This window comes from Stigmatopora nigra, chromosome 5, assembly GCF_051989575.1.
Source record: "Stigmatopora nigra isolate UIUO_SnigA chromosome 5, RoL_Snig_1.1, whole genome shotgun sequence".
NCBI lineage: Eukaryota > Metazoa > Chordata > Actinopteri > Syngnathiformes > Syngnathidae > Stigmatopora > Stigmatopora nigra.
Genome location: NC_135512.1, coordinates 13,120,510 through 13,242,507, shown reverse-complemented (window position 1 = coordinate 13,242,507; position 121,998 = coordinate 13,120,510). Strand labels below are relative to the sequence as shown.

At 38.0% G+C, this 121,998-nt stretch overlaps 5 protein-coding genes, 1 long non-coding RNA gene and 3 other non-coding genes across 9 annotated transcripts in view; 3 read left to right on the top strand and 6 right to left on the bottom strand.

The window, feature by feature from the left end:
- Window positions 1–340: 340 nt before the first annotated feature.
- mcoln3b (mucolipin TRP cation channel 3b) lies at window positions 341–7,024 on the bottom strand. Its single transcript, XM_077717224.1, has 14 exons — window positions 6,929–7,024; window positions 6,154–6,371; window positions 5,922–6,089; window positions 5,533–5,686; window positions 5,378–5,453; window positions 4,725–4,821; window positions 4,286–4,385; window positions 4,083–4,195; window positions 3,851–4,000; window positions 2,948–3,049; window positions 2,269–2,391; window positions 1,964–2,170; window positions 1,249–1,376; window positions 341–464 (listed from the first exon to the last, which is right to left on the bottom strand). Exons 2-14 carry the CDS (start codon window positions 6,367–6,369, stop codon window positions 425–427), a joined length of 1,674 nt encoding a protein of 557 aa, XP_077573350.1. The 5' UTR covers window positions 6,370–6,371; window positions 6,929–7,024; the 3' UTR covers window positions 341–424.
- A 925-nt stretch (window positions 7,025–7,949) lies between these two features.
- dnai3 (dynein axonemal intermediate chain 3) lies at window positions 7,950–25,654 on the top strand. The gene is made up of 21 exons (XM_077717963.1): window positions 7,950–8,024; window positions 9,232–9,416; window positions 10,099–10,203; window positions 10,513–10,638; window positions 10,973–11,172; window positions 12,045–12,155; window positions 12,559–12,755; window positions 13,569–13,660; window positions 14,497–14,586; window positions 14,697–14,789; window positions 17,037–17,153; window positions 17,787–17,860; window positions 18,358–18,505; window positions 19,239–19,317; window positions 20,847–20,962; window positions 21,507–21,567; window positions 21,754–21,896; window positions 22,130–22,337; window positions 22,715–22,806; window positions 23,349–23,465; window positions 24,914–25,654. The coding sequence occupies exons 1-21, from the start codon at window positions 7,979–7,981 to the stop codon at window positions 25,022–25,024; spliced, it is 2,511 nt and encodes an 836-aa protein (XP_077574089.1). The 5' UTR covers window positions 7,950–7,978; the 3' UTR covers window positions 25,025–25,654.
- Window positions 25,655–27,350: 1,696 nt separating this feature from the next.
- On the bottom strand, window positions 27,351–27,421 carry trnac-gca (transfer RNA cysteine (anticodon GCA)). Its single transcript has one exon. It is a non-coding gene; the product is annotated as a tRNA-Cys (tRNA).
- A 380-nt stretch (window positions 27,422–27,801) lies between these two features.
- Window positions 27,802–27,872, bottom strand: trnag-gcc (transfer RNA glycine (anticodon GCC)). The gene has a single exon. It is a non-coding gene; the product is annotated as a tRNA-Gly (tRNA).
- A 622-nt stretch (window positions 27,873–28,494) lies between these two features.
- trnag-gcc (transfer RNA glycine (anticodon GCC)) lies at window positions 28,495–28,565 on the bottom strand. The gene has a single exon. It is a non-coding gene; the product is annotated as a tRNA-Gly (tRNA).
- A 7,936-nt stretch (window positions 28,566–36,501) lies between these two features.
- syde2 (synapse defective 1, Rho GTPase, homolog 2 (C. elegans)) lies at window positions 36,502–70,889 on the bottom strand. Its single transcript, XM_077717230.1, has 8 exons — window positions 68,703–70,889; window positions 62,508–62,788; window positions 61,809–62,142; window positions 54,626–55,758; window positions 50,348–50,474; window positions 42,756–42,937; window positions 42,007–42,238; window positions 36,502–39,110 (listed from the first exon to the last, which is right to left on the bottom strand). The coding sequence occupies exons 1-8, from the start codon at window positions 70,675–70,677 to the stop codon at window positions 38,407–38,409; spliced, it is 4,968 nt and encodes a 1,655-aa protein (XP_077573356.1). The 5' UTR covers window positions 70,678–70,889; the 3' UTR covers window positions 36,502–38,406.
- Window positions 53,773–61,150, top strand: LOC144196792 (uncharacterized). Its single transcript, XR_013326378.1, has 3 exons — window positions 53,773–53,911; window positions 59,851–59,938; window positions 60,721–61,150. It is a non-coding gene; the product is annotated as an uncharacterized LOC144196792 (long non-coding RNA).
- A 6,546-nt stretch (window positions 70,890–77,435) lies between the features above and the next one.
- c5h1orf52 (chromosome 5 C1orf52 homolog) lies at window positions 77,436–80,538 on the bottom strand. Its single transcript, XM_077717080.1, has 3 exons — window positions 79,975–80,538; window positions 79,498–79,708; window positions 77,436–78,289 (listed from the first exon to the last, which is right to left on the bottom strand). The coding sequence occupies exons 1-3, from the start codon at window positions 80,251–80,253 to the stop codon at window positions 78,135–78,137; spliced, it is 645 nt and encodes a 214-aa protein (XP_077573206.1). The 5' UTR covers window positions 80,254–80,538; the 3' UTR covers window positions 77,436–78,134.
- A 16,926-nt stretch (window positions 80,539–97,464) lies between these two features.
- The window catches only part of col24a1 (collagen type XXIV alpha 1), a 65,796-nt gene continuing 41,262 nt past the window's right edge, over window positions 97,465–121,998 (top strand). Inside the window, exons 1-10 of the mRNA XM_077717668.1 lie at window positions 97,465–97,919; window positions 106,362–106,435; window positions 108,108–109,474; window positions 112,398–112,451; window positions 116,261–116,314; window positions 118,660–118,713; window positions 119,151–119,204; window positions 119,730–119,774; window positions 120,165–120,218; window positions 121,294–121,338. Coding sequence (XP_077573794.1) covers window positions 97,867–97,919; window positions 106,362–106,435; window positions 108,108–109,474; window positions 112,398–112,451; window positions 116,261–116,314; window positions 118,660–118,713; window positions 119,151–119,204; window positions 119,730–119,774; window positions 120,165–120,218; window positions 121,294–121,338 — 1,854 coding nt within the window. The 5' untranslated portion in view covers window positions 97,465–97,866. The remainder of the gene's footprint in view (window positions 97,920–106,361; window positions 106,436–108,107; window positions 109,475–112,397; window positions 112,452–116,260; window positions 116,315–118,659; window positions 118,714–119,150; window positions 119,205–119,729; window positions 119,775–120,164; window positions 120,219–121,293; window positions 121,339–121,998) is intronic.

Genomic DNA, 121,998 nt, shown 5'->3' with positions numbered 1-121,998 from the left:
CCACACTTTCTATGGTGGAAAACGTTCACTGGTGGAATAAATGAAAAAAAAACTATATTGAACCAGTCTGAAAACAAGAGCCATAGAAAAATAAAATCATTTTATTATTTGGTATTTAATGATACTTCCATAAGTGCAAAACCTTAACTCAGGCATTCAAAGTGACATAATAGCATTTCAGATTTTGCAGAGGAATCTTTTTGTACGTACCAATACAAGCTTTCCCATTACATTGAATTAAAATCTGAACCAATGTTTGTTTCACACATGTTGTTTCCCTCGTATTCAAAAGAAGCAAAGTAAAAGACTTTGCAAACTTGACGAATTGTCCCTTGGAGGTTGTTGTTCTCCTTTCTTATTCAAAGTTTTTGTTACCTGTAACAGGTATTATTCACTTACTTTAATTTTCAATAAGATAGATGCTCTATTCATCCGAAGTCAACCTCTCGTGATTCTCTTTGCACCTAAAACGAGAGAATCAGTTTGAATTTAGTGACATCTAGTGCTAAAATTGCTGATTGCATTCCTCCCTCCAGGCCTTCAAATGCCCTACTTCATCTCATTTTCTGAACCGCTTTATCCTGACTAGGGTCGCGAGGGGGTGCTGGAGCCTATCCCAGCTGACTCCGGCCCAGAGGAGGCGGTGTACACCCTGAATTGGTGGCCAGCCAATCACAGGTCACAAGGTAACGGACAACCATGCACACTCACAAACATACCTAGGGGCAATTAAGTGTCCAATCAGCCAACCATGTTTTTGGAATGTGAGAGGAAACCCACATAGGCCCGAGGAGAACATCCAAACTCCACACAGATAGACATGACCTGGATTTGAAACCAGGACCCCAGAGCTGTGAGGCGACACGCTAACCACTCGGGCCACCCCTTCAAATGTCGTTATGTGCAATAAATATATCAGAATGTGCAGGGACAGGTGTTGCCCGCACATATTTTCAAGATCTACTTTATTGGGAATTGCCTTAACTGTTGTGTCAGATGCAGCGTTTCCAAGATTTGCACAGTTTGTAAAATTGCAGCCAATTCCGCAAAAAAATGTTGTTGCATGGAAGTTGTAAAAATGTCCAATTGCTGAATATATCGGCATGCTGAAAAACATTTAATGAATAAATATCCTTTAAAAAATGAATTGCCACTATGCCATTTCAAAAAATGACAGTGCGTGACCACAAGGAACACAAGTACTCAATCAAGTCAATCACTAATTTGCAAAAATGTTTTGCGACTTACTTGTTTATGCAGCACTGCAAGAAGCAACTATTCTTGTCAAGTCTGTAAGCTCCGGAATTTGGGAGGTCTTTGCACTCTGATAGGAATCGCTGGAGTTCAGATGTAGGTGTCCCACTCTGTTGCTGTTGCTGCAGATGTGTCAGTTTGGTTTTTCACAATTGAGTATTTCTTCAAGGGTCAATACAGTGTTCCCTCGCTTATCGCGGTTAATGGGGACCGGGACCCCCCGCAATAGCTGCATTTCCGCGAAGTAGGTGTGCCCCTTCAAAAATGCTTTAAGAAACGTATCACACGTGCACAAAAGCACCACCAAACAAAAACATCATAGTAGTCCGGATGGAGGATCTTCTGCAGTTTTTTTTGCACATATGAAACATCGTTATTGGGAGTTGTGAACATTGTTTTTTTTGGGCGGTGAAGATGCGCTTGTAAACAGCCATGACGTCATCGATGCGATTCCTGAACTCTCACTATTTTATTGACCATTTCTTTGGCCTTTTTTTGATGCAATTACTAATTCTTATTGAATATTGAATATTTTGTTTCCACCTCTTGTAAAATGATGTAATTTATAATTTTAACTTAATATCTTTAAATTTATTTTTTTTTCCTGAAAAAAATCTGCGAAGCTCTGAGTCCGCGATAGCTGAAGCGCGAAGTAGCGAGGGAACACTGTAGTAGATAATATCCAGGAAATGTGGATGTATAGTATTACCTTGATGGTGTCGTAGGTGTCTGTGATGATTGTGATGAATAGACTGAGGATCATATAGATGAATAGGGAGACAAATGTATAAAGGTAGACCCTGCTGAATATCCATATCAGGCTGCTTTTCTGTTTCATATTTTTAAAGGTGGGAAACATATCATCTCCATTGATCAAGGAAAATAGGCACTCCGATACAGTATTCAAGGTCCGGAACTTTAAGAGAGCCAAAAACGAGAGAAAAATTTGTCCACCATTAATATTTGTCAACCAATGTATTTTGCTAGTCTGCTATTCTGCAATTTGAGGTTTACCTTCTCGTGATAAGGGCCAAGGACAATCCATCCACAAAAGCAGTAACCCAGGTAGATTATTCCAGCACAACAAATGAAACGGATAACATTTGGAAAAGCTGCCCTAAGAGTCAAGATGAGGATCTGGGGAAAATGAAAAAGAAAGTTTACCTCTGGAATTATTGAGCCTGTTTTTCCAACATGCAAGTTTACTGTATGCCAGGTCATGTGTTTATGCAAGCATATGCACAAACACTATTTCATTTCTCCTTCAGAAAAGTTACAAGTCTGCCAAATAACTATATATGTTATATGTACATTGAGTTGGGAAATTGGTGCACATCCAGAACTTTTTGTTCCATGAACTAATGAATTAGAGTTCCCGGACATTTCTGGGCAAACCCCCAATAGTAGTAGAGCTGATGTAAACAGGAATATAACCACTAGGAAAATCAACTACAAATTTAGCATAAACACCCAGATACAACACCTCTATAACCCTAAATAAATGTGCTGCCTTGACAAAAACAAGCACGGAAAAAAAAGTGAAGCAAACTACAGTACTCTCTACATGTTGGAATTTCATACCTCTATTATCCAAATACACCTAATGTCAGGATTTTTAAATATATTGAACTACATCATACAACTTACTTTGCATGTTTGAAACAAGTATCAAGACTCCCATTCAAAAACTTACATTGTACTTGCGAAAATAGCCCATGTAGCGGATGACCCCAATCCAAACAAACATGGTGCCAATACCTAGAAAGATGCTGCATATGTCATAGCTTGTTAGGACCTAAAGGTAGATGAAAATAAAGCTTTGTTGAACCCTGATACAAAATCAAAATAATAATAAATAATACTAAAATTGGGTTTCTAAACAGCAGGGATGGCCAACTCTGGTCTTCAAGAGCTTCTACATGTCTCCCTCCACCAACACACTTGAATCAAATAATCGAGATCGATATGAAGCTTCTGGACATCTTGCTGATGAGTTGATAATTTGATTCAGGTGTGGTAGAGGAGGGTGATATAAAAAAACACACTGGATACATACCTGTCAACTTGTACGTTTTGAACGTATTTTATACGTTTTTTTACCATTTCAAATCATGTACGCCGTACACCGACTTTTGTACAGGGAACTTTTTTGTTTAAAAAAAATTGCCAATATATATGAAAACCGATCTCAACAAGACCGTTTTGGCTAAAATCCAGAGTCTCGTAGGCTGGTAGCCAATGACGCTACTGTCATCGATCGTTACTATTGTCATGGTATACCAGCAAAAATTATCCCCAATCGTATGTATTTTTTTAGCGGTGCGTACGGCAATATCAATAAAGGATGACATGCGCATGCGTTTTGGGGGTTTGTACGGGGAATCATAATCGTTTATAAGGGCAGTTATCGGCAGATGTTGACAGATACGTGGATAGGGGCTCTTGAGGACCAGACTTGGCCACCCCTGCTATAGAATTTCAAAATTAGTGTCCACAAGAACAACTACAACCTGAGTGGCAACTTGAAAGGCCTTCCTATAATAAAAACATCTGTCTCTCAAAAAGAATTACACCCAAGGGACTGCATGGCTATTACCTTTGTTTGAATATCAATCTTGAGAATCGAGCCAGTGATAGTTAACAAGTCACTAGCAATGATCAGGATGTACCAGCCATTAATAAACTCAAGCCTGTCTGACCAGGGGACATCTTTCCCACTCTGGTTTTGGTAGTAGAAGTTGTATTCCTGAACAAAACAGAAGAAATAAAGGTTAATATGAAGTGAACAGTCGCATCTGTCCTTTAAATTGTGAATGTTTATGATTTACAAACTGTAGCTGAATCCCTCTAAATACTGAGCGTAAGCAGAGAGCGAAAGAAGTCATGCATGTTATAATGATGATGCAGTCAAACACCAGGGTCCAATATATGCTTTTGGCACCTGAAATAACAAATTAGAATTGTAGTCGACCAGTTTTAATCCGTCAGGTAAACAAAAAAAAATGTTAGTCAGTTCAACAAATGAACATACAAGCTCCAGTTACTTTCCAGTCCTTGCACTCATTGATCTCCACATCATTTTCAAGATCCACCTTTATCCTCCCACTGTGTGCTTCATTGTTAAAAGTGATCTGAAAAACAGATAGTTTAGTCTTCCAAGAGCCGTATCCTTCTTGGCAACATTATTATTGGACCTAAGCAGAATCTATGATAGCCATTCATGGTGCTGTATCAATGAAATACATTTACAAGTGTGCTTTGTCATGCTAATGGAATTTTTTAATCTCGTTTTTTGAAGTCAAATGACGCACCAGCAAACCAACTTTTTTGGCAGTGTCAATCAAAACAGAGCATTATATTTGTCAACAAACATTTTCATTTCACTTATTGCAGAAAATTATAATAACGTTGAAACCAAGTTCCAAAACTAATACTTAGAAATGAGATTAGGTGGAAATTTAAAGGCGCACAAGAGTGTTGAAGTCATAGCAGTCTGGCAGTTCTCGGTGTCTGACTGTTTGTAAATTGATGGCTTTTAAGATGAATGAAATCTTGATTGACAGCATTCTGGAAAACAAAACATTTCAATTACCGTATTTTCACGACTATAAGGCGCACTTAAAAGTCTTAAATTTTCTCCAAAATAGACAGTGTGCCTTATAATCCATAGTGCCTTATATATGGAAAAAAACTGAAAACCAAAAACGAAAAACCACCACTGTCGGATATTAAAAAAAACACAAACACCTGAACTCAAACAATACTGTTAGTATGCAGATGCCATCTTAGTTTACAACATCTTCCATTATATGGCTCCTCCCCCACTGCAAGATTCTATACAAAAAAATCCAAAACATCAACAATGGCTGGCTCTAGAGGTGACTGTTTAGTGAGTGCTTCATACCTGGAAGTCAATAGCAATTACCGTATTTTCACGACTATAAGGCGCACTTCAAAAGTCTTAAATTTTCTCCAAAATAAACAGTGCGCCTTATAATACAGTGCGCTTTATATATGGAAAAAAATGTCATTCATTGAGGGTGCGCCTTATAAATCGGTGCGCCTTATAGTCGTCCTAATCGTCCTTCTTTCTCTATCAAACTTCAAAACAAACGCAAAATACCTTTTGAAGTACAACTCAAAATGGGGCATAATCCCAGATGATGATGACCGATTCATTGGATAAATGTCAATGCAATCTGAAAAAGACAAGCCATGATCCAAGGTCATTTTTAGACTTTTTTGTGGTCATTTTCAATTTTACAACAATCAGTTTACCCGTTTCCACATTAGCATCAATTTCAAAAGTATCATTGCCAGGGTAGATGCTGCCATTCCTGTAAAACTCCTGGCAAAGTGTCAAGGGTGAATAAGCAGAGCCATTTTTTTCATATCCATGGTTTCCTACTGTGATGTTGGTGAGAAGTTCATACTGGGAAATAACAATAATAATAAAGATGTTAGAAATTTAAAAAAAAAAGTTGAGTGCAGCAACGCAAATGACCACATGAATCAGCATGTCCAAAGTTCACACAGATTGTAACTTGAACCACATTCCCATGTGCCACAATGGAGGTTCATGAATGATTTACATTTTAAGAGGAAAACACACAGAGACAAATGAGAATTGTGTATCAAGACTAAGAAAATGAAAAATGATACCTCACCTGTTCAATTACATATCTTATGTGATCATAAACATCTTCTTGTTTGTAAAGTGCATATGTATCGACACCACCATCAACGAAATCCTTCAAGAAAATGTGTTGAAATGCCAAGAGGTTTTCTTCCTTAAAAGTTACAACCATTTGGTTGCTTAGTCCAAACGACACCAACTGAGATAGAAAATATACACAGATCAAAATGCAATATTTAAGTGTACTTTTCCATCATTGTTACCTGGATAGTGATAATGGCAATTTTGATGATCTGCAAGAGAAGTTTCCACGGTTTTCTTCCACGAGCATGATACTTTTCACAAGGATTCATGAAAAAATATTTGATTCTTCTTCTGAGACACTCCACATTGTCTACTTGTATTGATTGATACTGCTCCACCCACTCGGAATCTGGGTTTGTCTCTTGTACTTCATACGAATGACCAGACTCCAGCATAACTGAATACGGTAGAATCAAGAAAATATGGATACTTACAATAAACTACCCGATTTAGTCATTCATTTTCTGAAACACTTTAACCTTACAAAGGTCGCGTAGGGTGCTGGAGACTATCCCTAAATTGGTGGCCAACTGATCACTGGGCATGAGTAGACAGTCAACCATTCACACTCATGCCTAGGGGCAGTTTAGAGTGTCCAAACAGCCTACCATGCGTATTTTTAGAATGTGGGAGCAAACCGGAGTACCCGGAGGAAACCCACGCAGGCCCAGGGAGAGCATTCAAACTCCAAACAGGATGATTGACCTGGATTTGAACCGAGAACCCCAGAACTGTGAGGCCGACATGCCAACCACTACTAGATTTATAATAATGATAATGTATTTAGTTATGTAAACATGTTTACTGCCAAATCCCTTTAAACTGTGATGATAAAATGATCCCAAGAACTCCCATCTATGGAGATTTGACGTCTATCACCGCCAATGGCACAGCATGCACACAGAAATGCTGAGAAATATGTAAATATATACTTATCTAAAGGGGTTGGTTTACCTGTTAGCGTTGAGTTTGACTTGAGGAAAGTGTACGATGCTGGTCAGGAAGCAAGTTCACCTGACAAGGTTTCGGATAACGTTTTAAGACGTCGCCAGTTTCATTTCATGAAAAGGCGCTGATTGTTTCTTAGAGCTGTCCGTCAAATTGGTGACGCCCCCTTGTTGCTAAGGGCAACCAAACAGTTCCATTTCAAAGCGGAAAGGAAGCTGTGGAAAGGATAAACAACGTCCCCTTTTATGCCGTGGAATACATTCCCTTTCATTAAAGTGAGAAAACTGCAAAATGGTAGCATTTTAAAAACTTTGAACATATGTGATACTTAATCGTGATCTCAATAAGCTTTTTTTTGCTGTGCTGCAAGTGCTGTCTTTTTATGACCAAGGTGAGCATAAGGTCTCAAATTTATGTCTAGATCTCCCTTTAAATTATATAATTATACATTTTTGTGTTTCGTTTTGATTTGTTTTTATTTGCCTGCACCGATTATTCATGTGGACTACTTATCTAGTATGATGACTACTACTCATTTATCATGTTTTTATATCATCTCATTTTCTGAACCGCTTTATCGTCATTAATTAATATTAATTATTATTAGTAGTAGTATTCTTCTTATTACAGTTATTGTTGTTATTATTATTATTTATGATTTTGATTCCATTATTATTATTAGTAGTAGTAGTAGTAGTAGTATTGATATTATTATTATTTATCTGTTTAGTTGTTTGTTTGTTGTTATTGTGCACTTCGTTGTGAGGCTTTAAATATCATTATATACGTACTTATATTTAATAAAATGTATACAACAATGTAATAACAATGAAAGCATTCAATTCAATTCAAAACTGCGCAATATAATATTCTAACCACAAGATGTCCCTCCTTGATTATAAATATCCCAACTTTTCCTCATGGCTACTGCATGAAAAACAAAATACTACGGTGGTGAAAAATATTGTTTGTACTGCGAGAGGACGATATGGGATATTTATCCATTTATATTGACGTTTATTCTTCCAGAGTTGAAAGTGATAAACCAACGCAAACATGCCAAGCTCACCTGAAGAGAGTGCAGCAGACAGCAATGGTCAAGGTGGGTGAAACGTAAAAACAATTTCAGAAAATGATTCAAGGTAATTATGTAATATTCTTAAAAAAAAACATAGTTATAATGAATGTAATGAAATAGTCCCACAAAAAAATGCAATTCTATCAGAGCTGTTGGTTCGCGGGCCGATTTAACGCCATTTTAGATATAGTATTCAGATTTTTTTCATGAATGGATTAAAAGAGCAGGATTAAAAGCCCTGAATATTGAGATTTTTATTTTATAGATTTAAAACAATCCTTTTTTTAGCTTTTTTTTAAATATATTTTTAGATTCTACATCTTTTTAACTAAAAACACAGACAAAATTGATTGAAAATTGGGAGAAAAGCAGGAAATGTAATATGCATCCATACTCTTCATTTTAATTTGATCCTAAAACAGAAAGTTGGCACTCATGATTTACAATCCCGAGCCACACAAAATGATGCGGCGGGCCAGAAACCAAACATGATTGTTTCTTAATATGTTTTATCAGGCTTTTTTTTTGCTGTCCTGTTCATTTTGCTGCAAGTTTTGTTTAGATGGATTAAAAATAAGAACAAATATATAAAACCTGCTGTAAAAAAAACAATTTTCTTTACGTTATACACAAATTATTTTTGACTTGTCAGCATCTGCTTTAGGAAGTGATCTTGTTTCACTGCCATTGATGGGGAGAGGCAATTCAATTTGACTGATTGTTGTCAGCTCTCACGGTCAAAATGGATTGGCCAACAATGGCAACTGTTGAGTTAATACTTAAAAATACAAAGGAATTTATTTTAAAATAAAATCAATACAAAATCAAAGGCCTCGGGGACAAATATGCTCCATCACCTCATTTAGTGTGGTGCCCAAAAGCGCCAAACTGTTGAAAAAAAATGTAATATCACCAATAAATAAGTGACAAAAACCTTTTTATACTAGTTTCCGATTCCAAAACCAGCAATTATTCACTTTTTTGCCTCTATGTAATTATATATATTATCATACATTCAAACAGGCTCACAATTATAATGGCCCTTCAACGCTGTTCTATATTAAGACCTGTTCTTCAAACCAAATGTATTTGACACCTCTGCATTTATTTATTTTGAAAATGTGCTTTTTAGCCCAAGACTACAACTAAGACAAAGAATGAACTATATTTTCCATGAAATATGTGACAGCATTTTAAGCATCTTATCAGGTCTGATTGAACTTTCGTCAAGGTCCCCCTGAAGGCATCATCCCAATGGTCCTGACGTCTGCCACTCAGGAGCACTTTGGTTGCATTGCTGATGAGCATGTCACAGCGGACAACCCTTACAAGCTGCTGCAAAAAGATGATATCTTAGAGGACATGAAGACAAAAGCTGCTGTGTCAGATTTCAGCCCTGTGAAGCAGCTTATTCTGGTGAGGTTTACTTTATTGTCCAATGCAAAAGTAGCCCGAAGACATTGTCATGATGCACAGATCTGTGCAAACATTTTTAATTCATTTTAGTATGCGTGTACACTATACACTACATAGGTGAGAAATTAACGAGTGAGTGTGTACTGCAAAAGTATTTGAAAGCAGACAGGCAATTTTTATTTAATTATTTTCTTTATAAATGATTTTAAAAACGAAGTAATTATCTATTGTGTTTATATGTAATTATATATTTTATGTATTCATTTATTTATTTTAAATGAATTTATTTACTTTTAAATTCATTTATTTATTTTAAATGTGTTTATTTATTTACTTTTAAATGTATTTATTTATTCACTTATTTATCTTTAAATTTGTTTATTTATTTATTTATTTTAAATTTGTTTATTTATTTGAAATGTATGTGTTTATTTATTTAATTTTAAATTTGTTTATTTATTTATTTTAAATGTATTTATTTATTTATTCATTTATTTATTTCCAAATTTGTTTATTTGTTTATTTTGAATTTATTTATTTATTTATTTTAAATGTATTTATTTATTATTTTATTTTTGGATTATTATTTTTTTTAAATAGGTACATCATAGAAACTCCAGACTGGAGTTTCATACTTCTGCCATTGAAATATAATGGTGTTTACTTTCCATTCTCTTTTCAGGATTATCCAGAAAGTGAGCTTTTACTAGTTTTTGATAGAGACTTCACCTACGGGCAGTTGTTTTATCTGGTTGTGACACCAGAGGCAAAGGAAAGAATCCTCAATGTAAGTAGTTGGCTGGCACCAGCACCCCCGTGACCCTTGTGAGGATAAAATGACTGAATGAAGGAATGATAAAATACAGTACATTTCAACATATCATCACCAAAGATAGGTATCTTTGTTTTTGGCACTTTTTTCTAAATAATAATAAATGATTCAATAGTTGTTTCATGACTACCAGAGGCTCAGTTCAATATTATCATAAGTGTAAAGGTTCTTTTATTGATGTCTTGCAAAGTGTTTTATCACGTGTATAGGAATGCTTAATGGTATAGCAAGTGAAATGTTCTGGCTTGTATTTTTCTTCTCCAGCCCCCTGTGTCTGATTCTAAAGAAGATTTACCAGAGGAAATTAAAACTCCAGAACCAAAAGAATGGGTATCCCTCGGAAGTGAAATAGAAATAGATGAAGAAACTGTCAAAGAGACAAGATCAAAGGTTCTATGATGTTTAAACTGTTAACAAAATAATGATAATATATATGTATGTATATATATATATATATATATATATATATATATATATATATATATATATATATATATATATATATATATATATATATATATATATATATATATATATATATATATATATATATATATATATATATATATATATATATATATATATATATATATATATATATATATATATATATATATATATATATATATATATATATATATATATATATATATATATATATATATATTCAGAGGGTTTATTTTCCAATGAATATTCACCTTTTTTGTTCTTTCTCCCTGATTAGCTAAGGTACAAGTTATCCAGAGCTCGGAAAGATTTTGGGAAACTTGTATCTCTTTCGGATCGCAACGTGATAGATGCAAAAGATGGCATTCTGGAGTGTATGTCCTATCAAGACAGGCGATACAACATCACACTGTTGGAGAGGGATTGCGCTGTGCAGGCTATTCCCCTTCTCCAGAGCAGCAGTGCCCAGACGCAGTGGTATGAATACAGCAAATGCATGCATACTTGCCTTCTTTTTTATATTTAGTCAAATCCAGTGGTTCGTAGCTGTTCATGCAAATTGATCGAAATAAATGTTTGTAAAAATATTTCGAAATACAAATGCATAGAGGTTTTTCCACCAAAATGTTGTGCTGCCATTTTTCCAATGGCTTTGCAAAGTCCTGTTGTTGCCTTTAGCTGCATACATTTTGACAATAAATACAAAATTGGGCACTTGAGTCAAAATCTGCAGAACAAATCCTGCCTCAAAGTAACCTCGGCCCTGAAGCTTTCATAGGCATCTAAACTTTAATGCATGTGTACACTACCTGTATTTAAAATACATATTTTTTTTGCAGCAGAACCTCGTACCCACCTCGGTAGTTGACATAATTTCATTAAAAAACTGTGAGGCAACAAAAATGGATGCACTGAGCCAATTTGGGGAATCTTCTTAAAGGACTGCGCCCTATAAATATCTTTTAATCATTGTAATATGTTTTCGGACAACGCGTCCATTTGCATTTCGATTCACGTTGCGTTGAATTATCAAAACATGCCGTTACAGATCCAAAATAGCAGGAAGTTTTTGTTTTGCTGGAAACACATCACGAGTCATGGGGCGGTGAAAAACCTCTTTAGTAGTAATTCAAAATTGAATACAAACAACTGAACTGTTCCAGAAAAAAATCTATCTGAATATCTGATTCAGGAATCTCCCAAAAGTAAGCCAGTGTCCCACAACACACAGTATTTATACAGTATTTAATTTGCATTTCATAATTGCCTCAGACAGAATTTAGGTATAAACTACACAGAGTATGGTCCTTAAATACAAATTAAATTTCATCTTTCCATGTATCTTACAGGAAGTTTATGAGAAATAACTGTACACAGTACACACCAGGAGTATTGAGCAAGAAAGAAGAGTCGACTCCTCAGCCTAGCATAAGTGATTTCTGTAATACAGTGACAAACAGGTAATTGGATTGGATTGGATAACTTTATTCATCCCGTAATCGGGAAATTTCTTTGTTGCAATAGGAAGAGGGTGAGGATGCAGGAATAGGAAAGGCATTATACACAAATAGGTACTTAATAGTAAGTTAAAAAATAAATACATGAATAAATATATAAATAGGTAACTGTGTTGCTGAGATATATATATATATACATACACATACATATATGTAGAAGCTATATATAAAAGCTATTACTGTTTTGTATTATATAAGTAATAGAATCAGCATGAGAATACATATTTTGCAAGGCATTACATTTATACAGTTTTAGGTGGTATTTCCGGTTTTGTTACTATAAAAAAAAATGGAATTGTTGGATGACAAACTACAACTGCTGAAAATATATCCCTCCTTTTTGTAGGGTACTGCATGCCCTTCAGCAAGAGGAGATTATGAATGTCTTCAAAGATGACTGGATGGTACTAGGAGCAGAAGCCGATGACTTAGACTGGTCGGGCAAGGTTTCAGATGTTTTGATGCTGAATCAGGCATTTTCCGATCCAACTTACACTCAGGACATGGAGATCAGATGCATGCACTGGCATCCCACAATCCAGAGTAAAATTAACTCCATTATGGCAACTGCTTTTCCCCAACAGTTTCAAATGTTTGAGAGTCGTAGTTTTCCCAAAAATACAGTACTATACTAGACATACACCTTCAATAATGTTTTGTTCTGATGCTGTAATGCATAAACATGTATAGCCACTTAAATATATTAATGTATAGACAGTTTATTCTATGCCTCAGAGTGCAGGAGCAAGGATGCTTTCCTCGGGCTATCCATTATCTGTCCCTTCTAATTGCGAGGCAAGAGTAATAGTGTGCGTGTGTATGTGTGTGTCTGTGTGTGTAGAAGCAGAACAATCTGTATGAATTATTTTTTTATATTTATGACACAAGCTATTTATATTCACTATAATGGGAATTTAACTTTGTCTCTTTGTTTCTTTCAATGTTCATTCATTTTCTGGGTAATCGGACGTTTGGTCGACGGACAGTTCTCTCTCTCTCTCTCTCTCTCTCTCTCTCTCTCTCTCTCTCTCTCTCTCTCTCTCTCTCTCTCTCTCTCTCTCTCTCTATCTCTCTCTCTTTCTCTCTCTCTCATAATTATAATTTTGAGAGCGAGAGATTACTTACTTGATCAATTTCAACAGTAAACTCACTCTCTCTCTCATGATTATAATTTTGAGAGCGGGCGAATACGGCGACCAAACGTCCGTTCGACCACATGTCCGGGGACTAAGTGTCCGGCGACCAAACGTCTGTCGACCAAACGTCCGGTCACACTTTTTCTGCACTGCTTATCCCCACAAGGTTTGGGGAATCTTTTAATGTGTTCTCATTTAATGTGTTAAATTGCTCTTCAAGGTGTGATTGCTGTGGCAATGACAGAAAAGAAGATCAGGTCCACTGGGCCGCTCCTGGCTTTTTATGCCTTCTCTGACCCTACTCGTGCCAAGGTATGCAAAACAAAGTTCAATGTGTTTACAGTTGATACGCATAGACTAATTGTTCAATAGAAAACATAAAGTGCTGTACCCCGTTTGGCAGTGCATAGTTCAAATTATGCAATGAATTCTAATTCATCTCATTCGACAATAATTACATTTGTCGGTACATTTTCTTTGGGCAGAGAAATAGCAATATTAAATGTCAAAAAAAGCTGGTTAAGAATGCATGAAGGTTATGTCAAGTAAATGATATTCTTTTCTTGTGCTGAATTTGAGAACGATTATAGACCGAAAACATACACTTTGATCAATAGGCGGTGGTTTATCAGCGTAATCTAATTCCTTTGGATGACATCTCATCCATTTTAGGAATGTCTTTTACTTTCTGAGTAAAACCATATAACACAATATTCTCTGAAGAATAGAATCAATAGAAACGATGATAAGTAAGAATGGGCAATTCGGTCCTGGGGGGCGGCTGTGGGTGCAGATTTTTGTTCCAACTGATCCAGCACAGACAGTTTAACCAATTAGAATTATACAGAAACAAGATACCAGATTGGTGGAAAGGTTTCCTCTTATGGTTTGGAACGAAAACCCTTTGTGGAATTGATTGCCAGGGTCTGTAATAAATACTGATAATAATATTTTTTTTTTTATTGTTGTGGCCCAATGGCGGATTAACCAAGGTATAATTGTTTTTTTATGCGGTTTATTTTGTGGATTGTGAAATTTACTTTTTTCCAAAAAGCAAACAAGCAAACCTTAATGCATTTAATGCTTTTATTAAATATGTCTAGTCCAAACACTATTATTTTTGCACTGATGTTATGCCTATTTTGTAGATACTGTTGGAGTGCCCAGATGAAATTCTTGCATTTGAGTTTTGCCCCTCTGATCCAAATATTATTGTTGGAGGCTGCATTAATGGGCAGGTACTTACTTTGACTGTACATTGTGTCTCAGCTGCTTGCCTGCACTGCTGCTTTTGACCTTGTCTTCATCCAATTCTGCTGCTCATTAGTGTTGTGTGTGTGTGCCTTAGGTCGTGTTGTGGGAAATATCAGCTCATGCTGTACATTTACACCCTGTCCAACATGGTCAAAAACCTCAAGAAACTGCAAAACCTGGCATGCCGGTAAAGTACCCCAATTCTGTCTTTCATGAACACCATGTTGACACAATAACACATGGATTGTATTTTGCAAGCAATGAGTTATCACGTTGTTTACATTGCAATTACTTTTTTGACTTTTCGTGTTAATGACAATTGCACAGATCGTTATCCTCAAACAAGCCACAATTATCTAGTTGTAGAAATTATTCATTTATTTATTCATTTGTTTTCAATACTGCTTATCCGTGTCGGGGTTGCAGGGTGCTGGAGCCTATCCGACCCGACTTCGGGTGAAAGGTAGACTAAGCCGTAGAATGGTCACCAGTCAGTTAGACAATGAGACCATTCACACTTAACAGTCAGAGTCGCACCAAGTGGGAATTGATGCCACAATGCCCACACAGAATTCAGAGGAGACAACCACTGCATTGTAGGGCCATTGTAGTGCTTAATCATAGTAATTTAGAAAGATACTTGCATGCCGTGAAAAATGATTTACCCCCTTTAAATTACATTTTTTTGGTATTGTATCCTCAATTTTTTTTTTAGATCGTAATACAAATGTAAATTTGAAAGATTTTAAAGTAAATACAAAAGCTTTCCAATAGTGTTTTTTTTTCACGGAGAAGCGGGTGTTTTTTTTCTTTAAAGTAATTCAATATTTGAAATGAAACGTTTTAAAAAGCGGGACATACATATAATGGAGAATGAACAAATTAATCAGGAAAAAAAGCCAATTCTAAAAGAAAAAAAGCCAATTCTAAAAGAAAAAAGTGGAAAGCAATTTATTTCTTGAACAATAATATAATATTAATATAATAATAATAATAAATAATAATGATAATATTTCGTGAAAAACAACAGGATCTCAAAGAATGACTGATATAAAAAAGAATGGCATTAATTGATCAGAAAATTAAAGAATAAAGCACACAGGTGGGCAACAAAAAAATGAAGTCGAAATATAGTTTAGTGCAGGTGTTTCCAAACTAAATATGGGAATATCATTATTGAAGCCGGTAAAAGATGTTTAAATTCAGCCTACATTCTGTTGAACATATCAGTTTCAACACTAGATGGAGATAGAGCTCATTATTTAAACATTGCCTCCATTATCCGAGGGGATCATAACGTAACATGTTGAAAACAAGGTAGGAAACTAAAAAATATCAGTTGATGATTGAGTCCAGTAATAAAAAGTAAGCAGTTATCCTCATGAGTCTCATTTTCTTGCAATATACACATTATAAAGGAAATTATCTTACGAACTGGATAAAAAGTATATGAAAGATATGTTTAAAGTGTATTTCAATTTAGCTCAAACAAAAATAAGAAAAATCATGGTTGGGAATCCCATGCTAAATATACACAGGATCGGACTAATTAAGTAAAGTTAAGATGAAAAAGAAAAAAACATGTCACTGTGAAAGTACAGAGTAACAATGAAAGATTGCAATTTGGCAATGTTCCCTTAAAACACCTTAAATGGTGTTAATGAATCCTTTAGAAAATATTGAATTTGGCTTAATATCACAGCAAATCGGGAGAAAATATCTAATGTCTCACTGTTTATGTGGAGCAAGTTATGACTTAAAAAATGAATACATCCCCAAAAGGACAATAAATTGTGACAGTCCATTAGCAGCGTATATTCTTTTATATCCTTTATTCTAAACACTAAATAATTTACTACACCAACTTACCCTCCACTATTATCTTGGCTGCTATTTAAAGAGACATCTGTCCCCCAAATCTTTTGTTTATTTCTGTTGTCCCTGCAGTTGGCCAGCTGCCTCCATTCCTCGCCCTTGGTTTCTGTTTTGTGCTTTCCGTATTCCCTCCCTCTGGGTCTTTCTCCATTCTCTTTGGAATTTGCTCTTCATTTCCCAGAGCCGACAGCATGAGCGCTCACCCTCCAGCTGTTACACAAACCTCACCATCCTCATCTATCACCACAGTTTGTCCCTAAATATAATGCATATGCAAATCAGATCAGTGCACTTGCCTTTATTTGTGATGTAAACAAGGCTTTATTTATGTATCAAGGGGTTCTGAAAGGCACCTGTAACTTGTTTATTGATGAAATGAATGAGTGCAATCCCTTTATTTGGAAGTATTTTCAATTCCAGCCTTGTGGAATGTGACATTTATTAACCAAGAAAAACTTAAGCATGAAATGTCAATGAAAACATATGACTGATATGTGATAGCACACTCCTGTATGACCAATACTCAATTCTATTCACTCTTACCGCAATTGTATGACAGGGCATTGAAGACAAGAACAGGAAATCTCCGCTAGTGCGCTACAGTGCAATGTCAGCAGTGGAGTTTAGCCACAAAGGCCAAATTACAGATGTCCACTGGCTCCCCCAGACGTTTGAGGTACAGGTCACTCTTAAAATGTCTTTTTATCATCATGCATACTAGAAGAGCACAAGAAAATCCAGAATAAATAATTAAAACCTTTGGCTGGCCTTTATCTTGTGGCCTTGGAATCCTGACCTAAATCTTTACAGCTACAACACATTCTAAAAGACAGATAGCTAGAAAAAAAACTGTGAAAGGTGAAACATTCTTAATGAAACACCTGTTTGGAATAATCTACTGGGGAATCAGTTTAACAGAACTCCAAAAAAAGTGTAAATTTAGAGGACATTTGTAGAAACCACGGGAGGTGAACACAAACCACTTGGCATTGGAACTACAGTACCAAGAAAATAAAGGCTTTATCACTGAGTTAATTAAAATAGAATGTGTCAAAGTGGACAACTGTTATATGTTGAGAAAAAAAACACAATTTGAAGGTATTTACGTAAAACTGAGCGCAATCTCAATCAGACACGGTAGGACACAAATAACTCAATTTGTGAACAACTCAAAATGTGTGCCACATTATGGACTGCAAACTATGAAAATGTAACATTATGGCATCCTTGCATCCTACCATAATCTGTTTAAAGTATTAAATTAGATTGATATTTTTTAAATTTGTAATAACCCTTGACTCTGAATTAGGTAAATGCTCAAGGAGTTCCAGTGGAGAACCAAAGCAATATGTCCGTTCAACTAATCACTTGCTCCCCTGACAGGTACGCCAATAAATAATGTTTCAGTGGTTAAGCCATAGCTCTAGGGTCATGTGTTCAAATCCAGGTCGGTGTATACTACTACTATTTTTATTTTTTTTGCATTTTCTGAGCCGCTTTATCTTCATTAGAGTCATGGAGTGGCGGTGGCTGGTATTCTTGCGCCTATCCCAGTTGACTTTGGGCCAGAGGCAGGGTACACCCTGAATTTGTCCAGCCAATTGCAGAGCACAAGGAGACAAACAACCATTCACGCTCATGCCTCGGGGCAATTTAGAGTGTCCAATCAGCCTACCAAGCATGTCTTTGGAACGTGGGAGGAAACCGGAGTACCCGGAGAAAACCCACACAGGCCCGGGGAAAACATGCAAACTCCATACAGGTAGACCGACCTGGATTTGAACCCCGGTCCGACGTGCTAACCACTCATCTGCCGGCCCGCCTCCTACTACCAGTTAATACTTATTAAAAATGATCATAATGATTTATTTCTTTTAAAGCTCTTTAAAGTTCTGGGATATCCGAGTGCCAAAACAAGTGCGCCAGAGTGCAGATAAGAAGCAGGATGATTTAGCGTCTCAGATGGCTAATTACAGTGTTGACAACCCTTTCAAACACTTGGAACGGACATGGAAACCCTTTATTACGGTAATAAATATGTTTTTGGTTGATGTTGTTGTTTTTCCCCAATAGCTTTTTTTGTTTGTTTTCATAATGGGTTTTTCTGGTAAAAAGTTGTATCAGAAGTTCGTTCATTCATTCATTCATATGCTCATCCTCGAAAGGGTTGCGGGAAGGCAGACTAAACCCTAGACTGGTTGGGTCAGTTAGTCGTAAGGCACACAGATACACAAATGACCATCTGTACTCCCAATCATACGGACTCCAGCAGGAATCGAACCTCACCACCACAAGGTATCAAAAATGTCTTGAGGAAAACATTCAGATTAAAATAACAGAATAGACTAGATGCCAGCTCCTACTTCACATTCAAGTGTCCAATTAATTCATCTTTCGGTCGGATAGGAGAAAAATAATAGAGGCTCATAACAGCAGTGATTGCATTGGTCCAATTTCTAACACAATACACAGCCATGAAACTAAACTGAAGAGGACGAAATTCCCAAAGATGCAGCATCACCTTGACGGCATTCGGCATAGTATACTACTGTATTTTTTTTAAAGAAGCCCAATGGGAATAAACCTGTTTTTGTGGTTTTAAGCTCATTTTACAAAGAATAGGACTATGGTTTGTGGCTTGGTGAAGTCCAGTCTATCAAGTTCAAGTACCTTCCCACGAGATATGGAACCAGAAACAAAATGTTGGGTTTTTTATTCTTTAAGGTGATTATGGTCAAAAACATTTCTGTTCATGTTTTAGGTTCCCTTGGTAAACATGGAGCGGAATGGGGATTATGCTCCGATAAGATTCAGCCTGTACCCCTTTGCTACAATTTCAGGTGAGAATAAGAGTTTTATGCCCTAAATTAAAGGCAATGCAAAAGGATAGTGACACGTCACGCGAGGGATCAGGCGTGAAAACGGATGGACCCAAATGCAGGGAAATCGTGACGCCTGGATCATTCATAATTTAATTAAAACTCAGAAGGTTTTTATTAAAGACCTAAGTACCAAAGTAAAAACAAAGTAAAAAAAAATCTGGTAAAACAAAAATACAAAACTGAACCAAGTCTTATTAAAGACCAAAGTACCAAAGTAAAAACAAAGTGCAAAAAAAAATCTGGTAAAACAAAAATACAAAACTGAATCAAACCTTATTAAAGACCAAAATACCAAAGTAAAAACAAAGTGCAAAAAAAATCTGGTAAAACTAAAATAAAAATATGAACTAAAAGCTACACAATAAAACATACCTTGGACGTGCACCTGTAAAACAGACGTGACAAGGATGCAACAAAAACAAAATGAACAAACAAAAGAGGACATAAATACACAGAAATTGGTTAACGAGACATGGAAAACAGGAGAGGCAACAACAGGTAAAAGCATTGGACAATTAGAACAAGTTGCACAGGGAAAAAGTCAAGATTAAATCAACAGCAAACACCAAAACCACATAAACCTAACGGATGGAAGTTAAATAAATACTGTGATAAAAAAATGTGCATTGATATCAAAACTTGGAGGTGTGTGAAAAACACCATATGGTGGGAAACGAGTGAAAGGTACAATTAAAATAAAGCTCTCGTGGAAACGAGAAGGTTGCTGCCTACTGGCACATTCAAAACCCACAAGAAGTTTCCTTCTACTTTCTATCTCAGGGTTGTCAATTTCACAAAAGCCCAAGAACAAGGGATCCAAACCAGTCCTCAATGTCCTCTGTGGGTTTTTAGTCTTTCTTCCAACTGATGCAGCACATAGAATTTAAATAATGCCGTTTTTTTATAAAACAAGCAGAACCTGGCTGCAATCATGTGAATTTATTATTATTTATTTTATTTATATTCATTATATATAATGTATTATTATTAAATATTAAATCTTCATTGTTTGGAATGAAATCCAGGACACTACTGGAGTCAAACCAATTCAAGGCCAAGCAGGTGCTAGTTTTCTTTCAAGAGTAGGGGTGGGCAAATTATTACACTACTCCGGTTTCCTCCCACATTCCAAAACATGCATGGTAGGCTGATTGGACACTCTAAATTGCCCCCAGGTATGGGTGTGAGTGTCTCCTTGTGCCCTGCGATCGGCTGGCCACCGCTTCAGGGTGTTGTTCCCCACCTCTAGCCCGGCCGGAGTCAGCTGGGATAGGCTCCAGAACCCCCCCATGACCCTAATGAGGATAAAGCGGTTCAGAAAATTACATGAGATGAGAACTTTTTTATGACTTTTGGGTCAGCATAAAAAAAGTCTCTCACAACATGCTGGTAAAAATGTGTCATTTGTTTTTTGTTTGATATTTAAGTATGCAAAGTCCTTTGAATCACTTTATGAATAACCTTATAATACATTTGTGATGCTCTAGAAAGTGGTGGTGAAACCTCAACAATAAATCCAGACTACAGTCAGGTCCAAATACCCTCCGGCAAAGGACTAGAACCTCTGTCAGACATAAATACCAAGATTTACATTGGAACACAGGTAAATTGTTCTTCAAACCATATTACTGTGTTTTCCAGATTCTAAATTCCACCCGAGTTTAGGTCACACTAGCCAAATAACATCCCTTGAAAGGGGAAAAAAATACAATAAATCTCACACCCCAAAGAATGACAAGAGGAAAATAAAAAATCGCAGTAGATTCAAAGTTGCAATTTTGTGGGGCAATTTTTTTAATCTATCAGAAACCAAGAACAAATATACATTAAAGTAATATTAAAATAGGGAACAACAGACAAAATATGCACCTGTTATTGTAACATGAACAGATTTTTGGGGGTATAACATTAGCCAGAAAAACACATCATCCAAAAAAAAGGACAATAACAATAAGACATTATAAGTCGCATGCCCAACCAAACTATGAAAAGAAGTGTGATATAGTCCAGATAATATGCTATTCCTCAGCAAGTGTATATTTATTTAACAATACTTATCAAATTGCAATATTATCCTTCCATTTTTATAACAATTCAACATTTTGTACCTATGTATGCATTTCATGTTGGTTATGTTTTTTTTCCAGGATGGAGAGGTAGTTTACACTGAGTGGAAAATGGAGAAAAACGACCTTGATCAACTACTAAGTGAGTTATATTACTGAATACTATTCTAAAACGTTAAATCATAAGTGCCACTGTTTTAGACTTAATCAGCAGCGCAACTGTTTAAAAGGTTCTAAATGTGACTCACAGTAAGTGAAATATCCTTTGTGTTAATTCAATCTAACTCCATTTTATATAATAACCACCAATTCTTCTATCTGTCCTAAGGTCCAAAGCCTCTTCATTTATTTAGAATCCACCCCTGTTTGGTCAATACAATAGAGCGCTCACCTTTTTTTAAAGACATTGTCCTAACTGGAACTTCACTTTTCGGAACCTCCAATATTGCCATCTGGAAAGAAGGAGTGTTGGTAAAATCCTTTATATCCTCATTAGACACCTTTCCAGATTAGATTAGATTATATTAGAACTTTATTTCATCCCGTTTTCGGGACATTTCCTTGTTTGCAGTAGAAAGACAGACACACAAGACATTGTAGACCTAGTTAAAAAATAAAAAAATAAAACAATTAAAAATGTTATTGTCCTTTGTTCAAGTTTATAAATTCTTACAAACTGTAAATTCTTATAAACTGACTTTCAGGACGGACCCATTTTCCTGTTCCCGAGTTCGGAAGGATTAGCTACTTCGGCATGCTGGTCTTTGACCCGGCCGGGAGTTTTCTTTGTTGGTAAAGGAGATGGAAAAATTGAAGTGTGGAACATTCTGGAAAAGACAGGAGAAGCTGTGCATGTGCAGGAACACATGACCAATGGCAAAATAACATGCATCGAACCATGGACCGTCACATGTGAGTATTTGTAATAGATTATGCAAGCTAGATATTTATTAGTGTGATTTAATTGTGTTTTTCAACACTCCAATAACAAGATTCCACATGATTTCAAACGTATCGCAAGTATCTCTGGGAATGTATTAACCATTGTTTGTAATATTTTTATTTTCAGAATTTTCTTAAAACCACTGCTGAATTTTTACACTGTTTTGACTGTGCAGATGAATTGTGTGAAGAGTTTAGAGTCTCTTACGATATTTTATTGGCCCACCATTTATTTGCTTTTGTTTAAGTCAACCTGTTATGGTTCCAGCAATAAACTGTCCAACAAGATTTCATATCCCGAATACAGTTCTATGAGTATTTATTTTTCTGGCTTTATGTTTCTCCAGCTAAACAGCACTTCCTGGCCGTGGGTGACGATCTTGGAATAGTCCGTATATTTCAAATTCCTCCGGTGTTCTACATTGCTTCCAGGAATGAGGTAAAACAGAATAGGGAGCTTGCCTTTTATAAATTATATTCAGCAGAATTTCCAACTAAATTATTCTCAGAGAGTGTGACAGGCTAAAGTGTGTAAGTTATTAATGATAGAGTGTGACAGGCTAAAGTGTTTAAGTTATTGATGATCGAACTCGTTTTGGATTAGATGTTTATCAGTCTTCGATTATTGATGCCTTCAGCCAAATAGCAAGAGTAATATGTTAAAGTATTTATCGGTGATTGATTATTAATGTCTGGGTGCACATAGGTTGGTAGGTGCAAGGGAGATCTTTTCAGTCATTACAGTAAAAGTTGGATTCAAGACAACACAACTGACCATTGTATGAATGATTATTTCTCCCTGTGTTTAAAGCAAAAATGCAAATGCAGGGTGCTACACTGACTTATTTGATTTAATCATTTTGTATTCATATTCAGTCAAAGATCTGAAGGGCTAATGCATTTTTAATAGAGTTGATGTGTTTTGTAATTAAGAGCTACAATATAACAGAAACTTTTTTCCTTCCATCTAAATGTGTGTAGAAGGCGAATGTTGGGAAATGCATTGATATACAGATACAGAGGCTAAACGATCTTTTGACGAGAAAAGAACTCTGGGAAAAGCAGGCACCCAAAACAACAGAGGAGCCAAAGAAACCGGTGAGATGTTCTACAAAATCTTCAGGAAAACATTCAATTATTACTTGTTTAAATTGCATAACAGTTCAACAGTTCATTTATAGGTATAATTTAAAGTTCAAATTTCATTTTCATTTCCTAAAAAACTGTTATCCAATTCCCCATTCCTGGGACGCAGGTGATTGACTGTTCTTGGCTCTCTAGTCCCTCATTCTTAAAACTTGACATTTCTATTGAATGTTTTGACAGTTTAATCTTGAGTCGTCTCTATGCTGTTTAGCTCCAATGTATGAAAATATCATTAAGGTAGATCAGTGGTGGCAAGCGTGGTATCGATTCCCACTCAGTGAAAGTGTAATTATGAGTGCAAAAGGTTGCCTGTCTCTATTTGTCTTTGACAACTGACTGGCCACTAGTTTAGTCCAAAGTCTGCTAAGATAGGCTCCAGCACCCCACTAAAAGAATAATCTTAAGCGGCATGGTAATTGATTGAGTGAATGTCTTTTTTTAGGCTGGTATGGCACATACTGTAGACCAGTGGTCCATAACCGGTCCTTAAAGGGCCGCGGTGGGGTGCAGGTTTCATTCCAACTCAACAAGGATACCTTTTGCAAGTGTAATCAGTTAATTAGAGTCAGGTGCTACTTATTTTAGAAGACACCTGATTGGTTAAAATGTTGGCACTGGATCGGTTAGAACAAAGACCAGGACCCACTGCGGCCCTAGGTGGAATCGGTTCGAGACCACTGCTGTAGACCATTTAGGTGTCGTCAACTTGAATCAAGACTCCGGCCTTCCTCTGTTGAGTTTAATTGCTGGCTTTGAAACCCTTAATTTCCCGTGGATGTGATTTTTGTATACTTTTTGAGGGTGGGGTCTAAATATGTCCTCCAGTCGTCAAGTGAACTGTTCAAAACGTAGTCTATCTCTTTCCCAAAGTGATTTTATGTCAAGTCCAGCACGCTTATGAGCTTTGCAAGGATAACGGATACAAAGAATGGATGGATGCCTGTTTATTGCCATCCCTTGAACTGTACATGAAGACGGCATTGAACAAGTGTATGTATGGATGTGCATGCATGGGGGTATGCTATTATTATTATTATCTAAGGTTTGCTCTGTGTAGTTTAAGAGAATGTTTGGGTAGAACAGCCTGACAGATTTTAATGTGGAACTTGATTAGGAACAAGTGAAGTGTATAAGAGTGGCGGTAATATGCTGCCAGGGCATTCAGGGGCTCATAAGCTTGGAAGAAGAGTTTTTGACACCCCTATACAGGACGTGGATGTTATAGGGTATGGAGGTCAAATTTAGCTACATTGTAATGATGACTCTGTCATCCTTGGACATTGGTAAAGTTAGAAAAATGCTGATTTGAGTAGCAAAGGGATTCAAAGATTGAGGATTGAATGTTGTTTCTTTTTTTTTCTAATTATATTGCAAATATTATTCCTTATTTTTCTTCATAGGAGAGCGAGAAGCCAGGGACACCCACAGAGGAACAGGATGAGTTGAAGGATTATAAAAAATTCCTGGTGATTGAAGAAAGCATCCTTAAAAGCATGGGACTAACACCATAATGACATATGCATGGTTTGTTTCACATATGCTTTATCTGACATCATTGAGGTGATCCACAATTATAGAATGCTAACAGATTTTCAATAGGTTATTTTTCTCAAACAGAAAAAGTGTCTTACAATATCTGATAATTATACTATAATTTAACCCCCATCCACCTACTGTACATGAATCTCTTTCTGCGTAATGCTATCCATGAATGATTATTCTTCAATTTCTGCAGGTTGCGTATTTGAGGTTGTCATTTTATGGCTGGTTTGATTTTTAGACATACGTAATTTTCTGTTAGCCATCACAGAACATTGTGTATTTATTTATTATTCATTTCACAGGCTATTGAAAAGCACACTTTCCATTAAGGACGGGTATTTTGAAGTCTGAATATGTGTTGTTTAATTCAACAATCTCTTGATTCATAAGAGTGGCTTCCTGTTGAGGTAGAGAACGTGGGAAATATTTGTGTCAATTTCCATAAATGATGCTCAAATCTGTTAGAAATTTAAAAATGATCACGTCTACTGATTAACAATACTGAGATTAAAAAACTATTTTTGGTACCACATCTGATTTTAAAATGTTTTTTCAATATTGTCCTCTTCTACTCATGAGATTAAACATGCACTTCAACTACAATGGACAAAAATATTTTGCCATTCTTAATTGCTGTAATAATAACAAAATATTGAACAGCACACTGTCGTGTGAATTTAATAAAATATATTTTAGCTTGGGCTATAATTTTGCATGTAATTTTATGAGGTTTCACAAGTTTGTATCAAGCATTATTGGTGTATGAAGATTGACATAATGATGTACAATGCCACAAAAATGCAAAACATTCCTGTATGTAATCAAAAAGTGGAATCCCCAAAGTGTGCTTAGTAATATATGTGCACTTGAAAAACTAAAGAACAGTCAATCTCAAAAAGACAAAAAGCTTTTTTACTTTACTTGTTAATGTCGCTGAACCCTCTTCTGCCACACTGTTCACAACATTTATGAGAAGGTTTTCCCCTTGAAGTATACTGCCAAGAGCTCTCTGGACTCAATTAGTTTCACTCCTTCAAAGGAGAAAAATGTGGACGCCTCAGAGTGCCAAGTCCACCTCAGGTCAAGAGCGACCTAGCAAGCCTGTACTTACTACTTGACAGCTGCTATCTGGCCACAAAAGAAGCTCTGGTGACCGAGGGGAAGAGAGTGTCGGAATTGGAAAGAAGCTCAGTATTTTAGAGGACTATCCCTACCTTGTGCCATGTTTTTACACTGTTTGGAGTGTAAAAAGCATAAATCAGGAAGAACAAATGGGATGAGGATAAATGTTAAATAAAAAAATAAACAAAGTAAAGTGAATTGGGCTTTTCTTCAACCAAGGCCTTGACTCATAGGAAAGGAAAGGACAGTGTAATGAGGCAGCATGGCTGTGAAGATTTACGATATGGCTGATTTAAAGAAGCCATCCATAAGGCCCGAGGCACCAGTTAGGCCTTGGTGACAAAGGGGGCCTTACTCTTCACGTGTCCCCTCTCTCAAACTTTCAGGAATGTGTTTTCTCTCCTTGATGGAGCCTCTCACTCTCTCCCAGACCAGCTTAGGAATGTGCCTTCTGCAAATCAATGCTCACACAACAGACACATGCACACGCCAGCATTCCACTATAGCCATAGTGGTTATTAATAAAGTACTGCAGTGCTTTAAACAGTAGCATGTGCTGTTCAGAAAAAGAACTTAAATGGGTCAAATACATCCACAAAATCTAAAAAAATCCTTTCTTGCCGATGAGTTTTTCCATCGACTCTCTGTCTCGATACAGTATTTCTGTAATTCAACCATTTTTGGTCGTGTTCACTGAGTATTGCTTCTCTCCGTTTGCAATTTTACTGTGATATGGGATTCAGTTTCTTTTAGAAAATGACAAAATATTCCATTGCATTGAATATTTTGTCTACAGAAGCATGGAAAAAAAGTTGAACCATGTAAAAAAGTGTGTGTCCTCCCAAAGATATGCATGGTAGGCTGATTGGACACTAAATTGACCCTAGGTATGAGTATTAGAGTGAATGGTTGTCCATATACTGGAGTGCGATCGGCTGCCTACCATGCAAACTGACTTTGGCCGATGTTAGCTGGGATAGGCTCCAGCAATCCCCCGTGACCCGAATAAGTATAAAGCGTTTCAGAAAATGAAAAGAAATCATTAAAAATAAACGAAAAAAATAGTGAGAACTGGTCAAACTTTGTTTCATCGAATTGAAACAATAAGGTAATGGGTACTCAGGTAGAAAGGCTGCAAAGACTGAAAATTCAATACATAATGGGTGAACACATTGCATTGGCTGGGAATCAGACCCAGGCCCCTCGCATTGCAAGCGAGCATTCTACCACTGAACTACCAATGCCTTTCTGATAATAAAGAAAACTGGTCAGAATTCCTTAAATATTTAAAAGATGATGTTCTTACATTTATTTGAAATAATAAAGCAGACTGTGACAAACTTTTCACAGCGTGTTTTGGTCAAAAGTAAAGGGTATAAACTAGGCATTGGCTGGGAATCGGAAGAAGGCATCTTGCATGGCAAGTAAGGATTCTCCCACTGAACCACCAACGCCTGTCAACCCCATTAGCTAATTGGTCAAACTTCCTTGAAATTTCAAAGATGACCTTCCTATAGCTATATAAAACACTGAGACAGATTGTGAAATACTTTTTGCAGAAGGTTTTCTAACATTTCACATTTGTAGAAGTTCCAGGTGATCAATATATGACAAGTGAACACAGTGCATTGGCTGGGAATCGGACCCAGGCCTCTCGCATGGCAAGCGAGAATTCTACCACTGAACTACCAATGCCTGTCACATATCAATGAGACTAGGTCAAAAGTCCTTAAATATTTCAAAGATGACGTTCTTAAATTTATTTGAAATAATGAAGCAGGCAGTGACAAACTTTTCACAGCATGTTTTCAAGATTTCACATCTGTTGAAGTTACATGTGATTAAAACTAATTGACCCAGGTGTCTTGCATGGCAAGCAAGAATTCTATCACTGAACCACCAATGCCTCCCAGGATTAATAGCTAATTGGCCCAACTTCATTGAAATTTCAAAGATGACCTTTCTACCTCTATGTGAAACAATGAAGCAGGCTGTGAAAAAAAAAATTGCAGAATATTTTGAACATTTCACATTTGTAGACATAACAGGCGGTCATCACATAATGGTTCAACACATTGCATTGACTGGGAATCTAACCCAGGCCTCTCGCATGGCAAGCAAGAATTCTACCACAGAACTACCAATGCCTGTCAGATTCTGGTGAAAACAGGTCAGAATTCCTTAAATGTTTCAAAGATGACGTTCTTACATTTATTTGAAATAATGAAGCAGGCTGTGACAAACTATTCACATGAAGGTTTTCAAAATTTCACATATGTGGAAGTTACATGTGATCAAAACTATTGGACACACATATTGCATTGGCTGGGAATCGGACCCAGGTCTCTTGCATGGCAAGCAAGAATTCTACCACTGAACCACCAATGCCTATCGGATTTTTTAGCTAATTGGTCAATCTTCCTTAAAATGTGAAAGATGACTTTCCAACATCTATATGAAACAATGAAGCAGGCTGTGAAAAAAAACTTGCAGAATATTTTGAACATTTGTAGAAGTAACAGTCGATCAACATACAATGGGTAAACACAGTGCATTGGCTGGGAATTGGACCCACACCTCTCGCATGATCAATGAGAATACTACCACTGGACTATCAGTGCCTATCAAAAACCTATAGCGTGAAAAAGTACACAGTATGCACAAATATCTGTGAAAACAACACAAAGATCACGTACTCCTCGGAGCCTCAAGAATAAATGTTAACAAAATGCAGACTCTATACATATCATGTATTATTGTTACATACAAAAGTGAAATCAACCATTCCTGTCTCTGAGTGACAGGCCAATGGTGATTGAAGGAACGTGTTCTTCAGTATCAGAGCTGCCGCATTCATCTGTTCTTTCCTCCATTTATTCTTCACTTTCACCTTTTGCTCGTCTTCTCTCCCCTCCTGCATCATCTCGCTCTGATCATGCTGGCAGCCCACAATAGTACAATCTGTCCGCGGCGTGCTGAGAGATGTGTGCTGAACCCCTCAGAAGCTCTGCCAAGTACAGTCGGTTGGAGGGTGGGGGGGAAAGACCCTCAAAAAAACATCAGAGAGCTTTTTATCTTTGTAAAATGTTTTAATAGCTCTCCTATTGAAGAACGCTGCATGCATGGAATTTCGGCAGGGCCACTGAATAAAGGCTCTCGGCAATTACTGTGACTCAAATCTCTCTCTTTATATGAGTTGAGTGAGTAATGTGTCTCAGAGTAAATGGCCTAACCTTGACCTCTTCCACTAATTTATTTCATCTAACAGCGTTTTTTTTTTTTTTTAGCAAAGCATCACTTTAAAGTTGTTGTGTTGTTTGGTACTTAAATGGATTACTTGTAAACTGAATTTGAGAAAAACTGGTGGAAGTCAACATTAATAATTCATTTGAACGGGTCAAAGCAAAGAGTGTTGTTCGTTCCACCAAATTTCAATAAGCAAAATCAAAAATGCAAACTATACTTAATTATGTTTACCCTTGAAATGTTAAATTTCAAAATTACTGACAAGAGAAGACCAAAACAAAGCATGACAATGATGTTGCATTCATTAGAGTAATGTGCTTGAAGACATTTTCTTCAGTGCTTCTTTGAATGGAAGGCCCTTCTGACATTTCTTTCCATTCAAGAACAATTAATTACTTTTCACGACTATAAGGCGTACCGCATTATAAGGCGCACCCTCAATGAATGACATGTTTTCCATATATAAGGCGCACTGTATTATAAGGCGCACTGTATTATAAGGCGCACTGTATTATAAGGCGCACTGTATTATAAGGCGCACTGTCTATTTTGGAAAAAATTTAAGACTTAATTGCACCTTATAGTCGTGAAAATACGGTAATTGCTATTTACTTCCAGGTATGAAGCACTCACTACACAGTCACCTCTAGAGCCAGCCATTGTTGATGTTTTGGATTTTTTTGTATAAAATCTTGCAGTGGGGGAGGAGCTATATGATGGAAGATTTTGTAAACTAAGATGGCATCTGCATATTTAACAGTATTGTTTCAGTTCAGGCGTTTGTGTTTTTAAAATATCCGACAGTGGTGTTTTTTTTGTTTTTGTTTTTTTCCATATATAAGGTGCACTGGATTATAATGGGGCACTGTCTATTTTGGAGAAAATTTAAGACTTTTAAGTGTGCCTTATAGTCGTGAAAATACGGGACATGAACTTTTCGTGCTGATCTTTCGCAGCACAACATTTTGATTACTTTGCTTAGTGTCCTGCATATTATAAAGTCTGAATCCAATTTTGACTGAATGTAGCAAGTAACATTTAATGCAATGTCTTGAAGCTCATATCCATGACAGCGATTTCGTAGGTGTTTTATAACAGTTAAAATTAATGATATAGTAGCTTTTTATTTCTTTACTTTTTTGGATAATGGAATATTTGGGTAATTTTGGGATCAAATTCAGCTGCAGCATTTATGATTACCAGGTTGTCAACGCTAGACTGAGAGTGTAACCCACCATTAGTGCCACAATTTTGCAATGCTGGAATAATGCATGTGCAGCTGTTTCTGGCGTCATTGTGGTCAATGAGAAATGGAACCATTTTGAGAACATATTTCACATCCCATTTTCCAACTCTTAGGTCATATCCAAAATCTGCTTGTAGAATGTTATCTTTCTCAAATTACAATGAAAAGTACAGTTGTCTACAGCATGTTTTCAGTTTAATCCTTAAATTGGAGTATTTTATTACTGCATGTAGTTGCAGGTTTTCTGAATTTTCTGCCCATTTCAAAAATAACATAGTTAGGTTCTCTAAATACCACAGTTGCGTGTCTCTATTCAGCACAAATCTCGAAGATGATGCACTTTAACACTCTGTCCTTACTATGTATTAGTTTTTCATGTAGCAGTTGGAACATGTCCACCTCAAACCCACTGGCAAAAGTTTACATACCTGTCAACTTGTACGTTTTATACGTATTTTCTACGGTTTTTTACCATTTCAAATCATGTACACCGTACACCGACTTTTGTACGGGGAACTTTTTTTTTTTAAATCGCCAATATTTATGAAAACCGACTTCAACAAGACCGTTTTGGCTAAAATCCAGATAGTCTCGTAGGCTGGTAGCCAACGACGCTACTGTCATCGATCGTTACTATTGTCACGGTATACCAGCAAAAATTATCCTAAATCGTATGTATTTTTTTAGCGGTGCGTACGGCAATATCGATAAAGGATGACATGCGCATGCGTAGATATACATAGAGTAAATATCGTGGAAGCAAGCATGGACGAGCCACATAGTAAGAAACGAGTTACCGAGAGTAAACATGCGCCGAACAGTGTTTGTAAGGTTTTTTTGGGGGGTCGCACGGGGAATCATAATCATTTATAAGGGCAGTTATCGGCAGAGGTTGACAGGTATGAATTTGGTACGTAATATGTTTTTGTAACGGTCTAAATTTCTCATTAAGAGAATTCAAAATATGACATGCAAGGGAATGGGAGTGTGAGGTAAACTTTTATTTATGCCCTAATTAAAAGTGCAATGTTAAGCAAGGAGACATATAGTAGAGCTAGCTGATACTGACAATGTACGTAGTATTTCATGTTAGTTAATAAGTAAGGGGCCTGGCGGATGAGTGGTTAGGGTGTTTGCCTCACAGTGGGGGACCTGGATTCAATTCCAGGTTCGGGTCACTTCTGTGGAGTTTGCATGTTCTCCCCAGGCCTGTGTGGGTTTTCTCTCGGTACTCTGGTTTCCTCACATGTTCCAAACACATGCATGGTGCGCAGGATAAGCAGTTTGGAAAATAAATTAAAAAGGTAGTTGGTTCATCATATTACAAAATTTTATTTTTCATGCCCCTTTAACTGTTTGTGAGGATTTATCTTTAATTGTAAAATGTAATCAAGCAGAAAAATCAACAATAGTATCGTTTCTGAAGAAAATATACTTTCCTAAAAATGTAATCCCAAACTCATTCATCACAAAACAACAACCTGGTAGCAACTCCTCAAAAGCACTTCCATAAGCACTTCCCAACAATGTTGAATGAATTAATCACAATTTAATGTTGTCTCACATCAAGTAGAGTTACAGCAAGAAACTAAATCTGGAAAATATTGGGCATATAGTAACATATACACCTCACCATACACCAAACCAGTATACCCAAATCTCTGACCTTTGCTAGTGAATATAAGGCATAGACAAGTGTAGCCTGTACCACTGAAAAAAATATCATCTCTCAATTTCTGTGCAAAGCAAAAGTGTTTCTATCTTACTGTGAGGGAGCATGTGGGGGGGTTACCTTTCGAACAAAGGCCATGTGTTTTTGTAGTTGACTTGCAGCCGTGACAGAAACTTAAAGGTCATGAGAGATTAAGGGTACAGGGAAAGAAGATCTGGTTTCACATGCAGGTGGCTTTCAAGGATATTTACCAAAGGAGACCATATCTCCACACTTTCCCAAATTAGAAGCAAACCAAGATTAGGTCCAGTTCACTTTGACTGGAAACTGGTATCTGATTCAGTCCGTGACTAAACAGGACTGCTATTGGCTTTCTCCTCTCTTTTAGATGAAAAACCTCACGATTCTTGATTTTATTTAATTGTTTTTAAATCAGATAAATTGTGCAGCAACCTTTAACCATGCATTTGGATCTTTATCTCGCGATTGACGTCTCACAACGACCATTACGGCCAAACAGATCTCAAACGCAAGCTATGAAATTTCTCATTCTGTGCTGACTGGATGAATAACCATCAAGAAAGAGCTTCTGCTCTATTTGCTTTCTTCAGTGTTCTTCAGATGGGAAGTAGCAAAACAACTAAGGACTGCTTACTATGAAAACTATGAAGGCTGAGTAGTTTGTCCTTGGGCAGGACACGAAGACAAGAAAGTCATGTATTGGGTTTTCAAACATGGACTCCAATTTATAAAATCCTAAAGTATCGTTCTCCTCATCCTCTCAGCGGCGGTCCGGGAATTTTCTAGCGACACCTTCAGCTATCGGAATCAATCCAACCCTCAAAAACTATTTTATGGCTATAAAACCTCTACTGCGGCTATAAAACCTCTACTGCGGCTACAACTTGCGGAAAACAAAAATCCTCAATAAAGACTTCATACAATTTAATTATTTAGGAATATAGCCATATTTTACCCACCAAAAATCCCCTTTAACTGTACACAATATCAATCCTCCTTTCTTTCTCCCTTCTTTTATATCACCATCGAAGCTAGTGCTGAAAGTCGAGCAACAGCCTTATCGACGCTTGTTTAATGTAGCAGAGCATGCAGAACTGATTTTGAAGGCCTTGAGGCAGATTTCTGACCCTGGCAACAAATAATGGCTCAAATGTGATTGGGTAAATGCTTCAATATGATACAATACATAGTCAAAGCTGATGCGCTACGCTGCAATCAAGCCCAATGCCCCTCATTCCGCTTCTTTCTCTGTTTGCTCGGGAATACAAAATCACTGACATTTTATGTGTACACACCATGACTCCATAGATTATTTTAATGGAAAAGTATTTCCACTCATGCCTCTACTTACGAATACCTCTGGGTAGGAAATGTTCAGGTTACAAAAGCAAATGGGCTTTTGTATCTCACATTTCGTGTTCATTTATCAGGAAGAGGTCTAAATATAGGTACAAGAAACAAGGGATTGTAGTCTTCTAAAATCTGATTTTAACTGTCAAATGTAGTTTTACCAGTGGCGGTACGTGTATTTCCTAGTAACACCCTCACCTAAAGCCTAAAGTTTGTATACATAAACTTTGTCCTACCTCGCTGTCTTAGAAATATTACCCTGTTTTCCTATATAAAGACGGACCCACTGTTCATTCGGAGAGAGAGTTGCGAGGACGACAGACTGTGAGCGTGTTCACAGCTGTTTGAGCTTTCTCCCCCATTCTGCAGTCTTGTAATGAACCTATTTCCTATTAAATTGATCTCACTATTTCTTAACCCGATCCTCAAGTTGTATTTCAGATCTATCATACTTTGGTGCTTAATTCTGGTTATCTCCCACATTCCAAAAACATGCATGGTAGGCTGATTGGACACTCTAAATTGCCCCTAGCTGTGAGTGTGAATGGTTGTCTGTCTCATTGTGCTCTGTGATTGGCTGGCCACCAATTCAGGGTGTCCCTCACCTCTGGCCCGAAGTCAGCTGGGATAGGCTCCAGCACTGCCCTTATTCTTTTGAGATCATGTCATCGTGTAAGTAATATTCTTAAACCCTTGATTTTTAATGTATAACCACCTTGGGCATGGGTTAAAAATAATTTATAAAGATGACATAACATGTTGAAAGGATACTGTCTAATCCACTATGACAAGTCCATGATTAACATTCTATACATTCTAAGATGTCAAATAGCTGGCGCCAGAGCTATAAAAGCTACAGTTTAGCAATATAGTGTTATAAAACATTTTGCTGTGGATAGATGAGTACATTCTGTCCTATAAAACTTAAAATTTATGGCTGTTCCAGGAAGCCACAGGAGGTGATCTACTTACTTCAGTGACTCAAACAAGGTAAAGAAAAACAAGATACACGCGCACACAAAAAAAAAAAAAGATTATGTTGATGAAAAGCCTGATTAGTCCTAACTTGTCTCGGCAAAAGCCAAGAGAAATCAATTCATCTCATGGAGATTGAGGCCCATTGTACTGCTTTGAAAACATTTTGTTTATAGTATGAATGAAGACATCTGAAGTCAACATAAAAAAATTATCTAAATATAAATATATACTATATATACATACATAAACATATATGTGTGTATATATGTATGTATGTGTATATATATATATATATATATATATATATATATATATATATATATATATATATATATATATATATATATATATATATATATATATATATATATATATATATATATATATATATATATATATATATATATATATATATATATATATATATATATATATATATTTATATAGAATTTGTTTAATGTTGACTTCAGATGATACGTGTTGTCTGCCATAGGTGAATAATGACAGCTGCATGCTGGGAATGTCCCTGAAGCTATAAAACAACTTTGGGAGTTTCCCAGATGTTGGCAAGGGTACTTCCATGATTAGTTCCATACAGGGCTGAATTTTATGCAATAATTTTTAGATTAAACTTACATGAAACATGACAAAAAGTTAACACAGCACACAAAATAATATACTTTATTATGATGATCATACGTGCCCAGGATCAACACAAAGTAATAAAGTTCATTTCAGGATACATTTCTGTGGCATTTTCTCTCCAGAGGACGACAGGATTTTAAAATTCAGCTGTGCATTGCATATAACACTCGCCATGTTGAGACCAGATCCAGATGTCAATCAAGAGGAATGAATTACGCTGGCAACAAAGTTAGTGGATGCAGATCTTCTTTGTGTAGCCCAAGGAATACAATCAGGCCGGCACATAGTATTATTGCCTTACGATATGATGATGATAATAATCATTCAATAAATGGTAAATTAATAAAGGTAGAATTTGATCAGGAATGAAAAATAATTCAATCATTCAGGTGTCCTTTCATATTAATAGAAATGTCTTGCTTGACCTAGACTCAAGGGCCTAGAGCTGGGTGAAAACTAAATACAAATAAAATTACCGGATGGGTATTTAGGTTAAATTATCTTAAATGAATTGTTATTTTTTGTCTTCGTATAAGAAGTCCTCTGGAGAAAAATTGAAGCAGTCACCTTTATTGAGGCAACATTGTGACAAACAAATAAGTTTACATTACAAAAGGTCTTTTTACACATAAATACTGAATACAAAGGATGATGAGAAAGCCTTATTTTATGTCAGCCTTATTTTATGTCAGTAAAGCTTTTGACCATGCAACGTTCAGTACCTTAAAAAATGTCCCAATAACAAGAATGCTGAACACAGCTCAGGTCACCTGAGACAATATCAACTATGTATATACAACACGTACATCACAAATATAACAACTTTCTCTTACAGGTACAGTTTAAGTTGTACCATTTGTCTAGCACTTATAGTCTAGCGATTACAGGTAGCCTGACGGGGAGAAAAACAACTACTCTAAAGTTAACACAATGAGGTCAGAAGCATTTAAATGCATACTACATACTGCATGGTAATACATGGTGATGTGTGTGTCTGAATGAATATGAATATGAATATGAATATGAATATGAATATGAATATATATATATATATATATATATATATATATATATATATATATATATATATATATATATATATATATATATATATATATATATATATATATATATATATATATATATATATATATATATATATATATATATATATATATATATATATATATATTTGAGAAAACAGATTTGATGTTGACCAATTTGATTAAAATGCACTTAAATAAATAGTGAATAAATTTTATATCCTTTCAAATTATTTGTTTCTTATTTACTAAGTATTTATTTTTCTGTTTGTTGTTATTTATGCATTACGTGGTGGAAGCTTTAAATCTCAATATACTTGTATAACGACTATAAAAGCATTCACTTCAATTCAAATATTTTTGTAGTTGGATAAGGGGACATGTGATGAAACAAGCACTGCCTGGCCTTTTGTATGAAGCAGTATTAATTGTGGTGAAGATTCAGAGATGTGGACATTGATAGTTATTTTCTAACCAGTATTAACCAGCATCCAGCCCTTAATTGCCATATAAAGGATTACCTTTAGATAGCAACTTTAGCAATGGTGCTCATACTTCACCGAATTTGAACTGCTGTAATGTCACCGACACCAGACAAGCTACACAGCTATATAAAAAAATATATTACAAATATGCTTCTGTTTACTCAGTTGTAGGTCAAACATAAGGACAGACAACCACATACTTACAATCACACAGCTAACAAGTAGGAATGAAACCTACACTAGCTACTTGGAAGTCAGACAACAACCTAAACAAAAAAACACTGCACCATTGGGTGTCATGGTGCAATTTATGGTATATAAATTAATACTCCAGACATATTTCATTAAACTCCAACATGTTGTGCTCATATTTAATCTGAAGAGATACCATTCTCTTTAAACATCAGTCCAGGGCTGTATTTTAACTGAGCCAAGATTGATGACAAATAAAAGCACAACTTACGTTATAAACCAGCAGGGCTAATACAGATGTGACATGTCCAGATCTTAGTGTAAAATCTCATTGTATTCTTTGTTGGAGAACAGCGGGTTAGCTCAAATAGGCAATTAGATATTTAGGAGTCTGATATTTTCTCAACAAGACTCTTTTTAGGGCAGAAGGCTCACATTTGCGGTGATAAATAAGAATATTACTTTGGTTGTTTTGATTTGAAATGCAATCTTTTTTAGGTTTTTCCAGGTTCAGGAAAGTGCAAATTAAGATCTATGGCACTCGTCACTTCATAAAGGTACTTTTTTTTTTAAAGTGTTTCTATCAAACATAAGAAAGGCAGACTGGGGCACTATTTACGGTGACCTTGATCATATTTTTCCAATAGGAGAAATGATAAATAAGTTGAATTCATTTTAAAGCAGTTTTCAAAACCAAATTGCCTGTTGTGGTTGGAAAGAAATACGTAATGAACGTCTTAATGTTTCTGAAATTCTTTCCTACTGTTGAAAAGTTGTGGAAGTGCTCCATGACAAATGTTGCTTCAGAAGCCTGCCAGGAAAGAAAATAGCTGTGAGAGCACAAAGATGTTTTAGTTTTAATTTAATACATTTAATAAACTAGATGTCCGCCTTGAATCCTGTCAAGCAGTTTTGCATTCTGAACCACTCTGATGATTTACTCAGACACAGAAATACAAGACTACACCACTTATTGTTTCAAACGCAGTAGAAAAGCATCCAAGTCTTCATAGCATAAAGAATATTAGGTGTTTCCGGGTGGATTTTGCATGTGATGGACCACCTTCACACAATTAAGGCACCTTTTCAAACCCCTAAGGGGTCAATGGTTTCTTCTAATAAGAAGAAAAGCAACGGTGTGAAACTAGAGCTTTAAGGAAAACATTAAGACGAAGAGCAGGGTGGGCGTCAAAGAAACATGAAATATTCTCTCTGGGAAAGAAATGCCCTGTTACATATGATTTAATTTAAACTGATTTCAAAAGATTTGTCCCATTTTTGTGATACCATTACAGGACCAGTGACAAATCTCAAATACTTGAGAGCAGTCCCAAAGTGCCTGTGAGAGGACTTAGTATCCAACATTAAGCTTGTTCTTATTGAGTTCTCTCTCAAGGTTCCCTATGAGAGTGTCAATACTATCCTGAAGGTCTCTCAGGTTAACCCTGTTGCTCAGCACGGGGCTAATGTCCTGGATCTTCATGTAAGCCTGGTAGGCGTGCTCCCTGTGCAGCCGTGGGGGAAAGATGTGCTCACACACACTTTCCTGCTCCTCTTGCTCTTCCTCTAAATGCTCCCATTGGCCAGAGCAATCTTTCACTTCCTGCTTGGTTTCCTGCATTGTCACCCCATCATTATCGTTACCATCAGGCTGCTCTTCCTCATCCGCGTTCAGGGTCTGCACCTGCCCAGCAGGACCTAAAAAAGGGCTGCTGCCGTTGTCTTGCATGGCGGCTTCTGCATTTTCTTGCCTTTCCAGGTCCTCCTCAGCGGCGTCCGTATCTTCTGAGGGAACGTCGTCATAGTCGGCCTCCTCTTTGCCGTGAGGAACCAGCAAAATCTCCGAGGGGAAGTAGCTATCGCCACAGCCGCTCCAGTCGCCTGCGTAGCGGTTGCTCGGGCTGTCCAGACGTCCTAGTTTGGGCCGCAAAACACCCGCCATTTCTGCCTCAGTCAAGTTCAATACCTGTGGACGCTCTTTTTTCCGCCGAAGGGGAGGAGCCACGAATGAGTAGCAGCGGTCAGGCCAGGAGGACGGATCATGAGAGTCACCAACTGTAGAATAGGAAAAGAGAACTGAGCCTTAATAATGCACCAGGTATGGAGGAAGGATTTGTGTATAACACGCACTCGAACTTTGGTTCAGTTTTTTGGTACAAAATTTCACGTTTTATATTCGACTAAAAACTGTACATCTGGGATTACTGAATGCTCCCAAAACTTTCACCTTTACAGATATACTAATGATTCTCTGTAATTGGCATTTTAATTTTACTTCCCCACTATTCAGCACACGTAGCAACTAAAATCAAATTTCTTCAAACTACAACAAAACACACAAAGCATCAGAATTCCTTATGCAGCTATTCTATTTGGTCTGTTTAGCATGCATATGTATATTATAGAGACCAGCAATTATGTTTTCATGCTTTATTCGCTCATTCAAAGAGAGATTTCAAAGCTAGATCATCTTTATTTTAAGTACTTAAGGATAGAGAGGTGTAAAGTTCTATTTCTTTTCCCATAATGTGAGGTACTGTGTGATCTACACTGGAGATGCCTGAATAACAAAGAAACGTTTTTGGGTCATTATGGTATTTTTGTTGAAGTTGTCATGTTTTGAGACTAAATGCTGCTTTTTGCTTCTTTGTATAACCCTACTCAAAGCTTCCCATTATACAGAAAAAGGAGTTATGAGCAATGAACCCATTTTCTGATGCATCTATTGTGCCAAAATTCTGTGTCCTCTATTCTTGCATTTTTTACTATCAATAATAGAAGAAAAAAAGAAATAATGGGGGTATCTCATATAAAAGGGTCAAGCACCTACTTCGTTTGCAAACCAATAGTAACAATAAACAGAAATGTCCAAGGCTGATTATGTCCAAACAGTCTTATGGATACTTGTGCCAGGCTAGTCATTTCTAAATCGCAATGAGGCCTGCTACTACTAAATTTGGTCGGGCCATACAATTTTATATGGACTATCTAACCCTGCTCCTTCAAAAATGTCAGGAGCGATAATTTGGCCCCCGAAGAAAAGGTTTGGGGACCCTTACACTAATGGTGTACCATGTTAAGATCCCTTATTGTATGACTCAGACACGCATTATATAAAAAATGAATAAACTCAATATGTGCGACCCTTGAAAAAGATACTAAATCAAGCATGGATTGTTAAAACGTTGGAAACCTTGCATGGAATAACTTTCAATCATTTAATGTTGGTAGAACAATATGTTAAGGATGGTGGACAAAGTAAAAAGCACAATAATGACGGACTATAAAGTCCCTCTGTGGTATGAAGACCGCTGACTAGAGCAAATAGGCAAATAAATAAAAAAACTTAGGGTAATTGAAGATTCTAAATATGCTCTTAGGCGCTTGAATGCCTGTTATTATATACAATATGGCTGGCAACTAATACAAGGTGCAAACTGGTTATCAGTCATTTTATGAACTAGCAATAAATCATACCAGTACTAGTAAAAAATGGATGATTTGGTGGCTCAAAATTCCCCATAACGACTAAAGAAAAATATGCAATAAGCGACAACATGCTACAATGAATACATGCTGTAATCACACCACAGCACACATGACATTGCCACACTTCCTTTTGCCTGAATTTTATCATTGCTGTTCTGACTGTGATTTATCTAAATGCCCTCGGATTTGGACATAAGACATAGTGTTGCCCTCCAAAAAAAACAATCAACACTCCATCACAACCAGGGTGCTTTTCATTACCTTTCTCTTTGTTTGTGTACATATAATTGTTGTACCCGCTAGCCTTCCCTAACTGGATTGGAGGAAAAATCAAACAGAAAACAGGACAAAGGTTAGGGCTTCATCCTAGATATTAAGTGCAAAAGCTGCATACATGCCCTGTATTTGCCCTCAAGTGACCCTTTTAATTCAATTACCAATAAATTAGCTGAGTGCAAGAGCATGACCTTGTCTTCTCTGTGAAAGCACATTTAAGAGACTAGTAACAGTGAATGCACCCGCTATCAATCTTATACCTTCTGTCGAGTTGCATGCTTAAGTCTGCTTGCATATTCAATTGGGAAATAAAATGATGCTTACAACAAGTTTCTCTAATTAATCCCACAAAGGGCCATAAGAGGTGAAAGATTTCACACCAATTTAAGAAAACAACACCTTTTTATCAATCTGGTGTCTTACAAGTGTAATCAGTTGAGTGCAGTCAGGTGCTGCCTGTTGTAGGAGAAACTTCATTGGTTAAACCGTCTGCACTGGGTCAGTTGGAACAGAAAATCTGTGTCCATTAGACTCAGAGGGGTACTGGAGAAAACACTGCCAATTCCCGGCACATTAAACTTGATGCTCCCAGTTTGCACAGATTTGAGGAAGTTAATTGTGTGTTGAATGAAACTAAATAATTGATAACATTTTAGCCCAGATATGAGCAAACTATGGCCCGCAGGCCACATCCGGCCCGCAAGGCGTTTTAATCCGGCCCACCGACGTTGTCCAAATAATGTATTTTTATTTTATTTCCCCCAAGATGGCGCCGTCACGCGGAAGCCAGTGACAGTAGCTCTGTCCACTCTTATTTGTTTTTTGTGTGCTTCACAGCCCTTCTATCTTTTTTAAATTACATTTTAATATTTCTAAATACATTCCTTTTTACTTCGATTACGAGTCCTTTTTTTCTGTTTATGTTTTATATGTACTGTTAACCGATGCAGTTTTTATATGTATTGGTATCTTGTGCTGATCCGGCCCATCTGTCAAATGTTTTAAGTCAATGTCGCCCCGCGGGCCGAAAAGTTTGCCCACCCCTGTTTTAGCCTGTGTTTATACATTAAGCAAGCCGAGTTCCTCTTCCTGCTGGGTGATTTATCTGAAGACTCATTCCCAAAATCCGCCTTTGGCTGTGTTGTACAATAGTTATTTACCGACAATAGAGCTATTAAATAATTACCTGGCCAGAGCTGTAGCAAATAATGCAAGACTTCAATGTGCTTTTTGAAGTGTAGTGCACTGGCTAGTTCCTCAGAATCGATGAAGACTCTGTTGCTGTGACAGGATGCCTCCTGACGCTGGCTGAGCAACACGGGACCAAAACACACTGCCAGGTTCTGACATGTCATCTTGTTCACGTCCTGGTGGGATGCCACTAACTTGAGGTGGTCCAGAAGCTTCCGTAGGGTCATCTGAATAAGGCACATCATTGTTTTGTTTGACACTTTTACAGAGTTTAACTAGTGCAGCTCACTGTGAGCTATTCAATAATCCACAACACGCACATGAAACGACATGACTGAAGTGCAAGTTTAATTCTATATATGGAAAAATGTGAGAAACCAGCAAGTCAACATGAAATATTGTGCTATTTAAGGATACATCTTACTCTTAAGAGCATAGAAATTTTGAAGAAGTAGCCACAACAGTAGTAACTTCTTATTATTGAACCAACCACTGCATTATGCATGCTTCTAAAAATTACTTCTAATGTAAAATAACTCATACATATTTCATTCGAATAAAATATTTCAATGTTCCGTATAAGTGGGTACTCAGTATGGATTGACAACAGTGAAGTAAAAGCCAGATTTTTTTTTTATAGGAATTACTGTCATTATTCCCCTTAAGACTCTGACCGCAAATGCCCTTTTCCAAATCAAAGACAACATGAGAATGAGCCAAGGATATTTGATGCAAATTCCTTACCCTTTCCACCTCCGGCAAATTTTCCAACAGGCCAACGGTATGCTCCGAGTCGACGTGGTCATTCTCACAGCCCCCTACTCCCATCCTCAGAGGTCTAACAGCCATGGAGTCCAATACTGCATCATACAGCTGCTTGGTGATCAAAGGATAGGGAAGCTCTCGTAGATAGTCCTTTAGTACACCTGTTGATTATGAAATACAAATTTGTAATAGAGATGTCCTGATCCGACACACAGTCAATCAGCGCCCAATACGACAATTTTTGGAATATGAGTAGGTATCAGATTTAGTCACAAGATTAGATCTGATCCATTAATAGTACAGTGTTCCCTCGCTTATCCCGGTTAATGGGGACCGGGACCACCCGCGATAAGTACATTTCCGCGAAGTAGGGATTCCCCTTCAAAAATGCTAAATTTGAATTTAATTCCAATTTTTTATTTTTTTTAATGTTTTTTTTATTTTTTACCCTCCCTGTATACAGTACACCATATAGAATACGGATAGAGAGAGTGAAATTCATGTTATAACAAAAAAAAAACCTGTAAAATATGTTGTTTCAATGTAATATTTGTATTTTTTTTTCCAAAAAAAATCTGCGAAGCTCTGAGTCCGCGATAGCTGAACCGCGAAGTAGCGGGGGAACACTGTATATGTTTTCAGTACTATCGAGCTTTTCAACTGCAGTAAATGAAACCACTAGCTGAGTGGGACAATTCCTCTTTAGAAATTATAATGGAAACAGAGTATTTCTTGAGGTACCACCAATGCTCACTTTACGAAAAAATATTAATGATCATTTAATAATTACATTATTTTAAAATTCTGTAATCGATTCCTATAGGATCAGTATCACAAAAAGAAGTTGAAAAAATTTGGATCAGATCGGAAGTGAAAATCATCAGCATCGGGACTTCCCTACTTAGTAATGTAGTCTAACAACTTTAAATCATTGGGACTGATTTGACACACTAAACTACTTTAACAGAAGCCTCAAGGCTTGAATCCAACACAATTTCACCACACTCAAAAGGATTGCACTTCGCTAAGGGCGCTCCTTTGGTGCGTGCTTTCTTCATGAATTTCTGTTGCGGATCAGTATGGGGAGCAGTTAGGTAGGCAAAGCTTCGAGTTTTGACAGACGACACAGCAAAAATGAATCAATTCAGCGAAGTTCAGTATTATGTGGCTACAGCGTAAAATATGCATACCTTAGGCATTGGGAGTAAATGGTACATTGATTCATTTAATTGTCTATCAATAAATTCAATGTGCATAAACGATGCTGTCGCTTGGCAGTATTCACAGACTGTCAATTTGTTGTATTATTGTCTGTTGGATTTCCGCATGCTCAATAAAGAGAGAAAGATAACACTGCAGCCTCCCTTCTTATCTGGCTGAGGGAATCAATACATAAAGGTATAAATTGCAATTATACATTAAGCTTTTATTTTTATGCTGATTCTACCAATAATATTCCCAATATAAGTAAATAACCTGAACAAATGCAGTATCCAGGAGAGAAATATCGCTATTATACGTAGTTTAATATATCGGCAAGTCCTATGCATGTGTGTTTGATACGCCTGACATGGCTCAGCTCGAATGAAGATGTTACAATAGGAAAAATTGTACCCCATGATCACCCCTTTATTTCTGATATGCTGTATTTCTGCTACTTTGCAGCCAATTGTTTTTGGTGTATTTGGTAGTGTATGTACACCTGTGATTTAAGCCTCCAGTAGTGACTGTAAAATATTGTCTGTCTCTAAAGAGACCTTGAAGTATTGTAGGCATGCCTTTTATCTTAAGTGAAGATAATGGATAAGTGCTGGAATAATACAGGCTGCTGGCAGCGTGACAGCCGTTTGTGGTAACTGTCTCTTCTTATTCTCTCTCCCACCCTCTCTCTTTTGCTTTCTCTCTGGTTCCATTTTTTTTGCATTTACTACCAATGTAATAACTTATTCTGTTTTCAGGATACTGAAATGTCTAATTTTATCAATACCTGTTTTAGTGTGTTTGTGTTGGTGTTTTTGTACATGTTGAGGCCCAACTGAAATCAGTTGCCTTTTCTAATTTCGCTTTTCCCCAGACACCACTAAAAGGTCAAATTGCTCATTGAGTAGTTTGTACATCCAGCCTCACATTGTCTATTTTTGATTGTGAACAATTTGATTATCAATACAGACATGGACATAGCTTCTTGTCTACTCACTTTCAGTGCCCTTAAAACTTGCCCAATTTACAACTGCTTGTTTTACAATAAATAGTTTCCCATCTCAATCTGTTGATACTAATAGAAAAGCAATAAATAGCAATAGGGAAGAAATGATCAATCTAAAACCGTGAACAATTTAAAAACTGACCATTTGCAAAAATATTTAACTTGCAAATGTGACTGCAACCATAAAAAACAAAAACAAACACAATTACTTCAACTAGGCACACTCACACATCGACCAATGTTATGCATTATACAGTTTTAAAAAATGAACCAATTCATAATTAAAATAATCGATAAAGTCTCCTACTAAAGAATGATGGAAGAAACATAATTTAATTTTAGGCACAAAAAGCTGTAATTAATTGAATTTTAAATAACTACTTATGATTAGAAAAGGCAATTCTAAAAAAAATAAAACATAATATCAACGCAGCCCTTTTACAAAACACTGCACAAACATTGTGCATGTGAATTATATTTAATTTGTTTTCTCTGAAATGTGGTCACACCTAATAAATTCATTGGATTGTGGCTACCACAGCTACAGGTAATTAATTTCCCTGCTCTGGTGGTGAGTAATCTCGCCTCCAGACATGTATAAGCAAACAAACAGACATTAGTGAGAATAAAAATCCTTCAGGAGAATTAATAAGTACAGTACAAAGTGTGTTATTTGCTATCATCACACATTAATAATAAAATGACCGCTTTTCTGATTTGAACCATGAACTCTTGACTCTGAGCCACCCTCCCAGTCCCACAAGGTATTGTGCATTCCTGAGGAAGTCAATCGAAGCAACACAAGAAAAACAACACAGTCAAACAAGGGCACTGTCAGCTTGATGGGCACTCTGACAGCTCCAAAACTGCAAGTCAAATTTTAACAGGGCTTAAGGCAAACATGCACTTTAAGCTTCATAAAATGCCCCACAATCAGCCTGTCTGTAATGTTCATCCATACAGGTAGAGTTGCTGCATGTTTTAATTTATTCAAACATGAATGACATTCTTGAATGCTTCTGTTCATGGTTATCTTTGTCACGTTTATCGGAAATCTAGTATGAGGAAAACCTTGATAAGAAATCATAAACATTCATTCTTCACTATGACTCTCAAGACATACTGATTTTGAAAACAGATTACAGGGAAATTGCTTTGTGGACATTGTATGGTTTCCTGTTATCAATCTGGACTTGGGCTATGGAGATAAAGTATAGTTTTTTTTAAGCACAGGAATCCGACTGCCTGACAAAATTTAGACTTGTATTTGGTTCTATATTGGTCAAGCAGCTAATGTGGTTAATTTGGATTGGTAATCCAAGTGGCTTTAGATGTACATAATGTACTTCAGTGTTTAGAGCACAGATCCACAGAAATAAATCATTAGCCTACTGAGTCAGTGCGTGTTTACTTTTGTGCTTTAAGCCTTGTTAGAACCTGACACACTCCAAATGTACAAGTGCTTATACACTTTCTTTCTTTCTCATGTATACACACACACACAAACACTCACAAGGTCCTGGACTCTAGGGTAAACAGGTGTGTTTCCCTACAGGTGCTTTAATCTCATAGTCAATGAAACAAATCATTATTAGAATGCCTGGTTGCAATTTCAGTGTTTGGCCTGTGGGTTTGGCCCAGTTTCTCTCTGGTCTGAAGTAAGTTGGGATAAGCTCCAGCACCCCTATGACCCTAGTGAGGATAAAGCGGTTCAGAAAAGGAATGAATGAATCATCTTCCGAGAAGCATGTGATGATTAAGATAGCAGGGATGCTGAAGCCTATCACAACTAAGTACGATGAGCAGTAGGTGGGGAAATCCTTGAATTAGTTGCCAGCCGATCGCAGGGCACAAAGATGCGAATACCAGCTGGATGAATACTCATAACTAGGGTTAACTTGAAGTATTTATCTTTGTGTTTTAACAAAAATACAAAGAAAACAAGTACCTATAATGTTAATGATGAGCAATGGATCATTACACATGCTGTTTTAAAAGGAGTAAGGAAAACTATCCTTGAAGTGAAAATCATAATTAGCTGCTATGCCTAATATTAACAGTAACCTGGATCATGGCACGACTATTTCAGTATTCTGAATGCGCCACTAAACGCAACAAGACACATAATGCACTGAGGCACTGTGCTACCTTCAACCTCTTGTTTAAACGTATCGGAAGGTCACTCCCCTTTTGAGCGCTGCAGTCAACACAGAGTCTGAAGAACAAACATGGGTTTGTTCTCATCCTGCTCCCCTCCCTGCAATTCTGTACGCCCCCATAAAGCTCATATGTTTGTGTGTGTAGTATGGGGGCAGGGGTTCTGAGGGGATGTATGTGCCGTTTCCTTGTCCCCTGGAACGTCAAAAGTCACAGATTGTTGTGTCTTCATATTTTCCGGAATCCCAAAAGGACCCATGCACACGTTTGACTTTTTGTGCTGGTGGAGTGGGATGCTTTACATGTTCAAATCATCAGCAATATCCAAAATTAAATGTACAAGTAAAAAACTTTTTTTGGACACCCACGCGAGCCTGAGGTGCTTTATAAATGGCTTGCCTAATTCTCTCTACTCTGGGTTCAGCTAATCCCCCATGCATGGGCCAAATACCATCTGTGTTTGTTCGGCAACAAAGGAGGCACTTGTTAATGACTTTCCATGTCTTCACTGGAGGGCTGCTGAGGGTGCGGGTAAAGTAAAGAAGCAGGCTATGGAAAAGACGCATCAGATGGAGAAAATTAAAGACCACAATTTATCGTCAATACTTCTAATAGAGCTTTTGAGCAGTGTGGCTTGTGGAAAACATACATCATTCAAGGGGAAATTGTTGGAGTCCCTTCCAGATATTTGTATCAGATTTCCTATAAAAAGCATTCATTACTAGACACATTAAATTCCGATTTTAGTTAAATTTCGCTCGCTTGAAATTAGTTAGCTGAATGCTTTTATTTGTTTGATTTTTTTGGAGACAGATCCCCCTTCTGACATAAACCATACATTTATCCAAACCGGGAAATGGCCTATAAGTGTGCATTGTCTTATGACCGCTATATGTAGGGCTGCAACTTAGAGGGGCAACCAAGTTTAGATGACAAAGTAAGAGAGAGGAATTCAGAAGAGAGATAAGTAAGTATTTTTGAAGGAGTATCAGGCAAGAAAACTTTAAAAAAGATTTTTGGAAGGTTGCAGAGCATTGGCCCTAGTGGATAAGAATTGGACTCTAAGGCAACCCTTAACAGGATAAACTGAAATGTATATATATTTTTTTTTAAGTATACAACATTTTACTGTACACTCCTTGACATCTCTAACTAGATGGAACCAGGTGCTCATAACAACATTTTTAATAAATAAAACAAAACAACAAGGACTTGTGAAACGAAAACGAAACCAAACCGGAACAGGGAGAACAAGTGGAATCGAGGAGCAAGGTAGCGTGGCTACATGGCAATGGAATATTGGAATCTACGCAGGAATTTATGTGGACGATCCGACAACGATACTAAACTCAGTGGTGTTTAAATACACAACTTAAAGGACTAATTACAAATCACGCGGAGCTGTGCGAACACAACGGCAAGGCAGAAGGGACAAACGAGAGTGGCAAAAACAGCAGCAGGCTGCTCCTGACAGGAAGCATCAGAACAGTTGCTGCCAGCCAGTGCTGCTTGGTTCAGTGGAATTAATCATGAACATGAGCATGGCAATAAGACGATGTTAGACACTACATACTTCAGAACTTAAACCAGCCTATCCCTGAAGCTTTTAAGCTACTGATGAAGATAGTGTTAAGCCAATTGAATGGCCAGAGAGCTCCACTCATGTTTCCAACACATTTTGCAGTTCTTTAAATGAAATATGCTTGTGATTCGAAACAACGGCGAACCACGCACTGAGCATGTTTTGCAGGATTTGGATTGAACCCGGACCTCTGGATAATCCTTTTGACAAGCTCCACTTTAAAATTAGCAGTGTGACAGGCTCATCCTCTTGATTGTGCACTCTACCCAAAGCATATTTTTACACTTGAATAAAACATTTTTAAATGATAAACTATTTTGCATTCCTCGGGGAAAAAAGAAAAATAGTGCAATTAAGTGAAGCGTGGACATTTGCCATCTTTTCCCTGTCGCTGTCCTTTTTCACTCATCCAAGCTTATCAGCAACTCGCTTGGCAGGGCAAATTTAGGCAGCGACAAAAACCAACAACCCACACTGGTGCTGGCCCTTTTTTCTAACCTGCTCAACTGTTAACTGTGTTTTTTTTGCCCTGCCATGCAAATGCATGCTGATCAAAGTGGACATGATAGGACAACGCCTATGTGGGGCCTCTTACTAAAACCAACAGCGGCTCCTAAACGAACAAGGGGTTCCATGGCCTCTTCCTCTTTTTGGTGACATAAAAATAATGCCTAAGTCCCTTTCTTCTACTCCAACCCCCATTTGTACTACTGCAGTAGCTATCACTCAATCCAAGCAAAATTGCAACAAATTTCAATTTCCTCTAAAATGTCACACCATTGCAACAATGGAAATAAACAGTAAGATTGCTTACTTGATTACAAAAAAACACAACACAAAAAAAACATAAAAATAAGAAGAGTGACAATAATAGGGCAGGCTATAGGGCATTTAATAAATACCAAAAATTTGACTGAGAAATTTGAGTTTTTAGTGAAATACTATTTGAGATAACTGTTTTTTGTAGTAGATTTGTGTAAAAAAGACACAAAGTCCTGATATAATTTAAATGTGACCAGGAAGGGACATTAGAGAACATGTAGCAACTAGGAACTTGACAAAGAAGGAATGACCAGAATGTACAACATATTCTGATAGTGAGAGTGTGTGTGGGCCCTTGCTCGAGGCTTCAGTATATACTGGTATGTTGACTTCAGGAATGCATTTACAATACACATCACACACTTTAAGAGGCACACACACAAACGTGCTGACCTTTTCGGTGAAAACGCACAAGTTCAGACGTGTGTAGGGAGGTAAGAAATATTTTATTTGTTATACTGGATCAAGTTGACCTGTTAAGAAAATGCCCACATACCCAGTTTAATGTGTCGAACTGGGCTGCGCAGGTTGATTTTTAAATTTAAAGAAGAGTATAGTTCAATGCATACATATTTTGTCATTTTGATTGCTTTTCATTTTCCTTTAGTCTCGTTTTCTGACATTTTCTCAGAAAGATTTGGAGCAAAATGTTAATGAGCCCAAGGTTTTGGCAAACAATGATACAAATAATAGAATAAGTATATTGAAAATGTATCTCACTCATGCACAATTTTGTCATTTTGTGCATCATAGTCTGCAGCAAACAGATGATGTCCATACACACATTTGCACTTTGTTGCTTACCTGTAATTACGTTGATGTCAGGATAGGTGTTTTCACATAGTTCCACAGCATAACTGTCCCTCTCAAAAGCCTCTCGTAGCTCCTTCTTTACAGCTGCCGAACCGCAAAGACGGTAAAGCCCCACCACCTGGAAAACACAGGCCAAGCATGTAATGCCAGAATCAAATCAAAGTAAAAAATACTATGACTCTTGAACGATTTAAGAATGAAACCATTTGAAGAAATGATAGATTAGTGTCATTATGTGATGCTTAGTGAGGTGCTATATGTTGGGGTTGTTGTTGGTCATATTGCTTCATCAGAATATTGTGCAATGGGCAAGTCTTTTACAAAACATTTATCATCAAGTAAACATTAATTCATTGATTCATCTTCCCTACTGTGCATCATCGTAATGGTTACGGGGGCTCCTGGAGCCTATCCCAGGTGATTTCGGGCAAAAGGCAGACGTTCACCCTAAACCGGTCGCCAGTCAGCTGTATGGCACACAGAGAGACAAACGAATATTTGCACTCACAATCATACCTACCACCGCGGGAATCGAGACCGTGACAGTGAAGTCAGGCGAGTGAACCCCTACATCATGAGGTGACTTCATAGAGTAAACAGTAATATGAATACCACAATAGCATACTAAACGATCGCAGAGAAGATTTCTTTATTTAATATAATTTGTCAGGTTAAAACAAGTGGATATGTATGTTAGATTTACATTTTTAGATAAACATTTTTAGTCTTGTCTGAGAGATAAATCAGTGCTGAAAGCTGGCCCAAATGTTTTAAAGCTGTTAAATTCAGCACCGTGGAAATACATTGCTAGGCCTGAAAATGTAAATCCAGACTTCAAATTTGAATACAATTTGCATTTTAATACAACTTTCACATGATTGTGTTTTGTAGATCTACATTTAAAAGTTCATGAATGTCAAATTTTGCATCGTTAGACTGACCAAACAAAACCTGTATCTTTGGAAAATTCCAACTGAGTGCAGATAAACATAAATCTTTTCTTTTTACACTTTCCTGACCTAAGGCACCAAAAAAACTACAAAGCTTTATCCAAACATTGCCACTTGATACTGAAACCTGGCACCAGTTGTCTCCCAATGTTAGGATTAAGACCAGCTAACTACATACCATAATTTCTTCTACATGTGTCTGTCTGGTATGTGGCATGGCTGACCAACTGGTGTGGTTGCCCGAGCAACGTGTTAAGTCAGTGGGCTGTGAAAGTCGAGTTGGACCCGGTTCCACAAAAACACACACACACAACAGCTCTTTCCGGGCTCTAGAGTAGAAGCACGAGGACGTCTCTCCAGGTCAAGCTATTTCTGAGCTCACCGTGTTGAGTGGAACTGCATTTTGTAAACCTCACACGAGTGGAAGAGACAAGGACAGATTAGCCAAAGCTTTAGCTTTGTGTGCAAGTAAACAGAAGTCAGGGGACACAATGAACAACAAGTCCATTCAGAAAAAAAAAGAATCTGTGTTTGGGGGAGCGCCAAGCACAAGCGGGTAACAGCTGTTAGCGGAAGAGGGCTTGTACTCTATATTCTGGTGCTGCCAAGCAACAAAACAGGCAGCCGCAAGCCTGTATGTAGAATAGGGCAAACAGAAAAAAAGTTGGTTCAACAAGCACGGGGACTCTTGGGCGGGTGCGGAGACCAATGATGGGATCAGAGGGATTTGTGTTCAGTCTGAAATCAGTTTAATTAGTGAACTATCAGTTGCACAAAGAAACGGGGAAGTAGTACTTGACTTTATTAAAGCCCTTGAGTGTGGGCCAAATGTAATTTCAACAAATTGTACTTCTATTCAGACTCAGTGGAAAATGCACAGTCAATAGCATTTCCCATATTTTTAAGACTAAAAGCCACAGGTTTATAAAGTCCACCATCAATAAATGAGCTAATTTCCATTCATATGGTGATCCTGATTACAGGGCACGTTATTGCCTCAATGTACTGCATCTGTCATTTGTTCTTGACCTTTTCACTGTTTCATTTATTTATTATCTGTTTTATTTGTGGTTATTATGACTGATTGTGTGTCTTGAAACATTTACAAGAGCAGTGATCTGCTAACAAAATCGGTTTATAGTCACTAATTACAACCACATTTCATAAAGCAAACAATACTATTAAGCACACTGTGAAATTTGGGGGAGGGGTGGGGTTTGTTAAGATTTTTACATCTGCCCTAAACTCCAAAGAATTATGGTGTATCCAAAAAAAGAATACTCTATACCAGGGGTCGCGAACAAGTTAAACACAAAGAGCAAAAATGTTAAACTGTGAGAGTCAAAGAGCCACACCACGCAGTGAACTGCCAAAACATAGACACGCACACACACACAAAATCACACAATTAAAACCATATTAATCACCATAAGTCCTGCCAAATATTTTATATATATGTTTTTAAGGTGACCCTAATCCGTGTTTTAAGAGGATATAAAAAAATGCCTTAAATTAATAATTTTAATAGAAAATATCTTCATTATATTGCTTTTCTTTGTCTTTAACTCTTGTGTTATCTTTCTGTGGATCTTTCGATTCCTATCACGACCATTCAATTTGTACACTGTTTAAAGTACATGTGGGCAGGATTTGGATGTAGACAAGGAATGAAAAGGCTTAACAAAAGCATATAGCTTTACCCCCTAGATTTCAGGGTCAGGCTCAGCCATAAAAGAAACACACCTGAGTTACATTAAAACATAATTTCACTCAAAATATAATACAGTGTGGCTTTACCATGAGCGCAAAAAAAAAAGATTCAACGTATATAAGACTAAAATCAGCATTAATGAATTGTCATTGATAACTCTGCACTTGTATTTTACATTTAACAAGATTGCGTTGATCCATGTCAATTGTAAGTACTATATACAAATCTTTGTAGAAGTTTGCAGGGATGAAACAGTTTGGACAGGTGGAATGTATTTTCACTCCCAATACTTATGTATCCTTCACTTACTGTGTTCATTTTTAACTGACTAGTAGGACATTAGGTTTTTTGTGTTACTGAGATAGTACTAACATAAAAAGAAATGATGGTCACTGCATGAACACACCCATACAGTAACTCAGAGTGTTTGAGAGGCATCACTGGTTTGATTTTCAAAAGCCCCACAATGTCAAGCATCTTAAAAGCTTGCAAAACCCTGAGGTCATGCAATTCTTTGTTACTCTGACAAACAACTTGCATCAAAGTGCTGCAAAATTATTTGTAAAACGACACTACACCCTGTGCCTGGCCTTGCGTGTTTCAGTGACAGAACGTGCAGATTCCTATGCGATCTGGTGTCATCACTCTGCCGTGTCTGACTGCCAGAAACCCAATGGTATCATTTACTTGTCACTAGTACTACTTAATCTCCGAGTCATATAGACTCAACACAATATTTCAGTAATCAAAGACACGAACAAACTGTTAGGTGAGGGCTCGGGATGAAAATAGAGACAAGTAATTATAATGAATCTAGACATAGCAGAACCAATTTCACAAACATTGGATATCCGAGCAGGAATCCCCTTAAAAGCATTAAGGACTGTCCAAAATGTGAGTGAATTAAAGATGCTGATGTAACTTTTAATTTTGCTAATTCAAAGTGTGCCGGTCCTTTTGGAGATGGCTTCAACATGGGATATATTGTCGAATACGAATCAATAAACCTCTGTGAGTTTCTGGGTTTCTAATTAGAAGTTTCATCCAAATTGCTAACCAAATTGCCATTCAAATCGCCATCCATATTGCGCTTAACCCGAGTAGGCTTATTGATAATAACAATCCCGGAAATTATAGGATTCTTTTCAAAGCAAAAGACTGGTGGTTTAGTCAGCCTTAATGATACTTACTTTCCTTGTAGAAGCCAATGATTTTGTGAAGTGAAGTGCAATTCCTTTTTCAATTTATAGTCATGTTGCGTAATGACCAGCCGCAGGGCAAGTACTAGCATCCCTATTATTCCATGCACACTTTCAAAAAGTCTTTGCGTTCTGCTTAAGGCTACGGAGTATATGGACATGAACCGTGCTTATAATGAACTGTATACATTTAAATTGACATGAATAGTTTGTAGAGTGAACGTCATCCAGGCTATGTTAATCCACAAAAGCAAATAGGATCTGAATATAAAGGATTTTCTAAGTAAAGTGTTTTTCTTTACATAAAAGAGTATATTGAATGAAAATGTGTCTGCAGACAAGACCGGTTGAGATTATCTCATTTTGTAGGACATACACATAAAGTGAGAATTCAAATGATTGGACTCACCTGGCAACCCCGTTTCTCAATCTCGTTGATGCATTTGCTTATAAGCAGGGGCACCAAAAGCCCTGTGTCCTCCCTCTCGACCACCCTCCATGCCTCCACACCGAAGATTTGGGGATCCCTGTTGCCATCTGGTCCTCCATCCAAGGAGTTCTGCCAATGCTCCATCAGGTTCAACTTGACATATATTAACCCACGAGGCTCCAGTTTAACTGCTAGCTGATGAGAACGTATTACCCTGAAGAGTGCAGGTAGGACCACAGTTCCGTGACAGCAAACTCGATTTCGCTTTGGGGTCGGCTCCCAGCTGAATACAACAAGCTTCAAATGCTGGGCATTCTCCAGCTCAATGTTGAAGGTGTGATCCATACCCAAAAAGGCTGTTCGACATGTAAGGAGTGCAGTCCGTGCTTTATTAACTGAGTCCACTTGGATGGCGCAGTAAACATCACGAGAGTCAGTACGAGGTGGTTTGAGATCCTCAGCACCGTAAAAGTGCAAGCTCATCAGTCCAGAGATGTACTGGCTACATTTGGGCTGCTCAGTGAAGCTGTAATGTCGGAAAGCATCAATGTCCAAATCTGTACCGTTTAGTTTTGATATTCCACTTGGTACTTCAGCGTCCCTACATCTTCGTCTCTTTCCCTCAACAGAACTGTGCTTCCCAGATTTAGCCACCAGCTCTGGCGAGTCACCGTCACTTAAGTATCCACCTTTACTGGCAGATTTGGACCCGCTGTTGTTTTTCTTCTTATTGAAGCTGTGCTGCGTGGCCACGCTGCTGTCCAAATGGTATCGTGAGATCACATTTCGGCTGGCAAGCCCAACACCAGACACAGCCAATCGTTGAGTGCCTGAACTTTGGGAAGTTGCTTCTAACCCTCCATTTGTGGCTCGAAGTGAATGGGATCTGGGCTCTAAATGGCCACCTCCATTGCTGTTATTGCTGCTTTGCCCTTTAACGCTGAGTTTCCGGCTTAGCTCTGGAAGCTTCTTCATCTTCATAGATATTTTCCTGACAGTGCGTGGGGACTTGATCTTGTCTGGGAATGACCAGTTAATGGAACTGCTTTTCTTAGTGGGGTTTGGGCTTGAAGGAGGCGAGAATCCAATATTATTGGGCAAGCCAGGAACATCTGCAAAGAAAATCAAATTATTCATGTTGAATCTACCTTACATAGTGGTATCCTAACCAACACGGAAAAATAAAAAGCAGCAAACTTTAAATGGAATTTGTACGATCATGAGTGTAATATAATTTCAACAATGGTTATCGTAAGCCAGTATTACAGAGAAAAAACATATTTCCACATTCAGAGATTTAACATGATTGCCTTCGTCATGAACCACTCAGGAGGGAACACCTTACAGCATGGGGGCCACAGTTCATGCTGGATTAAGTCCGTATCACATGACTTGGCAAGTCCTTTGATGACTGCTTTTAGAACTAACCTCATTTGGATCACGCTATAATGCCCACTCAAAGCAACACGAGAGAATAAATGATGCAGTCTAAAGTGTAAAGCTTCATTCAAGCATCAAATGTGTTATAAAAAATATTTTGGGTTAGGTAATACATTGGTTTTATGAAGCATCCTAAAGTGTGCACAAACCTTATAACACTTAAGTGGTTCTGTAGAAACAGGTCAAGACAAAGAGGAAAGAAACAACATGGATATAGTCTGTGCTAGCCTATATCACAGGCTCAATGTTCAGAGGGACCATAGAGTTACATTTTGGTTCCCATATGAGAGGGAGGAAGGTGAGGTGTTGAAACAGCGTGAGGGAGACAAAGTTGGAAACCTTCACGTGGTGTCTCCTGAGAGGCCGCTCGCTGCGGCCTGCGAATTCCAACAAATACCACTCAGAGCTGCCAACAAGGACCGTGGCACCCTACGTTTTTCATCCAGCCGGAGACATTTGACTGCCCCTCACCTCCGACTACCCCCCGGATGAAATAATCCGCGTTCCAGTGGCAGCTCTAGCGCTATCTGAGGGCAATCCTCAGGCGCTTGTAGTGCAAAAACAAAACAAACAAACAAACGAAACAGCGTGCGGCATAAGATGGGGAGAAGGACAGGGTGTAACCAAAGCATAGGGGACAAAGACACCCCTTGTCCAAGCACTGAGAGTTCTGTATGTCAACTGAAGTACTTGCAAGCAGCTAATGAATGTTCAACTGAACAGTGCTGTTCACTAAGAGTCTTCAGCCAACCATGCTCAGCCACCTTTCCTCCTTCAGTCAGTAGCCTTCCTTATCCGAGCGTCGTACCAATTATAGACAAAATGGCGTTCTGACAAGAAAGACATCGATGGAAAACATGGAAGGTGAAAATACACCAAATAACTCTAGAGCAGGGTCTTATAGAGTTTACACAGGGCCCGGTCAAATCTGAAACATGTGGCCTTCTAGGAAAATATACATAAGTGCTGGTACAAATGATCTCATTATCATTTAATTCATTAGTGGTGTGAAAAACATTGTTAAAAAGAAGCCAAAAACACCCTTGGTAGAGCACTGTAAGGCAACTCCCATGCATATTACCTCGCATGCATTGTGTGATGAAAACATCTTAAAACTATATTGATCACAGCTCGGTTTTTTTTCTTTTTTCAAAAGAAACTGGAGCATAACAGTACCAGCTGCGCTCCAATCTTAACAAATGTTTTCAAGAAGCTATTTACTATGGACAAATTATCTCTCTCAAACAATTACATTGCAAATAAAGAGAAGAACAAAGACTTCCATGGCAAGGTGAAATGGTTAGCATGTCTGTCTCACAGTTCTGAGTTCAAGGCTTCAATCCCCGGTGGGTTTCAAAATGTGTGGGTTTTCTCCGGGTATTCCGGTTTCCCCCCTCATCCCAAAACCATTTATGGTAGGCAGGTTGAACACTCTAAATTGTACCAAGGTATGATTGTGAGCGTGAATGGTTGTTCGTCTCACTTTGCCCTGCGATTGGCAAGTCAGTGTACCCCTACTCCACACAGTTGCATGGGATAGGCTCTGTGAGGATGTGCGTAGAGATTCACAAAACTCAAAATTTGGGGTAGTGGTAAATAAAACTATCATACTACTAGTCGTAATAATTTACCTCTGAGAAAACTGAAGAAACCATGATAACCAATATTTACAATTCAATACAGCCTTTAACGTATGATAGCTATAATATCTTATTAATGCTGGTCAATAATTGTGAAACACACATGTAACTCCTCTAGGCTTTAGCTATGCGGCAGACACACTGACAGTAACTCAATACTCATGAGCTGAGGTTTAGGGGCGACACTTTGACACATTACCCTCCAAGGCTATGTTCATGGGTCAAAGGCCAAATGTCTGCATTCCTCTGCATGACATCTGAGTCCTTTAACTACATCTACCTCACCACCTACATCTTGCACATGTTCGTAGTAAATGGCTGTAGTTAGAATGCAGGTTCATACTGTAGTGTATGTATACAAGAGGAAAACATATCCATGCCCAGCCTCTAACACCTGCCAAAACAAGAGAGGAATTTATGACGAGAGCCTTTCACAACACTGGCACCAGTCAGGTGCAGGAGAAGGGTGTGTATACGAGATGACGTGATTAAGTTGGATATGGTTTGTCACATTAACTCTTGCTCGGAGGTTGAATGTTAAATCAAAGAGGCAGCCTTATATTCAGCCTTGCATTCTCTGATAATAATCTGCCATCACTGATAAAGGAAAAATGCAAACCCACTTACTTTGATTGAGGCTTGTGAGTGTTGTATCCACACTGAAAGTGTGTATGTAAAATGTGAAAACCAACAGGACCATTGTGTACAGTGTAAATAAAGTTGTGAATGGCACACTTGTCCACAAGTTTCTTCACTAGGTGACTGCGTAGTTCTGCTCTGTGCCATCACAAAGCGTTTTACCAGTTGCAGGAGCTTGGCTCCTTAATCATGATGGTTACAAACCCTGCGTTAATATATGCAGGCTTTCTCTTACACAAGATGGCCACATGCCAAAACAGCCCTCATGGGGTTGAGCTCTATTGCAGCCATTTGTGTCCTACCTCAACACCGACAGAAAAGTAGCTGCATTGGTAAAGGCAGTAGGAGATCAATGAGCAGCCAGCCTTCACTACATGGGGTAGAGGGATCTAGTCCTGCTCTGACGAGTGGGAAAAACAGTTTAATTGACACGCCGCCTACCAAATTTTTAAGACAATAGCGAGCAACTGATTAACTACTAAACTGAAAATATACAAACAACTATTATCCCTAAACTGAACTCATCTTAAAATATTGCTCATGGAAAAACAGATACTTAACCCCTTCCCGTTTTTTAAAAAGTATAAAAAAAAGTTTTAAAAAATGTCAAAACTCACACTAAAACTCGTAAGCAGAAGACAAGGGATACAAAAATAGCGGTAGTCAGGGCCCCGCTTCTTCTCCGGCGCTGAATTGGGTGGTACTCAGCGCTAAAGAAGAAGCCATATTTCACAGTAGAAGAATCATATGAAAAAGCAGAGAACGACGACATCTTGCCTTCTCCCGTTTTGTTGCGAAGGAATTTCCCAGTGCACACATCACCTGTGGAGAAACACTGCGCCGAGCCTATTCCAGCTTTGTTCATATTTTGAGTAGCTGTTGAAAATGCCTCCTAAACATCCTGGCATCCAAAGAGCCCAGGAAAAAATGAGATATGACGACAGTGACCAAAGTCATGACGTTGCTGCATATGCTAAAAGTGTAGCATGCCATTGTTGCATGAATGAATAAAATAAAAAAAAGCAAACATTCTGAAGACGGCCACAATATCCTTGAGATAAGGAGAGGAAAGATCTTTTTTTCCCTTATTTAAAGTTAGAACATGTTCATTCCTTTAATATTATTATCACTTCAAAAGATTAATTATTTTGTTTAAGAAATTGTTTTAGGTTGCAAAAATAATAATCTCATGTGGGAGAGAAAGGCCATGTAAAGATGACAGAGAAAATGTTATAATGCTTAAGTATATGATTTAAGTGAGGGTTGCACTAGAGTACTCAGCATTTTGAGTTGCTTGTGATTCCAAGAAAACTATGAGACAACTACCGGTATGTGACCTAAAGTTCACATTTAACACCAGACTATGGAATCTATTCTGGATTTAGAGTGAGGCTCACACAGTATTGGTCTGTTATCTTGTTGCCATCCTCCCAGCCAAACCATGCAATCGTCTGCCAAGACTAAATTCTTGATTCTGACTTCCAGACTCGAGCTCGGGTGTAACTTTAGCAACATGGGCTCATTCTTGCATGCAGAAGGTAGGGACGGCAAAACAACCACGAGGAAAAAAAGGGTGAGACACCACAACCAGCCACTAAATAGACCATGCACACTACCCCCAGAGTCTATCAATCATTATTTTCAATATAAACAGAGCACTTAAAAAGACAAAAAGTCAGTCAATAGGCAGTACACAAGAAGTCTGGAGTGCATCCGGTTACAGATGTGGACTACATATGTTAATTTGTGCACATACCGTATTTTCTCGCATATAAGCCGTATTAGTAGCTCAAAGAAATGATGACTGAATCCAGGGTACAGAACACTGATTTTTATCGAAGGAATGCAAATTCTTCATATACTTTTAGGCAATAACCTTTCAGTCATTGCCATAGTTCTAAGCAGTTTTCTATATTAGCTTGACATAGTTGACAGATTTTAACATATTTGGCAACCGTGCAGTACAACACGTGATGTATTTTCTATTATTGGGTACATGTGCTTGCAGATTTTGCTTTTTATCTTGATACATATTGTTATTTTAGGCTATTTTTAGAACCAACAAAATATACCGTTAGTTCAAAATATTGCTGGTTCCTACAGAAAAAAAATACGTCTGAGTTGACTTCAGCACCCGTAAACTCAATAAGATGAAGGATTTACATGAATCCAACATTGCAATTCAGAGCTGCCAGATGAGAAATACATTCTCAAGTCTTATCAGAGGATAAATATAACCTGCTCAATCTGGCAAAATTTCTACATCTACCAAATTACTGTTCATGGGCTCTTCATACAACAATTATGACAGTGGACTGTTTGTATATTACAGAAAATGTTTTTCTTTTGTCGCAGTGCCAATGGAGCTTTGTGTGCAGCAAATGGCGCCATCATCTCTCGGGAGTCATCGGCAGACTGTACTGATGGCGCAAGGCCAATGGTGACTTGTGTGCATCGGACATAAAGGCCTTTTCAGAAGACCGGTAGCAGTGCACACCTTGCCGCAGGAAAATGGAATGGTGTATTTTATAGTTGGCTGTTCCATAAATAAACTTTTTTTGAGGTTTCCTGGACTTTTGCACCCTTGCACATCAATGCCAAAATGAGTAAAACCGTGTTTGCAGCTATTTAAATAATCTCATCTTCATCCTTTCCTGACCGCGGCTCTGTCTTTTAACATAGTGTTGTTTTTCCCATGCAACCAACACCCCCTCCACACCCCACCTCTGGGCCATGGGTAAAATGTCTATTCCATGTTGATAAAAAGGTTTGGGACCACTGTAATACATGGTATAAATGAGGAAATGGATAAAATCACAGGTAGGGCAAAGATGAAAGTACATTTTGAACTCATTTTCACAGATAATAAAGATCATTAAGTCTTTAGTCTAGTAAATATGCAGAACACGAATTTAAGCGGTGGATTGGCGGTTGAGTGGTTAGCGTGTCAGCCTCACAGCTCTGGGGTCCAGGGTTCAAATCCAGGTCATAATTATAGGCTTAGCTCAACATGCTATCCTTGGTTCAAACCAACATGTTGTCACATTCGAGAAAAACAAGTTGGAAGTTAGGAAATACAAAAAAAAGAAGCTAAGTTGATTAAGAAACAGTGAGCCATGTGCTGACTATCACCACTTTCTAAATCAGTGGTGTTTGAACTATGGTCCGCGGGCCAACTGCGGTCCGCTGCCCAAGTTTATTGCACCGCAGGAAAGTATAAAAATATCCTTGAATATGTTGTGTTCAAAAAGGCTACATTTAGCCTACACAGGAGGAAATTGGAGTAAAATCTACAATCAAAACTGTTAAGTAAACATGATAACCAGTCTCTCGCCATGCCTCCATATTAAATCCAATAAAATAAAAAATTAAAATAATAAGTTGAGAATATCAAGAGGTTTGGTGGGAAAATGGGACAAAAGAGGTATAATTTCTTAACTTACCCATAGATTTGCTGGTAAAGGGTCCTCCTTCCACTTGATGTTTAGAAGCAAACGCTGCACTTTGCGGATGTAGCGCATCATTTCCCTGAACATCTACTGAATTGCTTTCTCCGAGTGACTTTGCTCCACTAGCTTCCAGGGTCCTTGCAATTTGACCTGCATCTCGTTCTCTACGAGGCTCAGCATGACTCGGGGGAAGCAGCTGGCCCGAAGGTCTTTTGGACATTTCAAGGTCATCTTCCTCAGGAATTGGGTTGTACCAGATCTCTCCTTCATCATCAGCATCATTCTCCTCTGCTGGGTCGACACTCTTGGGATGAGGCGGCATGCTCACCTAGATCAGGACAATTGATAATGAAAACAAATTCAGGAATATTCGAATGCATTTATTTGCATTAATATTAAGACTATGTTCCTTTTAATTGAAGTTGTATTACTCAAAGGTGTCAACCTTCGTAATGAGCTTGACAATTATCCTAGTTTAACTAGTTAACATTACAAAATTCTATGCTACTCGATGCTCAATAATGTAATGACATTCAAATCTTGAAAGGTCTGATCTCAACACCATCACAACAATTTATTAGTTGTTATATAGCAATTGTGAAGCTGCTTAGTCAAAAGTAAATATCTCAAATCTTTAAAATGTTAAATTATCCATCAAGTTTTTATCAAGAGACGTAAAAGTGTTAAATTAACCTTGTTTATGTGCAGGGGTGATGGACGTGGAGAAAGTGCCCCGGAACTTCTTGTTTGTTCTGCAGAAGGACTGGATGGTGGCTGTGGATAGCCCAGGAAGACATCCTCCTCTGGTCCCAGCTTTCCTTGCACCTCATCTTTATTGGAATGGTTCTTTCCAAGTGTGCTCTGCTGCAGCCAGTTGCGCTTCTTCGCAACCGTGATGCTATGGAGGTGTGGCCGCCTTGCTGAAAGCTCATTTGCCCTGGAGGCCTCTTGAGATTGGACATTCTCAATAAGAGCTAAATGGGCAATAAAAAGACAATGTTAGAGAATTGGAAGGGCACCATGTCAAGCCTGGATACCTTAGAACCAAATGAATCATGACTATAATCCATCCATGCATGTTTTAAACAATTGGGCCCCATCAGGATCGTGGGTGCATAAGAGCCAATAGCAGCTGACTTTGGTATAGAGGAAGGGTATATGCTGAAATGGTTGTCAGTCACTAAGAAGGTATGTATAGACAAACAACCATCATATTCACAATTATGGCCAATTTAGTGTCTCCAATTAACATGTTTTTTTACAATCTATGGCTAATAGCCAGAGAAAACCAAAGAAAGCCCAAGGAGGACATGCATGCCTCATACAGGAGGCCCTTAACCAACATCCAAAACCAGGCCCTCTCTGCTGAGAGATATACATTTTAGCCATTACAACACTGTGCACCAGATTGATTCATTGCAATAATCTCAATTAGAATACAAATTGCAAACAATAGATTAAATTCAATTTGAGGAAACATCTGTATCAAGAAACAAAAGGTGTGTCCACAGTAAAATCATACATTAAAGTCATAAATTTTGGAATGGATATGATGTTTGGATGGGTGGATATTTTTTGTATGGATGAATGTAGTCTGGCTATTTTTCAACATATTTTCATAATCACCGAAATATCGACCAGATTGGCATAAATTCTCAGGATCATGTTCAGGTATTTTGACCAATACGCATACAATCTTATCATGACCAGCAGGAATCGAGACCGTGCCTGCCTGAAGAGAAGTCGGGCGAGTGAACCTCTACACCACTAGGCGTCTCAGTGATGATTAATTTCACAAATATCAGTTTTGACAATTAAAGGTTCAAATAATCCAGATTGTTTTTAAATAACAACAGCTGCTTGACTGGCATGTTTCCTGTTTCTGAGGAGCAGAACGATAAGTATGTTGTTTACATGTTGTGCTGAGGAAAGTTCCCGGCAACAATATTTAAAAGTCTGTTTTTGTCCTAGTACCAATAACAATACCATTAAAATGCCTTGTTGTGACAAACATTTTTTTCCCACTATTATTAATTTCCTTTCACATATCCACCAAATTTAAGACAGCAAAAGTTATATTACAAAGAATTCAAACCCCTGACACGCCTTGTGAGGATAAAGCATTTCAGAATATGAATGAATGGCCTGAAAAGAAAACATAAAACAATCATATTCCTCTGGTTTCCATCCAAACTGGAATAGAGCTATAATCCCCCCAAAAAATACCCAAATACTGCTGAAAGTGTTGATTTAGTGTTTTCACAGTAGCTCAATGTTTCCTAATGTTTTTTTAGCTGCGGCATTGAAAAATTCTCAAGGCACAGCACCATATGAAAATCTTTTAATTTAAAACTATGTCACCTACATTAATAATATAAAGTCGTTCTCATCAATGTTTTATCAAAATGAATCAAAACTTTTATCTTTTCACACCATTCTAACTTAACCAAAAGTTCATTTTGATGAAATTACGACTCATTGTAATTTCTCGAAGCATATCTGTGTCGCTGGCACAGTGGTAACTGTAGATAATTAAAAGCAACAACCCAATTTAGGAGTCAACTAATGTCCAAGCTCGTATGGTGTCGGTCCTGAAAGACAAGAATGGTACTGTAGTCGGTAACATCTTCTTTGAGGGTCTTTCATAACTGGAAAGAAAAACGTGTGCTAACATGAATAACATTCCAGACGACAACTCCGGGTTTACAGCCTTAACACTCTCTCCACTATCACACTCCTTCTTTGGACAAACACATTCTAAAGCAACAAGCCATTAAATGGAATTCATGACTAACGGTTTTGTAATTTTGTTATCGTTTTATGCCTGTTTATGTCCCTGAAACTCTGAAAAGAATAAGCAGTAGCAAATAATAATTAAAAGTGCATAAATATAGATTGATGGACAGATTGATCTTGAGATTTATAAATCTATACTACTAAGCTATGTTTTGGCTTTTAGACATTTTGGTCTTTTTAGTGATTTCTTTTATTTAAAAAGAGAGAGCAGTGACCTATGTGACAAATACATTTGCATAACAGATCTGCACAATCTGCTTTCCTGTTGTGTGGTGCTTTGTAGAGAATGCAGAGAGACTACATAAATCTCACACCCCTATAAAGGTACCAGATGGCCAAAGCACAATAATATACGGTTTGCATGTCTGTGTGGGCGGAAGAGAGAAAAAGTGGCGGTAAGATGGGAAGTGTTACGGTTTGGCGACAGAGCTAAAAACAGACAACGCTTTTTTCCTCTTTATATACTATTAAAACCTGTAGTACTGCCCCTAAAACTCTCCCTAAATATATTCTGTATCCAAATCTACTAAATGAGGCATTTACTTTCTCCATGCAATACTTTATCCAGTTTCCCACAAGTCTTCCTTTTAGCTTGTCTCCACAGATGCTCTTCTTTTGATCAGAGAAAAACCTAGATCAACAACATTTCTCACTCCATACAAGTAACACTTTGTTGTATGTAGCGTTTTGGCATCGCTTCCAAATTGGGATCTTTGCCGTTTACCATACATCCTGTTGATGCACATTCATATGGTAATGGGAACCCTCTGAGTAGATTTTCCTCTTTTTACATCAACAGACGTCTGACATTGTCTGTGGTTACATTACACGTCAACACTCACATCCTGCTGGGCTTTCTTGGCAGCATTGCCAAATGCATACACTACATCTTCTAAAGTCCATTGTGTTGAACCCAAATGCCTAAACATGTTCAGATAAAAACAATATTGCCAAAATGGCAATACCTACATATTTATTGGGAAAAATTTGCTGAGTGGGATGTGTTGTACGATACCATTTCATAAATTCATCATCCATACTGCGTATCCTTGCAAGGATTGCTGGAACCTATCCCAGCAGACTTTGGGCAAAAGGCCTATTGCCCACTAGAGTGGTCGCTAGTCAGCTATAGGGCACAGATAGAGATAGACAACCATTTGCATGCTCAAACAAACCACCGCCAAGTGGATATTGATCCCACACTTGCCTGTACCGAAGTCAGGTGAGTGAACTCACACTATCAGGTAGGCCTTGGCGATATGACAAAAATTGTTATCATGATGAAACAAAAAGAAAGTATCAGTCGATATTCTATAATTATCTCGATAACTATTACATTTTTTTTCTTTCAAATTTCTGTTGTGCAATAAATATAGGACAACTCCCAACTTACGCCATGAAAAGTAATGAATAATAAAATCTGTAGGAATATTGACAAGCATCTTTATTTTATTAATTTGCCTTTAAACCAAAAGTTACTGCGCAATATGAAATTAATAAAATAATCAACTGAAGACATCATCACCAGTGGCATGCAAACTATTTTCAGCCTCACATTTGGCCATTACAAAAAAGTTAGAAGAACTTAACCCATTTTAACCTAACTTGGCAAGTTTTAGATTTTTGCAACGTTTTCATAAGATTTGCACAAAATTGTGAAACTCCTTGATATCAAGTAAGAAAAGAATTACAGGCTGTCCTCAAATGAGGACAGTAGGGTAAGGACATTTTTTGATAAGGCTGCTCTTTGTGCACAATTATTTGGAGGTATTTAAAAAGAGAAATAAAAAAAAAAGAAAGAAAATGACAGGGAGACATCACTTGGATCTTTTAGTGTGTCGGCTAAGTGTTGTCCTGCACCTCATAATATCTCATTTTGGGTGTTATAGCCCTTTTGCTTTCATGCTCTGTGTTGGCAGCTCTGTAGCTAACATTGGTTAAAAATGGCATTTGGAACTAGCCTTTATGTCGCATCAGCACCCCCATTCTTTGCGATGTTCAGGTGGTGTAATTGCAATACAAGTAAGGAAGGTTTTTATTATTGTTGACAAACATTATTTGACGATAATTATCGTTCTCATTTTATCACCCAGGTCTACCATCAGTTGGCAGTATGAATACTTTAGAAAGGGTGCTCTGAAAAATACCAATGCATTTCTACTGCATTATTTGTCTGTATGTCTTTAAAAGCTCCATTTAAAGATCATCACCCAACTTATTGAGATTCTAAATAAAAGGCAACCTAGTCAGCGTCTGATGTATTGCTCTAAATAAATATAACGCTTCTAACATAGTGGCCTATCTTCAGTGCACTAATGTTATTCTATTAATTGCTGGAATACTCTGAGCAAGAATGCATTGTTCAATCATGGGACGAAAGTGACGCCACGCAAACAAGTTAAACAGCAGGAATGGCATCCCAAAAATTCAATCCAATGTCTCCTTTAAATGCAAGTTACCATGGAGCTGCCCTGAGTTAATGACTGGGGAGGAAGGCAACATGACAGCCCTACCCCCTTGCCCTCAAACACAACCAGAGAGTGCACTGGCTCCTGTTCTGTTCTGGATTCCACTGGCCACAGCTGTGGAAATGTTCAGTGGGGAATAAAAAAGCTTGGTAGATTCCAAACTCTGGGGACTATAAAAAGTAAGGTTCCACAAATTTATCATTCAGTACTCAGTGTCAAGGGAAAATGTTCTGATATTGCTCATCTAGCAAGTACGCTATCCATTAGAAATTAACAAATGTCATGGGTTTATTATGACAATAATTTATGTACCGTGCAATGTATGTTGATTTTATGGATATATTCAAGTAGGTTTTGGTGAAGTGCAGGAATTTTGAAATTGAATCAGAACATTTTGTGAGAGACTGGTTTCAGTGAATTACAGACTGTATGATATTCCAGTGGAGTGTGAACACAGAGGCCTTCCTCTGAGCAGCCACACATATCACACTCTATTTCTAGAAGCACAGCGCTGACAGTCAACAACAGCTTGCAAACAAGACACCTCAACTCTTTGCTCATGAAGGAACTAATGCAGCAGCTCAAATGCAGAGGGCAAAAACATGATAAGAACAATTAGTTCATATTTTAAATTCCTGAGAGTGACGGTACTCTAAAATCTCATCATTTTCTGAAACGCTTTATCCTCACTAAGGTCGTGGGGGTGCTGCCTAGCCCAGCTGACTTTGGGCAAGAGGTGGGGGACACACGGAATTGGTGGCCACCCAATTTTAGGGTACAAGGAGACAAACAACCATTCACACCCACACTCATACCTAGGGGCAATTTAGAGTGTCCAATCAGCCTACCATGCATGTCTTTGGAATGTGGGTGGAAACCGGAGTCCCCGGAGAAAACCCACGCAGGTCCGAGGAGAACATGCAAACTCCACACAGGTGGACCAACCAGGATTTGTGCTAACCACTTACCCCGCCGTGCCGCTTATGTTCTAAAATCTCAGATAAATATCTAGTGTACTTTCTGTATTGAACCAAACATAAAAATGCCATGGCTAAACAATATGTATACAACAACTCCATTCAAAATTAATGAATCGCATATAGAATTCATGAGAAAATAAACCTTGCGGCATAGTTTAACAATTTTTAGGAATTGAAAGCCTGAAATTGTATGTATTTCTATTCGAACAAAAAAGATGTGTCAAAATCTACTGGAAATGGTTTCATGATACAGATGGTTTCACATTTCATAATCATGTCGTTCAGACGCACAAATCTCACCACCAACACCAGGAGAACTGGAACAGTAAGAATGAGTTAGTTGTTATTGAACAATAATGTGAGTGATCCCATCTAAAACCTGATGTGCTATTAATTTATTGTTAAAATGGGCTTAGATTAGTTTGAAGGAGAGACCCCACCACCGGTTAAGAGAATCTTTCAAGAAAGCAAAGAGGTTTGAGCTGTCTCTTCCCTTTGCTTTACATCCAGAAGAGGAGGAGTGCCACCAGGCGGAGTGTACTATGAGTGGAGGATGGTGACAGTAATCATACAGGAAGGAGGGTGAGTGTTCGCTGATTTAGGAGTTCCTCAGGAGTTGAGGCCACTCCATGCGGCCATCCTACCTGAGTTTTGCGGTGTCTTGCTTGCAGGAGACTTGACAGATTTTACCACTTGGCAGGCCATTTGGACCCCTGATCCACTCAGACTGGCCTCAGGAGAAGGACGTTCATGGGTTTGGCTCCTACCGCAGGATGAGGATGAACCTTCTATCCGTTGCTTCATTTCAGATGACAACAGGCGACCTTTGTGCATCCACTGTTGCATCTTGTTGACAGTGACACCATTGCCTTTGAGTAAGTGGTTGCCTGTACCTGGAACTTCAGTTGGCTGTAGTATGTTATCAGGACTCAGAGGCATTAATAATCCCTCTGTGTTGCTGTCCGAAGAACCAGTTAGGCTGTTGATGGAACCACTACTTTGAACAAGGTTCCCACCAGCAGTTAAATGAAAAAGCTTCCCGCTGCTGGCGTCATCGAAGACCACCTGAGGTTTTGAAAGCTTACCAGCATCCTCACTGTCTTTATCTGATTTTAGTTCTGAAACCATTTCGTCATCATACATGAATGGAATAATTCTAAGAAGATTTGTGCCCTGTAAAGGTCCTCCTGGATACCTGATATCTCTGTCACTAGCGCAGCGCACCAAAGAGGATGTTTTCTTAGGCAGAGGTAGATTAACCATACTCTTACTTTTTAAAATAGGTCTATGACCAGACTCAATGGTTGCACCAAGACACAGTAGCAAGGAATCTGTGTCAGAAACCTGCTGGGTGCTGTGTTCACCTCCAGATGACCACGAGTCACTGTCCATGTGTCTGGGAGACAACCTTGAGCACAAGCTGTCCCTAGACTGGCTACTGCAAGAAGAGGGTGCCTGATGCTCACTAAAATCAACATTGACCTGCTGATCCAAATTGATATCATTCATAGCATTTATCAGGAGATAATATGCCTCTTTCAGCTGATTCCTAAGCCTGTCTGTTTCCTGGGCACTGCGTTTCTCATCAACATGTCGTTCATCATGACTTAACTGAGGCAATGCCACCACATCTCCACTATCACTTGCACTGTTTGCCCTAGTTTCATAGAAAGGCAGAATTTCATTATCATAATAATCCTCATCTTCACTTTCTAAAGGATACTTGAGTGATCCCTTTGTATCACATATGGATGCAACACTAATGTCACATATTTCTAGCTCGGTTGGGAAGAAGGCTGGGCTCTGCAGAGGGCCCCTCAAATCGCCAGAATATGTGGGGTCGTAGCTCTCAATTGTTCTGAAGAGGGTTTCTTCTGTTTGAGCATTGTCTGGATTTGTAAGTACTGGTGTGTTCAAACTTTGGTTGTTGGCATTATGTACATTCACAGCAAGGACAGTCCTTGACACGTGTTGGGATTGTCCTTGAGCTGGGGGCTCGCCGTCAGAAGCAGGGGAGTTCACAGTTTGTGCATAGGAATAAATATGATTGGAATTGTCCCCGAAGCCAATTGAATCCCCGACGCTGCATTGCCAGGGGACTGAAATGAAGCGTTTCCTCTGGGCTGGCGTGTCTACAGAGGACAGCCCTCCTGAAATGGTGATCGTGTCATCACACGCCGGCTCCCAGTGGCTCCTATTAGCCCCTGTAATCGCATGTCCCGCAAACTGCACCTCTCTTTGAAGTGAGACCCCCGGGAGCTGGCCATTAACCCGAACCCTGCCCCCGCTGCTGTGCAACGGCGGACACGAGCCGGCTAAGTGCACTGACCGACCCAGCCGGAGCAACTCAACCCCCGCGGTGGCTTGCACCACCGGCCCGTCAACACAATTCTCGTACGTGCTCATTCTCTCTGCCGAGTAATCCAGGCCTGACAGCGGCGTGACTAGCGGGCGAGCCTCGGCGGAGTCACGCTGCATTTGCAAAACTTTTTCTTTACCTTCTCGGCCCGCGTTCGCAGCAGCTACAGTGGAGCCCAATCCAGCGCCGAGCGTTTCTCCCTTCTTGTTTTTTTTCCCACGGAGTTTCGCTAGTAAAGTCCTCCGCAGAGGATCAGCCATTCCTTTCCAATGCCCCCGAAAAGTTCACTTCCTCCCGGTTCCTTTCCTTTCAAAGCGCCTACTCCAGGGGGAAATCGCAGAGTGGCTTCTCCTCGCTCGCCGCGCTCTGAGCTCGCCCCGGGAGCCTCGTCTCCATTCTCTGCTGTCACCTCCGCACTGGAGGCACACTCCGTGACGTTCGCTCGCTCGCTCGCTCGCTTGCTTGCTTGTGCTGTCCCCTCCAACCTCTCTCTAGCTCCGCCACCCCCTCCCTCTCTCCGTCATTCCCTCTCTCCCTCCCTACTTCTCACCCTCCCTCTCTCTCCCACTCTCTCCCTCCTTCTGTCTACCTCCCTCTCTACCTTCCTCTCTCTCCCCCACTTCCTCCCACTTTTACTCCCTCTCTCTCACTCCCTCCTTCCTTCTCTCCCTCTCTCCTTCCCTCTCTCCCTTCCTCTCTCTCCCCCACTTCCTCCCTCTTTTACTCCCTCTCTCTCACTCCCTTCTCCCTTCTCTCCCTCTCTCCTTCCCTCTCTCTCACCATCCCTCCTACCCTCCCTCTCTCTCTCTTGCCTCTCTCCCTCTTCTCCCCCTCCCTGTTTCTCTTGACCTCCCTCTCTCCCCCTTTTCTCTCTCCCTCTCTCCTTCTCTCCCTCTCCCCCTCTCTCCCTCTCTCTCCCTCTTTCCCTCTCTCCCTCTCTCCCTCTCTCCCTCTCTCCCCCACTCTCCTCCACTCTCCCTGTCTCCCACTCTCTCGCTCCCCCTCTCTCTGCCTCCCTCCTTCACTCTTGCCCTCTCTCCCACCATCCCTCACTCCCCCCCCTCCCCCTCTCTTTTTCTCTCCCTCCCTCCCTCCATCTCTCTCTCATATTATATGAAGGTGAAAGAAAATCTTTCATGTCTGCAAAACTTGAGAAAAGAATCTCCAGGGATTCATTTAATTCAAAACATATGAATATATTTCATTCAAAGCTGCTAGTTACGTACGCTCTTGAAAACATGTTGTTTCACAGTAGAAGAGGTAATGCGTGTTTACAGTAATATTTAAGGGTTCAAACTATGTACAGAAGACTCTTTTCCAAAAGGTCTCTCTCATAAGTCACTGTTCCGCTCTGTTCCTACTCTTTGCTTTTCTTTGGCTACTAATAAAATTAGTCCGAGTGTGAGTGAAGAGAAGAAGTGTACTATTATCATAGCATTAATGAGTCCGGTTGTCACCCTGCTTGAGGGCATATGCCTGGCGCATTTTACAAAAATAATGAAAAGTCATGAAAAGCAATTGCCGTTGTATGGATATTTCACCAAACGTTACATAAGTTTATTTTTTAAAGTTGTGTGTTTGTCTAAGACTGTACATATGTTTACTCAGCTGCCTAAACATACACACTCGTTTATTAACCCCAATGGAAAATCTCTTTGGTGTCTTATTAAATTTAATGATTTAATGAATGATTTTGATGAATGTAATAGTGATTCAGAGAGACCTCACAGCTCAAGGGAAAGCTAGTGCATAGATATTCTATGTATAATGTGTACACATGAATACTATCATAGCTAACAGAGAGCATTAACATTTAAGAAATGAAGTTGTGAATAAATACATATCATGCACATTTTAATATCTATACTTTTTGTTAAGAAAAGGGGCGTGCCTTAACAAAATTTGCGAATGATGTCAACACTGTACATCAGTCAGGGAGTGCAAGGCCTTCTCTGCTGGCCTAAGAAATATCTGAATCATATATTATATTTTGTCCATCAATACGTATTGATACTTAGGTTATTATTAATAATTTTTTTGTGTCGCAGCTGTAGCTGCAATAGAGGTTTTATACCTGTAGAATAGTTTTTGAGGGTTGGATTGATTCGTTGGAGACGCTACGAGAAAATGCACGGACCGCCACTGCTGTACATGTTACGTCAACTGAGAGGTATTTTTTAAATACACTTTCAAATTAATTCCTCCTCTCTGTTAAATAAAATAAATGTATTAAAAAAACAAAGGCAATTCCATGTCATGGGAGTATTAAATGTATCTCCCAAATCAAAAGGTACTGGCAGGCTTTTGAATTTTGCACATATTTGTCGCTGAAATGTGAAATAAATTGAGTTCTTCATTTTCACTGGTGGGTGTGAAGACATTTTAGCAAACAGCCGAGACAACAACTCTCATGTTACAGTAAAAAATCCGTGGGACCTTTTGCAGGACGAAAAAAAGAAAAAAAATGTAAGGTGGTGATAATTGTGTGCTTTTAATTGTCACAGGGTTTTTTTTTTTTTATAATAAGTGGTCTTTTTCTTGGGTCCTCATAATGGAAAATATGAAACCTGTACACATTTTACACACAAATCGCCAAATGATGGATATTTGCCACTTTATCTGAAGTATAGTCTGAGTAATCCCCTCTTCTAAAAAAAACACTGAGGCAGCATAGAAAAACAATCAAACATTCTTCATTTGAACCTTAAGCCATTTGTTTGCTGTTGTCTTTACCTGGAATGCGCAAAGAGACAAGCTGCTGAAAAGCTGCTGTTGTATTCGTGCACAGTTGATCTGTCGTCAGAACACAAATACACAAACACGCAAACAAACTCACAACTTCTAAAAAACAATCCCTTGCTTGAAAGCTTTTAACTCAGGGCATGTCTTGCCAAAACTATACATTCTGGATCCCATCCTGAGCGCACCTCACACAGTCACCACTACCCTCAGTAAAACATGATAAGCATCTGTTATTACACTGCAGGAGCCGTGGAGTCCCTGACGCCTCAGCTTGCCTCCCCGACTGACAGACTAGACTGTCTGGGCAGTTATTTTCAGGTCAAAACCTGCAGGCTGCATAATGTGTTTTTATGAAAAAAGCGACCCAGAGGGGAACAGAATGAACAAGGGGGATTGGGAGAACACCTTTAGACTCCATGCACACACTGCAAAATGTGGACAGTATTTTCTGAAAAGGTAACAAGGCTAAGTGGAATATTTATGTTAGGAATGTTTTGCATACCTGGCATACTTGTTGTTCCCACTACCCTTTTGAGGATAAGTGGTCCAGATGATGAATAAATACTTGCTCTGATATGCCCAGGAGAACCACACTATGCAGTCAAATTCAGCCTTTGTGAAGGTAGTGGCAGAACATCTGCTTTGTTGGCCCCCTTTTCACAATAGAAAGAAAACTGAAGCAAAAGGAAATGAACAGTGGACGGACTCTATATTTGCTATGGGTGTGTGTCTGCACCTGACCATGCATTGGAGCTTCGCAGCTGTTGGGTCTCCACTCCTGATGGCTGCCTTTTGTTTCCAATCTCTGTGTTTCTGGCTAGCCTTCTCCATCCTGGCTGTTTTATTGGCTTTTCTCTTTTCTGGGTGAGCTCCCCAACTAAATTTATGTGTTGGACACAAGCCTTTCTCAGGGTATAAATTAGGCTGATGATCCCTGTCAGTGAAGCTTTATGCAGGGGCTTGGAGCTTTCTATCCTAGAATCGCATTATATTGGAACATGGTCATTGATATTTTACAATGAGATAAAATTTACTTGAATGTCAAAGGTTGATGTGGCCGCTTGAATACGATATTTTGGCACTACAATTTTCACTGCATTTTCAAAGGCAGAAGAAACAAGCTGATCTAGAAAATGAAACCAAGTAGCACTTAATTAGAAGTCGCACCGTGCGATAATGGCTTTAAATATTAAATTTGGATTGGATTGGATAACTTTATTCATCCCGTATTTAGGAAATTTCATTGTCACTGTAGCAAGAGGGGGAGAATGTAGATACAGGAAAATACATTTTAGACATAAATAGATAGGTAATACATAAGTTAATAAATAAATACATAAATAAATATATAACTAAATAAGTGCGTTGCTGAAATATATGTATATATATAAATTTAAATACATACACATAGATGTACATGCATACATATGGTTGGTCTCAATATTCAGCCAATTTAAGACAAAAGAAAATAAATAAACTAAAATAGTCAATATTTGCATTTGGTTTTAATTGATACTTATCATATTCTCTATGAATTGTCTGCAATGGTTTTAGAGTAGAATAAAACTAAAGTTATATTTCATGATTTTATGTGTTTATGATATGATGTTACATGTTCTGCGTGTTGTGTTTCATTGAGGCAATCTGAATTCTACACCTGAAAGTATAATTTGAAAATAATTTGGTAAAAATGTCCTGCAGTGTAACACTACATGCAAACAGGATAGATCGTTATTGAGCGCATGAGAGACAAAATTAAATAAAAGAAACAAATCAAAACAATAAAAAATAAAACAATGTCTCATATAATGGTAATCTTTGAATGTTTATGTATTTATTTAAGCATGTTTATTTTAACATTGATTTATTTAAATGCGCTTTTAAATTTCTTCAATGAATTTAAAGATGTACTTATTTCACTTTTTAGCGATTTATCATGGCATGAAATAATTTTATCTATTGTTGCCCCATCAAACTTGGTAGTGAGCGGAGATTTTGTCTGCCGAGTAACAAACTGTTGCTCTTTTTGTGCTCTTCAACTTATGGAGAAAAGCTAGAGGATGTGTTCCAATAAGGAAACAATATTTGCTCAATATCTTGATCAGAGAGACCTGGGATGGCCCCAGGAATCCCAACATATCACTCCGTTTTGACCATCTGCTAAATTGAAAAAAAAATTCTTTACTAACTCACAAGTGCACTTATGCAGAACTTCCGCAATCACATCAGTGTTGGGAAACGAACATGACACTAACGCCGTCCCTCATTCCTGCTTTACCACTGAGTTTGATAGGTCAAATGAAAGTTTTCAATTTCACGCTGCACTTGAGGCCATTAGCCAAGGCTGGAAAAAGTGTCTAGAAAGACAAATTCGTTCCACATATCAGTGTGTTAACGTCAGTAGAATGTCTAAAGCTGGATTTTAAGTCATTCATGTAAATGAGGCGGTGTCCTTTGTCGATATCCCAAGCATGGCCAGCAGGAGATGGGGCCCTGATCCACTGGGAAAGAGATGGTCTATGAATAGCTTTGATTTGATGAACAAGACACACAATCCATTTTATATCTGTTCATAAACATCACACAATGAATTCCGCCCAGACAAGCGACACACAAAACCATGCAACCATACAAAAATATAGTAGAATGTGTACAGAAAAATCAGAGCCACTTTTGACAATCAGTGTCATGTGAGCCAATCAGGAACTCTCATTTTACACATTCACATTTTTATAGGTTGAGAACTCTGTTATTAAGAATAACATCATTTCTTGGCAATCCGTATAAACCACACAGCTTTTGGACAGCGGCAATTTATGCAAAGAAACCCATAGATTGGATAAAAATGGATACACGCCTCCTTTTATTCTCTCGGCTTTGCATAGGTGTTTCTTTACCCATTTCCCCTGGATTAGTCACATACGTAATGGTCCTTTTGACTGCAAATATATTTCATCTTGAATGATGACTACAACGACTTTGATGAGACTAGTTCCTTGTTCACTGCAATTTCTGTGAGATTTTGTCAGTACTGGGTTATACTACATCATTTTGCTACTTTTAAAGTCTGTAAAGTGCCAGTAAGAGGATAAGTTAAATTGTAGAGCAGAGGCTGACTGGGAAAGTGAGAGCAACCTCAGTTTATGGAGCCTCTAGAACTCCGACTGTCTCGCAGAAGACAGAGAATCGATCACAGAATTGGCTGATAACGAAGTGCAGGACATCCATTGTAAACATAATAAAAACAATAACAATTTGGGCTTTTAGGCTATTTTCAAATGTTTCAGCTGAGCCAAAAATACATTGGCATTGATTAAACCTGGGGTACTTTTGACAAAAATTGCCATTTTTAGATTAGTTCCAAAAGTTGAATTTATGTGTTCAGCTGCATATCTTTACATGCCAACGATATCTGGTATTCTGGCGCCTTGCAGTGGATGAACCTGGTAATTGCAAATCATTTCTGAATTGCACTGTAAAATTTGACAGGCGGCGCCACATTTCAAGCAAATGAGTACCAAGACAAAAACCCACACAGGCCCTGGGTAGAACATGCTCCAAATTCATTTTCTGAACCGCTTTATCCTGACAAGGGTCACAGGTGCTGGAGCCAATCCTAGCTGACTTTGGGCACGAGGCAGGTTTACACCTTGATTTGGTGGCCAGCCAATCGCAGGGCACGGGGAAACAACCATTAAAAAGTCAAGATTCAAATAGTGAAATTTTGTTAGAGCCTCACTACACACAAAAATATTTGTGGATGTCATATGAGAAATTGCTGTAAGTCAAATCAATGTTAATATTATTTAAGCTACCATGCATGTTTGGAAAACAAAATAGATTGAGTGTTGCTTGGGAGGCAAATGTTTTTGTTTTTTTAACGTGTTTTTCTAAAGGTTGATTAATATAGTTGTGCCATCAGAAACATGGGAATTTCAAAACTGAATCTGAAATGCAAAGTTTTAATTTTAAATACTTAACTTGAATAATAAAAAATAACTCTGAGTAATGTCATTTGTATTTTTCTTATTTGAATCAATGCATTGATAAATGAATATTGATCATTTTAATATTGATCAATGCATTGATAAATTAATATTGATCATTTTCAATAATAAGGGTGAAAATAATGAAATTTATACTAAATTGCAAATTAAACTGCTTTCATTTTTCACATTCAGGTCTGATGATACAAATTCAAATTGCTAAATTTATATTAAAATGTGTTGTGACATAAAGGTAGTTAGGAATTTTCTATAACAAATGCAAAGATGTCCTCTGGCCATTCACGTTTTTATTTATTCAGATATTCCCCTCATAAAAAAGTAAATGTCAAATATTAATATGGTACCACAGGCTTATGCACAATTACTAATACTAATTTTCTACATTCTAAAATAGTGAAGAAATTTTAACACAACTTTGAGGACATAACATCTTCTCCCTGGCTGCAGATTAGACACTGGCTTCCAAAATGAAGAGGTCTTTGGAGGTTTTTTTTTTTTTAATGCAGTCTGTACACCAGGAAAACAATAGATGGGAGCATCAAACTGGTTTTACATTTTTTCAAGCCTACAACCTAACTTTATCTCGATGATTTGTCTCAAGAACCAACCCATCGCTAACTTTTCTCCTCAATACTTAACATAAATATATCAATCACAAATTCATGTTAAGTTATATAGTGTATAAAAAGATAGGTTTTAAGTTAAATTGGTCCATTACTTGAAATGGTATCATAATAACTGTCATGTGCACCCAAAAAGGATTCCAAGGTCTGCATATGTGCATGAAGACAATGCAACTACCATAATAATCACTTACCCAAGTTTTGCTTAGTTGCATCCAGAACCAGTTTCGCAGTCCAGTTGTTATTAAAAACAGAAATGAGATGGGTATTTCCTGATATAAACTAAATTAAAAAGTTCATATTGGGAAGAAAATGAAACCAATTCCATTTTTAACCATTTGGATTTCACTCCACCTTTTGTCTAAGGATTCTTTTCTCCTCCTCAACAAAACTCTTGTCCGAAGTGGCTTGTCCCATATCTCGCTTCCGCTTCTCTTTTTGTTGGAAGCTCTCCACCCGACGTTTCTTGGATGACGTAGGGGACTTCTTGGATTCATCATCTAACAAGGAGATGAAAAAGTGGTGATAAAGTAGCAGCAATTGAAAATTGTTATTGTAATTAGTATTTGGGGAAAAAGGCAACAGAAATGAGAAAATCCTTCAAGATTAAATGGCAGATTTTTTATTTTCTACATAAGCAAACACATTATTAGTGTGATCATGAAAGTTTAGATTTTTCTTAGATTGGTTTGATATTATTAAAGAACAAAGATGAGAGAGACCAGAGGTCATTTACGGTATTAGTATTCCACAGATTGCTATAATAGTACAGTAACTACTACAAAGAATTAATGCTACAAGGCTTTGTTCACACTTCTAGTCTGTGATTTCCATATGCAACACACATCTGATTTTTTTTTATGCATTGTGAAAATTTACATATAACCCTACAGAAAGCACTTTCCCCTTCTTGATACAACACTGTGAAGCGATCGGGTTAAAAGAAAGCTGGCTCCAGCAGCATAAAATCTTTAAATCTACCATCGAAGCATGGCGGTAGAGACCTCCTGAAGAGACCACATTTACTTCTGTAAACACTGTGGCACGTGATGACCTCTTACAATGTGCATGCATGCGACACAATTCATCACATTTGTATTTGAGATTTAAACAGCTACAAATAGAAAGAAAAATGTACTTGATAAAGAATTTGAACTAGGCATTATGTCTTGTAGCCACATTTGACAGTCTAAATCACAGGTGTCAAAGTTGCGGCCCGGGGGCCAAATTTGGCCCGCCGCATCATTTTGTGTGGAAAGTAAATCATGAGTGCCGACTTTCTGTTTTCGGATAAAATTTAAACGATTATAGAAGTATATTAAATTTCCAGATTTTCCCCCCATTTAAATAAATTGTAATTTTGTGTTTTTAGTTCAAAAAATCATTTTGTAAAATCTATTAATTTAATTTTAAGAAAAAAGCTCAAATAAACATTGTTTTAGATCTATAAAAAACTGAATATTCAGGGCTTTTAGTCCAGTTCTTTTTCATACATGTATAAAAAAAAATCTAAATATGATATCTAAAATGGTCCGGCCCACGTGAAATCAAGTTGACGTTAGCGGACAGCGAACCAACCCGAGTCTGACACCCTTGCATTACACCATCAAGTTGCTCTAGATTTCATCATGTACTACTATTTTACCATGATGACACATTTTCCCTTCTATGCATACCAAAATAAAAACAAGTGTTACTGATCGAGTACCTGAATCAGGTTGTTGCTCCTCCGGAGGTAGAAACTGTGCTTTTCCTGCGTGAGCCTTTGGTGCATCTTCACCATTGTCCTCATACACATTAGACCACTTTATGGCCATGTCCATGCCTGGAGGTGGTCCCTTCTTCTTCTCTGGCTCTGCAGCATAACTTAGGGGAGGGGGCACGGCATTTGTCAGCCATGGTTTAAACTCCCTAGGTGCCTGAAAACAACAGGGGAAGGTATAATCAAATCTGAAGTAATGAAGTACATAGTTTGCTAAATCACATTTGGTATCTGGGCCTTTAGGATGAGGAAATTTCCATACATAAAGCACCTCTTAACTATCACATCGAAGAACCCAGCAACGCAATTGGAACATGCACAATGAAAGAACGCAATTGTGCGACGTGCATTATCTGGAAAAGTCAAGATTATGTTTCTGAAAACTAGATATTAAAGATAGTAAAGATTCCCATCTGATCTTACCTCCTCGGGAGGCTTCACCGTTAGGTTATCCCAGTCGATCTCCTTGTTCAGAGGATTGTAGAGAAACGCTGGTTTGGACACAGAATTAAAGAGATCGTCGGGCTTTGGTAAACGATTTTCGCCAGATTCTTGTTTGCTTCCTTGGGGAGAACATTTGTCTGTCTGCGATTCCTGGCGTTGATCCCTCCGGGGGTGCGAAGCCTCCTCGTCGCTACTGTCGCTCAAGTCGTCGTAGCTCGAAAAGAAACCTAAACAGCCCGTCTTCTTGTCGTCAGTCATTATGAATTAATAAATATTGTATCGTACACATTGATCATTTAAGATAAATCATAGACCTCGTTTGTTTTGGTAATATGTTCGATTACGTTCTCACAACCTTACTCCATTTTGAATCAGCCTCCAATACAGAAGTAAAGTGGTTTGTTAAAAATATGTCGTAAATACTGTCGCAAAGACATCATACCGTTGACCGTTTGTGCCGTTATCGCTTAAGTAGAAGGTATGGTACGAACGTTACGACGCCTATTAGTATTGTGGCACACTTGTGCACTTCGTATTTGAAAAATTGGTACGTTATATCATAATTTTAACGACAATGCACAGCTTTAACGGGAACGTTGACCCCTCCAAGATGGCTGCCCAGTAGGCGTAATGATTAACAGTCCAGTTATAACTCGCTGACGATCTTCATACCAATGGTACACATCATACTACCCGCCATACAAGGGGCGTTTAATTAAATAGGTTTGACTTCAGCGTGCAGACTACAACCTTTGTTGAGAAGATATTATAGAAAATACATGCACCTACACATTTTGACCGCCAGACGTCAGTCAAATCAAGCTAAAATGTTACAAAAGAAAGGCAAACATTAAAACCCCGGCGTTCACATTCAATTTGAACGAATTACAAATCTGTACAGTGAGATAGAAATGAATCTGCATTTATTTCGGATTTTTTTTTAATTAACAAGGTTTGCCCGTTTGTAGCAATCTTATCTGGTAGTTTAGTTGAAACAGCTGCAACCTTGCATGAAATGTTTCTCTAATGTTAGAACAGGGTGTTGAACAAGATGCAAGGATAAAAAAAAAATTAAACAGAGACAAAGGGCCACACCTTATGTCAGAAGCATTAGTTAATTAATTAATTCATTCATTCATTCATTTTAGCTTTATCCTCACAAGGGCCGTGGGGGTGCCGGAGCCTATCCTAGCTGACGAGGGGCCAGAGGCCCTGAATCAGTGGCCAGCCAATCGCAGGGCAAAAGAAGACAAACAACCATTCACGTTCACACCCATACCTAGGGGAAAATTTAGAGTATCCATTCAGATTATCATGCATGATTTTGGAATGTGGAAGGAGACCAGAGTACCCAGAGAAAACCCATGCAGGCCCAGAGAGAACATGCAAAATCCAAACAGGTGGACTGACCTGGATTTGAACCCAAGACTCCAGAGGCCGCCTCGTTTGAAGCAGCATAAAATAATCCAGTCTTCCATATTAAGTTTTAAATATTAGTTATTGTTTGTTTATAATGTACATTGATACATTTGGTGTTGAAACAAGGCATAGAGCCACAGCATACACACAATATGATAAGAAGCATAAAGCCACCTGCGGCTCGAGAGCCACACGTTCGCCTGATTGTGTCAGAAGGTCAAGAGGATTGATGGGGATCGCTGCCTTTGGCCCTGTTCACAGGTCAATTGCTTGCCTGACAAAGCGTAGCATCGAGGAAACATAAATCATACATTTACCATAAATAGCTACTACTCATGTTCCATTCCTCTGTCTTATCTCTTTCCATCCCCTCCCTTCAGGTTCTGTAACAGAATGCTTCAAATACACCCTTAATATTTTAGAGGTTAGCTGCACAAAGGCACGACTGCTGTGCCTCAAGATTTACAGGAAGTCCAGTCTGAACAAATCCTCAAGGTGTGACAGCCTTTTTGGCAAAATATTTGTCGTTTTTGCTCTGGGGCTAAGGATTAGATCTCTCCATTGGAACATTACCTTTTTAGAATTGATTGTTTCCCTTCTTTCTCTATTTCCTCGCTGACCTTTCTAACATTTTAGATTAACAAATTGTGACCTCATGCTACAATATTTTATAACCAGTAATCTAAGACCACAATGTTGAATTTAAAATAGAAAATAAAAATGCACTGATAGTTTGGCTTCTCTTTTCAATTTACACATGCCAATCATGTTGTGACAAATTCCTCATGGAGGTGAAAAACCAAACTTCTCAACGTCTCTATTGACTTCGGCCATTCATAATTTCTTGATTTTTTTTTAAATTCTACACCGTTTAAATTGCCTGTGTAGTGTTCTACATTAATTAATTCTCTATAATTTTCTGGGAATTAATCCCAATCATTTCATGCAGATTAACTCTTATCAGAATGAATGATCAAGAAGATTATGATATAAGGAACAACTTCAGGAGTAATTTACAAATACTTAATTTGTCGCCTCTAAAAATTATGTGAGGATGGACCAAAAAAAGGAGGAATTGACTTTTTTTCTTTAATAAAAAATAAAAAATAACCTATTCATACATTTTACAAATGCAAAATGAAGAGCAGTTGAAATCAAATCTACTTTAATGAATTATTCACTTTTAGGATGGTTATCAAATACTTCATTATATGTCATTATGACCTTAAAATGTACTTTCAATGCTATAAGTAAAAGTAAATATGCCTTCTCCCAAGTAAATATAGCGTTTAACAGGAGAAATAGCCTCCTTCTTCCAGCCCTCGGTTCTTATCTTTGTCTTTGCATCCAATCCCACGTAGGACTAATCAAAACATAATTGTAAAAAAACCAAATCCCTTTGGTTGGGGGAATGTTATTGCAAATATGCTTAATATTAAGCAGTCTGTCAAAGTACTGCAGTGGTGTCAGCAACTCCTCTGTGCCACTAATGTGACCCTGAAGTTCAATTAATGTGGAGGATTGACATGCTAGAGCTGAACCAGTGACCTTAAAATAGTTTATGGGGAAAACAGACTTGTGTCAAGATAATTATCTATACTCAGTAGACAATGTATGTGAATATTTACCTACTGTCCACAAATACATTTTCACCCAATAACCCCAAACAGATCACAAAAGACAACATTGACACTCACTGTCACTATTTCTTTATTATTCTGGTCATGGTCTGCAGTGGTAATTAACGCTCCAATACTTTCTCTCCATGACATTTATAACAATATATTATAGATTCAAATGAGAACAAATCATTCACTATTCTAGTGGGTTTTGTCAGTGTAAGTGTAAGGTACAAAAGAGGTTAACGCATCATCTTCACAGTTCTGGGGTCCTGGGTTCAAATTTGGATTTAAATCTGTGTGGTGTTTGCATGATCTTCCCTGGCTTGCGTGGGTTTTCTATGTGTACTCCTGCTTCCTACCATTTCCCAAAAAAATATGGTGGGTAGGCTGGTTGAACACTTCAAATTGCCCTTGGGTAATATACTTTTTTTTTTTTTTTTAATTAAAAAGTATATTTGTGACCCAGCAGATTTGATCACTTTTTCTGTTAACCCATAATAAAGTCATAAAATAACCAAACTTCATGAATGTTTTTTTTTTTTTGTGACAAAGAAGTATTGGTTCCAATCACTCTATCAGAGAAAAATCAGAGTTGTAGAAATAACTGGAAACTCAAAAGATGCATGACATTGTTCTTCCCAAGTGTATGTAAACTTTTGACCACAACTGCATGTTTAGTGGGCCCTGGGTGACTCCATATCTAATCTCCTCTGCTCATCAACAAGTTCAACTCCTTCCATTTTAGCTTGGCCACCGATGACTAACTTCCGTATCTTAGATGAATGGGTCTAGACCAGGATGAAAAGTATTTTCAAAACTGCTTTCTGCTGCCAAAATATAAAAAGCAATTTAGTAGTCAGTAACTCACTGACTCTCCGTGAGAATAATCCTGTAATTGAATTTTGGTCTATGCACACTTGACTGTCTGGTAAAAAAAAAAAGAAAAAGAAAAACCCACAAAAAAACCCTTCAACTTTAATAATGGACATCATTATAGAAAACAAACAACCTTTCATAGATAGACTCTTATCCATAAGTTCCCTCTAATTGACTGACCCGCATTTCAGGTTGTATCATGTCTCCTGTTGAACGTTAGGTGAGATGATCAACCACTAGGACAAGCAGCACGGAAGATAAATAACTGAATGAATACTGAGCAAAATACAACGTTGATAAAACATTGTAGATAAACTTGGCCTAAACACAATACATTGGAATTGAGATCCATTAATAAAGCAGTTAATGATATTAGCAAGCTGAATCATGCATTACCTGGATTTTATCAATAACATCTAAATGGCATGAATGAAATATTTTATTAATCACAGTTGATTACCTGCATACCATTTGTTGCCTTCGAGCAACTTGACTCATGCGGGAGAGTGCTTTCATCCCAACCCAAAGATTGTGGGTAAAAACCACAATTCTCCCCATGACAACGTCAGACAATATCTTTGCGTAAGTCTTACGCAAAGATATTGTCTTACGCCGTAAGACATCAAATCTTCATATACTGTTGAGGCCATTTCATCTGTTTTTTTTCTTCTTTCCATTACTACATCTTCTATTTTTCATACTACAAATGAGGTAAACCTGTGCTGTAAAGGAGGGGTCGGGAACCTTTTTGTCATAGACAGTCATAAACAATTCTCATTTTCAAATATCATTCATTGAGAGCCATACTCAGAATTTTAAATTATAATTATATTAAAATGTGTTTTAGTCATTTCACCACTTTAAATGTAAAAAAAAAGTCTCTGAATTCTTTGGTCATTTTTTTTTTTTGGTAAAAACAAGATCAGGGTTATAAATTAAAAAGCATCCAAATAAAATCAAACAAGTAGACTTTTAGGCCTCTGCTAGCCGGAGACTGGAAATTTCTCATTGTTTTTGACAAACGGCACTTTTCGGATTTTCGGAATTTTAAATTATAATTATATTAAAATGTGTTTTAGTCATTTCACCACTTTAAATGTAAAAAAAGTCTCTGAATTCTTTTGTCAAAATTTTTAGGCTGTTGCCACTCAATGAGTATCAATGAGAGTATGCATGCAGAAGAGTCTAATAAAGAGAAAATATGATTAAAAAGGTGCAAGAGGTAGTGTCGGCGCCACAGTGCCTCGGTGACGCTCCTATTGGTGCGTTTGGGACTCAGATCTCTCATTAGTAGTTTTCTTATTTTACCTAACAGGTTAGCGGAGAGCCATATGCACCCATCAAACAAACCTCATATGGCTCCCAAGCAATAGGTTCCATCCCCTTGCTGGAAAAAAGAACAACTCAAAACTGCAATAAATATCCATTAAATCAACATCTGTGATAACAACCTCTTCTACAGTATGCCAGTGATTTAATTTATTTACAATGTAATGCGGAAAGTTTGTCTGGCTATGGTTAACCCAATCAATCTGATGACTTGCCTCCAACGTGTTTTTTCTTCTGTTATGCAATGCTGAGTACGGTTATGTTTTATGAAGATAAAGTAAACTAACTTCACTTTGATTTTGTTATGTGCTCTTTCTCTTTTACGGCCTCACCTTCTGCTGTAGGCCGCCTGTGTGATAGCGTGTGTATGAAAAGGATTGGGGGGTGCATTTCACACCTTCAGGGCAGCTTGGTGGGGGGTTGGCAGCAGCTTGATGAGCTGTGTGCACCTGGCTTACCCCCAACTTCTTTGCTACAGACATGGTTTAATGATCAAAGAGGTAATCCTTCCTTCCTCTTGTCCCGTCACCTCCTAATACCTTATCTCTCCCGCTTCCCAAAGGTTTGTCTGCTTCTTCAACACTCCATAAAACCCACCTTCTGCTCACACATATTCTCAAGCTACCTGCTTCATTCGATGCCCATGGTGAACCCTGAAGGTCTCACTGTGGGATTTTCCTGACTCATTAGCCCTGCTCATTGAAGTGAAGCCGTCTACAGATTCCTTGCAGCCATGCTCATCAGCCTAGTCAGTTGTCTAGCTGTGCGGTTATAAATCCAATCGTCAGAACCCGCTGTGGCTTTGTTTAGTGCTGGATGAGATGAGCAAGAGGGGGCCAGGTGGGAGGATGAAGAAGTACAATCTGGCTCTGATGCAGTCGTACGTGTACTGCGGCAGGACAGCACCACACCCTAAAGCAGTGCAGCGTGTTTAACGCATCTTAACAGTGTAGTTACAGGAGTGTTAACGCCTGTCAGTTATATGGATGTTCATCTCTGTGGTGAACATCTCTTTGACCCAAGGTCTGATGTGTGAATCCTCTCTTGTTGACCTTTGTGGCAAAATAAAAAGGAGTGAACACCATGGAAAACACAACTTCGTTAACAATGTACCCAAAGGATTTACCAGGCTGACCCAGTGTTGAAGTACAGTGCGTACTTGTATGGGGGAAAGGTTGAAAAGCTTGCTATTTAGCATCATTTCCTTTTGCATGCATCTGCAGCTGCATTTATTCTTCAGAACAATGCACCTTGATTATCTTTTACAAACAGTATATAAAGACAGCAATTGAACATTGCATTACCGCCCAATTTGACACGATAACTATTTGTTTATATATGAGCTAGACTGGACTCAAAAACCATGTGTGTCCTTATTGCATTGTGTGCAAGACCCTATAAAAAACACATAAAATAAACTGGATTATATACCATGAGGTTCAAGTAGAGGAAAGTAGCAAAGCCTAATGTTTTCTGGAAAGGGGTTAGGGTTGTCTGCAAGTGAGTGTTAGAACTTGCTCCTATATACTAATTATACTCTAATTTTCCAAATAAAAATAGGCGTAACCATTATCTATTTATCATACATACACATACACATTTGGTGCCCATGATACTTCAATTGTAGTAGGGCCTCAAATGAGTTGATTTTCTTGGAAAAAAAGTTCACTTTGTCCAGGACATGTGAAGTTCCGATTGTATCCATGCAATAGAGGAGGGTTCAGAAAACCTTACCCCTATCAAATTATGATAATGAAGTATAATGAATAATTTTAGCAATGGGTCATACATGAGTTGGGAAGAAATCCTTGTGGGATTTCCCAGATCTAACATTGGACTATATGATGATGCAAAATTTAATGGGTTCTTTCAAGTTCATGAATTTTATCGACTTCATCATGTTTCATACTAGAAACAACCAACTATTTGTTTCCAGATTTTTTTTGACTGCATAGTCACTCTGTAAGTCAAAAGGGTATATGCATACAATTCTCCTAAATGTCAAAGTAAGTACAGATCTGAGCCAAAATTTTAAATAATAAGACTGACAACAACCTGACAATGTTGGGTAGTTATTTAAGTAACTTTAGTGTTTATTGAAACAAACTGTTTTTTCTGTTATTTCTCTATTTCTACTGGAATTGCCGGTCAGATGTTTGCTGGATATCTGTTTAAGTTTACAAACCAGAGGGATACGTGAATTTTACAAACTAACATTTGTGACAGAAGATCAAGACAAGTTTCCTTGTCTCATTGTTTAAAAAATATATACATAGAGCAACACAGCCACCAGGGAAGTGGAATCTATCCATCCATTTCGAGCTCATCTCGATTCATGTGTTGCACAAGGAAACGTTACAGTTAGAAAGCACTGGCAGAAGGGAAGGTGAAGTCATTTTTGTCTTCGAATAAAACAATCCTGTCAAAAAACATCTTGTTATGTTTAACTTTTTGTCCTCCTTTTTTGAGTTCTGAAAGGAGTCATTGTGCAACTCAAAGAACAGACTACAAAGTCCATGTTGGCCACTTCGGGACTGTCTTGTTCTCTTTAAAGTGAAATAGTTTGTCTTATTTCTTAGTTACTCAATTCTATTTATCTGGTAAATGATTAAGCTGACTTTTGTATTTATGTTTTTATTGACTGCATAAGGTTGGTGTACTTTGGGGATTTGGTTAAAGAAAAATATGGGAAAAAAATTGAAAAACACAATTTTAAAATTTTGAGATCATTTTATAATATCAAGCTGAAAGTTATTTATTTAAATGTGTAGTTTTTGTAGAACAAAAGATCTCTCCCTCTTCCAAATTTTTACATTAAATTGAACAGATTATGTTATTTTGGGAACATTTATTATGTCATTGTTATTATATAATTCCAGTTGACATAACCAGTGTCCTGGCCAGCTCACTGTTTGGGTTTCCATCAAGTTCAAAGGTGCAGTCAGCTTAAAACTGTCTGGAAGTTTCAATGATGACCTGAAGTCTGTTGCCGATTTTTTTGCAGTAAGTATGACCGTGCATATTAGAAAAGACACATTATCGAATAAAGTCATTAAAAATTTTGATTCTGTGCTCCAATTATCCACCACTACATACATACAAGTACAACAAACACAACAATGAATTTCCGTTCTTGTGAAATTAAAAACAATGATTTAAACCTCTCCTTCTTTCTGTCCCTCTCTATATACATTCAATCATTCATCATCAATCATACTTCATAACCACAAGTAAACTATCACAGTGCTTAGACAATTGGAAACCCATTGACAATGAAATACAAGGAATATGGGACTTTTTTTTTACTTCAATGGCAGCATAATGCATACCTGAGATTTTTTTGCTAGGCAAAATCTCTTAATGTGGCCCAGTGGACGAGTGTTGGGCGAGTCGGCCCCACAGGTCTAGGGTCGAGGGCTGAGTCCCAAGTTGGTGAGTAGAGTTTGCATTTTCTCCCCAGGCTTGTGTGGGTTTTCTCCAGATAATAGTAGACTGGTAATACTCTAAATTGCCCCTAGGTATGAATGTGAGCATAAATGGTTGCCCTGCGAATGGCTGGCGACCAATTCAGGGTGCCCACCGCCTGATCCCCATAGTTAGCTGGGATAGGCTCCAGCACCACCATGACACCTGTGAGGATAAGCGGTTCAGAAAATCAATGAATGAATTAACATCTCACTTGTTTTACACTGGCTTTGTAGTCAAACAGAAGACTCTTCTTTCTTTAATCACTTCATTATGCTCACCAGATGGGCACTAACTTCATCTGTTTATGGTTTAGTATTGGCCAAAGAGCACACAATAATTTTTGTAGTGTGCTTTTTTTTATTTTTTAAAGGGTTATGATTGCTAAAGCCAATAAAGAATGAGACTCAGTAGACATATCCATCATAGCCAACCTTAGGTCATTGAACAGCAGTACTTGCCTTTTCGCACAAAAAGAAAAGTTAAGGGTACTAATTTCCTTAAACTGCCCCACTCTGAGGAAAAGATGCCTTGACATTGTACCTTTTTGCCCAGGCATCCACTGGAGCAAAACTGTGCCACCTGTAGGCAAAACATAGGTTTAAGATCCTAGCTCCAGACACAGATGGACAATCACCGCTACCATCATATGTTTGCTATCAAGATTAAAGCCAACTTTAGTGTGACTTCTTGACCTGATGTCATCATCATGACTTCATTTGTGCATGCTACCCAGATTGCCAACAGTACTATAAAGACATGAAAAACCAAAGACTTTGGTCACTTCTCAATTTGGGAAAGAACACTCATTGAAATTCCTCCCTTTATATTCTGATCAAACACCCTGAAAACAGATAGATCTTGCAAATGGTTGAGTGGCGTTGGCACCATGAACAGACAACCAAAAGACCAACGGATTTATCTTGACGTGCAAACTGAACGATCTTCTTGTGCAATGTATGTTAGGGTTATAAGTGTTACATTATCATAGGATAATTATAGGATTTTTTTATTGGCTCTGGGAGTTTCACAGTGCCTATTTGTATTCCAAACATTGAAGGATAAAATCCATTTGGTTCATCATATAAGATTTAAGACTACCCAATATAAGAAAACTCACGTGTCAAAGTGGTGGCCCGAGGGCCAAATCTGGCCTGCCGCATCATTGTGTGGCCCGGGAAATTAAATCATGAGTGCCGACTTTCTGTTTTAGGATCAAATTGAAATCAAGAGTACAGATGTATAATAAATTTCCTGATTGCCCCCTACCTGAATAACCCCCTTTTAAATTAATAATTGTAAAGATCAATTTTCTCTGTGTTTTTAGTCCAAAAATCATTTTGTAAAATCTAAAAATACATATAAAAAAACTAAAATAAACATTGTTTTAGATCTATAGAAATCTGAATAATCAGGGCTTTTAATCCAGTTCTTTTAATCCATTTCAAAAAAAAAAAATCTAAATATTATATCTAAAATGGTCCGGCCCACGTGAAACCAAGTTGACGTTAAAGCGGCCCACGAATCGACCCGACTCTGACACCCTTGGTTTAGATAATGAGGGAAAGACAAGCACAATGTAGATTAATATTGAAGAGATTTTGCTGAAGAGGATGTCGTTCTTTTTTTTTACTTTTTATGTTTAACAGGTGTAATGTCTCTCTAAATGGTGTGACAGCATAGACATTCCTCAAGTTATCTTCCTACTAAAAGCCACAATAATGTGAAGAATATTGACTCAGCTTCCTGAGAGGCCTTTGCAAGGGTTGACCTGAGATGACCTGTGGTCAGAGCACACGTGAAATATTTGACTCCCTTTTAAAGGGCAGGAGACACAGCAGCAAGGTGGTGTGAAGTTGTTGGGGATTTTTTTTTCTTCAGCTCGGACATTTCCGACCACGACGGAGGAACATTACTGTACTGAAGTCTAATCTTAGTGTTTAAACTACGTCATGTCGGCACCTGCAAAGTCTCCTCTAACAAACACACTGCTTTTGAGCTCCCAGTTTCCATCCAACTATTGTGAAAACTTCTTCGGAATGAAATTAGGTTTGTAATTTGTGTTTCACATTTGTCCAAATATATTAAATTATGCATCTGCACATGGACAATGAACTTTTCTAAGTACCGTAAACATGGCTATCATCACAGTAGATCGCTAGCTTGTTGGACTTAACCATTTGCCTTGTTTTAACAACATACTAACAAGTATAAATATGTCATAAATAAATGTCATAAATGTGTCTGGCCTGGGAAGACGAACTTGTGGAGAAGCACTATACAATTTCGCCATACGCTGCTGAGGGTATGATGACTACTAGGCTTTTTGTCAAGTCAATGATGACGACAATGCCTATGTCTGATTTTCATTTTTCCAAACAAAGTAGAAGTTATTAAAACTACACAGTGGCACAGCCATGCGGATTCCTGCGAAAGAGGTGTCATTCAATATTGTAGAAATGCCGTGGAATAGCTATATGGCCTTGCAATATCAGTCATGGTTTGATTTCAAGGCCCAGTTCTTCATTTCATTTGCCCCAGTAATTTTGAATTAAGAAAATAGTATTAGTAGTAATAATTAAGAAAATAGAGTTGTTGTTGTTAGACAGTTAATGCAGCAAAGCAATCTCAAGCACCCAAATGCTACCGTTACATTTTCAAAATAAAATGACGGATACAGAAAATATATTCACGCTTGGGGATTTTGTAATTTGGATCTAATTTCCATCTATTGGAACACTAATTTGCATATAAAAGGGTTACGTAAACTGAAAATTTAGTTTGTGAAGGATTCATAAATAGAGGTATCACTGTACTGGGTCAACATGTCTAAAATCAATCCCATACTACATTGAAACTTGTGAAATAACAATGTAATCCATGAATAAAAACAATGAGTAATTAATGACCATATAAAATATTTGGGAATCTCAATAAATGAACCATTAATTCACTAACGAGAAATTGTCTGAAGTGTTAGAGACATGCATGTTTACAAGCTTTCTAAACCAAAATGAGAAGCTAAATACCAGGCAGTGAGTGCCTCCATGTGAAACATGTGCTCCTCCCCTCTGCCTCTCTCCACCCCAAAGGGACTTTCACTTTCCACACACACTCCTAAACTTCGTCTCAGCCCAAACACCCACTTCACCCTGGACTCCCCTAGCCCCTCTCCCTGTTTTCCCATGGCTGCCTAAGCTCTGTAAAAGCACCTCGACACATAAACATTCTCAAGACAGACACACACAGAAAAAAACTCAGAAGATAATTTCACAGATTGACTGCTCTTCTATTCCACCATCTGTTGAGCATGCTCCCAGCTGTTACCAACTCTCTCCTAGTTAAGCAAAATAAGAGAGCTGGTGACATGCACACAAGACCGAAATGACATGAAGCATGGGATAATTACAGACAGAAGCCGCTCTTTCGAATAGACAGTCTGCAGGTAGCTGTCAACTTGATCCTGAAGATGCTTACCTAAGTATATTCTAAATTTCCACAGTCAAGTGTAGGTCAAACTACCTGACATATGGTTATTTTATAGTATACAGACATCTTATCAATCACACTGGAAACACGAATGAACTCACATAACTTAATAGTCTCTCCACAACACCAGACTTTACAAGTGTTTACAAGACTTTTATGCTCTACCATTTATGGAGCCATTTTTGAGTTTGATTAATAAAGGGACTATACATATAAATGAACAAATTCCCTTTTGTCAATCGCTGGTTCACTTTGACTTCAGGTTGTATGAGGAAGTCAGTTCTTCACTACAAAACAATACCTTGAAGGAAATTCTGGTCTCAAGTCTACATATAAAGGTCAGATGTAGAGTTCCAGAGTGCTGCAAATAGAGTGTACCAGGTACAAATGCATATGGTTATGGGCCCGTCAGTCACACTTCTGAGTCAAAACCAAGGACAGCCTAACAACATACTGTGAGATAACACATAGGTTAGTAGTTTGAAGTAAGTAGAGTAATACCGGACCAGTGTGACGGTTCTTATTGCTGACTTTTTTTGCAGTTGGCATGACATATGTAAATTGTCAGTCCATTCACCAACCCTCCCTGATTTTCATGCAATATGTTCAATGTCTCTCTATGTTAAGCAAAGTACAGTCAGTTATGCTCATCAATGATAATGTGTAATAAATTAATTAGTTCCAGACTCAAACTGTGATTATCGCCAATTGTATTACTCGTAACCATACCAGCAATTAAAAATTCAAGTTTAATTTTTCTATGGTTATAGCCTCTCTTTTGCGATCAAAATTTTAGCCCAAAAGATACCTTGTGGAAAATCATTGATTTTCATGACCAACATTTTCAAGTGGGGAGGTCACGACGACTCATGTAGTGTGACATATTTATGAACTGCCAATTTGGCAGTACCGACGCGGCATGCCCACGTTGCAGAAAGTCTGTCCTATCAGAATTTTTGGTAAAATATTGACTAATAGGGAAACTTTGTGAATTGCATGTGCTTTCTCTTGCTCGCATTTACATGTTTTTGCCCACCCACCTCACGCAGACAAAATAATCAGTACATATAATTTTTCCATCGTGTTTATATAGAATGTGTTGATGAGAACAGGCAACCGTCAACGTAATAATATGAAGTGCCTCCATAGTCATTGCTAGTAATTGCTGTCAGCTGTCAGACTGCGCTCTTCATGGCAGAACGCAATGATCAGGCAGGCTCTGGTCTTGCAGTGTGACAACTTGTCCGTTCCAAGACACATTGCGAAATCATAATACAATGTCAATAATCTGACACTGCGGTTATCGGGAACGAGCCAACAAAATCGTGTAGTCTGGTTCAGGCATTAGTAGTTTGCACAGATGCGAAGGGAAAGAAAGCTGAGCTGTCACATTAGCTGCTAATTCTTTTTAAGGGTAGGATGCTTTGCTGCTATGCAACATTCATCGCTGAATAAAAGGTTGCTACAGTTGTATTCCTGGAAGAGGGTGAAAACATCTGTGTCAATCATTGCTTTTCTGTGGTAAATCTAACAAAAAGGAGAGGATACCTCATATCTACGCACTATAGGTTTCAGATTCTGTTTTTAAGCAACACAAAATGAAAGCTCATTATAATCCCAGCAGTTGCAGCATCTGGAAGACTTGAGGACTTTGTGTACATTTGACCTGCACTACAGGCAATTACATTATGTACTTGAACTATCAACTTTCTGTGTGAAACTGTGTTAAAAGCATTTCTATCACTCAGTAGCGTCTAATAGTTTCTTTGCACTTCATCTCTGTTCTGTGAGCATTGGGGGGAAATATAATTATTTGGAAAAGGGAAGTGGCGTGCGTTGGTGGAGTGGGATGAGCAGCTGAGGGATTCACAGAGCGCTGTTTGTTTTAAACGAATGTGTTCATCTGGAGCCGTATCCCTGGGTCAAAGACTGTTTGATTGAGAAAAGGTGTACACCTTATGGTGCTTTATTCACACATGAATAAACAATAAGGCTCATTACCATACAGTATAAACAAATACACCTGACAACTAATAACCATTTCTGATTATATTTACAACTAAATGGAATTTGGAGAGAGTGAATGGACGATATTTTTTCCAGTAATACGTAGCCATGCAAACTGAATGGTTTTTAGTTTGGTATTCTTGTCAAAAAAACCTAGTACACCAGATTTATTATTCTATATATCCGCAATGAATATATTACACATACAATTTGGGATATATCAAGCTTTTTTATCGGAGGAATCTTCACAAAATATACGGCTGCTGATTAGATGATGCCTTCTCTCGTCACACTCATCACTGACAAATCCACATTAGGCCAAGTATGACATATTGGTCAAGGAAAAGCCCCAAAATATCATTTACTGGAAGGGAAAAAAACTTTGCAATGTTCTTTGCTCCAATTTAAATTTTAGCGTTGTTTACTTGACAACGGACATGAGAGTGAAAATCCAAAAACCTTTCCAGAGAGCCATTTTGTTAAGACAGTGACAGCGTTTGGGAGAAAGAAAAGACCAAGACGCATTATTGGAGGTTTCATGCACTTTCCATTTCTGTGTGCATGCAGATTTCCCCCACACAAAAGTAAAGTTGGATTAAAAATACGAGCCATTTCTTTGCTTAAGCCCTTGGTTGTGTATTTCTGATAAAACTTTGTAATTAGACTTATCTACAAGCACTATTTTTTACTGCCCTCTAGTACTCAAGCAGATAGTAATTACCTAGTCAGGTTCGCAACTCACACCTTATTACCCAAACTGGCTCGGTCATCAACTGGCTGGGGACAGTCTAGGTGTCCCCAAACTATTCCAAAATGGGCTGCAGTGGGTGTAGAATTTCATTCCAACCATACAAGACGACCCATTAGCCGTCTTCCAAGTTTAATTAGTTCAGTGCTCTTTTTCTCTTTAGCAGAAAACGCATTGGTTAAACTGTCTGCACTGGATTAGGTTGGAACACAAACCAGGACCTATAGCGGCCCTTAAGGACCTGTTTGGGACCCTTGGTTAGACACTTGAGGTTGGCAAGACAGTACTGTATGATGAATGAACGAATTAGGCAGCACCACTTTTCGTGCAAGGCTACAAGTCAAGGATATGAATTACAGAATTGGTAAAAGAAGAAGGATTTATGCTGTAGTAAAATACAAAGATACCTGTATAGTTTCTGAACCCTGGCAAGGTGTCCCCAGGGCACACACCACCTGGTTTCTGTTGTCAGAATTCACTTGATTAAAATAATGGTGATTTTTGGCTTTGGGGTAAAATTCCTAAAATGCTGTATAACCTTACCAAGTGATTCTAATCTAACCTTTTTAAATTTTTAAAAAGTAAATGCTACCATCTCAGTTTTTTGACAATTTACTGGCTTGGATTAAGGTCCATCTGTTCTGCATGTAAAAAGACCAAGTAATGAGCATCAATTGATTTTTAGATACCTCTTTTCCTACTCAGACATAAAACATAAAACATTCACACTCATGAAAATAAAGCCCATTATTATTTTACACTTAACATCATCACCACAGTCCTTTTTGTCATGTTGTCAAATTTAACATAATACCAAGATAATGGCTAAAAAAATGACCACTTGTACTTTTTCATTGCAAAACTTCAATCGTAGTATGTTTAGTATTTGAAAATGTCAAAAACAGAGTTTACAGAATCAATCCATCATTGGGAGGTTGTAATACCAATACGGAATTACTGGAAGAGTCAATTAAAATTCATTGATAGAAGAAAATAAAGAGGTATTTTCAATGAGAGTGTGCTTTATAATTCCAATGCACTTTATCATTCAACGGGGTTTCAATATTGGTTAATCATTTAATGAAATCCTATTTGGCAAAGCTACATCAAGTTGATTTATATCACAACTCCTACTGAACACTACTATTGTTACGACTACTACAGCTCCATCTAGAGCAGGGGTGGGCAATCCGGTCCTCAAGAGCAGCTTTGTGTGTAGGTTTTTGTCACAACCGATCCAGCACATAAACTTTAACCAATGAGATTTCTGCGAAAACAAGAAGCAACTGAGTGCAATCCACTGATTGTACTTGTAGAACACCAGATTGGTGAAAAGGTTGGATCAAAAATCTGCACCCATCCTCGCCCTTTGTGGAATAGTTTGGCCACCACGGATCTGATTACTGTCAAGTGGATGTATACCTCACTACTACTACTACTCCCACCACAACTACTACCACCATAACCATGGCCACCACCATGAAAACCACCAACACCACCCACACCAAAACCACCACCAACAAGACCACTACCACCACAACCAACACCACCATCACTGCCGACCATCACTACTACTTCTACGTTTAATAATCTGGAATGAAATCAATTTAATATTCACCGAAAGGTGCGTTTTATATTAAAGTGCGCCTTATAGTGGGCTCCAGCACCCCCCACAACCCTTGTGAGGATAAAGCAGTGCAGAAAATGAATGGATGATCCAAAATTCAACTGTAAAGTTTTGTATGTCCGATAGATTAAGGATTTATGTTACTTACTGGATGAGAAAGTAATTGTGTACTAATATTTTGGACAGAGACTAATTGTATAATTTTGTTGGTCAGTTCATACGGTACTCAGATGATTCGCCAAAAGACGTTTCGTGTACGAACGTTTCGGACGGACAGTTCGCCAAATGGACGTTTCGCCAAACGGACAGTTCGCCGAACGGATGTTTTGCCGAAAAATTAAAGTGTTTAATTTCTTATTTTATAAAACAAATAAAAGTGGGGATGTTTCTCATTGTGTTGTTTTTTTGTGCCGAGGTTGAAAAACATACACACACGATCTCACACAAAATGATGCAGCGGGCCAGATTCGGCCCCCGGACCGCCACTTTCACACCTGTGCTTTAATGGTAAAATTCACAACACGTATCGGATATACATTTTCTATTGAAGTACAAGTGTGGAAAAATAATTTTAATGTGCTGAAAATCATTTTAATGTGCTGAAATATTATTTTGATGTGCTGAAAAATCCTTTTGATGTGCTGAGAAGCATTTTGATGGACAAAAGAAAGTTGCAGATTCCCAATAAACTTTACATATCGTCTTAAAATGAAACAACAAATAGAAGAAATATAACTTTCAGAGCACACGCTGGGGTTCGGATCATTCAGTTCCATTTTAAGTAGACTGGAGGCTTAAGTGCGCACATGTCCAAATCTTATCCGTGATGTCACAAGGCACAACTTGGTGAAATCCAACACCAGCAGCTGGTAGGTAGAAGTTGAGTTGGGCTGAATGTTGTCCCATCAGTGCAAGTCAAGGCACATAGCGCAAACCACTCATTGCCTGGAGGAACGACGCAGCACGCAACCCGTGTAGAAGAAGCCTTCCCAAGGCATCTTATCACGGATGCTCTGTGACACACCGTCAGTCCAATTTGGATCTGGAATTTTGTTTAGTTTCAGCGCTTTTCTGCCGAAAGAAACCGTCGGTAGAGAGGCAAGAGATCTATCTATCTATCTTGTGGACTATCACACGATGTGGAATCTCTGAGGTGGCAGAAACTTTACTCCTCAGACCACTTGACGCTTCACTTAGGCTGCTACCAAGGGTTAGCCCATGAGCCGGCATTCCCTTGCGTGTGATTCTGTTTTCACTCCGATTTCTGCTGCCTGGACAAATGTATACAAATGCATTTAGGAGCTCAACGGCGAAGGAGTGGACACGTTTCCGCGGCAGCAACGTAAGTGTGCTTTTTGTGTGACTAGCACGAGAACATCAGACGACGCAGGTTCGAATTCCTCACCCAACATGATTATTGTTTTTTGTTTATGTCTTAATAATTCCAAACATTCTGTTCTTTTATTGGTGCCTGATCCCGAAAGGCTGCCAATTGACTGAACATTGTTCAACTTGACACCGCTACAAGGCTCTACAGTAAAACACTTTGGTGGTGTAAACCTCTCATCTCGCTTTATCCTCCCTAAGGTTGTGGGGGGTGCTGGAGCGTATCCCAGCTTACCTGAATTAGTGCCCACGCTCACACTCATACCTAGGGGCAATTCAGAGTGTCCAATCAGCCTACCATGCATGTGTTTGGAATGTGGGAGGAAACCAGAGTACCCGGAGAAAACCCACATAGGCCCGGGAAAACATGCAAAACAGTGTAAACCATTCATTCGTTTTAAATAAGAAAAATGCATCTACTCTAGCTTTTTTTTTACAGTTGTATTATTTCAGAAAGTCAAGGTGCTTCCTAATGTATCAATTTAATAATGGCGCCTACATGTTTAACAGGTATTGATAAATCAATTAAAACTAGATTATGATACATCTATTTCGTAGAAAAGAAGCGTGCAGAGGATTTTCTGCAGCATGGGCATCCAAACTGGTCTGAAGAAAAAGTTCTTATTCACCATGACAGCAGAATAGAGAATGTCAAAGATGAGTTAAAAGAAATAGAACAAAAAAAAAAAACATTTCTTGAACAGCGATTAGTAAAGTATGCACTATTTGACAAACAGAAAATATTACCGGAAAGCACTTCTTGCAAGAAACTTGCTAGATTCCCAATGACCAATACCAAGCTATGAATTCTCTCCAGATGTTAGGAAAAGGGGCTTAAAAAGGGGGAGTGTTACCCCTAGAAATGAAAATGAACTTGGAATTATTCTGATATAAACTCCTCTTGGAAGAAAGTGAAATGTAAGTTGAGCAAGGAATCTCTTTAGCTCTTTATAAGTGAAATCTGGCTTTTCCAGATGATCAGCCACTGTTGTCGGCATTGCTGCTGAATGTCTGTCAGTGGCCCAATGCAAACTAGCCAGGAGTTGTCAGCATCACTTTTGATTGGCAGCAATTCAAAAGGTCTATTTTAACTTTGGATCTGATGGAGGTGAAAGCTTCTCAGTTTAGGTCAGTGGAGTTTAAATTGAGCAAGAATCAACAGAATAATGTTAAGTTGTTAGCCTATTTCCTCAGCACTTGACCAAGGTAATGAACTACTCAAAATAAAAAATAAAACATTGACTTAGATGTCTATCAGTTTAACCTGAAAATTCTTATGGAAGATTTTTTTTAAATTTTCTATGTCTTTCAAAAGTTTCTTAAAAGTCAAACTGATCACAGGAATGGCTTTAACAATACCCTTATTGAAAATAAATCAAATCAATCATTGATCCTGATTCGGGGTGTTAGAATAACGACTTGTGACAATGGGTAAAGCATGAGGAGACAGCTTTCCATGGCGTGGGATGTCTTTCTGACCAGGGTGTGGCTTTCTCCTGTCTTGTTTAGTAGGGGAGATGTTTGGTGGCAAAGAACATGGCAGCCATATGGTTTCACTGGCTTTTATTTGCCCTCAGGCTTCTGTTTGCCAAGTACCAACTAATGCCTTTGCCTCAATACTTCTCACGACTACTCTTCTGCTTCTCACCCATTGGACCGCCTCTATGTTTTTTTTTACATATGCACGCTGCCTACTCTTACATATGGCCTTCTGGCAGGGATAAAAGTGGGCTTCTCATGCGATAATGGCCATGTTTATATGCACCCAATATTTAGGTTGAAGTAAATATTTGTGTTTAACATCACAACATTTGTTAATTGTTGTTAATTACTGGCTTTCTAGTGCATGTTGTCAAAATGACAGATAATCCATATGGCAACAACATGATAAAAAGCCCATGGATAGCATGCTACTAGAATGCAAAAATGTGCACCTCATTAAGAGTGTGACATCATCTTCTGTTTGGAGTATTTTCTTTTTAGCCGGCCGGGTTAAGGCAGCTGAGAAAGGAAAACTAATTGGGATCTACTTTCATAATGAAGTCTTTTCTTTCACCTCTTCGATTGAATTGCTTCAAAATTATAGTCTGCTGCCATTTTAACGACACTTATAGTATTTCATAGTGCCTTTAAATGTGCACACTTACAGGATTGTTAGTGAATCAGATTCATATAAAAAAGATACAGATGAAACTTCTGCCATCCAAAAAAGCTTTATAAGTTGCAACCCCTAATTCAGACTTACAGCAAAAAAAAAAAGGAATATAAGCAACCAGTCTTCTGAAAAGTAAATCTCAACACTTACAATTTTTGAAATTCCCCTTTTGTACGCTCTTGATGCCAAACTTCCTCGCTGTCGCCATCTATCTTTTTGCTTGCAAAATAAAGTTCTCTCTCGTGCTTTCTCTCTTTTATCATGTACTATAAAACTTCATAGGAAGTGCGTCTTCATTGGGAGGTTTCCCATGCTCTGGAAGTTATTTCAAGGTTACTGCTCTGTTTGGTGTGATTAAATTAAATGACAAATAATATTTTTTATCATTAAAGTGAGCCCTGGTTGTACTTTCTCAAGAAATGCTCTGTTTTCACAAAGCTCTCACCGTCATTATTTAAAAAGAAAAATTGCACCACTGAGCAGAGGAAAATAGTCGTATCAGGCGCCGGTACAGAGAATCAGATCGGTACATCACTAGTTCTGACCGGTTAAGTTCCCTCTTTGGACCAAGCTATCAATTGCATTTCTCCATCAAGATTTATAAATCATTGTTTTTCTGAAGCCATCTAATGTTGTAGCTAAGGGGTGACGTACACGCGGCTCTTGACGCGAATGCGGCTCCCGGCCTAAATAAATGTAGCTCTTTGCTTCTTATCATATTTTGTAATACTGTGGCTCTCATATTCATAGGATAGGCTCCAACCTCCTCAACCCTTACCAGGATGTACGGTACGGACGATGAATGAATGAATGAATGTATTTTCTGAACATGTAAGATGTCATCTTTTCACTTCTGACTGACGTAATTGACAGGAGACTTGTGATAGCACACACTTCTGTTAATTGTGAGTTATTCCAGGTTTCCTTTTCCTTTTCGCTTTCAATTTCCAATGTGTGCCATTTTCTTTCTTTCCATTTAAGATGAACTCATGAAAAGGACCCAAAACCCCATTGTTCACTGAAACTGGCCACACTTATTCATTTCAGTATTTTCCCATCATATTAGTCACCACAGTAACGGTGTCTGGAGTGCAGACTCTCCCTCTCCCATCACAGAAAAAAATAACAAAAAAATCATTATCAGCAATCAACATTTGGATCCCAGTTGAGGCATTGCAAGAGATCAAAATATGCATGTGACAAAATAACCCAGGGATAAAGGCCCTATTTTCGTTTGGATTAAATTTATAATCCTGTGTTTTTTGTTGTTTTTGTTAAAATCGTGTCAACTAAAATTATGCATTGCTCACTCTGCTGACTGTACTCCTGGTCCAGTCAAGAATGTTTTTTTTTTTTTTTTTACACACTGATGAATCATGACATAGACTGGGGTGGAAAACTGAGAATGATTAAACAACTGTTTGGGTTTTATTTTCGTTGTGCAGTCAGCACTCAAACTCTGGCATTATTACACTTGTGTAAATAATTTAATAACCTACCGAATTGGCAACTTTTTGAGCAAGCATTTGCCTCTTACTTCCCGTTAATGCTAAACTGTGAATGCCACAAATCTCAGTAAAATTCTCTTTAGCCTTTGGCTTTGTCAAAGTATTACCGAGAGCATGTCATGTCTTGAAACAGGAGGGTCTTAACCAAGCTTTCATGTTGTGGGTGGAGAACTACTGTGTGTGGGGGCATTTATGATGCATTTAGCCAACCTATTACATAACAGTAGATTAAGTTAGAGAGAAATGAACCCTTTTAGTAAAAAAAAAAAAAAAAAAAAAAAACCAGAGCTGCCAACCTCCGTCGACCTCATTTCAGGAGTACCTTTTGTCCCATTTCCGGAGTTTTAATCAAACAATTTAAATCAAACTTTTATTATCATGCGTTTACAATCATTGAAATATTGCATTTTTGCAAACTATTGAAAAGGTACAGCATAATGAAAATAAGTATATCTTTGTGTTTGGGTCCTTCTACGTACTTTTTACAGTCAGTAATTCCACCAAGTGTCACGCTGAAATCGCTCATTGCATGTTGTGCAAATGTCAGTCCTTTTGGAGATGGCTTCAACATGGAATATTTCGTCAAATACGAACCAATGAACTTCTGCGAGTGTCTGGATTTCTTATTAGAAGTTTCATCCAAATTGCCATCCAGTTTGCGCTTAACCCGAACTGGTATATTGATAGGACCAGTGCTGTGCTGTGTCCGCCTACTTCCTTTAGAACAACCTTGAAAATGATAGTATTTGCTGATAATCAAAAGACTGGTGGTTTAGTCAGCCTTACTATCACTTACTTGCCTTATGAAAAAAATGAAAACGAAAATGTTAAAGCGATAGAGGCTACCCAGAGCAGTTGGGAGCTCTGAAAACTATCGTGTTTTGTTATAATGACAAAAGAGAGAAGTATATGTCAAGCAGACGGTCAGTAAATTAAGTATGAAGTGTGTAGACGGCACAGCGGACGACTGGTTAGAACATTGGCCTCACGGTTTTGGGGTTAAGGGTTTGATCCCAGGTCAATCCTCAGTGTCGAGTTTGAGTGTTCTCCCTCGGCTTATATGGGTTTTCTCCGGGTACTGCGGTTTACTCCCACATCCTAAATATTTGCAGATTAGGCTGGTTGAATACTCTGACTTGCTCCTATGTATGAGTTAGAGCGTGAATGGTTGTCCGTCTCCTTGTCCCCTGGGATTAGCTGGTCACTGATTCAGGGTGTCATCCGAATAATGCCCGTAGTTAGCTGGGATAGGCTTGAGCGCCCCCTTCAAAACTTTTGTTCAGAAAATGAATTAATCAAAGTGTGTAATTATCATCATTGTGGTCCGGTGTGTCTCTGACGTAGAAGAGTTATTCTTGTACCCAGAGGTTGTCGGTTTGATTAACCTTGTCTAAATATTCTTGAGTAAGACAATGGACATCGCATGGTTCAGAATGGCATGTGATCATTACGTGAATGATAACAGTGTGAAAGCACTTTATGTTCTAGAAAGGCGGTAAGGTGCGATAAGTTAATTTACATTTCACAATTGACTCACTTGTTATGCTGTGCTGATATGTGTGTCTAATGCCAAGTCATAACCAGTTCACACTGAATGAGCTGTATAGTAGAACACTAAGACATTACTTTTACGTTAAATATTTCAATAAATATTCCCCAAAGGTCAAAAACCATTCATACTAAGATCACAGCTTGCATACATTTTTGCTGTCTGCATCTCCAGCACCCGAGTGCCGTTGAAATTTAGCTGTATTTCTGAGACAGTAGTTAAAGCTTTTAACATCTGTAGGACCTCCTGCAAATGGAAAAGTGTAAATGAATGAAGACGACTCTAAGTTTACTCACAGCATCTTGTTTGGTCGCTGTTTTGTAGGCCGAGTCAATCTTTACTCTAGTGTTAACTGACCTCTTGACTCTGTACTAGCTATATCCACCATCCCTCGATCACTCGGTCGCCAGCCAATCACAGTAGTTGATTTTTAATTTTTTGAATACCCAATATTCTATTTTTATGGATTTTCATTTTTGTAAAACTGACTAATCATATGTTTGTAAGTTTTCTTTCACATCTGATTCACCCTCTCCAACAAAAACTGGATTCTTTTTTTTAATGGTTTGGTGGTTCGCATTATAGGCAGAAAATAGTATAAGTATAGTCAATATTGGCAGCAGAGAATGCGAAAGAAATCTGACACACATTTTTGCTGTTTGGGTTGTCCATAACATATGTATTTATGTAACATCTGTTTCATCTGCTCAAATCATGTCATCATTTGACATTGTTAATGTGAAAACACGAAAACAACGTACAGTACTGTATTTACTTCTTGTTTACGTCTCGCTCTTGTTTGAGCTTTTCAAAATTACCATGCAGAACTTGGTTCATAGAACACTAGCTTTATTGAGTGACTAACTTCCTTACTACTTTTTTGAGATGCTTTGCTTTGACTTGCAAAGCAAAAATCTAAAATACTATGACCAGGACAATAATTAATACAGCGATAAAAACAAGAAAGTAACTACTCTTTGTCCTTCTTTGTCACTACTAATGTGGAATGTGGTGAAGTTAGACATTGTCGACATTCTGTGAATTTTTCCACTCCTCTGACAGATAATAGTAAGAAGTAAACAGAAATGCATTTCCTTTTCCCGACAGTAAGTGAAAAGCTAAGTATGCTCCTTTGCCAAGTTAATTCAAGCCCTGAGCCTCTCTGTCCTGCGCACAACTGAATGAACCATTGTTGAGGATCCAAGTTGTGATTATTTATAGTCTTGACATGACACTCATTCCCCACATAGTGGTATTTCCCTCAGTCAACAGAACAGTGTTTGGGGAGCTTTGTCTTACTTTCGGCGCAAGGACTCTGACTTACTTTTAATAAAGACTAGTACTAGGTTACGTCTAAATATTTTTAAATATTTTGTTTCACACAATTAAAGTTTTTAAAAGCAAAAATATATACAAATTGCCTTGTTTGTACAGTTTTTTTTCCCACCTGTTACCCGAGATTGATAAATTGTGTTTGGGTGTCTCAAAAGATCCACTACTAAGGTCATTTTATTCTGTGTTTGATCACTATAGGGCACTCAAGGCTTTACTATGTGACTCAAACAGGGACCACACACAAATTTGCATCATATGATCGCTTTTGAGAGTCCAGAAGGGAATGCTTGAGTTATATTTAGCTTTCAGTTCCATTTGAAGTTTGTTTTTAATAACTGACAACTTAAGAACGAAGAGATTTATTTTCAATTCCCCACTCAATAGATAAATGATTGTAATACCACATGTTGTCACCCCCCGCCCCTCCGTTTGATTTTTCATACCATGTCCCAGTTCCTTCACATGGATACCAGACTACATTCTTGAAGAAGAATCGGTTTTAATGTGTTTTTGCAATTACATGTATTTCCATTCTCACTTAGCGCTTTCCCTCACCTCATCCTTTTCTACTTGTGATCCTCTTTCCATCCCTTGAGTGTGGGAAAGCAAACATGACAGCTTGTCTGAGGCTCTCAGCCATATAAACACACAAACTCTTGCATCTTTTGGGTTTATTCTCCTTGGCAGTGTAGGTCCAGTGTTTTTTGTTGGCAGCGTCCATGCGGTTTGCAACTCTAGCACTCAAGTAACTAGCCATAGCTCACTCGTTGGTTTCAATGGGACAGCAGAAACGAACCCTTGTCTGTCCTGTAGTCATCATTCCAGAAGTTGCTAGTAGCCTGAGCCCGATGTTCTGTCAGCAGCTTCGATAGAGCAGATGCCTGTCAATGTGATTGGTATAGTCTGAATGCTTTTATGTGTGGTAAAGCATAAGCCTTTTTAAGGGAACATTAAAACTGGTTCTTATGTCAGTGGGAATACTAGTTTTGGCTCCAAATTTGCAAATGCCATGCTTTGATTTGTTGTGTGTTTGTCTCTTTCATCTCTTATCTCATTTTCTGAACAGTGAAAATTGCCTCGAGATAAGAAAAATATACATGTTAGGAAAACTTCCAAAGAGTTCATGCATTCCTTATCCGTTATTTTATTTTGCAAATATTGTCACGGATGCATTGATTCACACCTTAAAACAGACCTGGAAAATCCGGTCCTTGAGGGCCGCTGTGGGTGCAGGATTTTGTTTCCAACCGATCCAGCACTGACAGTTTAACTAATTTGATTTCTGCTAAATCAAGAAGGACTTGGCTGCAATCCACTGAATGCACTTCTAAAACACCAGATTGGTGGAAAGGTTTCCTCTTATGGGTTGGAATGAAAACCTGCATGCATTGCGGCCCTTTGTGGAAATAATTGCCTTGGTCAACTTTAGAACCTTACTCCACTATATACTGGGCTCTCATTGGTTGTCTCACAACAACCCTCCATTTTCTTTAACCCATTGTCTGCATAAACTTATTAATGCTTGGGGAAGCTGTGGCCTAGTGCCTTGATGCGATTGATTGTTTGAATGTCATTGCGTTATGCTTCCTAGTACTCTGTCCTGTTGTGTTTACCAGCAACCCCCCTTCCCCCTCAGTAAGTTTCTTCAATTCATGATTTTGATTTGCTACTTTGATTTGCCACAAGTTTATGTAGAATATTCCTTTTTAGTTATCACCATTCTCGTTTTTTTTTCAATCTTGTGTTGCCTTACATATGGACGTTCAATAGCCAGCGCTCTAGGCGTAACAGTGGGTGTTGATAATAAATAAATGAATGCACCTCTGATTAATGTTTCCGTGTGCCTTTTAGGTGGAACTTTTTTCTGCTCCTGTCAGTATGCTCTGCAGCACTCTCTGGAGAAGAAGAAGACTACCTAGCACAAAGTACGTAGCCTTAAAACTTAGTTCTTTTGCAATTCATTGTACCATAAGTGACCATGGAATACAATTTTAGTATTAATAGAATTAAATATAATTTTTCAATGGTAAGATGTGTTTCTGTTGGGGTAAATTTGGCATTTGTACTCTCACCTGTTTCAGAGTAGATCTATTTTGAAAGTTGGGGCACACAATATGATGAGGCAAGACAATTGCTCCAGAGGGAATGAACTGATCTGATTATCCAGGACTTAATGTATGCTTTTACGTAACCTATGTACATTACATTTCCTGATTTTCCCCTTTTTAAAATCAATCATTGCATTTTTAAAATCCAATTTTTTCTATCTATTTTTAATAAAACTGACTATTTAGGGCTGTTGATCCAGTTCTTTTAATCCAATTTTAAAAAATACAAAAAATCTAGATGTTAGATCTAAAATGGTCTGGCCCACTAGGAATGGAGTTGACGTTAATGCGGCCCGCGAACCAACCGAGTTTGACACGATTTGAATCACACTATTCCCATATTTATGATTGAGAAACATCACTAGAAATCACTAGAGTTTCATGCCTGTCTTCCCTTCATCTGAATCGCAGGCTCACCTTGCTGGTCGGGTACACCTATATTAGCGCAGATCAATCTGCTAAATTCCCCACAGTATGTACTGTAAGCACTGTAATGACCTTTATTTCTTTAGCAGCAAATGACTAAGAAGCAGAGAGTACTAGATCATTTTCCTCTGTTCCACCCTCAACATGTCAGTTCTTGCGCTCAGTGCCGCAGAATGCACATAAAAGCCTGTTAAATAAGGTCTCTATGATTGCTGTTTCTAAGCCCACCCATTTTTTCTCCTTTCAGTGGACTGATCAGTGCTTTTATCTCTTTTTAGTCAAAGGCTCTGAATAGGTTAAGCATGATCCTAATGTTAATGTACCATCAAACAAGGGTATCCAATGCGAGTAGGACCCGAGTAGCCCGCACCGAAGTCAGGCGATGAATTAATTATCTAATATGTAATATGTCAAAACGAGAGAATGAACAACTGGAACCTTATTTTATTAGAAACTCAATCTTGAATTGCAGCACATGTGTATTTTCGAGCCAGGGCAACTAACATTACGTATGTTTGGAATTTGTTAGACTGTCCTCGCCAATAAGGTGTACGTACCTGTGCTACAAAGGCGCCGACAGGTGTCATCAACATCATTCATTCATTCATGCTTTCTGAATCTTTCTTGAAATCCGGTAATTTAATGGAGTATCATTTTTATCATCTCAATTTGTGAACTCATCCCCTCTGGCTGTAACATGGTCTAGATTTTCACATATAGACAATGATGGAGGCAGTCAGGACAAATTGATTGCTCAGTTAATTGGTTGTTCTGCTGAGGGTTTGTAGATAGATACATCAAGAAACTATTGAAGTTTACATTGCAGTCCATGGCCAAATGGCTCCATCAAATGCCTTGCGACTGTGCTTAGGCGTAATTACCATACATGTATATTTTACATTAAGCATCCATGGTGAATGTGATGTCTTCCAAAGTTTGATTAGTCGTTAGATGCGTTGCTATTGCCCAAATAGCTCTTTCAGTTTTCTTATACAAGACCACAGGGGCCTGGCATAGAATGCTTTTTATTGCTACTTACTTGGTATTCATTCTTTTTTTTCAGGAGTGGATATCCTCTATCAACTTGGGCTCACAGTTCAGAGTATAACAGACAATCTATACGAAAGAACTGCCAAACCTTCAACCACATATGCCACTGTTCCCTCTCCCGTAAATCTCCCATTCTCTGGACAAGGGGTAATACTGAACTCAAGCTTGCTTTATGAGGCTCCTGTGGGCAGTCTGTTTCCTTCAGGGTTTGCTGAAGAGTTTTCTGTTGTTGTAAGTCTAAGCTCCTGGCGAGCAAATAGTGCTTTTATTTTCTGTGTCAGAGATGACAGGAAAAGGTTGCGTTTTGGCATTCAGCTCCTGCAACACAAAGTGGCAGTCTACACAGGAGAGAAGTCCGCTATCTACTTTTCATATAACTGGCACGATGGACGTCAGCGCCCTTTTGCAATTGGTGTTCGATCACACTCAGTGTCCTTTTATTCGGACTGTGGCACAATGCATCAGTTCGAGCAAACCCTGGGGGAGTCTCAGTCACTTGTGAATACCGATGGTCTGCTTAGTTTGGGGAGAATGAATGCTAAGGCTGCATTATTTTATGGTCGAGTCTGCCAATTAGATATTTATCCCTCGGCCAAAGCTGCTGCACACTATTGCAACTACCTTAGGAAACAGTGCCGGCTGGCCGACACAGACCGATTGTCTCGAGCACATCTTGATTTGACAGCGGAGGCAAAGGATATTTCTTCTAATACAGTAACCATGTCCTCTCACGGAAAACCAAATATTCATCAAATGCTAACGAATTCAAAGGGGACAGTGACCACTGAAAATATATTTAACTATTATTCCACTTCAATCTCAATATCAGAAGCTCATCTGAAGGACCAGAGCCCAATTTCTACATTTGAAACCATTTTAAAGTCTACTATTTCCCCTGTTACGGTTGACAAAGGAATTCCAGATAGTAACAGCGGGAAACCAGCTTTGGATTTTACCGTAAGCGTCGCTACATCTCACAACATGTTGTCAAAGGAACGTAGACGTCGAAGGGAGCTTGATGATTTTGTGAAAATAAAAGAGAAGAACAGCTCTGAAGAGCAGCAGCCAAATAATTCCAGTCTTGGCCAGATTTCTGTGACAAAAAGTCATGTAATAGACCCAGAACTCAGGAGCACTTCCAGAAAGAACACAGAGGTCTACAGCTTTGAGCCTCAAGAGGCCCAGCAGCACCTGGAGATTCATCCAATGGATGCCCTTTTGTACCATAAAAATAATGTAGACTCCTTGGAGCAACACCGAATGGATGGCAGCTATGATGAGAGTGACATGGATGGATATGATTATGGGAATGAAGAAGAAGACCTCTTCTACGACTATGAAGACATCTTTCGGGGGCCCAAAGGAGAGCCAGGTTTTCCGGTAAGTAAATAACTTAACACAATTCAAGTTTTAAGCCTGAATTAAGAGGTCTGAAATAGTAAAGACACATGTTCAAGAATATCAAAATGAATACATTCTAATGCAGTCCTTAAAAATGTATTAGCATATGTTATGAAACATGGTTCTTTTCAGAATTTCAACTTCAATAAGCGGGTCTTGAAGTTACCCGCTTGTTTATGGAAAAAAATGACGACTCCCGTGCCATGCTAGCTTAACTTTAGGTTTCTAGGATTTGAGGAGCATGCATATACTGTGAGAGAAACATTTGGAACACTTCCACAAATACATTTGTTAAGAATTATACAGCATGTTACAGTAATTATGTAAGGCGCATATTCTCGTCTCCCACTCTAGGTCAGTGAAAAAATGAATTAATTTGATTTTTAAACTGGGCAGCCTGGTGGTGCGCGTGGTTAACCCGCTGGCCTCACAGCTCTGGGGCCCTGGGTTCAAATCCAGTTCAGTCCAACTGTGTGGAGTTTGTATGTTCAAACTGGGTGGGTTTTCTCTGAGTACTCTGGTTTCCTCCCACAAACATGCATGTTAAGCTGATTGGACACTCTAAATTGCCCATAGGTGAGTGCACAGTTGTCTGTCTCCTTGTGCCCTGCGATCGTCTGGCCACTGAGTCAGCGTGTCCCCCACCTCTGGCCCGGAGTCAGCTGGGAATGGCTCCAGCACCCCCTGCAACCCTAATGAGGATAAAGCGGTTCAGAAAATGAGATGAAAAGATCTGTAAAACTGTTCAAAAAGTTTTTATGCATTTGTTGAATACTTTTCAGTTTTGTTTAACAAGGTCAGCTCTGAATGCACTCCTCTATTTTCCTTTCAGTGTGTGCAAATTGTCCAAGTAACATACTTGGCCCGTTCTAAATACTTGGTTGCCATTTTTGCTCTGTCTTTGATTTTTATGTGTAACTATTTTGATAAATGGAATGATAGTAAACATTAAATGTAGCTCTCTATTCAGCCATATGATTTACGTCAAGGTAGCTGTCAAAATAACTATGCAGCTGTTAGTAATGTTACAGTTCAGACTTTCAGGTAGTTGTTAATGTTTCCAAGAGAGCATGGCTTTCGGTATTTTATCTTAATGATGTAAAACGTTTTTACTAGCCTGTCAGTTTCCATCGCATTGCCTGCAGGCCTATAGATGAGACATAGCTCAACTTGCCCTTCCTAGTCTCTTTTCAATTTTAGAATCAGAGTACAATGCAGTAGAAGTTTGAGCATTATATCTTTATTTATTATTTTAAATGTCTTTCATTGAAAATTTTGAATTATAAGAAACTACATTGGCAACTTGGTCGCTATTTAGGTATAATGGTAAAATTGAATGCTTCTTTTTACTGTGTTCCTAAACACCAAATAATTTGGAACAATGTTACTTTTCAACAAAAGCGACATGATATACTAAATGAACCTAATGACATCTGTCATAAGCATTCATATTCCTGACAAGTGTGATGTCATAATTATGACCATGTTATGACACTGTCGAAAAGAAGCATTAAAATCAACCGTAACTGCTATGCTTTGTATTTTGGACAGCTCATAAAGCTACTATTGCTTTAAAAAAATGTTATGATAACATGGAACCCAGCCTAAAACAACCACATTAAAGTGTACAAACAGGTCTTGATTTATCTCATGGTCCACAGTCTGGCACAAAATATTGCCCAATTTGCCAAAAAAAACTCTTTCATTAAATATCTTGGCCACGTTTCCATGTCACCATTTCCAGGTTTGTTTTGAAAGCACGGTTAATTGAAGTTAAGTGACCCTATCTGTCCTGACCTTGGCTTTTGAACTTTGAAACAAGCTGGTTTCCTTCCTTTTCATGAGTATTTCTCCGCCTTGAAGGCATGTTTCTAATTAGGATTTGCTCGTTCACTGGTATGTACACAGGTTACTCATGGTCAATTAAAAGTTTCACAACCTTAGAACACATTCACCTTCACCCTAATCCTTGATTCATTTTCTATTGCTTATTCCTACCTATATTCCTCCTGACTACCAGTAGTTCAAATTTGTCCTCTGTATAGGATATTTGTAATCCTAAATATTTCCCACCCTGTGCATCCAATCGCACTAACTCCTTTTGTACTCCGTAGAGGTCATTCAGAGCTTTCCAGTGATGCTAAATTGAAAGTTAATTTAAAATAGATCGAAAACATGACTCTCCCATCGGCGAACTCCCCGTTCTATTGAATAATGCCTAATTTTATTATTAAACATCAAAACCACTAGTTATTTGTAACTCTGTTAGTAGATGGTGAATTACAACCAATAAAATATTTTTCAATTGTAATAACCTGTTTTTTAGTATTTTTTTTAGGGCGTGGGAACTAATTAATTTGTATTTAGTTCATTTCTATGGGAAACGTTGATTTGATACGAGTAAATTGGCATTCGAGCTTAGTCCCGGAACGCATTAAGCTCGTATCTCAAGGGATGACTGTAACTTCAAACCTTTGTTGTACAGCTTGAACAATAGCTTAATCATATCGTAGTGAATATATGTTTTACATGACTTCCAGTTTTTTAAAATTATTTTTCAAGTCTGAAGATCTTGTTACTCAGTTGATGCAACTGATTCACACTTGGACGTGCACGTATTGAGTTACATGAATTTTCTCATTGTAAAGGTTTTTATTATTCTTCAAGTCTTATAGTAGCGATTTTTCCTTCCGAATGGAATGTAACTTCGCTGAAGAGTGCTTCATAAAAAACCCACAAAATCCCCATCTTTGAACTCGACAGTTCTTGCATTAATAAAGCACATGCAGTACTCAATGGAACAGTGAACTGCATGTTATTGCTTGCCATTAACATACTCTTATGTTTTCTTCCCTCTCTCTGTCTCTCTCAAACACACTCCACCTCTCTTTCTGTTATCAAGGGTCCTCCTGGTCCTCCTGGTTTACCTGGGCCACAAGGAGCAAGAGGTTCTAGGGTGAGTAAGATTTACCATTTTTACAATATTATAGAGTTTTCTTGCTTATTCACTTAACACTTTCCTTTATTAGAGCTTAATACATTGTGACTGTAGGGAACACTCCACAAAAATCATGGCATGCATTCAGCCAAAAAAAGGCACCTGAGCAGTATATATGCAATACATGTTATAGATCGATTCTAACGCTCTTTTATTTGAGCTTGATTTTGAAAAAGCATTATCAAGCTCATTTTATGTGTAGGTTCCTTGCTGTTGTAGCTCGTTTTCATTTGAGGTGGTGTTGGAATTGCATTGGCATTGAAACGCCACTTCCGGCTTTCCATTACCGATGTCGACTTCAGGGCATGGCCGCATTATGAGCACTGATCTGGTCTAGTCTGCGGTACTTGTGCAGTGGAATTAATGGATGGAACCAAAAATTTACAGTACATACAGAACACAGTCCAACACTTATTTAGTGTACTAATTTTTCAGAAAAGTGGAATGGAAGATGAATCCGTTTTTTTCTGATAAAAGTGTAAATCTGGATCACATAGAGAGAAATGGTTAACTTGTCTTCCTTAAAGCTTTGAGAATGAGGCTTCAAACTCTTCCTGCGTAGTTTCCATCATCTGAGCCTGATGTTTGAGCTTTTGTTGCAGACATGATTAATTTTTCCTGGACTTAATGTGCCAGTCGGTATCTACTTAGCCAGTCGAGGGCATGCATGGACAGCCTTCTGCTCGTTGATATGCTGGAGCATACTTGTGCTTTTTCTAGTTACCATTTCATCAATGAATTGGCTATTAGCCATAATTTGATTACATTGCCCCAGATAATATTGTTTTTTTTTCTTCTCTCATGTTGAAGGAACTGATAGTGGCTAGTCAAAAGTGAAACATGTCTACTTTTTAAAAGGTTGGAAAACACATGGAAACTCTCTGAGTCATGAAGCAGAGAAAGAGTGAAGCTTGAAGTTATTTTGTGGTCGGAAGCAGTGTAGGGTTCAGTAGTTTTGTCGCTGCTGGCTCAGCATAGTCTGACAGACTTTTTCAGTTTCGACCCGTTATCAAAGCCTTTGAACTATGCCACAACATATGGTGGAGGCATTTGTCATGGAAACAAACAAGGTTACTTTGAAGCGTTTAAGGCAGTTTCCACATTGCTGTTTGAGATTGATTTTGTTATCAACAATTTAATGTGGGAAATGTGGTTATTAGCTTTGACCCAAATTAGGGCCTGCACCCTCTATTAGCCTGCCATTGACATAGGAACTGGGCGTACATAGTCCGATCTCCCCAGTGAACAGATAGATGTTTCCCCCAAAACATTGCCAGAACAAGCATTGCCTGAAAGCAGCAGGGATAACGATTTGCAGGAATGTAGTGTATTTATTGCAAGTGTGTTGTGTGTTTTTGTGCCTGTTTTCTGTGCATGTGCGGTTGTATTTTATTTCTTGAATACCTAAATTCCATGATATAAACTGCGACTGTGATGCAGCATGTATATATTTATGTTAATCAAACAAACACAAAGTACTATAAATGAGCTACTCTATGAGGCAAAATAGATATAAAAATACAAATATTTAGATAAAATACTTAACTGAACTTTATTGAGTATTTTATACACGCATAGTATACTCTTAACTGAAACCTTTTTAACCACAATGAAATAATAATGATGACAATCAACCTTATATTCATTAAGGGTGTCACAAAAACGTATTCTATTTATATTACATCCTGCTATTCTCATTGATTTAAAATCAGTTTGAATCAGCCGTTAAATGTGTGTTTTTGGAAAAATAATCAATACAGTGGCTGCATTTCCACTCCCTTGCCTTTCAACGTGGCGGCATAACTGCCCAAAAAGGTGTGCGGAAATCATAGCATGTTGACCAACCTGTGTTCCTTTAAAATAATCTAAAGATAAAACACTAATACAGTAATTCCTCGAATATCGCGGTTAATGTAGACCAGACATGGCCATGATAATCGAAAAATCGCGAAGTAGGCTCACGCCTATTGTAAATACTGTTTTTCCCCTCAGTGCTGAATCTGGTATCAAGAGTGGCTTCCGCTTGCGAGTTTCCGCATGGTCTTTCACATTTTTACAGTTATAATTTGAAGATTTATTTTCTTCTATTGGGCCTGTGGCTGTTGGTATACCTGGAATGCTTATGTTTTGATCTGCCATTTTTTTCAATAATTGTTTGTGATTGACTGATATACATTCTTTAAGACATTTTTTTCATGGTTAGAATCCTGCATTTAAGCAGGTCTGGACTAAAGCTGGTTAAAAAATATAAAGTCAGTAAATGTTGCCACCCGATGGTGCAATGCCTTTTTGCCTGTGGTTGGCTGAGATCAGCATCACCCACCAACCACCCTTGTGAGGATAAATAATGAAGGCCATATGTTCAAACTTAAAGCAAAAACATGTTTACTTTGGTACTGAATAACTTTGAAATGAATGATCTTCTTGTGTAGTATTGGGATGTAAAGGGATGCAATTGAATTGTGACCTGTGAATCATGATACAAATTATATCACCAAATAAGCAATACACACCCTCAGTTATTATTATTATTCATAGAGAATGAATAACCTAATCTATTCAATACAATTATATGTAATTAAAAGCATAAAGACAAATTGGTATCATGGAAACAGTTCCGAGACCTCTGATGAAAATGCCAAGGTCCTTATGGGGCCCACCTGCTGTTCCAGTGGCTTGTTAGTGGTTTTAAGGTGGTGTTCAGATTTTCCAGAGGAGGAAAATAGAAAATGCCTGCCTTCCCTTTGGCATATGGGCCCCCAAGTCTGACTCCATCTTTTTTTCCTGGTTTATTAATTTGTGTGAGAATATCTGAAAAGGAAAAATATTATAATCTCTAATTACTTGGTTAAAGGAGCCTGAAATAGGAATCTCACAATCATGGCATGGGTCTCCAAACCCTGGTCCTTCAAGGTCCTGGTTTTTCTTCTTACCTTTCTAACACAGACAGGTTAACCAATCGGGTTTCTGCTTAACATGCACCACCTGACTGCAATCAAATGATTACATTTATAAAACACCAGTTTGGTGAAAATGTGTTTTGTTTGGCTGAAATGAAATCATGCAGCCACTGCGGCCCTTGTGTAATAGTTGAGGGCCTTGATTTACGACAACATGAGCACATGAGACTTTCTGCCAACATTCAGTATTGTCAGGCATATGTCCCGAATACGGTCTGCAATAGAGTTCTAATCTAATCTAATATCCTCAAGGACAAATGCTCACTAAAATGTAATAATACCCACTTTGTTGCAGAATAACCTGTTAAAGTGTTGTAGTAAGGGTTTCTTTCTCCATGCATCATTTACTAAAATGAAGCCTAAGATGGCCCACTGAGCGTTCGTCACCTCTTATATAAAAACTTTGGAAAACCAGCATTATCTTCGTTTCAAACGATGATACTCGGATTTAACTGAATGGGGTAAATCTAGTCTGATTTTAACTATACTCTGTAAATCTATACTAATTACTCTTCATCGTTTTAGCCCTAAGTCATATGTTTTTTTGTGATAACATCCATTCTTGTCAATTAGTATGGAGAACAATGTCACTAATGGGCAACAATATTCTGTAACAATTTAGGTATTTAATTCTATATCACCACACCAGCATGGTCTCCAAAAACATGCCAAAGCCATGCCTCCGTGTAACATCTGGTATTCATTAGTGTATATGAGTCATCTTCAACACTTTGCTCTCATCAGGGACTAAACATAGCAGTCCCTTTGAAAAGGAAGTTTACCATGTTCCCTATCTTACCATTTCAGGGTCCTGATGGTCAGCAAGGAAAGTCTGGACCTGCAGGACCACCTGGACCCAAGGTGAATGTCTTTATTTAAAAGTGGTTTTCTGACAACAATACAAGACAGTGTTCAGCTTTGGTATCTGGATAGGGGTGGCGAACGAGTTTGACACAAAGAGCAACATTTTTAAACTGTGAGGGTCAAAGAGCCACACCTCACACCAGAAGGAGCCTAAAAATCTGATCTGACAAATTATTTTTGTAATATAATTTAATAAAAGCCTAATCAAGTATTTTTTCTGTACAAGTAAGAAAAAATATGCACTAAGTTCATCATGACTATAAAGTAGTGCTGGCGCAAGTTCTCAATCATTTCGCAGCATGACCTGCCAATCATCATTTAGAGCAGTTGTCCACAACCAGTGGTCCACATGGTCAAGCTCTTCCTATTTTTCACTGACCAGGGATTGGGGGGTGCATTATGACTAAAGATAAAAGCTGGGCAGCGGGGTGGCTTTTTTTTGCCAGATGACGGCTGTAGACAGGGGGGTTAAGACAACATGATGGCAAAACAAACAAGTCCCAAAGACAATTGCATTTATTTGTATTGTTGCACAAGAAATACATGACTTTTCTCATTTTAAGTAAAAAGGCTAAATTGAAATGGCTGTAGTAGTTTGGGGCAAAATGTGATCTTAGAGCGACTTTTTAAACGTCCCAAAGTTCGGAAAATCTCAGGAAAATTGCCAATTTACACATTGGATGGGCCACAAGTGGAGCATCACATCCAGCAATAGCGAGGCGGCTTTTTAGACTAGGCCCTGGGTCGGCTGCTGGTTGGTGTGTGCCTTGACTGCACCCTGCAGGTGCCACCTGGGAAAAAAAACAACAGGCCCAATTCCTCAAGGCCAACTGAGTGCTGCTGGAGTTCAAGGGCTGGGGAAAAAAAGCCTACGACCGAGAGCAGCTCCAGCGGCGAGTCGGACCTGGAGATGGACCAGATCACAGTGTGCATCCAGACATATTTATTGCATTAATGAGTGTGGACATGAGTAAGTCTGTATGTGTGTGTTTGTGTGTGTGTATGTGCAGAAATGTTGAAAGATTGGCCCGGTTCCCGCCAAAAGTGGGAGTTGGAGAGTGTATTTCTGATCTGACAACCCTGAGGTGCAGCGCACCATTGGCTCATGATTTTCATACTTGACAGATTACGATGGAGCCTCGTGAGCTTGAGGTTTAAAATCTTAATATTTATTTTTCTGGTGGACTGGCACCACGTGGCTTGCGGTACCAGTCTGCCCGCTGGTGGTTGGGGACCACTGATTCAGAGGAGACAGCCAGGTCGTTATTACAAATGACAGGATATACTAACATCCTGAATACATGCATTTTACGTTGTTTCTAAAAATATATGTGAAACAGAGACCTATGTAAGATGAACAATGCATATGTTTTTTTTTGAAGGGATTTCATACAAGCTCTAATCAACCCACCTCTGGTTCAAAAGGCAGGTGTAATTGAACACTGCAGTAAGCCTCACATAGAATCATATCCAAAACTACATATACATAAACTGAGGAACATGAACTACCAACCACCATTGTCCACTTCCATGAGTCACTTCAGCTACCTCACCCATAAAACACTGCTAAATTTTTATTGAAAAATCTAAATGAATGTGTTGACAATTTTTGTAGCAAAGAAATATTTTTTTCATTCTGTGGCCAAGTATAAAAAAGCAAAACAATAACTGGATATAAGAAGCCGGCATGATTCAAATGTCTAATATTTTGGGAAGATATGATCAGTTGCTATGGTAGTATCATTTGTTTTTCAGCTCTTTCTATAAGGGTGGGACGCTATGCTCGTCTAGTTTTCCACACAATAAGAAAACTTGTGATGTTAGTGGGCAAGCTTGGACCTGATTGCTACCAAGCTTGATTTTCCAACTTGAGGGTTGGGTAACCTGTGTGTAATGGCCAGAAATATGCATATCTCCATTTCTTGTGAGGTTTGTCTTCATTAGGATATTCAGTGAGGTGGCATCTATCCTGGACGGTTGCAGTTTGTAAGTGTGTCTCCTTGAGATTCATCAATAGATTTCATGTAACTTTTTGCATCAGGGAAGAAATATTGGTAACATTGCAATATTTTCTCCTCCAGGTGCACTGTTCTAAATCACAGGGTCTATATACTTCAATTTTGATTTACTTTGTCAGAGAGGAAACCCTCATATTTATACGTTACTACCTTGGTCACAAAAACTGATGTTACAATTGCACAATTTAATGTTTTGACACAATAAAACGAGAGCTTTTTGGTTGACATAACTAATAAAAAATGATTTGCTTTGTTTGAGTGGTTTCTGAATGTCAAGACAGATTTAGGTTGCTGTCCATTTATTTTACAACCTTTTCAACCTAGGGTGCAAAGGGAGACCCAGGGCTGTCTCCCGGTCAAGCTTCACCAGGAGAAAAGGTAAGGAATTTGCCATCAATCTCTGTGTCTAGACTTCTTTCTTTTGGCTGCGTGAGGCTTTCCTTGCTTTTTTCCTTCTTGCTCTCCCAGTTGTCTTATGTCATACTTGTCTCTATTTCTTCCAAATGTGATCCCCCATTGAACTTTTCAGAGCTTCCAAGAGGTTGAAATATCTGTACATAGCTACAACTTTTAATTCCTTCTTCAAAGTCTTCAAGTATTTTATTTATTTTTTTGCATCTTTCAAAGTCTGCTTTTTCTGTTTAGTTCGAAAGCTTAAGTAAAGTCCATTACCGTGTTTGGAAGGAGGTTTTCTGATGTTCATTAAATCTCTGTTGCTTTATTCTGCATCTGCACCCTCGTATGCAAAACTTGTACATTGCAATGTTTTATAAAGCTATGCATGATTATTATTTCTCTTTTGTTTGTTCCAAAAGGGTAACAAAGGTTCACCAGGTCTCTTTGGCCCAGAAGGATTCCCAGGTTTGCAAGTAAGACTCAGTCTCTTGTTTTAATGGAATCCATTCATTGATTTCGAACCACTTATCCTCAGAAGGTACCAGAAGGTGCCTATCCCAACTAACTACGGGTCCCATGCAGGAGAACTTGTAATGCGGCCGGGCCACCTTGTAATACAATTGAATGAGTTAACGACAACAGTGATCAGACAAATATAGAGCAGCACAATTGATTGGTGTTTAGCGTGTTCCCCTCACAGTATAGTTCCTGCAATTGGGTTACCAATTAAACTTGCCCCACTGCCCAAAGTTAGCTGGGATGGGCTCCAGCATGCCCTCAAACTTCATGAGGATAAGATCACAATTTATGCCATGTAGAGGAAGAGCAGTGTCCCAGAGTAGGATCAATTTGGGAATAGGCAAAAAGCTACACATTTCTCTGGGCACATTACCAGCATCAAGATTACATTTAATGAACTCTATTGTAGATCAATTTATGCCTACTAATGTTTCAGAAAATGTATACTCAAAATACATGTGTTTCATGCTATTCTCTAGGGTCTGAAAGGACAGCCAGGACCTCCTGGGCTGCCAGGAGAACAAGTAAGTATCATAAAAGGCATTTTATATAAAAGGAAAACTATAGTGTAATACTACTGTGTTGTATAATAAGAATTGTTCTTTATTTAGTCAAGACAGACAAAATGTCAAAGTTAAAACTAGTGTTTAACTCAATGAGTAAAAACAAAAGGAGTCAATAGAATTTTTTTTTAATAGCAGCAGAAGTCGGTGGCTTGAAGGGGTTCGATAGTAAGGAACCCCTACGATACAGATGAAGTTGGCTTGGTGACTCCTGTCCGAAGGGACACATTTATTATAGCTTTGGTAACACGTCTGATTTGTGTTTCTTCTCTTTTATTTTTCTGTATCCATCTGATCTAGCTGTTCTCTGTTAATTCATTGCTTCCCTCTCTTTATGATTGTCTACTGTAGGGCATACCAGGACTTCCTGGGGAAGCTGGGTTGGAAGGTTACCCTGGCAGGCAGGTGCAGTGAAAAATACCAAAATATGGTTCTTGTTCATGCATTTTCTTTGGTTCTTTATTGCTCTTTGGAGCATGCTGAGTCAGAATTTTGGCTGCTTATTCATTTCAAGTACTGGAGGAATAAGCTTTGAAAGAAAATCTGTGGTATGCCTGAGTAATTTAAAACACTCAAGAATTTAGCATTACACTACTACACTTTGGTTAGAAGTTTATGTATTTACGAGTACCCCAAACTTCTTATTTTTTTCTATCTGTCATGAGTAGTTTATAGATATACAACACTTTTTATATATATACACGGTGTGTCTCAAAAAATGTACATGTATATATATATATATATATATATATATATATATATATATATATATATATATATATATATATATATATATATATATATATATATATATATATATATATATACATACATGTATATATATGTACGTATGTATGTATACATACATATATATATATGTACGTATGTATGTATGTATACATACATATATATATATGTATGTACATATGTATGTATGTATACATACATATATATATGTATGTACGTATGTATGTATGTATGTATATATATATATATGTGTGTGTGTGTATATATATATATATATATATATATATATATATATATATATATATATATATATATATATATATATATATATATATATATATATATATATATATATACATATATATACTTACATACATACATATATATATGTATGTATACATACATACATACATACATACATACATACATACATACATACATACATACATACATACATACATACATACATACATACATACATACATACATACATACATACATACATACATACATACATACATACATACATACATACATACATACATACATACATACATACATACATACATACATACATACGTACATACATATATATGTATGTATACATACATACATATTTATACTGTTTTTCTTCTCTGTACAAATATTGATCTGTATTCATTAGTTTGACTAACCATTTGTATATTTGGCACTGTCGTAAGAGAAAAGAATCATCGGTCTTTTATTGTTGCAGGGGGCTGCTGGCCCAGAAGGTAACCCTGGGTCTAAGGGAATTCGTGTAAGTTCTGCAACATTTAACACTTAATTTCCCAGAAAGATTAGCAAAGTGACAGAGTTTCAATCTTGCTACAGAAAGCTGAGTTAGTTTGAAAAACAATGGAGGCTGCACTACTTGATGGTGTTAAGACACGAGAATATCTTTAAGAATTTCATAAACTACAACAGCAATATGTCCAGGTTAACATTTTTAAATAGATATTGCTCATATAAAGAAGCTTTCTCTTGTTTTTCTTGTTTTTCTTGTTTCAACATCATTAGGCATAGTTAGAAGTCTATTCACTTGTAATATATAGAGGCACTGCACCTATGATTCTTACCTACATTTTCTGATGTTCTGTAAAACAACTCTCTACATGATCCAGTGTTTTTTGTGTACTACAAACCCCAAATTTCTGCACTAACCAATACATAATCTAGATGGCTGGTGGACAATAACAAGATGATTGAAATTGGGACCACTCAATGCATATCAGCTGATTTAACATTTTACTATAGGATTGCTAAAATGGATGGCAAGCATCTCTTTTAAAAGAGACGTTAATTCAATCATTTTCCTTACTGCTTATCCTCACAAGGGCGACAGGGGTTTTGGAGCCTCTTCCAGCCAACTATGAACAGTAGGCGACAGACACCCTGAATTGGTTGCCAACCATATTAT

Bases quoted from the DNA above. Each gene is read 5' to 3' on its own strand.
- mcoln3b (XM_077717224.1), bottom strand. From the start codon at position 6,369: ATGCTGGAGTCTGGTCATTCGTATGAAGTACAAGAGACAAACCCAGAT. The intron at 6,090-6,153 runs GTAACAATGATG...TTTCTATCTCAG, and splicing joins TTGCCATTATCACTATCCAG to TTGGTGTCGTTTGGACTAAG. The intron at 4,001-4,082 runs GTAAATCATAAA...TGTTTTGTTCAG, and splicing joins GAGGGATTCAGCTACAGTTT to GAATACAACTTCTACTACCA.
- dnai3 (XM_077717963.1), top strand. From the start codon at position 7,979: ATGCCAAGCTCACCTGAAGAGAGTGCAGCAGACAGCAATGGTCAAG. The intron at 11,173-12,044 runs GTATGAATACAG...TGTATCTTACAG, and splicing joins AGCAGTGCCCAGACGCAGTG to GAAGTTTATGAGAAATAACT. The intron at 17,861-18,357 runs GTACGCCAATAA...TTTCTTTTAAAG, and splicing joins ATCACTTGCTCCCCTGACAG to CTCTTTAAAGTTCTGGGATA.
- syde2 (XM_077717230.1), bottom strand. From the start codon at position 70,677: ATGGCTGATCCTCTGCGGAGGACTTTACTAGCGAAACTCCGTGGGAAA. The intron at 50,475-54,625 runs GTGAGTCCAATC...TGTGTTTTCCAG, and splicing joins TTGAGAAACGGGGTTGCCAG to GTGGTGGGGCTTTACCGTCT. The intron at 39,111-42,006 runs GTAATTATTTAA...CCTATTCTACAG, and splicing joins TTTGCTACAGCTCTGGCCAG to TTGGTGACTCTCATGATCCG.
- c5h1orf52 (XM_077717080.1), bottom strand. From the start codon at position 80,253: ATGACTGACGACAAGAAGACGGGCTGTTTAGGTTTCTTTTCGAGCTAC. The intron at 79,709-79,974 runs GTAAGATCAGAT...TGTTGTTTTCAG, and splicing joins CGGTGAAGCCTCCCGAGGAG to GCACCTAGGGAGTTTAAACC. The intron at 78,290-79,497 runs GTACTCGATCAG...TCTCCTTGTTAG, and splicing joins GGAGCAACAACCTGATTCAG to ATGATGAATCCAAGAAGTCC.